The 144,179-nt window shown below is 43.7% G+C and overlaps 3 protein-coding genes across 7 annotated transcripts; all 3 read right to left on the reverse strand.

The window, feature by feature from the left end:
* Positions 1-4,895: 4,895 nt before the first annotated feature.
* On the reverse strand, positions 4,896-68,310 carry LOC147906121 (putative protein S-acyltransferase 14). 3 transcript variants are annotated; one of them, XM_087383259.1, is made up of 9 exons: positions 68,139-68,310; positions 67,815-67,927; positions 67,342-67,717; positions 66,967-67,213; positions 33,439-33,530; positions 8,969-9,095; positions 5,653-5,738; positions 5,509-5,574; positions 4,896-5,306 (listed from the first exon to the last, which is right to left on the reverse strand). In XM_087383259.1, the coding sequence occupies exons 3-9, from the start codon at positions 67,549-67,551 to the stop codon at positions 5,187-5,189; spliced, it is 948 nt and encodes a 315-aa protein (XP_087239385.1). In that variant the 5' UTR covers positions 67,552-67,717; positions 67,815-67,927; positions 68,139-68,310; the 3' UTR covers positions 4,896-5,186. The 3 variants fall into 3 exon arrangements, with proteins under 3 accessions (XP_087239385.1, XP_087239390.1, XP_087239382.1); XM_087383264.1 differs by lacking the exon at positions 67,815-67,927; XM_087383256.1 differs by having other exon boundaries at positions 67,815-68,310.
* Positions 68,311-82,608: 14,298 nt separating this feature from the next.
* LOC147906122 (uncharacterized) lies at positions 82,609-83,357 on the reverse strand (the record flags this gene model as incomplete). The annotated part of the gene is made up of 2 exons (XM_087386514.1): positions 82,609-82,686; positions 82,770-83,357. Coding segments are annotated over 2 exons (666 nt in total), but the record flags the coding sequence as incomplete, so codon positions are not given.
* A 28,491-nt stretch (positions 83,358-111,848) lies between these two features.
* Positions 111,849-136,085, reverse strand: LOC147906123 (uncharacterized). 3 transcript variants are annotated; one of them, XM_087376613.1, is made up of 13 exons: positions 136,018-136,085; positions 135,829-135,916; positions 135,567-135,733; positions 135,182-135,365; positions 134,238-134,398; positions 132,252-133,137; positions 125,238-126,187; positions 124,993-125,070; positions 124,590-124,770; positions 124,297-124,392; positions 124,134-124,200; positions 123,857-124,019; positions 111,849-113,516 (listed from the first exon to the last, which is right to left on the reverse strand). In XM_087376613.1, exons 4-13 carry the CDS (start codon positions 135,227-135,229, stop codon positions 112,664-112,666), a joined length of 3,483 nt encoding a protein of 1,160 aa, XP_087232739.1. In that variant the 5' UTR covers positions 135,230-135,365; positions 135,567-135,733; positions 135,829-135,916; positions 136,018-136,085; the 3' UTR covers positions 111,849-112,663. The 3 variants fall into 3 exon arrangements, with proteins under 3 accessions (XP_087232739.1, XP_087232729.1, XP_087232734.1); XM_087376603.1 differs by having other exon boundaries at positions 135,182-135,373; XM_087376608.1 differs by lacking the exons at positions 135,829-135,916; positions 136,018-136,085 and having other exon boundaries at positions 135,182-135,373; positions 135,567-135,794.
* Positions 136,086-144,179: the final 8,094 nt, after the last annotated feature.

Genomic DNA, 144,179 nt, shown 5'->3' on the forward strand with positions numbered 1-144,179 from the left:
CAATTTCATCGTCATTCGTTTAGCTCACTCTGGTATGTCAATGGAGGAGCGCAAGTATCTTGCATTAAGTGTACATGAGAGCTGTGCCAAGTTCGACTTGCTGACAGAGGCTGTTGCCATAGAGATGGGGAAGAAAGCAAAGGTTACCCCACTGCGCAAGAGTAAGAAGGCACAACCAGCGACGCCGACAGAATCAGATGTCCAGGAGTTGACAACAGATTCTGCCACGAAATCAGACCAGACGCAACAGTGGACTCGAAAAAAGCAAGTGGTCGATAGCTCTACTCTGTTTCATGACGCGGAGGTATCACTTGATCTCAATTTGCATAAAACTTGGCTGCGAAGTGTTGGTCTGTATGAGTTTGCATGTCTGCCTTGGCCACGACGGAACAACAATTCTGAGGTGATGAGCTAGTTCCAAATTCTACATAAGATAGGAGGTGAAGTTATACAAGGGACGGAGATCATGCCACAACTAATTGCTGAGGTTTTCAATCTACCTTATTATGCAAAGCCTCAATGGTTAAGTGCTCGGATGCAGTGATGATGACAGAATTTGGGAGTTCATATTCGTCAAAAAATTGCTACATTTTCGGATCCAATGCCCAAGCAACAATTGGGGTGGTTTGTTGAAAGAGTTTGTCTACTAATAAGAAATGATCACATGGCAAAGAAGAACTAAGAAATTATTATTTGTTTGTTGCGGAGAGTGGAACGCTAGTATTGTGGGCAACACTGTTGTATACGAAGATTATGCAAGAGATTTCGAGGAAGCAAAGTCACACTCCTAAGTAGTTATCCAGGGCTTGTCCTTATGTGACAGCAATTTTTGAGCAGGTGATGCAGACATAAGGTAGGACAAAGAAACGTCATGATAGGGTAAGAGGAGGTTTGTTTATCTTAGTGATGCCATGAAAGGTAAAATTCATGATTTGGTTGGTGCAAAATACACATATGAGCAAATCTGTTGAGATGGTTACTGGAAAGCCATTGGGGATATCCTTGTGGGGTAGTCCTATTGTCAGCAAGGACAAGATAGGATCTTGAAAAACTCCAGTGTCTATCGGAAAACTCTAGTGTCTATCGGAAATCTTCTGTGTCTATTGGAAAATCCAAACTAAAAATTTAGGTTCGAAAGGGAGTTGTATCTGAACTCAAACAGAAAATTGCAGCTAGTAATGTACAGAGAAGTGCAGCTAATAGAGAAGACCTGGAAAAAATATCACATCAACAGTTTACAGATGCAGTGGAAGTAATCAATGCCTATGCTGGTCAAGTACAAACAATGCAACAATTTTATGCAAATGAAATTTTGCGTGTGGAGGCAGAGAATAGAAGGCAGTTGCAACAGATACAGGAGGGTGCAGAAATTCAGAAAGTACAACAATTGGCAGAAGAACAATAGAAGTTATGAGAATACAAAGATGATCAAGAGAAAGTAGAAAAAGAGACAAAGAGAGAGTTTGCCTACTGCGAGCAAGTGGCTGGAAGAGCTGAAAGGTTAGTTTTTTAGTTCGCTAGAGCAAGTATCCCAGAGGAACACAGAATTACAGACTCATAATTTATTTTTACAACAGAGGCTCGAAGCACTCAGGAATTTGGAAGAGCAGGTAAAAATGATGGCAGAAGATGTAGAGATTGATGGTATCTTTATGGGTCCGAATGTTGTGGCAAATTTGAAGAATGATTTGGTTGCAATTAACTAGAATTGCCTGGAATAATCTTAACAAAAGATTGTTGATTATTGCACAAAGACCATATGAAGCGTTTGCCTCCGAAGACTACACAAGCAAAATGTTGGCTGAAAAGGTGAATCAGCAAAGCAGCAAGAGATCATTCAGAATTTGAAAAAGCAACTTGAAGGGGCCAGAAATGAACTGAAGTTGGCCAGAGAAAAAGATCTCGCATCAGTAGTCACTTCTATGCTTTATGCTAATCCCAAAGATTTTCCTTTCAATTTATTGTTTTTGCAAGATAAGAAGCATAATGAAGATGTAGCATAAAAGAAACGGATAGCAACAATATCTTGGAGTCTATTGATTCCTGATGAAGATGTGCAGCCTAAAGAGATGGTGGATGCTTTGAAGACAGTGGAACAAATCACAACCAAAGAACCAGAGCATAGTCACAAGAAATGTTTCGTCTGTTTTGCCGTTTCCCTGTTTCGACAGGTTTTGTTTCGTTTCGTTTCGTGTTGTCAGATGAAACGGAAAGGTTTCGAACTGATACTTAATATATACCCTTATAAGTACAAAAAGATATGTTATATTTAAGTTAGAGTGAACAAAGAGAAATATAAAGTCAAGATACTAAAAGGAAATTCAAAACATAAACACCTTGGATTCTAGAAAAAACGGGGCAAAAATGTTTATTTTGATTTGGGCGAAACAAAGGTTTCATTGAGAGCATTTCGTCCTATTTCGAAACATTTCATCTGTTTCGCGTTTCGAGGTTTTGAAGAGGACGAAACGGGTTTTCATGTGACTATGAACCAGAGGGAGGAATGAAAGCTACAAACAAACAAGAATAGATGATAGCAACGGTGAATGTTAATATGCAAGTGTCTACACACCTGAACAAATGTAGTCCAAACTTAAGGAAGCCAACTCTCGATGTGGAGACAAATAATTATTCCATCGAATGTGCCAGTGGAGACAATTACCACTCGTATAACTAGTATAGTATATTTCTTTTTACATATAATCTAGAAGAATAAAGGATACGTATGGGGAGTGATATGTTAAAGAGGGAGTTAATGTAACTACTTTTGAAGCGTGATACAATGTACCAACTACCAACCGCTTTTGAGCGATGAATGCGCAATTTCCAACAATCCGAGATTTTGAATGTTGCAAGACATATTACATGTTTGAACAGTTCCGAGTGAATCTATTATGTTCTGTAATGCTTTATCAACAGTATATGCGGTATTACTCTCCTTTCATGTTGTTCTAGAAGTTGATCGAAAATGTGGAAATCTATTTCAGTTTTGTATAGATGATTCTATTTGAAAGATTGAAGGTTTGAATAGACGGAATTCAAGAATAAATCTCTACCTATTACACATACTATAGATGATATTATGCCAACTATCACTGAGGGTGATAGCAAGTTGAGTCTACTCCCCCCCCTCCCACACCACACACACACACACACCACATATATCTAGATGAGTCTAGGAACATGCCCAAATTCATCCTCTAAAAACACAATATGGTTCAGTTTCAATCTCATGATAGCCATAAGGTTGAAAACCATCACACATAGCAAGGACTAGCTACTATGACATCCCCACTGACGTCATCCGTGGCCAACAGTGGGTGTAGACCATAGTATAAGCATATGCTCTCTCACATACGAACCCACACCCCCACACATACTTGAGCATCCATTTATAAAAATTCTTCATACTGAGTTTCTGTCGCAGCACTCCGAAGGTGAAGGGCAGACTCAGCCATGACGAAGGCTAGCACACACAACACAAGTGATTCATATATTCTAGGATGTGATGCTGGCAATAGTGTCCCATATGCTGTCCTTCCACAAAATTGCTCGACACAAGGGGAGACCTCATGAATATCTTGCCTCGTGATCTGCTCCCCATCAACCAAGTAGGTCGAGGATGTCATCGTGATGGAGAAAGTTTGAGATCTCCTCGAGCAGAGGCTAACCCCAAGGCGAGACCAAATTCTAGTAATGACCTCAATGGAAACTTGATGTTCCAACTAGTGGCACTCCTATGTGGAGGGCTCCAAGGTGAGGCATCTAGCTAAAAGAAAACATGGTCCTCCCAGAGCCATGAATGCAACTAATTGAACTTGCCCCTAAAGGTCATGGATTGATGGCCCACCTGTCTCCCTACTCTAATTCTCTACCACTAGAGTATATCCAAGGCTCCATTGGCCCCCAGATTTGTCTTTCAAACCTAACTCTAACAATAGTAGACCTCCATGGGCTATGTCGTTAAAAAATCAGGTAGGAAGCACAAATATCATAAGCCATGAAGAAGACTAAGTGGCATGCCTGTACTGAAGAACTGGCCAAACCACGAAGGGGAATGCGATGTGCTTGGAGCCGATCTAAGCCCCTACACTACGCCTCTGAGATGACTGTTTTCTTGTCAGCCATCAGCTCAATTTTTCCATCTAAAAATTAAGAGTATGTGGAAAATTGCACAAATCAATCGCTGAAGTGTGTGAGGAAAATGGGCAAGAGTGGTAAAGTCACGACAATATTGGTTACGGCCAAAGGAGGACCATAGGCTCCCTTGGATCTTGGTGAACTAAGGCTCAAGCCAAGCATCTTGATGTTGGATAGACACGTCCTCTCGATGGAGGGCAGCACACAGGTGCATAAATCCCAAGCTAGATATCCCCAAGCCAAAGGCCCATCCCACACAACTGGGCCACGAATCAGCTCCCCTTGATCAAAGACCTTTGAAAAGAGGGTGTGCCCAATCGAATGCAGACTGCCCTGCTCCATGCTACCATCAGGGACAAAATCTTGAATCTTTGGCCTAGAAGCAAGCTGATCTGCTGATATCCGCAACTGAAAACATGTGCTACTGAAGCCCACTAAACGCCCAACAAGCGTTCGCCTGCATCCTTCCTGCACAGTCGTGCAAGCAGAGGGTCAATTTATCTGCCACGAAAGCATCGAGGTGCTATCTGTCAGGATTGGGATTGAAAATGGGAATGGACCGGTTTACTACTGATCCACATGACTATCTGTTTTTGTGCTCAGTTAACATATAGCATTCAACTTTACACGTCTCCTTTATGGAAGATGATCCTAAAGAGAAGTTAAAAATGTGTATCTGCTATATCTCTCTTTCAATGACATAATTTTGATCAACAAAAATTAAAGGAAATATATTCAATAATTTTACACGAACCTGGAAATAATTGGTTGCAACTTTCCAATTTTAACACCAATATACACAGTGTGCAATAAATATGGAGATTCCATCACATCAGTAGATTCTGATACTGGATTCCCAAGACAGTCAAAAGGATGACAACAAAAGCGCATGTGCAATACAAAGAGAGGTGAAGAGGCGCAAGCTATGAAAATGCTTGACCAACAGCAGAAAGGGATTGAGTGGAAAAGCTAAGAGTAAAGGGTAGCCAATAGATAAAATGATAAGTTGGTCTCTCATGGAACCCAACGCCATTTCAAAACTAAAGTCATTGTCCTTCAAAATCAGGTCTCACTGGGTAGTCTAATCCTTGAAGCGCAGGCATACTTCTTACGTCTCTGTCAGCATATGCTGGGATAAGCCAGCAACTCTTGCTTGCTCCAAAAACCTGCCACAGGGCCATATGAAGCAATTCCAGGTAAAGCAAGCCATCAAGCCTTGATCGTCCCCGCTGCGCCCCCCCCCCCCGTCCCCTCTTCTCTTTCCTCTTCCCCCTTCTTTCAAAAAAACTAAAAAAAAACAATAAAAAGTTATATGAACAGCCTTGCAAAAGATGTTGCCAATCAGTAAGGCATTCATTAGTGGATAACCTGCTCAAAATTTTGCCTGAAACCTAGATCATATCTCCACCTTGGAGTGCGTTTCTTCTCATGAGCCTGGAACACACAAAATATATTAGGCTATCAGTAACTTCAAGATGGATCATATTACACAATACAAAGAAGCAGCTATACCTCTATTGTTGTAGTGTTGCTGGCTACCAAAGATGTGTGCATGATAAGAAATCCAAGCAAACTTAATGCGAAAGCCACATTTAGCACTGCAAAGTAAACATTATTATTTAGAGCTTTGACAGGGCTAATTTTTAAAAATAGCAGACACTATCAAATCAGAATTTCAACAAAAAAAATAAAACAACACAGGTGCAAACTTCATTGACAAAAATACTGGGATCAAAGGGAGGTGGCACAAAGAAGATGCCTCCATTGGTTATACCCATAGAAGGACTCCAGAATCAAGATGGGGGGCCAAAGGAGATTTTGGTATTAAAAAACACGTGCACACGAAGTGGTGCTCCAAGAAAACATGAATGCTGAGAAAGAAAGGGCCCACACAAAGCCTAAGTGAGACCACAAAAGGCTGTTCACACCTCAAACTATGAGGTCCTTACCTCCTCTCCAAACGATAATCCGAAAGTTGAACTGAATGCGAAGCAGGTTGCTCTTTTGTAGTTGCAGAAGGAAAAAGAGAAGCATGATAAGAGGTTTGAGCATTGCTTGTTGTTCCAAGAAGCTGCATTGCTAGAAAGGAAAAGAACATTATTGCAACCTATGCTTTTAGGAGAAGCGAACACAAGCCAGACTCAGATGCAGCTGGCATCCAAAGATTCAACCAGCTGTTGGGTGGACACTGATGGTAGAAGGCCACACCACACACAACAAAGCTAGAAGCTGGGCATCTGCTCATATGGAGATGAAGGCCACTGAAACCGGCCTCTAATCACTCAGAGGGCAGTGGAACTAAACCTTTAATCACTTCAGCACTTATTTACAGCTCACAAAGCATATATCACAACCATTAACCATTGCATGATCACCATTTGGCATTTACCCATTTGTTCACAAACAAAACCATTGAAAAAGGGATGGAGGCTAAAATGCCCCTGCTCAACAGACATAGACAAGTGCACCCGATTGGCCCCAAACACCGTGGCGCCCCTTTCGGTATTTCTTTATATTTCACAGTGAAATGATTACAAGTTGCATCTGGGAGACCTTCCCTGCAACTGAGCACGCAGCCCCAATTCACTAAGCCTTCACAAGGCTTTCAAGCATAGAACACCGTCACATAAGTGCACTTAACCCATAGGCTCAACCCAAAGGCATTCTCTTTTCTGAGTGCAATTCCATTGGCTGTCCAGATGCAATCACACTGCACCCCAGTTGCACTCTCTTTGAGTGGTTTCCAGATGGTATTCACAAAGCTTTTCAAAGCTCCAAAATAAAATCAGCAAAGTACCCAACCAAAGAATGACTCATGTAGCACTCCCTGGGCACCTGTGAGCCAAGAAAGAGGCGGCACACGAGGCCAACCAATAGCTTATGGCAAAAAGAAATTGCAGTAGCAAAATCACAACTCACCAAGCCCTGAAAACTCGAACCAAGTCCTCAATCGCAAAGAGGACATAGTAGCCAATGCCCAATTGCATTCTCAGCCAAAGAGGAGTGCAAAGGCATGAAGAAAGAGCATTTACAAGAGCCGACCAGCAAGAATTTCACTGAAAAATGTGAAAAGAAGCACTTCTGTCGCGAAGAAGTGGGAGTTCTTGGGCTCAAAAGAAGCGTGCTTCAGAGAGGAATGCACTGAGAAGATTTTGGAGAAGTTTCATCGCCGGAAAGTCCTCCAAAACTAAGAAAAACCAGTCAACCAGTGCGTGGGACCACTCGAAATTCAATAGAAAGCTGTAGCTTTGCAAGAGGAGAGGCCCAGGAGACGGTAGAAGCAAAAAGGTCCAGAAAAAGCCACTTTTGCAAATTCGACCAGCAAAAGAAGTGCTCAGCTCTGCCCGTTCTACCAAATGCACGGAGGGAAAAGCATATCACTACGAAGGGGAGGTAGAGGGGAAGCCATCGGGCCAAACAGAAGTTGAGGAATCCAAACGGGTGAGGAGTTATGAAGAAAAACGAAATTCAGCTGAAGGAGGCTGAAAAACCAGTCCAAAATCTCAACGAAGGGAGAAGATGAGAGAGAAAACCACACATGTGAAGTTTAGAAGGCCCAAGAAGGTCCAAGAATGGCAAAGGAGCATGTAGAAGGCACTAGAGCCACCTGGAACTCTAGGGGGGCCACTAAAGGTACATGGCCCTCTAGGGGGCCCATTAAAAATGTCACATCATCATTTCCCAACAACCACTCTTTTAATTCCTTGGAATGCCTTTGGGCCTAGGGATTAATTACGCTTATGTGCTAGGCACCATGCCGCGTTTAATTACACATTATTAAGCCCACGCTTGGACTTTTAAAACCAAAGTTGTCACGGTCTTGTAGTACATTAAAGTACTTAGAATTTCACGCCCCCGTGATAGCCACCACCACAGTTCATGACAAAATTTCAACTTGCACGAATGTCCAATGCGCATGCAGTATACAAAACTGTGCATGATGCAGCTACAAAGGAACTTCTTGGTTAATTGCACACTCCCCGTTGCCCTGCTGCCCGACCTTCTGCCTCCGTCCTCTCCACTCCCATTGACTGCTACTACTCCCCCTGCCCTCCTTGACCACTTCCCCTGCCCGACATGCCTCCCCCGCTCCCCTCTCGTAGACTGTTACCGATTCCCCTCTCTCCCCTCTACGCTAACAGACAAGCCCACCCCTCCAACCCTCCACATCATCCTTAGCTCCTCTGTTGGCTGTAATTACCCTTGTCACCCGCTGTCCTCCTAGGCCTTGCCACCCCCCGCCACCCTAACTCCCGAGCCTACACCACAGGCTCAGTTGAACACAATCTCTAAAACAAGGGTAATTCTTGGATTTAAGGAGCTCACACTCAAATGTGCATTCCTCTTTCCCCAATAGCTCTTCATCGGCAAATAACACTTTATCTTGTAGCAGCTCCATTGTGTCGCCTCTCCATTGTTAACTCAAGCTGATTTTCACGTTTACGGGCCTATAGAGCTACCCATTTATAAATTAAAGCTTAGGGGTCACAATGTGATGTTCCTCCTATTCCTTCATCCTTCCACATTATGTTCTAGAACATATGGAGATCTTTTCCATCCTAGTGATTGTATGTGTGTTCCAAGTCAATCAAGCTCTCCTTTGGTCTTAAAGGTGTTCTGGCCTTCCAAGCAGCTCATCATGAATAATCTTATTTAATTGGATCCATTGATAAATATATCAAAATCAAAAGGTGTCTACTGTGTTTTTGTTTGCTTAAATTTACAAAGACTTATTGATTTTGTGTGCATTCTTTTGAGAAAGAAAAGATGCATTGGGACAAGGCTAGACTATTGAATTTCAAAGAACAAAAGTTAGGTAGGAAATCACCAAATGCAAGAAATGTGGTTGCAAGGTATGCAGCAGAGTCAGAGTGTTGCCCAACATCTCTGAAGAAGGCAATAAAGTGTGGCAGAAGTGCAAGAGTGCACAACGTACTCTCCAAGAATGTGTAACACTGCATGCACATTTAAAAATATACTTGGATTAGTACTTTATAAGTCTCACAAGCAATTAATAATAGCATTGATTATGAAAAAAAGGGGTTGCATTTATGTTTTGAGGGAAGTCCTTGAAAGTGTGATAGAAAGTAAAAGCAAAGTGACAGATGACACGATTCTTAATTCAATTTCACATTAAGGAACCAAAAATATAATGCAATGGGTGGGTTGAAAACGGGATTCCAAGTTGTTGGCCAGGCAAGCTTCTGAGCTGATCATGCGACTCTGGATCACATCCTCAAACTGTGAGGTTTCATTGAGGAGGCTAGAGCACGGAGTCAATGGGTTTATTGCTGTTTTGTGGATTTGCGCAAGGCTTTTGACACACCGTGAAGGGCCCATCTAATCAGATGCCTATAGGATTTGGGATACGGTTAGGAGATTATCTAGGCAATCATGGCACATGGCACTTTATGTGTGGGTCTGAAGCAAGATTCGAATGGCTACAGAATGGTCAGAGGAGATCGGGAGGACTATTTGGGTCAAACAAAGTTGTCCACTGCCACCAACTCTCTTGGGCCTCTACATCAACAACCTTGAGAGTTTCATCAAGATACTGGCTCCTTGTCCTCTATGCCTCTTCAGTTGAGGGCCTCTAGCGACACTTGGATGCACTTCACACTTTTGTGAGACACATGATCTGAAGGCCAAGCTTGGTAAAACCAAAGTTATGATCTTTAATACATCCAAGGCAATCACGCATAGAGAGCAATTCACCTTTAATAGGTTGCTGGAAGAGAGAATTGAATCTTGAACATACTTGGGAGTGCTTTTCTCTGGCTTGATTTTCATGATTAGACCAGCAATGCAAGCCCAACTAAGTAAGGAGTATGTCGTACTTGCCAAGCTTGAGCACAAGCGATTCACTCTCCTTTCCAGGATTCCTAGACCAAGTCTCTTCTCTTTGATTCTTTGGTCCATCCAGCCCATATGTCGTTGGAATTTTAGCCATAATTCATGGCAGTGACCAATGTATGACTAATAAGTGGATTAGGGGCACTTTTCCCTCATTAGAGGTTTCCCCCCCTAACTATAGTTAGTGAGTTGGTTAGGTTTTGTCACATAGACAAAACCCCCAATCTTGTATTGTTTTCTTATCTCATTCCACTACAACTGTGTGTGGCTCTCTTGCTCTCCTTTCTTGCACACTCTTGCTCACATTGCTCACCTTGCTCTCATTGCATTCCTTCAATTGGTATCAGAGCAAGTTCAAATTCTTGCTCAGCACCTTGTGCATCTGCTGGACCAGCTCCCCTGTCGAGCTTTAGCTTGACATTTGCTTCTGCAGGTTCATCGACGCCAAGCTCTGCAGCCCGCCTTTGATTCCTGCTGTACATCTCGTCGTACAGTCCATACAATATGTACGGGACTGACTCCCGTATAGCACGTGCTCATGTGCTTCCTGTCCGTACACCACGCTGTTGTACAGCCCGTGAACCTTTGTACAGCGTCATCAACAATCTGTACCTCAGCACAGTGCCGTACTGTCGTACTCTGCCATACAGTTCATTGTACCGCCGTCGTACAATCCGTACCATACGGACTAATTATCTTCCTGCTCCATTGATTTGACCTACCTGCGAGCCGTCCGTACCTACACATCTTCGTACATTGCTCCTGCTTCGAATCCCTACGCCTCCTGTCCGTATTTGGCTATGCTGACTGTACTTGCCCATACATGTCCGTACAGCACCTCTTACTACCCAACAACGTACATTTTTGTATACATGTGGATGTTTTTTTAGCAAGATTCAAGCAGATGTTGGGGCATATCAATTTTTGCTTGATTGCATTTTGAATCCCAGAAGGGATTGTAATTTGCGCAGATTTTCTTAGTGCAAAATTTGAGGCTTTTCTTGCATTTGCCCCAATTTCGGGTCAATTTCCCCCGGCAAATTCGGGCTTTTGGTTTTGGACACCCATTTTGCAAGATTTGGGGATTTTTGCCACTTTACAGGTGTTTTGTAGGCAGATTTGGCAAATTTAGTGGTGGGTTCATGCTTTTGGGATGTTGCATTTTGAGCCTCTGATTGACTGAGACAATGAGGTGTTAGTGGTGGGCAGATTTTATTTTATTTTTGCAGCTTGCATCAATATCCCGGAAGGGATTTGTGTTGTGCATCTCTACTCCCAAGAAGGGAAGTTTATCATCAGTATTTGCTGCATTTTCTTTGACATTCATGGCCCAAAACAATCCCAATGATGCTTTTGGCGTCCTCACACAAGAGGATACCAACTACTCTTTATGGAGTTTCATGGTTTGCAATCTTTTAGTTGCCAAAAATATGTGGGATTATGTGACTGGGGATTAGACAAGACCAGAAAATGTTGCACTTGCCACTCCTCCCCAGCAAGGTGGAAGAAGAGGTAGAGGACAAGTACATGACAAGTACCATGTTCAATTGATGCAGTTGCTGCTCCCACAAAAGAGCAGAAGAGATGGGATTCTCGTGATGTACAGGCACTACCTGTTATTTCTCTTTCTGTGAAGAGGTTTATTATTCCGCATATTCGGTCACGCAAGACCTCTAAGGCAGCTTAGAATATACTTGAGAGTATGTTTGCAGCCCACAATGATGCAAGAGTTTCATTCCTGAAGAGAGAGTTGACTCATACTCACATGGATGAGGGTGACTCTATGTCTTATCACCTCACCAAACTTCAGGATTTGCGAGAGCAATTATTAAATATTGATGAGATCATTCCAGATTCAAGGATGGTCACTACCACTCTGAATTCTCTTGTCTTATCATGGCTTTCACACCTCATTGAATTTGTCATCGAGGGAGGGTGGCAACCCTTTCACCTTTCATGAGTTGATAGGGCTTTTGTTACAGAGACACGGAAAAATATGGCCACACAAGCAAGTGAACATGCCATGCTTTCCAAGTTCAAGCCAAAAGGGAAAGGGAAGCAGTATACCAATCAGCCGGCAAATAATCAGCCCAAAGCTGATTTTGGACAGCCTTCACAAAAGGCTAAGAATGATGCAAAGAAGTCCAAGAAGAAGGGGAGATGTCATTACTGCAAAAAGCCTGGTCATCACATTCAAGAACGTAGGAAAAGGATTGCTAAGGAGAAAAAGAAAGACTCCATTATGGCTGTCTCGGATACATCAGCCTCTCATGCACATGAAGGTGATGCTACAGCCAACTTGGTGGGAGAGGAATATGGCTTTTTGACTTGCAATCTTGATAGTACTGTGGCTGGTCCCTGCTATTATAGTCACCTTTGTGGAGGATGAGTATGCTTTTTTGACTTGCAGTTATGATTCTTCAAAGGATGCATGCACTTTCAATGTCAATGAGACATTGAATACTCGGTATTTTGATAGTGATGCCTCCAAACATATCACTTCCAAGAAGTGCTTGTTTGATACTCTGCATTCTCCACCCGTTGGAAAAAGTGTCTTGTGCAAATAATTCTTCTTATTCAGTTTGTGGTATTGGTGAGATTGTACTTACAGCCACAGATGGCACAAATTTCAGAATTTATGATGTGCTTTATGTACCAGGAATCAAGAAGAATTTGCTTTCAATGTCCTCTCTCAATAGAGGAGGATTTCAAGTTGTCTTTGAGGATGACAAGTGCGCGGTTCGAGACCGAGAAAATGATTATGCCTTGAGACTATCTGGTACATTGTTTCGTGGTCTTTTTCAACTTGATGTTTATGAGAAAAGACTAGATCATGCACTTGCAGTTTCTACTCCCACTCCTGCTATGCAAAATGCGGAGTTATGGCATGCTAGATATGGGCATGAATTTTGGCAGCTTGATGACACTTCAAAAGTTTGAAATGGTTGACGCTTTACCTCCTTTGAGTCGCCTCCTCCTCATACATGTGAAGGATGCATACTTGGCAAGATGCATAGGTTTCCCTTCAAGAAAGACGGTGAAGTAAGAGCTGCTCGTAAATCACAGCTCATTCACAGTGATGTCTGTGGTCCCATGAGGACTCCTGCCTTGGGTGGATATCTATATTTTGTCACATTTATCGATGACTATTCCAGATACACTTAGGTGTATGGTTTGAAGGAAAAATCAGAAGTCTTTCTTCATTTTTGACATTTTGTTGCCAAAGTTGAAAATGAGACCGAGCTCAAGGTACAGACTTTACGCACAGATAGAGGGGGGGAGTATATTTCACATGCTTTTCAGGCATATTTGAAGGAAAAGGGCATCAGTCATAAACTCACAATGAGGCTTACTCCTCAAAAAGCGTACTCTCATGGAGATAGATAGATGCATGCTTACAAGCAAGAAACTACCTCACAAAATTTGGCTTGAAGGTCTTTTGTGTGCCAATTATGTCTTGAATCGTGCTCCCACGAAGGCTTTAAAAACTATGACACCATATAAAGCTTGGTATGGGAAGAAGCCTTCAGTGAATCATTTCCATGTGTTTGGTTGTGTAGCATATGCACATAGACTTAAAGAGCTTCGTCATAAGCTAGAAGACAAGGCACTAAAATGCATTTTGGTTGGTATAGCGCGGAAAGCAAGGGATATCGTCTCTATGATCCTGCTACACGCAAGATCTTTATTCGCAGAGATGTGATCTTTTCTGAAAATTCAGCTCATATATATGCTGAATTTGATATGCTCGCTACTTCAGACTCTGCTCATGTGTTTGAAGGTTTATAACCCATTTCTTTGGGTCTTGGAGCTGATATGCCTTCTGAAAATCAAGATTTACAGCAAGTCCCTCTCGTTCCAGATGCCCTGATTCAGCCCCAAGCTAATTTAGTTCACCACAGGCAATGGAAGCTACAGTTAGGCAGGAAAGGACAGAAATACAAGCAGCAAAATCAGTTCCACATTGGCTGCTCCAAACTCTCAAGGAGAGTAAACTTGATGCTCCTTTGCCTTGCAGAACTCGCAATGCAACCAGACAAGAAGAGGGGACACATTTTGTTGATTCAGCCTTTTGCAGGTACACTTTTGGATGAAGAATAGCCTGATTCTTTTGAAGAGGCTAAGGAAAATGTGCATTGGATGAAAGCCATGAAGGATGAGTTGCAGTCCATTGATGAAAATCAGACCTGGAATCTTGTGGATTTGCCATGAGGGAAACATGCAATAGGTACCAAATGGGTTTTCAAAGTAAAGAGAAAGCTAGATGGATCAATTGACAGGTACAAGGCAAGGCTGGTTGCAAAAGACTACGCTCAGCAAAAGGGCATTGATTATGAGGAGACATTTGCTCCTACTTCCAGGATGACTACAATATTGCCATGGCTGCACATTTTGATTGGAATTCATCAATTGGATATAAAAACAGCTTTTCTTAATGGAGACTTGTTGGAAGAGGTTTATGTTAAGCAACCTCTAGGCTTTGAGGTATCAGGGAACGCACATAAAGTTTGCAAGCTGAATAAAGCTTTGTATGGGCTGAAACAGACTCCACATGCTTGGTACTCAAAGACTGATGCATTTCTGACCAACAAGGGTCTCAGTAATAGTCCAACTAAGAGTACCCTCTACATCAAGAAGGATGGGGGGGATATTTTGGTCATCATTCTTTATGTAGATGATTTGCTGCTCACACGGTCCAACGAAGGAAAAATTGCAGATTTCAAGGCTGAGTTGAGAGCTACTTTTGACATGTCAGATTTGGGCATGCTTCATTTTTATTGGGGGATCCAGTTCATACAAGAGAGACGTTGCATCATTATGTCTCAATCCAATTATGTGCAGAAGCTTTTGGATCGGTTCAAGATGCAAGATTGCAGGCCTATAGCCACTCCCATGGAGCCAGGGCTGAAGCTTACCATGTATGGTGGAGGTGAACCAGTTGATGCTACACTTTACAGCCATACTCCGCCTGATATTCATTTATTTGTGCAATACTCGGCCTGATATTCAATTTGCAGTTTCACACGTGAGCAGATACATGCACAACCCAAGGACTTCGCATTGGCAGGCTCGCATTTTTTGTTACTTACAAGGCACTAAGTCTTATGTCTTGATGTTTCCTAGGGGGGATCACTTGTAGATGCGTGCTTACAGTGACTTTGATTGAGCAATTGTTTCTTTTTGGGTCATGCTTGCATTTCTTGGTTGAGCAAGAAACAAACTACTGTGGCTACCTTCTCATGTGAAGCTGAGTACAAGGCACCTTTCACAGCTAACAGTTGAGTGTGTTTGGCTGCGCTGTTTATTTGCTGATCTTCATCTCTCATTGGAGGGTCCTTCTCCAATTCTCACTAATAGTCTCAGTGCTATAGCAGTGGCCAAGAATCTGTGTTTCATGCTCGCACGAAGCACATTGAGGTTCACTATCATTATGTCAGAGAGAAGTTGCACGCAAGGGAGAGTATGATCTATGTGTCCACAAATGACAATGTTGTAGACATATTCACCAAAGCACTTCCACATGAGAAGTTTGAGGCATCTCGCAGTGCCCTGAACTTATCTCCATTTGGTGATTGATCATTTCCTTGTATATCATCACATTGGCATTGCAGGGGGGTGTTAGAATTATAGCCATAATTCATGGCAGTGACCAATGTATGTAGACAAAACCCCCAATCTTGGATTGTTTTCTTTCTCATTCCAATACAACTGTGTGTGGCTATCTTGCTCTCCTTTTTTACACTCTTGCTCACATTGCTCACATTGTGCTCATTGCATTCCTTCATATGTATGGTAGCTCATGTTGGGGTCCTAATCTATCAAAGGTGATTGGGCTCGTGTGGAGAGGCTTTTTCTAGCACGGGTAATCGTCGCTTGGGTTGCTGCATCCAAGAAACCGCCATAGCCATTGCTATCCTTTGAAGCCTGGTTCTGCTTCCGCTGCTTGTTTCCACCATGGTGGAGTCCTAGGACTTCTTGCTATGGGCTGACTTGGATCCTTGATCCTTGTACAACACAGTAAGCTGTGAGCATCATATCATCTTAGCTGACTGCTGTTGTATACCCTCTGCGATACCCATCCCGATATTCACTTCATTGTATCCCTTTTAAGCAAGTATATGCACAGCCCAAAGACACAGCATTGATATACTGTAAAGCGGGTTTTCATATGTTTGAGGGATACTCAATCTCTTGGTCTATTCAATGTCTGGGGAGGTGACTCTGACTTGCATGATTTCAATGGTTCAGAGTGGGCCAAGATTCTGATACAAGGTATTCCACAAGTGGAATTGTTTCATTATTGGCAGTTCACGCATTTCTTAGTTGAGCAAGAAACAATCCACTATGGCAACATCATCTTGTGAAGATGAGTACACGGCAACCTTCACAACTACTGTTGAATATGTATGGCTCAAGAGGCTGATGGTAGATCTAATTTGCAGCCATCTACTCCCCCATACTCACTGACAATCAGAGTGTTGTTGTGCGGTAGCACGAAATCCTGTGTTTCATACATACACAAAACACATTGAGATCCAATATGTACCTTTGTCAAATGGAAAATAAAAAATCCCATTAATTTGTCCTCCCCCCCGCTGAAAAATCAATTGGTTAATGTAAGTTGGAAGGGGGCCCCATTAAAAATGAAAAATTAACCTAGATTCATGGCCCCCCAATCAAGTAAGTAATCTACTAATATCCCCAAGTCAATTCCCCCCCCCATGTTTGCAGCAGCTCCTCACCTCCTTCACCCCCCGGCCTCGCCTTTCCCTCCACTCTCAGCCTCCTCCCTGATGGAATAATTAATAAAGTTAATCCTCCCTCCCCACTCTCCATCATCTCCCTCCCCATACCCTCTCCCTACCCCTCGCCTCTACAACCCTCTGCTCTCTCCCACCCCCAACCTTCCCTATGCAGCCCTTGCCTCCCCTGCCACTCCCCCTAAGCTACATGTCACCTCCCCTCACCAGCCCTCCATCCCGCCCTCGCCTCACAACCCTGCACAGCCCTCGCCTCCCCTCCCACCTTGCTTGTACGTCGCCTCCCCTTATCCTCATTCCTTGCCTACATTCCCCCCTCACCTCCCCGTCCTTCTCCCCTCCCCTTCCACCCAGTCATCAACGTCCTTCCCCCCCTCTTGACCCCCCTCCACAGCCCTCCTCCCCTCCTCCCTCTTCCTCTGCCCTGCATTCTCCCCCTCCGAAATTCAAGGCTATTGCCAATACAGATGGTTTTTCTTTTGAAAAGTCAGATGGGTGGTTGGGACTTTAACCCCATTAGTAACCTTGCAGACTGGAGAGCAGGCAAGTTGAATTTATGATATGATATATAGAGCAACAGGACGATACGTCAAAGTTTTCTTATGATAGTGGGCAAGAATCTCCTTTATACCAGAAAGCTATAGCATGGTTCGACTCATGGGAATCTCCATGATGTTTGAACTTTTTGGGGAGTCTGCCCCAACAAAGTTTTGGAGAGAAGTTTGTTGTTTCAAGAACATAGAATATTTATATGGTTTGAAAGTTTATCTCGAGGCTAAGACTTCAGTAAAGAGGGTGGTGAAACCAGTTTTCACATAGCTATTTGTTCCGAGTTATATTAAGTTTCAGTTATAATATTGCAAATATTTTGTTCCTATTATGAAGTATATTTGTGTAACACTTCCTGAATGATTCCATGCTTTCCTTTTCCCTTCCATATCAGTGTTTTTCCTTTCTAGAGCTGCAATTCTAAGCTTGAGCTCACGAATTTCCTGCGGTAAATAATAAATATGCTCTTGCAGATCTATCATGCTCACTGTTTTCTTGTGTTGTAGATATGTCTTTGCATACGGGGAAGGCGTCTTTGCAAACAATGAACTGAAACCCAGCAAGCCTAGCTCTGGCTTTTCTTAGCATTCAACTCCAATTGAAGATATCATGCGCCAATGTTTTTGCTTTTCCATAAAGCCTCACTTTTCCTGGTTTAGCCTTGCTTTTCTTGGATTATCTCTACTAATGGGACATCCATGCTAGCTCAAGGATATTCCTCATCCCTAGTTAGTGTCCCCTAATGCATGATTATCTGATCATGTGAATTAGGAATGTAATCTTAATTTCCCCTTAAATTATCTTTATATCCCCATAAATCAAGAACGTGCATCACAACAATAAATGTCATCATTCAACATCCATTCAATGATTCTTTAAAAAAACAAAAAACCCAAGAAAAGAATCTTCTATCAGCAATTCATAAGACGCTTTCCAATCAAAATGGGTAGCTGGCTGCTATGCAACCTGCTTCTCAGGATCCCAATTCACTGCCTAGAGTATTGCGGAAACAAGTGCCAACAATTGGGATGGAGGGCTGAACAACCAGAAGATTCCTCCATCCATGAGTGTAAAAAATGCATGCAGTCTTGCCTTGCAAAAACATTCCAGCCTCACAGCGGTCTTCCTCGCCTTGCTCCCATTGGGCTCGCAAGGTAAAGATGATATCTTGCTAGATATGAGGGCTGAGTCTACTGCCCCTGCTCCCAATTACTAAATTACACGCACAACCCAGATAGTCCAAGCTGTGACGCTCGCAACCGTCTCTTAGACGCTTTCCTTCATAGAGAACTCGTGTCTTTGGTGAGGGAGGGGCTGAGTCCTAAATATCCAAGCCAGTGCACTTAGTCCATCCATCCTCTTGGAAGCTCGAGAGACCATCTCAATGGGTTGTCTCTTTGTCAATTAAGTTGCCATGCCCAAGGTGAAGTTACACAATGTACGTCACATCCTAGCCACCATCCTGAGGGAGCACTACTAGATACTTTGAGCCGCTTGATAGCTCCACAAATAGTGGGCTATCATCTCAAGGTCCTATGCATTATAGCAATGATAGACCCTATCTACCCTCATTTTCTCTAATCATTGTCCTATGGAAGGACCTCCATGTGATGGAGAAAGCTTTAAAACGTGGAGCTTAGCTGAATTGAGATTGCAAGAATAAGATCTAAGAGGGCTATCATTATGATAAATCTAAAACTCACTCAACTATTAACTCAACCACTAAGTGTTGTTAGGGGGAGAAACCTGAAACCTTTCTTGAAGCACCTTCAATATTCGATTTGCAACAGATCTAAGTACTCAGCACTTCAAAAAAAAATTTGAGGACTGGCTGGACACAGCAATCAAAACTCAACGATGGAACTGAAACATGAATCACAATAAAGGGAGAGAGAGGGAGAAAGAGAACAAGACGCCACGCCCAGAAATAAGGCCTGCAACATCCCCCCCCCGGGAGGTCTTTATTGCAATAGAAAACTCTTCACAATTAGCTCACGGTATAGCGTGAAGCTGATAGAACTTGGATTCTCCATACAATTAGGAGCATAGAGGCCCGTATTTTATAGACTAGGCCAGCCAGGTAGAAAGCATGTGGTTTCTAAAAGCTGGGCGTGCTTTTCTTGCCAAAAATAGGCATTTTTCTCTAGAAAGCAATAGCTTTCTTCTCAAAAAGGCGATTTCCTTGCTTTCAGCCCTATGGGTCCTCTTTGTTGAGGAACTGAAGGGAGAGCATGAAGTGAACACAAAATGAGAATTCTTGATTATGGAATGAAGAAAGGTGAGGTCCTTATGTAGGCACCTCTTACATGATCACTGACATCACTGATGACCTCTGAGCTCCACAATCATCTCCTCAATCTGCTCCTAGAATCTCTCAATCATCCTATGTGGCATCTACCACCTAACAGTGCTTATGAGCACCTAACTGTGCCTCTAGCACACACACATAGAACCCAAGGTGTGCCTGGGGCATACACCTTGAGATATCCCAACAAACCCCCCCTCAAGGGAATGCCTCAGGCTATGTCAAGGATACATCTAGTCTCATAGTGTCTCAAGCCATCTCATGGTGGTCAAGGATAAATCTATGGCTAGGATCTCATGCTAGCAAGGGCTCCCAAGGGTGTGAAGTCAAACAAAGGGATACATAAGACCTTCCAATGATTATGTCCCCTACATGTACATGCACACAATGTCTGCAGGAGGTACCATGGAGCTAAACACATATACATGGCCTACATCATATGGTGACCAGAGGTGTTTACAAAGAACACAATAGTTTATTTCATTCATTTTGGAGGACTATCCAAGCTGAGTACCTTGACTCAACATAAAAAGAGAGATCTGGAGCATATATGGAGATGGTTCAAAAAGCATAATCTTCATCATGTGAAGACTCATCAAATGAAAGTAGATTGGCAGTTTCTGACTTTGTAGTTGCTTCCTTTTTTGCTCTACAATACTTTTCATGGTGATTGTTTTTGCCACAGTGTTTGCATGGATTGATCTTGAAGCAATCTTTTGAGAGGTGATTAGTCTTCCCACAATGTTTGCAAGGTGAAAACTTGCCCTTTTGAAATTTTATGGCATAGGCTGTGTCATTGCCTCTCCGGAGTTCCATGTGCCTTTCTTCTTCTTGAAGAGCAGAAATAAGACCTTCAAGATTAGGATTAGGAAGATTTTTCAAAGTGATAACAACATGATCATAATCTTCAGGCATCCTTTTGAGCAATACTGCCATTGCATCATCTGTAGTGATTGGAGAGTTGATAGAAGCAAGTTGAGTCATGAGACTCCACATAAGATTGACAAGGGCAGCCAGAGGAGTGCCACTAACCATCTTCAATTCAAAGAAAGCAATCTTAAGTGACAATTTTGAGATGTGAGAGCTAGCACCAAAAATAATGTCAAGCTTCTGCCAAGCTTCTGAAGGAGAGTCTAAGTCAGAGATGTGATGAATATAGTCATCTCCTAAGGCAAGAGCAATGATGCCATAGGCTTTCTCCTCTCTAGCACGATCTCTTGCCGGGTGTGTTGGAGCCGAGGATTCTCCAACATTAGAGGCTGTTGAAGAAGAAGTTGAAGCCGGTTTGACAAGCCCCCAGAGGTTTTTCCTCATCAATGCAAACTTAACCTTCATCTGCCATGTGTGAAAGCCTTTACCATTGAACTTATCCATATTCAAGATGGTAGCCATGAGAGGGTCTAACCCAGAATGGGCAGTGTCTACTCTCTTACAAGGCTAGAAAGAGTTGAAGAGCTTCAAAATACAAGCATTTAGAATAGCAAAGACTTGTAACCAAATTCCATACTACAAATCAATGATGCTTTCACTTGCATGCTTCATAGAGGTAATCAATGATGCTTTCACTTGAAAGTATTCCAAGCAAATCCAGGTATAGCAACTTAAAACAAAGCTGTAGCCACAGTTGTATTGATGCTATTCATCACTTTAAAACATCAGAAATGCTAAAATAGCATATAATGTAGCATCAAACTCACAACCTTGTCAAAACTATCCAAAACAGAGGCCTGAACTTGTAGGGCTTGTATCTCACTCTTCAAAGCAAAGAAAAAAGGGCTTTCTAGGTAGAAACAAAGCTCATATACCAGAGAAGATTCACTGAGGAGGAGAGGCGCAATTCCACGTCACGTCGCCATAGCTAGCTGCTTGAAAGTCGACTGGTTTTTCCGTGTTTTCTCCTTGAATATGCAGCCATTGCAGCTCAAATTTCAACACAAGATAGCCCAAGGTATAGAGAAGCTTCCCCTAAAAGGAATTAGAGAAAGGTGGAGCAGAAACAGAGAATACGCAGAAGAGAGTTTCGACGATTTTCGGGAAATGGCGACCAGCAGAGACGACCTTTCTTCAATTCCTTGCAGGTGAAAGTTCGCCCATACTAGGAGCATCTCTAGCCAGAAGGACTTGGAGAATGGTGAAGCGACGAGGGAGAACAAGCTCTAGCAAGTTTTGGGAAGAAGGGGAAGAAATGGTGGAGATGAAGAAGAAGAAGAAGATGGAGAAGAAGAAGATGATGTGGCACAAATGGGCTCAAGGAGGATCATAGGGCTCTGATACCATGTTGAGGAATTGAAGGGAAAGCATGAAGTGAACACAAAATGAGAATTCTTGATTATGGAATGAAGAAAGGTGAGGTCCTTATGTAGGCACCTCTTACATGATCACTGACATCACTGATGACCTCTGAAGCTCCACAATCATCTCCTCAATCAGCTCCTAGAATCTCTCAATCATCCTATGTGGCATCTACCACCTAACAGTGCTTATGAGCACCTAACTGTGCCTCTAGCACACACACATAGAACCCAAGGTGTGCCTGGGGCATACACCTTGAGATATCCCAACACTCTTTTATGCTGGTTGCCCTCCTGCCACATGCAAAATTGGGCGCCCCATATCTGCCATCTCCTATACTCCAACCTTCTGGTAACCCTTCTATGCATGCAATCCAATCATTGGCAGCCCTGGTTTCTTGCTCTTTACCTCCTTGTAAACATCACATTTATCAATCTTGGAGTTCACAGTGGGTGTGAGTTCCTGCTTCATAAACTTGAGTTGGGTAGTAATATTTCCTGTACTTTAGTCACAAGTTGTGGTGCACGTGCTATTGTAGTGTAGGGCTGCAAAACCTCTTTGATCACCTCTTGCTTCCCTTGTTGTTCATGTCCAAGACTTGCTTCTCCAAAGAAGCAATTCGGAGCTTCACATCTGTAAGTTCTAGGTGCAAGAGATAAATCTGCTCATGCAGGTCAAGCTTGCTCTGATATCTCTGAAAAGTTAGGGCATAAGAAGGGGAAGGGGGGGGCTGAAGCAATGGCAGAGTAGGAGAGTTTCTTTGCTGCAGGGGTCAGTGGAGGTGACACATTGCTTCTCCACGGTGACCTTTGGCTGCCTTCCCCCTTGTTGTACCTTAACCCCTGGAGCTGGGCTGGGGGAGTCAGCTCGGAATGGCGAATCGCCTCCCTCAACCTACTACAGTTGCTGAAAACAGGCTGTCTGGGAAAGGGAAAAACAAGCCGTTGGAGGTGTGCTACTGCTACCCGAGGCGACCTGTTGCTGCTACCCTAACCAATGAGGGCGACCTTGTAATCTTGAAACTAGGTCAGCTGGTGGCGCACGAGGTGGCGCCTGACAGTGAGGTTAGGTAGGCTGAGTGGAGCGGGACTGATGAGCTGGACAGGGTTGGGTCTGTGAGAGAGATAGAGATGTCTAAACGAGATGGGGATGAGCAAGAGGTCTGAGCTAGATGGGCTGAGAAGATAGGGCTAAGAGAGAAGGGCGAGACGGACTGAGAGAGACAGGAGAGAGAGAGAGAGAGAGAGAGAGAGAGAGAGAGAGATTTTATTTTATTTTTTTCATTTATTTTTTGTTTTGGGGGGGGGGGGGGAGGGGAGAGTAGGCAGCAAGCAGGAGGAGGTAGGAGATAGGATTAGAGAGAGAGACCACACAAATGCCTATCCGTATGAGAGCCCCAAAAAAAACACATCAAGAAGGAAAGAAAGGAGAGGGAGATCCCCATCAATGGGCTGTCCGATCAGCTGACCATCTGAGTGACGGGACCTAATGTTCTAGGAGATAGCTTGTCGTCTAACGAGCATTGTCACTCCAGTGGTCTATCTCCCAAAGTCAAATATAAAAAGGAGATGTCTATGGTCCTCTCATATGAGGGTCGGTTCGAGGGTGAGTCAAACATATTTTGCTCTCGGTCTTGATTGCAACGTGTCCCCTATTGCCTCTGGCTTGAAGTCTACCACAAAAAGAATTCTATGGTCATCCTCTGGCTAGACTTCGACGGGTGAAAGTGCAGGAGTCGGTCTCTATGTCATTGGGCCCCTAATGACATATGTGCGCGGATGGGGCTGCATGGTATGGGATGCGCAGTCTTTACATGGGATGGACGATGGTCGGGGGTTGCCTGGCATCTAGCTTAGGGGTGATCCTAAGGGATCTACCCCTGGCTGGTGACGCAATAGCCTATACCAAAGGTGTCCCTCTGCTTGTATATTGACCATGGTTTAGCTTGCAAGTTAGCATCGAGATAGAGGAGATCCTAGAACCCCCCAAGTTAGTGGTGACTAACCTGTAGAGGGTATTTCAACATCTCTAGCAAATGTCTCCCCTACTTTGTGACTATAGACAAAGTACAACCCTGTGATCCACGACTGAACTCTACCTATGTAGATAGAAGTATGATGGCATCGTCCTGGAAATTTACAATCTCTGCCTAAATGTCCCTAATTCTAGCATTGAAGTTCCCCATGAGTAGGACCTCTGCAGCTGCATGTCCCTCTAGATGTCCTCATATAGTACCAAGAATGGTAAAACATTTCCCTCCCAGAGGTGGTCTTGGCATAATCAGAGGGTGGTGGTGGAAAGTAGCATGTTGCAAAGCATATATATGCCTCGTCAGTCAAATCCACATGCATCAGGCATGCTCATCCGTGCCTATGACCGTGACGTATGCCTCAAGGTGTGAGCACAAAAAAACTGCCACACCCCCTCGTCCAAGCACTCCTCTGCGAGTCTCAGTGCAATATGTGGACAACCATGTGTATCAATGTACTAAAGGTAGAACCCTCTCTGGGCTTTGTTGTTTCTCAGAATATACTATGAGATCTTTCCCCCAAACAGTCTCACCAAAGTTGCCTGGTGAGAAACATAAGATCCATTACCGTTTCAGAAGCCAAAAGACAAAGCACTAGTGGTCCCACAAGCTGTGTCCACCTATTTTGAATGTGGGTGGGGATTGATGTTCCTGAATGATGACTCTTCCGTCCTTGTACACTGCCCATTCGCCCTTTTTCCTTGCCTCCATCACCTTCCTAATGCCGTCTTTTTGTTGCTCAATCTGCAAGTGTGAGATCTTCAATGATCAAGATTGGAATCCATTTCAAACTTGCCCTCTTCATGAGGACATCTTGTCTTGCCTTGACATGCTTACATTTGATGCTCAATGGCTTTTCACGTGTGTCATCCTTTTCACTCTCCATGCCTTCTCAATGACTTCTCATGCATGTAGAGGACTGACTGCATCTTCTCTCACCTCCACCATCTTAATATTGAGGGCTTTATTTGCCTTCTGCTCTCCTCATCAAGACTGCTGGATGACTTTCTTAGATTTGTGCCCTTGCAATACTTGTGTCCATAATTAGGGATCTTCGGTATACTCTTCCAAGCTCATTTTCAAGGCTGCATTTTCAGATTTGAAGGCTCCCAAAGCATCAGAATCCGTCCCATCAGTAGCTCCATGGCAGAGCTCTTGAACTCTAGGTCAAAGACTTAATGCATGAGGCTTGCTCATCCATTGACTTCGTCAAAGCATCGCTCCCCTTTTTCAAGGCTTCCTTCATGTCCAATTGAGTGTCCAGCTTATCCATGCATGGACTGACTGTCTTTCCATGAATTCTCCTTTTGCAAGGCTTCCTGCAGGTCCAATTGAGTGTCCAGCATATTCATGCATAGGGAAATGCACTCCTCAATTTTAAAATGCACCTTGAAGAGTCCCCTAGTTGGTAGGTCTTTGAAAGCCTTTCCATTGCTGCCTTCAGGCCTTCCCACCTGGCACTCAGTAGCATCCTGCAAGCAGGAAATAAGCCCCCCTAAATGTCCAAATAAGTGTAGATATTCCTACCTTGCTATTTTTTCAACGGAAAAAGATCATCTTCACTAGAATGATTCTATAGCTACTTTTCTATATATTATCCCCCTTCTCCTATTCTATAGGTACACTTAACAAAGGTTACATCGATGCCCCTTGAAACATGACAATAGATTGACATTTAGAAGACCTTGAAAGACTGAACTTTATCATACATGTGCAGTCTTGCTTAGAACAATTTATCAAAAGACATAAAAAGAATCAACTCGAAGCTTTTTTTACTGAAGAAGCTCCTGCGAGCCCTCTCCCTCCCTCCCGCAGCCTCTACCTCCCCTTGCTCACCCCCGCCTCGGCCGCCCTCACCCCCTCGCCTCTCCACCCTCGACCCTTGCCGCCCCTCGCCTCACCCCCCCACCGCCCGTCTCACCCCCTCGCTGCGCCCTCCGCCCCCCCTGCCTCGCCTCTCCGCCTCACCTCTCTCCCTCGCTACGCCCTCCCCCGCCCCTCGCTTCGCTCCCCACCCGCCCTCGTCTCGCTACGCCTCCCCCTCGCCTCGTTCTCCACCCGCCCCCCCTCGCCCCTCGCCCCCCTCGCTGCGCTCTCCCCCGCCCCCCCTCGCCCCTCGCTCCCCGCCCGCCCGCCCCTCGCCCCTCCCGCCCTTCTGCCCCGCCCCCTCGCCCCTCCCGCCCTTCCGCCCCGCCCCCTGCCATTCCACCCCGCCCCCACCATCCCGCCCCCCCGCCCCGCCCCCCCGCCATTCTCGCCATTCCCCCCCGCCATTCCGCCCCCCCCGCCATTCCGCCCCCACCCCCGCTCTCCACCCCCCCGCCATTCCGCCCCGCCCCCCCCGCCTTTCCCCCCCGCCATTCCGCCCCCACCCCGGCTCTCCACCCCCCCCTCCGCCTCCCGGCCTCCCGCCCTCGCTTCCAACGCCATCCCTCCCCCTCACCTTCACCCCCCGCCTCCACTCCCGCCTCCGCCCTCCGCCTCCGCCCCCGCCTGCGCCTCCGCTTCCCCCACCCGACTCGCTTCGTCCCGTTTCGCCTCACCCTTCTTCATCACACCCAGGCTCCACCCCCCTCGTCTACCCCCCCCCTTTTTTGGGTGGCAGCCTCTTCTTCATCGGAGGTCTCGCAGTTTGTCTTGGTGGTATGGCGGCTCCCTGCCCGGAACCGGAGGCCCAGTCGGACCCTCCCTCTCCAGATGCCTACCGCGTTATCTTGACAGAGCAACAATCGTCTCGGGTACAGGAGGTTGCCAATGACTTTGCCCTTACCTCTGTCTATGGCAGAGTCATTGGACATTCCCCCTCCAGATCAGCCATCAGGGACTGGCTCCAGTCCACTCTCATGCTAGAGGACAGCCACATTGAGGAGGTGGCCCTTATGGGAAGAGGCATCTTCTGGCTTAAACTCTCTACTGCAAAAGCGGCGAGCAACCTGATTGCTAGTTCCCCCACATCTGTGGATGGAAAGATCATTATGATAGTCCCTTGGTACCGTGGATTCAGTGCAGCGGATTTTGACGCTAGTTTTTCCAGGCCTTGCTGCTGAGCTGCGGCCGATTGTCAGGGACCTGGGCTCCCACTTTGGCTGGGTTATGCATGACACTTTCGCTGACGCGGTTACTACGGCAGGAGCCCCTCAAGTCCGTGTGGCTGTGGCGGACCCTGCGTCTCTCCCTGCAGTGATTGAGATCGTGACAGATGCCGGCAGCATTACCCAGAGCATGGTAGTCACAGGACAGCCAGGCCAGTGCCTGAGGTGTCACGGCTTCGGGCACCTGGCTGCTATTTGTCCACGATTCTCCAGTTCCTCTCGGCCCCCCCCCGCCCCCTCCCCCCCCCTCCAGGCAGCCACGTCAGGAGGAGCAGAGGCAGCCGGAGTCCGGTCCAGAGATAGCTGGCGGTTGGACTGAGGTCAGAAGGAAAAGAGGAAAGAATAAGAAGATTTCCGAAAAAGGCAAGGAGGCAGAGGTTACCCAACTTGCAACAGCGCCTGAGAGACCTGACAGGCAGCCGCCCCAGGGTCCTGGGAGAGCTTCTTCTTCGACGGTTGCCCGCCCTCTACAGCCTCAGGTCCCCCTCTCTTCCGCTCCCCAGCCCCCTTCCACTCAGTCCCAGCCCCTTCCCCAGGCGCACCCCCCTCTTCCCGACCCGCAGCTTCAGCCCTCGCCTCCTCCTCTTCAGTCTCCTCCTCTTCCTTCTCCGCCCCAGTCCCAGGTGCAACCCCATCCCCCCCCCGCCTCTCTCAGCTCTCCTGCAGTGTCAGCTGTACCGATGGTTCCTCAGCCGTGGGCAGCCCCCACTCCCCCTCCTCCACCCCCCCCGCTAGTCGCCTCCGTGGAGTCTGAGTTGCCCACCCCCCAGCCACCTCCCCCTTCCCCTCCACAGGCAGGTCACCCTGAATCTACACCACCACTGGAGCAGTCTTCCCTGTCTGCTAGCCCCTCAGTTGCAGACTCTGGTGGGCCTCAGCTTCAGGAGAGAGAGCTTCCTCGCGACTTCTACAGATCTGGCCCCTGGGACTACTTGGATGTGGCCGACCTTGGGACCTTTCCTGCTTGTCTCGACATCAGTATCTTCCTGCTCCGTAAAGGGGCGGATGGGAAGATCGCAGCCTTGGCCCCGAGGGATGGCCCTAGCTTTGCTTTCACATTCCTCAGCGACGCGGCACCGAGACTTGGACAGACGACTCGGTCTGGGAGGCTCTCAGAGAGCAGACGCACGCTCAGGTTTGCTCCTGGATAGGCCCGTCCGGTGGACAGCTTCTCGAGACTCAGTGGTCCGAGGGTGACGTGCGCCTGCGGTGGCGTTGCGCCGCCAAACGCTTCAGATTGATTGTGATCCTCAGGCCTCCTCTGTCGTGGCCCCTACCCCAGGATGTCAGAGCCTGGACCCCCCAGAAACTCCGAGCCTTCTACGGGATGACTACTTCAGAGATCTCGAGTTGGCTCGAGAAAGCATTTGTTCATGGTACTAAAGGCCTTACGCCTTTGCTAAAGGTGTTGAAGAACGGGCAGGACGATCCCGCCTCCCCCTCCAAACCCTCTCATAAGCGTCAGCGCCTCCATTCCGACATGTCAGCTTCTTCATCGACATCTGCCGCGAGCAGACAGTTGTTCGCAGCCTACCAGTCCTCACCATGAGCCTACACCTTGTCTCCTGGAATGTGAACGGGTTTCATTCTTCTGGCACCCGTGGTCCTAGGAAGCTCATCTTGAGACAAGAACTTCAGCCAGCAGTGATTGGTCGCTTGGATATACTTCTGCTCCAGGAGCACAAGCTTTCTATGGCTCATTCCCGTAGCTGTGGGAAGATTCTCCCTGGACGCTCTCACACTTATTGGGAGCCCTCGATCGGCGCACAGGGGAGGAGTGGCGGTGTCTGTACTTCCGTGTGCGAGCAGTTAGCCCAGGGAGTTTTTGGTCATGGTACGTTGATTTCAGGCCGTGCCCTTTGGGTAGGCCTAGAGTTGGAGGGTTCCAAAATAGGGATCCTCAACATCTATGCTCCCACAGACCTCCGATGCAGAGCCACCTTCTGGAGGACACTTACAGGGATTCTCCCAGACATGGATTCCTGGATTGTTGGAGGTGACTTCAACAATCTGGAGACCTTGGAGGACCAGTAGGGCAGAGGACCAGAGTTTACAGGTATGGCTCAGGCAGAGCAGTCCGCTTGGGACTCCTTTATCTTCGCGACAAGAGGTAGGGACAGCTGGAGAGACCCGTCCTTCCGCCGTTGGCACGGGAGCTTGGACTTCTCGTGGGGCTTCCGCAGGGAAGGAGGCAGACTCCTAGAGAGACTGGATAGATTTTATGCCAGTGATTGGGCCATCAGCAGAGGCAGTCAGGCGGGTATAGCGCCAGGGACGACACTTTCCGACCACGCACCTGTGCTCTTATCATTAGATTCGGCAGCTCAGTCCCTCCCTCCCCGTTCGTGTCGGATCCCCGACTCCATCTTCTTGAGGGAGGACTTGCGCAGTAGTATCGGTAGCCTTTGGGACAGAGATTGGGGCGAGTGCGTGGATCTGGTTGATTCGGTGGCGCAGGCTTTGCCGGAGTCTAGCCAGATTTGCCAGCTCGCAGCCCTTCAGGTTCGACAGGAGTGGTGGGGTAGAGAGAGAGCTCTTCGTAGGGACCTCGCTTCCATTCCAGCAGGCAACCCCGGGCTCGGAGGAGCTTCGGATCCAGGCCCTTCGAGCCAGAGCCCTTCTTGAGGAGACTCTCCAGCGCCGTTCAGAGTTTTCCTATCACGCCTCCCTCTCATTCTGGGCTCGGAAGGGCGACCGGATGTGCAGGGAGTTCTTCAGGACGCATGGCCAGAGAGCAGCAGGTGATCAGCTACGGAGTCTGAGGACAGCGGAGGGGCACATCGTTACTGATCCGGGTGAGGTCTTGGGGTTGGCTACCGATTTCTACAGGACCCTTTTCTAGCAGGAGCAGCTTGCCCCTCGCACTCGACGTCCCCGCGAGGAGGTGTGGAGGCATATTCCAGCCCTGGTTTAGCCCAGCATGCAGGCGACGTTGGCACCGTTCACTACTGACGAGATGTTGGAGGCCTTGATGGCCATCGATGGGCAAAAATGCCCTGGCGAGGATGGGCTATCTCGCGCTTTCTTCACCTCCTTCTGGGATCAGATCCATCAGCCCCTCCTAGCAGCTCTCCAGAGGATTTTCAGCAACGGATATATGCCAGAGAGCCTCTCCTCGGGACTGATTTGCCTCCTCCCGAAGGGAGGAGATCGACAGGAGATCCGTCAGTGGCGCCCGATCACTCTCCTCTCCACTGCCTACAAAATCCTTGCCAAGATGATTAGCGCCAGAGTTTGGCCTCTACTTCCTGACCTCATTCATGACACTCAGACAGGCTTTGTCCAGGACCGCAGTATCCTGGATAATGTCTTCACTTTCTCAGAGGCGGCGGAGTGGGCTCAGCACAGCGGATCACATTTAGCCATCCTACTTCTCGACTTTGAGAAGGCCTACGATCGAGTGGACTGGTCCTTCCTGGAGGGTACTCTGGAGCGACTAGGGTTCCCAGCAGGATGGATACAGGGTATTTCAGCTTTATACAAGACGGCTTCCAGCAGGGTCATCATCGGCGGCAGGATGGGAGAGCGATTTCGTTTGGAGAGATCAGTGCGTCAGGGTTGCCCCCTTGCTCCTTACCTGTTCCTCTTCTTCGCCGAGGCCATGACATACTACCTTCGGGCGAGGTCGACCGGGATTCAGGGTGTTCGCCTTCCCATCAGGGAGGACACGGAGCTCCTGGATTCGGAGTATGCAGATGACACAGCACTGTATGTTCAGGATGATGAGATGATGCTGGAGAGGGTGAGGCTGGCCCTAGAGGTCTTCTGCTCGGCAGCCGGTGCAAAAATCAACTGGAACAAATCAGTTGGTTTTCTCACAAATCCCGGGGCGTGCTCACAGTGGGGGAGGTTTTTGGGTTTCAGGTGGATCCCGCGGGACACACAGCTAGATACCTCGGCTTTCACGTCGGCCTGGATATCACGCCAGCTCAGCAGTTTCTCCCGGTGCTAGATTCCATTCGACGGAACCTGGCTTTCTGGAGCATTGCTAAGCTCTCTCTCGCAGGTCGTGCTCTTGTAGTCAACCAGGTTCTCCTAGCCACGGCATGGTATGTGGCTTCTTGTTGGTGTTTCTCGAGATCCAGCGTGGCACAACTTAGGAGGTTGGTCCGGAACTTCTTGTGGTCTGGGGGGGACGGTCTCAGAGATACCAGAGCCAGGGTTGCCTGGCAGATAGTCATTCTTCCGCAGGCTGAGGGTGGCCTGGGGGTCATCGATCCTGAGCTTCAGAGTCCGCCCTACTGGGCAAGTTAGTTATCCGCGGTTTGACCCCCGGGGGGCAAACGTGGAAGATGTTACTTCAGCAGGGGGTCGGTTCTTGTGTCCTGCGCCGAGGTGGAGAGTGGCTACCGTCCCTCAGGTGGATCTTCACTTCTGCCCCGCTCACTCTGCCCCGCTCCCCACTCGTTCGTAGCCTTCTCATGGTTTGGAGGCGGCTCCGCCTCAGTCTCATTCGGTCCCCTCCTAGCTGTTAGGAAGAGATCGATCGCCAGCCGCTCATCTGGAATGACCAGGTCAGAGATGCCGAAGGCCTTCAGCTGGGGGAGAGATCACACATCAGGTGGGACGGCTGGATGCGGGGGCCAGCCCGGTCCCTTCGAGTTTGGAGGGACATGTACAGACACTTGGATACCGCTGCTCTAGCAGTCGCAGCTGGAGGTGCCCGTGGAGCTCAGGTGAGACGCACGGAGATAGACGGAGCAATTACAGCTGGTTGGTTGGTCCCACCCGAGATTCAGACCCTCATGCCTGGTGATGACCGTTGGCTGGGACAGTTCACCCCCCGTGGCATCCCACTGGTGGTTGCAGGTCGGATGGACGACACTTCGGTTTCCTTTTTCGCGGTTACGGGGGACGGCCGACTCAGGAGAGAGGATGTGCTCATCGACCCATTACTCCCATGGCAGAGGGTTCGGGTCGTAGGCCTCGTGGGGAAGGTTTGGCGGACCGACCCCAGTATAGTGCCCCAGTATAGTGCAGGATCAGCTGCAGTTATGGCGACTATGGCTCTGGGAGGGGCGGGCCTTGTCAGAGCTTGATTGGGACCCAGGAGAGTGGAGATGGCCAGAGATTATGACAGGTCAGGGGCCGACCTCTTTCTTCGCCTACAGCACGACATTGGGCAGGAGAGTTCTCGGGAGGATGCAGAGCTGCCCGCCCACCCAACGGCCCAGTTGGTATGCTCAGGGTATCTCCAGGTTATTTTTGCAGGCCTTCTGGAAGGCCTTGTGGGAGAGCTGGCGACCGCGGAAGATCTCCTACTTCCTTTGGCTTCTCGCCCACAAAGGTCTTCCAGTGGGGAGCTGGTTGCGACACGTGGGTCACGATGGACGCTGCCAGATCTGTCATGAGGACGAGGAGTCACCAAAACACTGCCTGTGGAGCTGCACTCGTGCCCAGGAAGTGTGGAGGTGGACCTTCGGGATCCTTACTCGCGCAGCACCGGAGTTAGGTATGATTACTTGGGGCGCGTTCTGCTGGTGCAGCACCGCACCTGGTTTCCATCGCTTGTTTGAGGCATATCCGCAGGACCCCACGTTTCTTATCACACAGGGGACGTGGGGGCCACTCGAGAGCATTCCGCCGCACCTGGCAGAGGCTGACACAGGTTCTCAGGAGAGGCAACCAGTCTGGGAGATTATTAGCAGTATCACAGGATGGCACATCTGGACCTCGCGCTGCGCGCAGATCCTCGGTGGCACCTCCCTATCGACTGCCCAGGTCATGACTGACATCTGGAGTGAGATTATACACACCCTCAGAGGCCAATGGGACCAGATACAGGGTGACTCCCGGGCTGGCCGGGAGAAGCGGAGACGCTTCCTCCGTGATTGGGACACACAGGGCCTCTTCTTCGAGCATACTTCGCAGGGCCTTCAGTGGCGCTATTCACCACCTCTCTGGCTGTTCATTCACACTCGCCTGATCCCTCCGTGAGAGAGAGCTTTACTTTTTTGTTTCCTTTTTGGGCTGCGTCCGATTTGTGAACGCAGTCCCGTCAGTTGCAAAGCTGACCTCATGTATCTTGTTTTCGAAGTAATATAATCAGCACTGTTTTTTCAGCAAAAAGACATAAAAGGTAAGAAATTGAAAACAGAGTAGACATAACCATATAGGAGAGCATCCTCGACTAGAGTCATGGTATAGTCAATGTTCACAAAACACTACCTATTCTTGGAGTTTTTTTCAAAAATTTGCAGGCTTGTGCTAGGATGGAGGTTGTTATCAACTCCAAGTTAAAACCACCAAAAACAAAAGCCAAAATGGAAAGATAACAATTCAAGATACATTAAACCGAGATTTTTCAAGACCAATGGGCATACTTGTCAAATAAGGGATCGAGAGCAAAAAAAAAGCTGTTGTGTAACTCAGCCTCAAATCTGTTATTGCAAAGAAAAACATAAAATATATTCTTACCATGAACAATAGGAAGAACTTATAGTTGCAAGCTCCAACACAGTTGACAACCCAAACACAATGATGATCCATTTTCAGCACACATCGCCCACCTACAACAAACCAACAAGGGCAATTTGATACAAACTTCGGATACAGCACTTGTATAGCAATGTATAGAAAAGCTCTTCGACAAGTCCAACGCTTAATGCAATAAATAATTCAACAGAGTACAATCTTGAGCTTCTTACTCCCTCTTAGTTGTTTAAATCATGTTCACAACTCTCTCTCTCTCTCTCTCTCTCTCTCTCTCTCTCTCTCTCTCAGCCCCTCCCTCAACCCCTAAGGTCAGTCCTGCGAGATTAGCCAGTGATCTCCATGGATGAGGACCTCACCCCCCTACAAGTTGAGGAGAGGCGCTCCCTATTGCAGCAGCAGGATCAAGCACGTAAGGATGGAAAGTGGGTAGTAGTACGAGATGGGCGACTTCTTACAGGCCCCCGTCAGGTATCAGCCCCCCCCCCCCTCCCCCATAGGGAGACGGGGTCTATGAGACTCAGATCTCCGAGACCCTATCCTGCACCATTCGGAACTGTAATGGTACCTTTGAAAGTCTTGGAGAGAGAGAGAGAGAGCAAGAGAGTGAGCTTGAGAGTTGAAAGCTTGATAGCTTGGTTGCAATAGAAGAGTGTAAGAGTACAACTGAAAGAGTGAGAGACAAGGTTTTGTCCTAGTGACAAAACCTTAGTAGTCACTAACCATAGTTAGTGAACTAACTGCGGTTAGGGGGAAAAACCTCTTAAAGAGGGAAAAGTGCCCCTAACAAGCTTATTAAATTACATTGGTCACTGCTGAATTATATCTATAATTCTAACACCCCCCTGCAGTGCCAATGTCATGTACAAGGCTGATCAATCACCAAACGGATATAAGTTCAGGGCACTGCGAAATGACTCAAACTTTTCACGTGGTAGTGCTTTGGTGAAAATATATGCAACGTTGTCATGTGTTGACACAAAGATCATATTGATCTCTCCTGCATGCAACTTCTCTCTAACGTAGTGATAGTGAATCTCAATGTGCTTCGTGCGAGCATGAAACACTGGATTCTTTGCCACTGCAATGGCACTCTGACTATTAGTGAGAATTGGAGAAGGACCCTCCAATGACAGATGAAGATCAGCAAATAGACGTCGCAGCTAGACACATTCAACTGTTGCTGTGAAAGCTGCCCTGTACTCAGCTTCACATGATGAGGTAGCCACTGTAGATTGTTTCTTGCTCACCCAGGAAATGCAAGATTTACCCAAAAAGAAACAATTGCCACTAGTGGACTGCCTAGTGTCATAATCACCAGCCCAATCTGAATCACTGTAGGCATGCATCTGCAAGTCACCCCCCCTGGGAAATAACAAGCCAAAAGACTTCGTGCCCTGCAAATAACAGAAGATGCACTTAACTGCCTGCCAATGCATAGTTTTTGGGCTGTGCATGTACCTGCTCACCTGAGATACTGCAAACTGAATATCAGGTCTAGTGTTGCAGAGATATATAAGGCATCCAACAGCCTGACTATAAAATGTGGCATCAACTAATTCTCTTGCATCATGCATTGTGAGTTTCAGCCCCGGCTCCATGGGAGTGGCTATGGGCTTACAATCATGCATGTTAAATATGTCCACGAGTTTCTGCACATACTTGGACTAAGACATAATAGTGCCACGTCTCTCTTGAGAGAACTGGATCCCCAAATAAAAGTGAAGCAGCCCCAAATCTGACATGTCAAAGTTGGTCTGCAAATCAGCTTTGAAATCTGCAATTTTATCTTCATTGGACCCCGTGAGCAGTAAGTCATCGACATAAAGAAGGATGACTAATATTTCCCCCCCATCCATCTTGATGTAGAGGGTGCTCTCAGTAGGACTGTTGTGCATCCCCTTGCTGGTCAAAAAGGCATGAATCTTGGCATACCATGCATGAGGGGCCTGTTTCAGCCCATACAAAGCTTTGTTTAGCTTGCATACCTGAAGTGCATTTGCTGTGAAGGTTGTTTGACATAAACCTCTTCCAGCAAGTCTCCATTTAAGAAGGCTGTTTTTATGTCCAACTGATGAACATTCCACTCAAAATGTGCAGCCATTGCAATAACAGATCAGATGGTGGTCATTCGGGATGTAGGAGCAAAAGTCTCCTCATAATCTATGCCCTTTTTCTGAGCATAGCCTTTAGCAACCAGCCTTGCCTTGTATCTGTCAATGGAGTCATCTGTTTTCCGTTTCACCTTGAAAACCCATCGTGTGCCAATGGCATGTTTACCTGGTGGCAAGTCTACAGCATCCCAAGTCTGATTTTTCTTAATGGACTGCAACTCATCATGCATGGCATTCATCCAATGCACATTGTCCTTTGCTTCTTCAAATGTTGCAGGCTCCTCCTCATCGAGAAGAGTACCTACATATGCTGATTCCACTGAATTAGCACCTTCCATGTGCCTTGCTGCACTGCGAGTCCTGCCAGGTAATGGAGCATCAATCTTACTCTCTCTGAGAGTCTGTAACAGCCAGTTTGGGACTGTTTTTGCTGCATGTATGTCTGCAATTTCTTGCTGAACCACCTGTTCCACTGCCTGTGGAGGTGGCAAGACATCTTGTGGCTGAACTGGAGCATCGGGAGGTGGCTGTAAATTCTGATTTGCATCAGAAATATCAGCAGGGGAACCCAAAGCAATGGGTAGTAACCCCTCAAAAACATCCTCTGAAGAAGAAGGCATATGAAATTCAGCCTGAGTGTGAGCTGAATCTTCTACAAATATCACATCTCTACTGACAATGATCTTGCGTGTAGCAGGATTGTAGAGACGGTACCCCTTGCTTTCTGCACTATACCCAACAAATATGCACTTAATTGCCTTATCTGACAACTTGTGCCTAAATTCAACTCGCACATGAGCATATGCAAGGCATTCAAAGACTCGGAAATGATCCACAGAAGGCTTTCTCCCATTCCAAACCTCATAGGGAGTTTTTGTTTTCAAAGCCTTAGTGGGAGCCCGATTTAAAATGTAGTTGACACACATCAGACCTTCAAGCCAGAATTTGTGAGGCATGTGTTTGCTTTTCAGCATACTATTGGAGATAAGTGCACACTAAGTATACTATTTCCCTTGTCTACATTTGTATAGTCTAGTCTAGTCTTTGTGTCTTGAGTGTGTGCCATGTGGCACCTCTACAATTATCCCATAAGCACTCTTACTCTATGTCTTGTACTTTGGCCCATATATTCATGGGTCACATCATTGCAATCTATCTAACTTGTGTCTTGTCTACACTCTTCTCAAGGTACTTCTTTGTCTTTCAATCTTGTTATTATTTCTAGTTTTCTAGTTTCTAGATCTTGCTTTTATATTCCTACATGGTATCAGAGCCATGTAGATCCCTCTTCTCTCTCCTCAGTCTGCTGTAGCCATAGCCCCACCTCTCCCAGCTATCCTCTGCTTCTACCCCGATCTCGTGAGCTGAAGGAGCCGCCTCTTCTCAGATTTCTGCCCCGCTCAGCTGGTCGCCATCATCTCCGAAACGGGCTGCTCCTGTCTGCCCTTCCACTCTCTGCGCCACCGCTTCTCTCTGCCAGATCTGCGCGCCAGATCTGCACGCCATTGCGCTGCCAGATCTGCTGCGCTCAAACGCGCCATCTCTGCCAAATCTGTGCGCCATCTCTGCCAAATCTGTGCGCCATTGCTGTGCAGTTCTGCTCTCTGCCAGATCTGTACGCTCACCTCTTTCAACAGGCTGCACCTCTCCAACAGCTGCTGTTCGTGATCTGCGCCATCTTCACGGAGATCTGCGCCATCTTCACGGAGATCTGCGTCATCTGTTCGTGACTGCACGGAAATCGCCTGAGAGCTGCCCACGTCTTCCCTACGGCATTGCTTTGAAGCTTGCGCTGCCTGCACCTCCTGGACCGCGCCCCTTTCTGCGCCTCTGCCTCTGCCTGGGATTAAGGTACTGTGCATTGCCTCTTTCAGTTTGCTGAGCAATCCTTTTTGCTAGTTCCTCATGCTTCGATGGGCTGTCACATGCTATGGCCTTGACAAGTGGTGAGCGAGCCGGCTTCTTGGATCTCTTCTTTCATTTATGTCTGCAATCTTGTAAGGGGATAGACACTGCCCTTGCATCTTAGCAAGAGGTAAGACCTTCCCACATGGCCTCTTCCACTCATTCTCTCATGTCTATCGACAAATTCAATGGGTCCAACTTTCATACTTGGCAAATCAAAATCAAGTCCCATCTTATGAAAGAAGGTCTTTGGGACGTTGTTCACCGTGCTGCTCCCGAAGATTCCGACATTGAGCAAGTTGTCACTTATGTTCCCACTGCCAAGAACGACAAAGCCTATGCTATCATCTTGCTCGGTCTTGGAGATGATTACATTCATCACATCTCCGACATACAGTGTGCTTCTCAAGCATGGATCACTTTGGATACCCTCTTTGGATCCCGATCTAAAAAATCTAAGATTGCACTTATGAACTCATTCTTTGATCTACATATGCAGGAGGGAGCTACTATAGCCTCTCATGTCAATTATCTTCGCAGTCTAATGGTTCAGCTTGCATCAGTGAAGTCCCCCATCTCCGAAGATATTGCTATTGTTGTGCTTCTCAAAAGCTTACCTGACACCTATGCTACTCTTGTCACTACCTTCAAGTATCACAATAATCCTTCTCTTGAAGGTATCATCAATGCTCTCCAAGAAGAAGAAAGAACTTAACAACGAAAGGTAACTGACACTGCATTTTTAGCAAAGAAAGGAAGTTCTAAGGTAAGAAAGCCTTGCACCCATTGTGGCAAAACTAATCATATGGAGAAGGACTGTTTCAAGGCTCATCCATGCACCATTTGTGGCCGTGATAATCACCGAGAGAAGGACTGCTACTCCAAATCCTCTCCATCAGCCCCTGCATCTACCTCAGCCCATGTTGCTGCAACATCTCCATCACAGATCTTGCTGTTCCTTCCTCATATGATGAGAAGTGGGCTTTCTGATTACTTCATATTTCTTGTCTACCACTTTGACCACCGATGATGTAGGTCAAGGGGTTCTAGTGTCTTACTCATTCTGCTTTTGGACCTGAGAAGGGAATGTCTCCGAGGTCTATCTGTTTGTCTACAGTCAGTCTTCTGTCTATCTAGTCTTGTCTGTCTGTCTACTTGTCTATCAATCTGACTGTGTTTTGTTTTAGATCCATCTTGTCCCTACCCTTGTGGACCCATATGAGGATATCACTTGAGGAGGGGTGTCTCAGGATCTTTGTCTGTCATGTCTTCTGTCTTGTCTCTCGGTCTATCAGTCTTTATGTCTGTCTTCTAGTCTTGTCTTTCTGTCTTACTCCTAGTGTCCACTTAAGGAGGGTGTTGGAGATAAGTGCACACTAAGTGTACTATTTCCCTTGTCTACATTTGTCTAGTCTAGTCTAGTCTTTGTGTCTTGAGTGTGTGCCATGTGGCACCTCTACAATTATCCCATAAGCACTCTTGCTCTCTGTCTTGTACTTTGGCCCATATATTCATGGGTCACATCATTGCAATCTATCTAGCTTGTGTCTTGTCTACACTCTTCTCAAGGTACTTCTTAGTCTTTCAATCTTGTTATTATTTCTAGTTTTCTAGTTTCTAGATCTTGCTTTTATATTCCTACACATACATCTAGATGTCCATCTCCATAAGAGTTCTATTTTTCCTCTCAGCTTTGCCATTTTGTTGAGGGGTCAGCCTCACTGTGAGCTGATGCACAATACCCTTGCCTTTCAGAAAAGCATCAAAATCTGCAGACAAGTATTCCCCACCTCGATCTGTGTGCAATGTCTGTATCTTGAGTCCGGTTTCATTTTCAACCATGGCTAAAAAGTGTTTAAACACCATGAACACTTCTGATTTGCGCTTCAGCCCAAAGACCCAAGTGAAATTGGAGTAATCATCAATAAAAGTAACAAAGTAGAGATGACCACCCAATGATGGAGTCCTCATGGGACCACAGACATCATTGTGTATAAGCTGTAATTTGCGTACAGCTTTAACTGAACCATCCTTTTTGAAGGGACATCTATGCATCTTGCATAAAATGCACCCTTCACAGGCATGTGGAGGAGGTATCTCAAGAGGTGGCAATGCATCAACCATAGAGTGCTTCTGAAGTGTCATCAAGCTGTTGTAATGCATGTGGCCATATCGGGCATGCCATAATTCTGCATTCTGCATGGCAGCAGCAGGAGTAGAAACTGCAAGAGCATGGGCTGCTCTTTTCTCAAAAAGATCAAGCTGAAAAAGCCCACGCAGTAGAGTACCAAATAATCTCAAGGCATAATCACTTTCCCTGTCTCGGACAGCACATTTGTCATCCTCAAAGATGACCTGAAATCCAGCCCTATTAAGAGTGGACACTGAAAGAAGATTCTTGGTGATACCAGGCACATATAAGACATCTGAAAGTCTGAAAACTGAGCCATCAATGGCAGTAAGCTCAACTTCTCCTGTGCCACGTACTGAATATGACGAGTTATTGGCACAAGTGACCGTCTTACCAACGGGAGGTGGATGCAAGGGGATAAAGAGACACTTCCTAGAAGTGATATGCTTGGATGCACCGCTGTCAAAATACCAAGTATTCAGTGTTTCATTGACACTGAAAGCAGATGCATCCGTAGAAGAGTCATAACTGCAAGTCAAAAAAGCATATGTATCATCATTACAAGTGGCTGTACTATCCCGAGCATCTAGAGCAGCCAGCCTAGAATCTGAAATGCAAGATAAAAAGGCATAATCCTGTCCAACAAAGTTGGCTGCAGCATCCCCACTGTCGGATGCATGAGGAGCTGAATCTGAAACAGCCATGCCGGAGCTGTTTTTCTTCTCTTTTGCAAGCCTTTTCCTGCATTCTGCAATGTGATGACCTGGCTTTTTGTAGTAATGACAAAAACCCTTCTTCTTGGGCTTCCTTGCATCCTTTTTAGCCTTTTGTGAAGGCTGTCCTGACCCACTGGAAGACATTTACTGATGTCTTAGCCTGTCCCTTTGTTTTTGACTTGAACTTTGAGAGCATAGCTTGTTCACCTGAACGTGAAGCCAAGTTTTTCCTGGTCTGCTCTTCCTGAAGCAAAAGTCCTATCAACTCATGAAAAGTGAGAGGATTTGCACCCCCCCTCAATGATAAGTTCAGCGAGGTATGAAAGCTGAGATAAGACTCAGCAAGAGAATTCAGAGTGGTGGTAATCATCTCTGAATCAGGAATAATCTCATCTATGCTCAATAATTGCTCTCTGAGATCCCGTAGCTTTGTGAGGTGGACTGACATGGACCCTCTTCCATATGTGTATTACTTAACTCTCTTTTCAAGAAAGATACACTTGCATCATTCCGGGCTGCATACATGCTTTCTAAGATATCCCACGTTGCCTTCGAGGTCTTACACGACCAGATATGCGGAATGATAAATCTTTCCACTGAAAGAGAGATGCATGACAAAGCTAAGGCATCCCGTGAATCCCATCTCTTCTGCTCTGGAGTAGTGGCTATAGCTGCACCAACAACTTGTTCTGCAGCTGCACCCTGTGCACGACCTCTTTCACCTCCTTGCTGAGGAGGGGTATTAGGTGCCATACCTGTTGGTCGGATCTCACCCCCATTCACATAATCCCATAAATTGCGAGAAATCAGAATATTGCATACCATAAAACTCCAGAGGGAGTAGTTGGTACCATCCAACTTGTCTTCCTGTGAAAGACCACCGAATTGGAAATCATTCTGATTTTGCTGGGCCATATCTGAGAAAGAGATTTTAGCAGATACAAGACTGAATTCCCTTACTAGGAATGAAATGCACAACTCCCAAAAAATACAGCCAAGCACTGGCTGTAAATGCAACTCAGATTTCTGTACTTGCACTGTCAGAAATCTGTCCAAGCATCAAAAACTCTCCAGAATCTGCCAAAAGTGCTGCAAAACACTTCAAGAAAGGCAGTATGAACTGAAATCTCCAAAATTGCTCTCCCAACACAAAAGCCCCAAAATAGGCCCGAAATTGCAACCAAAAAGGGGGAAATTGATCAAAAGCCCCAAATGTTGCAAGAATTGCGCTCTGTCTGCAAAAGCCCCAAATTTCAGACCAAATCTGCAATGTTTGCTCCAAGTGCAGCCCCAAATTTCTTCAACAACTGCAAATTGATTGCAATGTCTGCAACAAACAGAATGCCCCAAATGTGCTCCCAAAAACTAAGCCAAACAATGGTTATCTGCAAAATGTGCCTGCCAAAGATCACCTGCAAGTTTCACCTGCAAGGAAGAGCTTGTGCGCAAGTACAACCTGTATGGCCAGGTTCACACACTTGGAGTAAGAACCGTACAGATGCACGGCCAATGGTGGTACGGGCAGCGTAGGTAAGGCTGGTACGACGCTGCTGCAGGTACAGTACGGGTAGGTACGGCAGGTACAAGCAGTACGGCGAACTGATTGCATGTGTGTTGGTACGTATGGCGATGACGCAACAGGTACAACAGGGAAATCATACAGTCGTCGGCGCAGGTACGTGCCCGCTGGACTTCCTGTACGGCAGGTATGAATAAACTGCCAGCGGAAGGTACGTGCAGGTACAAATTTCGTACAATCATACTGACTGTACGGACACTCTTTGGATTGCTTCGAGCTGTACGGACAGATGTAGCAGCAGGAGCATGGGCTGGAGGCAAGAGCTCAACCTGGCTCTGATACCAAATGAAAGTCTTGGAGAGAGAGAGAGAGCAAGAGAGTGAGCTTGAGAGCTGAAAGCTTGATAGCTTGGTTGCAATAGAAGAGTGTAAGAGTACAACTGAAAGAGTGAGAGATAAGGTTTTGTCCTAGTGACAAAACCTTAGTAGTCACTAACCATAGTTAGTGAACTAACTGCGGTTAGGGGCAAAAACCTCTTAAAGAGGGAAAAGTGCCCCTAACAAGCTTATTAAATTACACTGGTCATTGCTGAATTATTCTATAATTCTAACAACCTTATGGTCAAAACTAAGGACTTCCCGGAATACTATATAGGTCGCGACATAGTCTTCTACACAGAGACACATCAGAGTCCAGAGCACCCACTACCAGTAGTCAGCGGATACACATGGGAGTCAGCCTACAGAGATGAGACGAGGGACACAAGGGGAGTACGAGGGTCAGGAGGACTAGCAGTTCTTTACAGATTCACCCTTTTGGGAACCATTTCAATAGAGCAGAGAGATGCACATTCCAAGTTTCTTTGGATCCGGATCTGACACATGGACAGCCGCGATCTGTTTGTTGCAGTATGCTACTTCCCTCCTGAGACCTCCCACTTTGCTAGAGATATTCGAGATAAGGCTGAGACATCTCCATTTGCGCTCTTTATCAGTCCTTGTTGACTTCTCTAGCCGCGGAGAAGTCCTCCTAGTTGGGGACTTCAATGCGAGGACAGGCGTGCCTGCCAAGAACCACTCCTCGACCTCAGGGATGATTCCATTCTACTGCCACACATTGATCTTGAGGGAGCAGGTATGCCACAGGTTTCAGCTGACAAACGAGGTCCAGTCACATCTTATGGGCAGGCCCTATTGGATCTCAGCAGGATGCATAAACCGTGCAACTGGTCAGTGTCCAAGAGGTGATCCAGATATTGAAGCAGTGGATGAGTGGCTATGGCAAAAAGTAAAGCACTCAGGGGACATCCTTTCCTGACAGAGCAAGCAAGAGTCCAGGATGGAGAAATATCTCCTGAAAGTATGCAGGCAGCTTCACTATCTTGATATAGCCAAGTGATGCTTATTATTTATAATGGTCTTGATAGATGGCCAGCCTCAAGTGGTCTCACATGCTTTCCACATGAGAGAGGCTCTAGCGTCGTTGATTACATCATGGGATCCCCTGCCTTCACATCTTGCATCACTTATTTTACTGTGGCACCTCTTCCCCCAAAAGCTGATAATACCTACTTATTCTTTAGTATTTTCACTTCCCGTTGCATAGCACCTTCCACCCCACTAACTTCTTACTCCACCTATCATGACATATGCTTCGACCGCGATCACTCACCTATTTACTCGAGCCGTCTGTACATACTTCTCGCTTATATTGACTTCATAGTCCTATTAGAGGATTGTGCTGCCTTGATCACCAGCTCACTACACGAGGCTCTGTCCTTCACGCTTTCCCTCACACACCACTTGCTCCACCCATCCACCACTACCCGGGATCGTACCTTGTAATAGCTGGTACGATGATGAGTGCAAGGCTTTATGTCGTCAGCTCATATTTGAAACCAAAAACAATCTTCCGAGCGAACCAAAGACGCTACGCGGGTATCGTCAACTGGTACGTAGAAAGAAACTAGATTTTGTTCGCCGGAACAAGGAGGAACTATTGAACATTTTGTTTAGTAACAACTCTAAGGACTTTTGGCGGAGATTTCTAGAAGGATGGTCCCGGACCTCTCACATATGCCACGTCCCACATCCTGCATCCTCTTCACTAAGGGGGGGTGAAGGATGTCGTAATGAAACTTCATAATGGCCGAGCGAAGGATCATAAGGGGCTATGCACTAAGTTCATTGCATATGGGATTAACCTCCTAGTCCCGATCTTAGCAAAGCTCTTTAATGAAGTTGTTTGTTTGGGATTTCCACCCACTTGGACCATTAACACTATTTCACCCATCCACAAGGCAATGGATTCCATGAGCCCATAGAATTACAAGAGCATTATAATTGGACATGTCATGTCCAAGATTTATGCATCAGTGCTTAGAGTGTTGAGGACTTAGAGCAACAGGACAGGCTGGATTCCGACGGGATCATGGAACCATGGATCACATTCTCACGCTCAGCCTTCAGGTGTATCATCGAGGAGGCGAGGGCATGGAAGCAGAGGGTTTACTGTTGCTTTGTGGATTTCTGCAAAGCATTTGATACGGTCTTGAGAGCCCGCCTCCTCCGATGCCTACAGGATTTGGATTATGACCAGGAGATCATTTGGACTGTCATGGCACTTTACAAGAGTCTCAGATAGATTCCGAGCAAGGTCTAGGTGGACAGACGAGATCATGAGCACTATTGGAATCAAACAAGGGTGTCCTTTAACTTCTACCTTGTTTGGCCTCTACATTGACGAGCTCAAGATAGTGATGCAAACACGGGGGGGATGGATGCTCTCTTGCTGGCACTCTAATCCAGATATTGCTATATGCCGATGACGTGGCACTTTAGTCTTCCTCAGCAAAGGGGCCAGAGATACCTTGACGCACTATAGTTTTTTTGTGTGTCTCATGATTTGAAGGTTAACCTTGGTAAAACCAAGGCTATGATCTTCAAAACATCTCAAGCCGTCATGCACCAGGAGCAGTTCACGTTTGATGGGTCACCTGTTGAGATAGTTTCATCATACACATATGTTGGGGTTGTCTTCTCCGAACCCATCTTCACTATGAGACCCGCGATGCAGGCCCCCCTGGGCAGGGGATACACTTCATTGGCTAGACTAGAGAGGCAGTGTTTTCGCTCGCACTTTTAGGATCCACGGACCAAGGGGCTGCTTTTTGACTCCTTGGTCCGCCCAGCGGAAATGTATGGCAGCCCTTGCTGGAGGTCAGACTTGTCAGAGATAGAGTGGGCTCATGTGGAGCGGCTACAGGTTCTCATGCTATCACGGATGATTCGCGATAAGCCGTCCGTCCCTCACCAAATCATTCAGGCTGAGTTTGGATCATCCCCATTACAGCTGGATGCTGCATTTCAGGTCATCATGTATCTGTACCAAGTCAGGGAGTACGGGGATTACACTTCTGGGCGCAGCAGACTACATTGGCTAGCATTGTCCTCCTCTATGGCACTTTCGGCAAGGGGGGACCAGAGATCCTAGTATGCACGCACAGAGAGATGGTTTGAGCGACTAGGGCTCCACATGGATAGACTCCCTCTGTTCCCATACGGATAGACTCCCTCCACATGGATAGACTCCCTCTGTTCCAGTACAATATGGACACTCCGTTTTCTCCCCTCCTGTCACACGAGGTCAACCAAGTAATCCGTGAGGATCTCTTACAACTACACACATTCCGGACCTGGTTGGGCACATTCCGGACCTGGTTGGGACTGAGCGAACTCCCAGTGAAGCTCAACTTTTGCAGAGATCACTGCTTGCACATCATAGAGGAGGGTTTCATTGACCCACCAGCATACACGCAGATCCACTTACCCCACTCACTGAGGATCTCTATTGGGCAGTTCCGGGTCTCTTAACACAAACTTTGTGTATCGAGAGCGGCAGAGCAGAGGGCCTACCCAGGGAGAGGTGCACATGCACATTATGTGACATGCAGGAGGTTGACACAGAGCTATGGCTAGAAGACACCACAGGGGCCGCACCCGTGAGCAGCCGACAGCACTCTATCAGCGATTCCATGCCTCCATTGCCTCATCCACCCTGATGTCCTAATGATGATGATGATGAGATTGATATGTAGTCGACCACTGACATGACTATGTTGTACTTAGTACTATCATTTTGCATTCTACATTGGCGTGGATGCTCGTTTAGTAGCTCCACCCTCACAACTCGTTTTGTACCAAGTTTTTCACAATCTCATAGACCCATCAGTCTTCCGAAGACTTTAATAAACTTTCTTTCTCAGCTCCCGCCCTGTTCTTTTCTTTCTTTCTCAGCTCCTGCCCTCAGCCCCTCAGCCCTATCTTCAACTGCGTCATCAGCTCCATACATCCCACCCTGCTCACGCCTTGTCCGCGACCTTCACAGGGCAGGCGCCCTGTACTGCGACTCCTATCTGGCCCGTACGTCCCTGCCATGCTGCTGTTGCTGCCACAGGATGTGCACCAGGCTGCACAACAGCCTTGGGCAGCCCATAGCCTCGGCTTAGGCCAAGCTTGGCTGCTGGTGCAGTCCAGGCCCTGTCTAGGGCCCCAAATCTGAATGCCAGGGCCACATTTGGGCCCCGAACACACCCCCTTTGCTGTCGACACCAAAACAGCACCTGTCCGGGCTTGAGGACCTGCAAACACCAAGAAGACAGCTACAGCAAGCCTCTGGACTCGCAAATCAGAAACAGAGATCAAGAACTTCAAGATTTTCAAGATTGCAATCAAGAAAGGAATGTAAGTCACAAAATTGTTGCACAACTAGCAGTGATTTTCAAGACTAATTTGCACAATGCCTACATGAGGATGTGTACAAGATATTTGGGGAAAGCACTGGAAACAGCTATGGCAGCCCTCTCCACAGGGACAGCTCATAAGGGTACCTCAAACGTACTCACCTGCTTTAACAAGATATGCCTCGTGTTGATGGAAAAAATTGACAGTTTGGAGAACATGTGGACAAGACACTGGCTGAGATCAACAAGCAAGGAGGAAAAGTACAAGAAGAATGAAGGAAAAAAAGGCCAAGAAAGAGGAGTGGGAGGAGGGGAAAGCAGGTGGGCTTGAATCTGACTCCCTCACAGTACCGGAACTAGATCCAACAGAGCTCGGTATAGTTAGACACTCATCAGATGCACCACACACGAAATGGTACGGGCGACATCTACTTGAACTAGGAGCAGTCCATGACTTAATTATATATAACGGGCTTTAGAAATGGCCGTCATCCGGCGGGATCAATTGTTTCCCACATGGTGGAGGAGGGACAAGTACAATGCATTATCTGATGGGTCCCTTGGCCTTTGCACCACGGATACACGACTTTATTGTGCCTCCCCCCCACGCTCGGCGTTGATCGTCTTTTAGCATCTCGCCTACTATGCCAGCCACAGGGAGAGCCACCCCCATACCCATCCATTTTAATCATGCTCTCGACCAAGTCTACGTGAGCCACTTCACTCGTGAGCTCTCGGATGTACTTCGAGATGATGCTTAAGTCATCCGTGCCTTGGAAACCCGTCTCAGTTGTACAGGACACAGCCACTAGATCCTTCAGTTGGGACGATGCCTCATAATCCTTCGTATGATGACGAGTGCAGAGAGATGAGATCCCACCTCACGTGTGAGCAAGCCTTGGGCCATCTGACGAGCGCAACGGATTTCACGATAACTGACACATCGTAAGAGATGGGCTTTCCTCACACACAAGATAGAGGAGGTGATCCAACCGAGGGAGGGACCCTACCATTGGATGAGGGCTTCTATTTGAGCCTATTCCCATCACAGATCCAAGGGTCTCGCACACTTATGCGAGCTCACTCTATGACATCCTGATGCAAATACCACCTGATAGGTCCTCTATGGCCAAGCTCACCATTGTCACTTTGTTCATTGCACAGAATGTATGGGGCGCGTTCTGCCTCCTCCATACCGGAGAGCTGAGGATCATGAGGGCCTACGGACTAAGCATTTCGCACATGGGCACGAGGTCCTAGCTCCGATTTTAGCGTAGATATTTAATCACACTCTCTGTCATGGCTTCCTATCCACTTGGAGCACTACCAACATTGTGCCCTAGAGGTGTTTTGCAGAGAGAGACTTGGGAAGACCAAGGTTATGATCTTCAACACCTCACGCCCTGTGCTGCACTGACATAGTTTCACTTCCGTGGAGATAGTGCAGTCTTACATATACTTGGGGACAATTTTCACAGGGCCAATTTTCAAGATGATCCATGCAGCCAAAGCATGGCTCACACGTGGACAACGAGATTTGGCTCGACTAGAGAGGTAGTGCTTTCGGGAACATTTACAAGACCCACCGACGAAGGGCCGGCTTTCTACACATTAGTGAAACCAACTGCCATGTATGCAACACCTTTCTAGGGGAGCAACCTCTCAGCGAGACAAAGTGGAGGATATTTGAGCGGCTACAGGTGATTATGGGTTCTAGGATGATTCGGTCCCCCATCAAATAGTGCAGGCAAAGTTCGCCATGAAACCTCTCCAGGTGATGCCCTTTTCTAGACAGTGACTTTCCTCCACAGAGTATGGGCCTTACCTCGCTGAATATTACTGAGACTAGCACTAGAGTCATCCATACAGTTAGCAAAGAGTGACGCTGATGCAGTATGGTATGCACGTATATCCACATGGTTTGCCGGTCACGGTATCCAGATGAACCGGCTTCCCCCATTCCAATACAGCATGGATGCTGAAACCGGCCTTCAGAAATTTAAAGGGCAATAAACCTTAACTAACTTAGCATTCACTTCATTCACAGCCAATTGCAACATTTCCAGCCACTTCCATTAGTTGAATTCCACTTAAAGACAAACTTTAAACACACTTGTGGTGAGGCTAGAGTGCCCCTGCTCAGAAAACCCAAACACAAAGACACATGTTGGCCCCAAATGCTCTGGCGTCCCTTTTCGTATTTTTTTACTTCTTCGGGCAATGGCAATTGTGCAATTACATCAAGGGCTCACCCTTGCACTTTGCTACGCTAGCAGTCCACTGTCTAAGCCAACACTTGGCATCAAAATGTATCCAATTTCCAAGTGTCGCTAGAACCCAATTGCCAGGGCAAAGCTAAGGCATTCCACACTGACTGTACCCCACTAAAAGTGATAATGCAACAACACAATCCTCAGAAAATGCTCAAACAGCCTCGAGCCATAAGAACTGTAATACACTGTCCCTCTAGCACCTTTCCAGGCACACCCTCTGGGGCTGGGTGTCTAGTTACAGCCTGTATGGCCTAGAGAAAGCCTCGAAGCAAATAGAAGCAATAACGACTTCAAAAATGGCAAATGAATTCCAAATAGGAAGTCAGAAGACTGTACCCATTGTCCGTGGAAGAGGGGCAAGCTCTATCCTTGCACCTATCCTCTGTCCAAGCCCCCATAGGTGCAGAAATGGAATCCAGTCAACGGAAAAATCAGAGAGAATATCAGAGAGAAAGATTCTGGAAGCTGAGAAGAGAAAGAAGAGCAAGGCTCACGGGTGCAGAGGCTAGAAACAGGAGAAAAAGGGCTAATCCACCTCCAAAAGATCTCAAAGTGCGTGCCAATCAGCCCGTGCAGCACATGAGAGATCCGTACAGCAACAGGAGCATTCAATGAGTTTGTAAAGCAGGGAAAACAGGTCCGTACTGCATTTAATGGAGTCCGTACAGCTTGCACAGCATTTATTGCAATCTATACAGCCCATAGCATTTAATGGAGGTGCCTTGGGACGCGTGCCAAGGAAGAGAGAGAACAATAGACCTCGAAATGCATGAAGGGATGAAGAAGAAAGAGGCGTCAAAATCTGTACAATTGAAAGAATTGCTCAAATGTTCAATGTAGGGGAGAGGAGACAAGGGTGCAAGGGTTTGTGCCACGTGGCACATTTGCCCCCCCCTCCATTAAAGTCCTAACCCACCATAACCAATGACACAATTAAAAACTCTAACCCACCTTCCCAATGACACATTGGTTTCCCTTGGGCCCAACATTTAGACCCCTCTTGACCTTGCCTTGGCCTAGCACTTCTAGTTCTTGGACTATTTCTAGTCCCTTGTGGGCATCCCCACAATTCTCTTTTACTAATGCAATGCAAAAGTAAAACAATAATACTTATTCTTGGTTAACCACTTTGACTTTCTTTGGCCAAAATCAATTCCTATTTAAGAATTATTCCTTTATTTTCTTAGGAGAAGTCCCAAATGGTGACATCCCTTCGGCTTCTAAACAGTTGTCCTCAACTGAAAAGCTTCTTGATACAACTATAGAACTTGAGGATATTCTGTAAAGAATTCCTCCTCAACCCACTTGGCATCAATTCTTAAACTTGACAAGGTATCTACGGATAACCCTACCTCTTGGTCCGTTCTTCTTTGTATGGTACACAATCTGTTCTGGTTGGAGGATCTCCTCCATCTCTTCCACCTCTAGTGGCTCTTCTTGAGCTAGTTCTGTAGGTTCTCGTCCTTGCTACTTCTTGAGAAGACTCACATGAAAAGCATTGTGAATCTTCCAAGTCTTGGGCAACTCAAGTCGAAAGGCAACTTCATATATGGGCTCACTAACCCAGAAAGGCCCATAATATCTGGGAGATAGCTTTGGGTATACCTTCTCTGTCCTTTCATCTTTCTGAGTCGTGCTTTCTCAAACTTGAACAATACCCAGTCTCCTTCTTGGAGATCCATCTCTCTTTTATGTATATCTACAGCCTTCTTTTGCTTCTGTTGAGATCTTTAAATGGCTGTCCGGACTTCGGAAAAGCTGTGTCCAAATCTCAAACATACTGGTCGGCTGCGAATATCTTGTCCTTTGTTCTGAGGATGGGTGGCAAGACCACCTTTCCATAAATGACTTTGAATGGAGCTTTTCCTGTGGAACTATGAACATTATTATTATATGCAAATTCCACAAATTCCACAAGACGAAGATACCTTTCCCATTCAATCTTTTGCTCAAATGCATAACACTTGAGAAGGTCCAATACTGTGGAATTGGCAATCTCACTCTGTCCGTCTGACTGAGGGTGAAATGAAGATGAGAAATCCAACTTTGTCCCCATATTATCAAATAATGCTTGCCAAAATAAACTAGTCATCATGGGGTTCAATCACTAACAATTGACTTGGGCATACCATGATGTATGAAAATCTATGCCAAAAAACAACCTGACCATATGATTTGCTTTTATGGTCTTTCTTACCGGAATAAATGGGCCTGTTTATTGAATCTATCAATGATTGTCCATATACCATCATTCCCATATCTGGATCTAGGAAGATCAAAGATGAAGCCCATCGCAATACTTTCCCATGGTCCCGAAGGTATGGGCAATGTGTTGGAGATAAGTGCACACTAAGTGTACTATTTCCTAGTCTACATTTGTCTAAGTCTAGTCTAGTCTTTGTGTCTTGAGTGTGTGCCATGTGGCACCTCTACAATTATCCCATAAGCACTCTTGCTTTATGTCTTGTACTTTGGCCCATATATTCATGGGTCACATCATTGCAATCTATCTGTCTAGCTTGTGTCTTGTCTACACTCTTCTCAAGGTATTTCTTGTCTTTCAATTTTATAATTTCATTTCTAGTTTCTAGTTCTTGCTTCCATATTCCAACATGGTATCAGAGCCATGTAGATTCCTCTTCTCTCTCCTCAGTCTGCTGTAGCCATAGCCGCCTCTTCTCAGATGTCACCTGATTTCTCTAAACTAACCTCTGCTGCAGATCACGGGAGTAGCACCATGATTCTCCTCCCAGCCAAATCATGCTAAGGCACAAAGCGAGGCAGAGATCTACGTCGAAATTTTTGTGAATCAAATCCTTCTCTTCTCTCTCTAGCCTTAGCAAACCCCAAATCCCTAGATAGATCTAGATGCCACATGTCATCCATATAGGGCCTTCCTAATGCAACATTTCACCCCTCTCTTGGGATGCATTTAATTCCTTGCCCCTAGGCACAATCTTAGCACTAGGCCCTTGGTCTCAGATCTATCTAGTCTGGTGCTATCAACCCTCACCTAGGACCTTGACATTAAATCCCTCCCGATCATTTACATGAAGCGCAAACACATATATTACAGAGATAGATCCTATAAGGGAAATGTCGACTGATTCTTCCGAGGTCATGCTACCTCGGCTAGAGCGTAACATTCCTTCCCTCTTCAGACATCAGCGTCCTCGATGATAAAGTCTGGGAACACTCTCCGCAACTGATATACGGATTCCCAGGTAGCTTCGGATAGAGGCTGACCATGCCATGCAACCAACACCGTGGGTATCTTCCGATTTCGTATTTGCATTGTTCCTCGGTCCAGGATTCTTGTTGGTTTGCGCCTTGCAATATCCTCTATCTCCTGAAACAAAACCACACCTTCGATTAGTGAGTCACCTGTATGTAAAAATTTCTTTAAACGTGAAACATGAAAAACCGGGTGCACCTTACACCCCTGTGGCAATTCTAATTTATAGGCTACACTGCCTATTCTCTTTAGAATTAACCACGGCCCACAGTATCGAGGTGATAACTTAGCACACTCTCCTGAAGTCAACGACTTCGAGTGCGAAGGAATTCTGAGAAAAACTTTTTCTCCTTCTTCAAATACTCTTATAGACCGATTTTCATCCGCATACACCTTGGCTCTATCCATAGCCTGGCGGATATTAGCTCTCGCAAGTGCTAGCATCTCCCGCATCTGAACTACAAAGTTCGCGGCACTAGGCACTTTCTGAGGTACTCCAACTATAGTCGGATTGGCTGGTCTATAACCATAGTTCAGTTCAAACGGACTGAACCCAGTAGATGAATGCTTCCTATCATTGTAGGCAAACTCCAACAATGGCAACCACTTGTCCCATGTATGTTGCCTCAATGACACATATGCCCTCAGCATATCCTCTAAAGTCTGGTTGACTCTCTCCGTCTGACCATCCGTCTCAGGATGATCCCCACTACTCATTCCCAACTCAGTCCTTAGTGTCTCAAATACCGCTGTCCAAAAGTGACCGGTAAACCTGACATCTCTGTCTGACACTATGGATCTAGGCAATCCATGCAGACGAAATATATGTCTAATAAACAAATCCGCTACTTGTGGGGCACTAATAGACTCTCTAGTCGGAATGAAGTGAGCCATCTTGGTTAGACGATCAACCACCACAAGGATAGAATTATACCCTCCTTGTGTTGCAGGTAGCCCTACAATAAAGTCCATGGAAATGCTCTCCCACTTACTTAGTGGTATTTCCAAGGGCTGTAAAAGTCCGGGTGGCTTCACCCGCTCGGCCTTACTTACCTGACACGAGAAACACCGTGTCACATATTCATGAATATGCTTTTTCATCTTTGGCCAAAAGAAATCTCGCTTCACGAGATCATATGTCTTCTCGACTCCTGGATGTCCCGCACACGGGCTATCATGGCATTGTCGAATGACTCTCTGCCTGAGATCATTCTGACCAGGTACTACAACCTTGCCATTTCTAACTAGCATACCATCCCTTATGGTATATCTTGCATAAGTTTGGCCTTTTCTGGATGCCAGGTCATCCTTTTCATTTTCCCCGGGTTTTAACACATGAGCCTTAGGCCATAAGCTTTGGACAAACTCGTCCACCTTTTGAGTTTCTCTGATCTCGGTCATTAGAGCACTCTCTAATACCGTGAAACTCAGGTTAAGCATAATGCGAGACAACGCATCAGCCACCTTATTGTCTTTTCCTCTTCAGTACCGAATCGTTAGATTAAACTCCTGCATGAGCTCTGCCCACCTAGCTTGGCGGCCCCTCAAGTCAGGCTGTTTACAAAAATGTTTCAGAGTATCATGATCCACATCCACATAAAACTCTGAACCATACAGATAATGCCTCCATGTTTTCAAAGCATGGATAACAGCATACAACTCCAATTCATGAGTTGGCCAATTCCTTTGAGAGGGAGAAAGCTTCTTGCTTTCAAAGGCTACTGGCCTTCCCTCTTGAAGGAGGACTGCTCCTACCGCAATGCCACTTGCATCGGTTTCTAGGAACAACGGTTTCTGGGGATCAACTATTTTTAACACCGGTCCTGAGACCACAGCTTGTTTTATGGTGTTAAAACTTTCCTGTTGATTCTGTCCCCAAACAAAAGGTACTTTATCTGAGGTCAGCAGATCAGTCAACGGCGATACTATTCCGGAATATCCTTTGATAGGCCTTCTATAAAACTGGACAAATCCCAAGAATGATCGCAACGCGGTCAGACTCTGAGGGATTGGCCAAGTTAGTATCATAGCCACTTTCTTCGGATCCATTTCTACCCCCTGTGGAGTAATTATGAACCCTAAATACTCAAGCCTAACCATACACAGTATAGTTTTCTTTTTATTCACATAAAGACTGGCTTTCCTCAAAGTACTGAACACTATCCTTAAGTGTTCACGATGTTCAGTAACACTCTTACTGAATATTAGGATATCGTCTATGAAATGTATTACGAACTTTCCGATATACGGACGTAGTAAATCGTTCATAAGCATGACGAAGGTCGCTGGAGCATTGGTAAGTCCGAAGGGCATTACCAAAAACTCATAATGACCAAACCTGCTCCTGAAAGCGGTTTTATGCACATCCTCGGCTCTAATCCGGATTTGATGATAGCCACACTTAAGATCTATCTTGCTGAAAATCACGGCTCCATGTAGTGCATCTAGCAAATCATCAATCCGAGACATCGGATACCTGTCCTTAACAGTGATATTATTCAATGCTCTGTAATCTATACAGAGGCGAAACGTATCATCCTTTTTCCTCTTTAATATCACAGGCGAAGCAAAAGGTGAGAAACTTGGTTGAATCTGCCCCAACTTGAGGTATTCTTCCAGTTGCCTACGCACCTCCGCCTCTTCAGCAAAACTCATCCTATAGGGAGGTCTATTTACAGGTTCTGCCCCCGGGATCAGTTCAATCTTATGCTGAACTTTCCGCTCTGGAGGTAACCCATAAGGTAGTTCATCCCTAAAACATTCAGAGAACTCCTCTGTTATAAGATTAGCCAGCTTGGCCATCTCACCACTTTGCGTAACATCAGTGCTAGTCGAAGAATCATCCACCGACTCTACCGATGCTGTGCAAAGGTACAAAAACTCTACTTGAGCCTTTCTGATTTCCATCACGGAAACCAACGGTCCCTGAGGTATATCTCTTTCACCTCGCAAGACATAAAGCACTTCATTCATCTTGAATTGATATACGTGCTTTTTCCAATCAATGGCTGGATTCTTCCTAGAATGCCACGCCATTCCTAGGGCTATATCCGCATGAGCAAGCTTGGTCATTTCAAAATCAAGCTTCTCAGCATAGTCCTGAATCCGAAGCTCCAACTGGGTAACCCTTTGGTCCCATACTTAAGTTGAACTTCCATCTGCCATCCTGACTGTATACGCATAGTCAGATGGACTTGTCTTTAATTTCAGCCTCTTCACGAGCTTGGAGTTAATCACATTGTGAGTTGACGCCAAGTCAAACAACACAATGACATCATGACTGGCCACTTGCCCTTTCATTTTGATTAACTCCGTATCATTGAAGGCTGTATACCCCGTTGCTGCGGGCTTAGATAGGATGTTATCAGGTGCACTCGTCACTAACTTAGCAACAGACACACATAACAAACAAGGTACTAACCTCTGAGAAGATCCCGCTAGCTGAATCTGCATCTCTTCCGCTCTGGGACTTCCCTGCATCTCCACGTCACACTCTGAGATCACCATCTCAGCCATCCGACGATCTTTATTACGTGGACAATCTCTCCACTGATGAGGTTGAAGGCAACCAAAGCATAAGCCTTCTCTCCTCGCTTTTTCCCGCTGTTCTGGGTTCAAGGGAGATTTAGACCAAGCCCGGGCTGCCATTGGAGTTACTTTCCTTTTCACTCCAATGGTGGTACTTGGCTTAGGAGTTTCAGCCGGTCTCGCCTGCTTGGCTTGAGCACTCGGCTGTGAACCACTCCCTCTACTAGCCCACTTCTTCTTAAACCCAGACTTCTTCGGATACCCATACTGGGTTCCAACCTGTGCAAACCCACTTGGCTTGCTGCCCTTGGCATCCTCGTAGTTCAGGGCTATAGCTATTGCATCATCTAGCGTGTTCGCGTACTTAGCCCGAACTTCCATTTTTATTCGATCATTCAATCCAAATATGAAATCTTTCACTTGGATTGATTGAGGCAGGGGTTCGTCAACCTTCATTACACTCTCGCGAAACTTATCAGTGTATTCTGCCACTGATAAATTTCTCTGACGAAGGTTCCTATATTGATCCCAAGCTCGGGATGCTTCGTCAGGAGGTAAGAAGTGTTTCCTGAACTCTCTTTTAAACCCCTCCCAGGTAGTGGATGCTATGCCATCTTTTTGTTGTTTAATCCACCACCGATCCGCTGCCTCACTAAACATGTGGGTGGCTTCGCGGATCTTTTTGATGTCATTTCTGATCTCACAAATGGCGAACGCCTCGTCCCATTTGTGTAACCAGGTCTCAATGACATCAGAGCTACGGTCGTTCATCCGACCAGAATACTTTTCCGGTCTGTAATTGGCAATATTTGGCACTTTAGCCTTCCTAGGCTCGACCATATGGACACTAGACTCCAGTTCCATTGGAGCCTTTCCCTTCTCTTCTCGAGAAGGTCTGGCAGACATACTCTGTAACGCTCTCCTAAGTTCAGATTGCCCTGCGTTGGCTTGTAATTGCTGCACTAACAACTGTTGCAAGGCATCCTCCAGCAATGCAATTCTGCCAGATAAAGTGTGAGCTACTGGGCGCGATCCCTGCTGGGTCGGCCGGACTCCTGATTCACCAGGGTCCCTCCTGGAAGCCCCTTCTTCTGCTTCCATTTAGTTCAGTAGGTGTTTTGTTTTGGGGCTTGTGTGTGTTTTTTTTTTTTTTTTTTTTAACACCCCTAGAACACTGTAATCACAAACTGACACAATTCAGTGTACTAATACTCTGAACATAATTCCCTATACTAGGGAATACCTGCAATCTGACATGCACACTAACTACGCATTTGACACAGGCATATATCCAAATCCCGCTTTTCCCTATACTAGGGAGATTCCTGCAGATTAACTCAGACTGAACCACACAGGCATAACCCGTCCTTACTGCCACGCTGAAACCTCATGCGTGCTGTCCTTTCTATGGAAGTAGCGCGTCACCCAGCTAATTAAGGAAGAAAAAAAAAAACAACACAAAGCTAAGGGAGATCAAAGAAAGCTCCCTGGTTAAGTCCTGCGCCTCTGCGTCCAATCGGTGTCTCCGGATCCTGCAGCCTCTGCGTACTGCCTGCTCATGAGTAATAAGACTTCTCTGGTGTCGCGTATCCTTCAGATTGTGCTGTCCACGCCAACCTACGGACTGTTTATTACAGACGCAGAAATTTGAAAACGAGCGTCGATCAAATTCTCCGTTAGACCCACAAAACACCTTGCATCTCACGTCTGTGCTTTGGTCCTTCGACAACCGCTCGTATCACTCTGCACTCCTCGTCTGTACTGCGTCACCAAACGCTGTCGTAGCTCCCCAGGTGTCCGTCGTCACGGCACCCCCGTTGTGGTTTTGCTGCAGTCGCCCTATACTATCCGTTAAAGGCACGTATAAACCTTCCGTTGAGGTAATCCAGCGCCCCGCCGATTCGTAGGCCCATCAAAACGTTACGGGAACCCCACGTCATCTCGCAGGCCCTTCGACTGGCGCTCCACCAACGTTTCGTCGCAGCCTTACAATTCCAACCAAAGTTTCGTCGTCACATCTCAATCGGCGTCGATACCGTCAGGGACTCAACCGCACATCATCAATCACCAGGGCGGTCCAGTCCCGCAATTCGAGCTTACATTACCCTGCTCATCCCGTTCATCTAGCTTCCTCGTGGCACTGCGGGATGACCACCGCTCGAAATCCTCTCGTCGCAGATCGTCCGTCCCTTCTCTAATTCCAAGCCTTGCGCTCTGATACCAATTGTCACCTGATTTCTCTAAACTAACCTCTGCTGCAGATCACGGGAGTAGCACCATGATTCTCCTCCCAGCCAAATCATGCTAAGGCACAAAGCGAGGCAGAGATCTACGTTGAAATTTTTGTGAATCAAATCCTTCTCTTCTCTCTCTAGCCTTAGCAAACCCCAAATCCCTAGATAGATCTAGATGCCACATGTCATCCATATAGGGCCTTCCTAATGCAACATTTCACCCCTCTTGGGATGCATTTAATTCCTTGCCCCTAGGCACAATCTTAGCACTAGGCCCTTGGTCTCATATCTATCTAGTCTGGTGCTATCAGCCCTCACCTAGGACCTTGACATTAAATCCCTCCCGATCATTTACATGAAGCGCAAACACATATATTACAGAGATAGATCCTATAAGGGAAATGTCGACTGATTCTTCCGAGGTCATGCTACCTCGGCTAGAGCGTAACATCAGACTTTTGCTCCGCTCAACTGGTCGCCATCTCCATTTTGTGCTCGTCTTCTTCACGCTGCTATCGAGATCTGCCCGCCTCTTTCTGCCCCGCCATCACAGCACGCCATTGCGCGCCAGATCTGCGCAGTTCTGCTCCAGATCTGCACACCATCTCTGCTAGATCTGAGCGCCAGATCTGCGCAATTCAGCTCCAGATCTGCGCCCATCAGCTCCCGCTCCTGCACCTGCATCAACGTACGAGAGTGTCCGTACAGTCCGTACGACTGTACGAAATCCGTACCTGCTGTCCGTACAGTCCGTACGACTATACGGAGTCTGTACACAGGCCGCACTTCTCCAGCTGCTGTTCGAGATCTGCGCCTTCTTCACGAAGATCTGCGCCATCTGTTCGACCTCCTGGACTGCGCCCCTTTTTGCACCTCTACCTCTGCCTGGGATTAAGGTACTGTGCTTTGCCTCTTTCAGTTTGCTGAGCAGTCTCTCTTTTTTGCTGGTTCCTCCTGCTTCGATGGGCTGTCATTTGCTATGGCCTTGACAAAGTGGTGAGAGAACCGGCTTCTTGGATCTCTCCTTTCATTTATTTCTGCAATATTGTAAGGGAATAGACATTGCCCTTGCATCCTAGCAAGAGGTAAGACCTTCCCACATGGCATCTTCCTCTCATTCTCTCATATCTATCGACAAATTCAATGGGTCCAACTTTCATACTCGGCAAATAAAAATCAAGTGCCATCTTATGAAAGAAGGTCTTTGGAACATTGTTCACCGTGCTGCTCCCGAAGGTCCCGACACTGAGCAAGTTGTCACTGCCAAGAACGGCAAAGCCTATGCTATCGTATTGCTCGGCCTTGGAGATGATTACATTCATCACATCTCCAACATACAGTCTGCTCCTCAAGCATGGATCACTTTGGATACCCTTTTTGGACCCCGATCTAAAAACTCTAAAATTGCACTTATGATCTCATTCTTTGATCTACATATGCAGGAAGGAGCTACTATAGCCTCTCATGTCAATTATCTTCGCAGTCTTATGGTTCAGCTTGCGTCAGTCAAGTCTCCCATCTCCGAAGATATTGCTATTGCTGTGCTTCTCAAAAGCTTACCTGACACCTATGCTACTCTTGTCACTACCTTCAAGTATCACAATAATCCTTCTCTTGAGGGTATCATCAATGCTCTCCAAGAGGAAGAAAGAACTCAACAACGAAAGGTAACTGACACTGCTTTTTTAGCAAAGAAAGGAAGTTCTAAGGTAAGAAAGCCTTGCACCCATTGTGGCAAAACTAATCATATGGAGAAGGACTGTTTCAAGGCTCATCCATGCACCATTTGTGGCCGTGATAATCATTGGGAGAGGGACTGCTACTCCAAACCCTCTACATCAGCCCCTGCATCTACCTCAGCCCATGTTGCTGCAACATCTCCATCAACAGATCCTGTTGTTCCTTCCTCATATGATGAGAAGTGGGCTTTCTAATTACTTCTATTTCTTGTCTACCACCTTGACCACCGATGATGTAGGTCAAGGGGTTCTAGTGTCTTGGTCTTTCTGTTTGACTACAGTCAGTCTTCTATCTATCTAGTCTTATCAATCTATCTGTCTTTCAATCTGACTATGTTTTGTTTTAGATCCATCTCGTCCCTACCCTTGTGGACCCATATGAGGATATCACTTGAGGAGGGGTGCCTCAGGATCTTTGTCTGTCATGTCTTCTATCTTGTCTCTCAGTCTATCAGTCTTTATGTCCGTCTTCTAGTCGTGTCTTTCTGTCTTACTCCTAGTGTCCACTTAAGGAGGGTGTTGGAGATAAGTGCACACTAAGTGTACTATTTCCTAGTCTACATTTGTCTAAGTCTAGTCTAGTCTGTGTGTCTTGAGTGTGTGCCATGTGGCACCTCTACAATTATCCCATAAGCACTCTTGCTTTATGTCTTGTACTTTGGCCCATATATTCATGGGTCACATCATTGCAATCTTTCTGTCTAGCTTGTGTCTTGTCTACACTCTTCTCAAGGTATTTCTTGTCTTTCAATCTTATTATTTCATTTCTAGTTTCTAGTTCTTGCTTCCATATTCCAACACAATGGCATAAGGAGTCCTGGAGTCTTGTACTTGTCATACTTCGCTTTTTGGCACATGAGGTATTCACTTATGAACTTATGTATGTCCCTCCGCATCCTTGGCCAAAAGAAATATCTCTCAATAGCCTGAGTGGTAGACAAAATACCTCAATGTCCTGCATAACGAGGGGCATGACATTCTTCCAAAACTTTACTCTCATATCTTGGGTCACACCCAAATGATCATCTTTCATGAGAAAACCATCCTTCAAAGAATATTGGCTGGATGATTCCCCCTGCAAGATGTTCCTCGTAACTTCTCCAAAATCTGGATCCTGTAAATATAGTTCTTTCATAGCCTCTAGATCCTGGTGATATGCTATGGTAACATTATTCACTTTGGGCCTTCTGGATAAGGCATCTGCTACTCTGTTCCGAGCTCTTGGAGTGTAGACACTCTGAAAGTGAAACATGGACAAGAAATTTGCCCATTTCATCTACTTTTTGGAGATCTTGGTCTGCGTCAAGAAATACATGAGGCTCTGATGGTCTGTCTTGACTATAAAATCAGCTCCAATAAGATAGTGCTTCCAAATAGCTAAGGCATGGATAACCACTAGCATCTCTTTTTCATAAACTCCCAAATATCTCTCTGCATCACGCAGCCTCTTGCTTTCATAGGCTATGACTTGTCCTTCTCGGTGGAGGACAGCTCCCACACACTCTCCACATGCATTGCAGTCCACATCGAACTGTTTGTGCAGATTTGGAACAATAAGAATTGGCTCGGTTGTTAACTTTTCGTTGAGAGTGTTGAAGGCTGTCCTTTACCGTTCTCCCCACCTGAAGACTACCGATTTCTTGGTCAAATCATGCAAGGGGGCTGCTATATCAGCAAAGTGTCTGATAAAGCGTCTATAGTAGGAGCAAAGCCCAAGAAAACTGCGTACTTCGTGTACCGAGGTGAGTTCTGGCCATTCTTGAATAGCTTTTATCTTGGCTGGATCCATCCGAATCCCTTCCTTTGGAAATTATGTGTCCCAGATACTGAACCTCATCCAGGAAGAATTCACTCTTTTTAGCGTTGATGTAGAGCTTATGATTTCTGAGTTCTTGGAACACGGTGGCCAGATGCTTTTTATGTTCTTCCTCTGCTTTGAAAAGACTAGGATGTCATCAAAGAAAGTTCATGTGAAGTGCCTGTAAGGTCTGAAAACCCGGTCCATCATACAATTAAAAAAGGCTGGGGCATTGGTTAACCCAAAGGGCATCACCAAATAAAGCCCAAAAGTGGTCCGGAAAGCTGTCTTATGCACATCTTGAGAATGAATCCTTATCTGGTGGTACCCACTCTTCAAGTCAATGTGGCTGAAAATCGAGGCCCCTTTTAATCTGTCCAAAATATCATCTATGCGTGAGATTGGAAATCTGTTCTTGACTGTCATCTTGTTAAGAGCTCTGTAATCCACACATACAATCCACACATACGGTAGGAGCCATCCTTCTTTTGGACCAAGAGCACAGGAGAACAGAAAGGGGTGAGGAATTGGGCCTAACAAGTCCTTTAGAGAGCAAATCTTGTACCTGAGCCATGATTTCCTCTGTCTAAGCTGCGCTCGCTCGATAAGGTGGGCGGCGGTTCGCAGGCGCACTACCTGAAAGGAGTTCTATGACATGATCTTATGGCCGCTCTGGAGGAAGCTCTCCCAGAAGAGAACCTGAAAAGCAATCTTTGAAAGTTTCTAGAAACTGAAATTTTTCTTTATCCACAGGACTTACCTCCGCGTGAGGTTCATCCTCTCTCTCTTTGACAAAAACCATATATGCAGAAATTGCAGATTTTATTACTTTAGAAATGGAAATATTGGATACAATTGGAATTGTCTCTTTCTCTATCCCGGTGCTTGAAACTGAGGGTTCTTGCTTTGATATCAATGTGCACCTCTTTTTTGTAGAGCCACGGCATACCCAAGATAGCATCATAATGCTTGAGGGGTGAAACATAAAACTCCTCGTAGTCCACATAATCATGTACATGAATTCTGATCTTTCCAATCAAAGGAGTGACTTTGACTGGATCCCCTTTCAAAACATGCTCCGCATCTAGATCCCAATTCTTCGGTCTTAATTCCTAGCCTCAGAGCTAGATCTTCCGAAATAAAATTGTCTGTAGCTCCTGGATCAAAAAGGATCAACGCATTCTGGTCTCTTACTTTACCCCAAGCGAGGCAAAGCTCTCAATCTTCTCGTTCTATGTTCTTCCCAGCATATCTGGGATTCCTCCCGCCGTGGGCTTTGGTGGTTCTCTTGGCGTTTTCTGCTCCCTAAAAACCCGGAGGCTTTTCGGGGCACTAGGCAGCCATATACCCTTGTTTTCCACAATGGAAACACTTACCCTCCTTTCGGAAGGTCTGTTCTGGAGTAAACTTTGACTTCCCTTTATAGGGCTTGAAGAAACCCCTCGGCTTCTGAAATTGGGGCTGTTTCTATCCTGGAACCGTCGGGGTAAATTTACCAGTTTTGATGGTAAATTTGGGGTAAGCGACAAGGCTCTGAATTTTATCCGACAGTTCGAATATCGCTTTTCAGACAGGAGAGACTAAGAGATGTAGATCCCAGTAGACACGATCTTGGGGGGTGATGAGCTTATATGAGTCAGTCAGAGAGAGAGTACGCGCCCGTGGAGGCCTGTTACATTGGATTGAGAACACGATCGGACTGAAGTAAGGATGCCCACTCTCACTGACACTCTTCGTGTTAGAAATGTCACTGCCCCACCTGTGAGCCCCCGATTGGCGGGGACAAGGGGGCAGGAGACTGTAGGGGAAAAGGGCTGAGGGTACAGCAACCTGCGTGGAGGATTGCGCCAGGCCTATGCGGAGGCATCTACAGCACATCAGCAGCAACCAGCAGCAGCCCAAAAGGCCCTGCATATGGGGCCTTATATAGGCCAAAGGTTGGCCCAGAAAACAGACCAGAAGGGACCTAGAGGCAAATGAAGCCCTTGGGGGGCAACCCAAGGTATGGGCTGCCACGTGGCAAGCCCATGCAGCCCCCTTTGGAAAGGAAGGCCAAGGAAGGCCTTGGGGAGAAATTCAACGCAGAAGGATGGCACGGGGGCTGATTACATAAAAGGGAGTCCTCATGGAGGTAGGCACAGACGGAAATAAGAGAAGGGAGCTGGTAGTTCCGCACGGAGCATTAATGGTAGCTGCTGCATATGTACGGGCTGTACGGACAGTCCGTATGGGATCACTACAGGCGCCTATACAGACGGGACAACTTACTAGTGTTGTACGGGGGCAAACTAGTGGTGTATGGACAGCTTACAAGTTGGCTGTACATGCAGCTGTACATGGATGTATGGTAAGTGTACGTGAATGTACGGGAGGTTGTATGGTGGACATACCTGCACGTGTACGGATGATTGTACCGCCAGTCCTTCTCTTGGGCAGCTTGCGGGCACAAGGGTGAAAGGTTGGCTTTGCTTCACGTTGTGTACTCATGGTTGGGCAGTGTTAAATGCCAACTACCTAGGAGTTCCGAGTGAGCAAAGCAATGATCAGCATAGTGTATGCTGGGTAAGAAAAATGCACACAGAGGTTATGCTTGGGGGGTCTGGCTGGCAAAGTGGGCTGTGTTTTTCAAGAAACTTGCTTGGCAGGGTGAACACAATGTAAGCTTGCTTGCAGATACCGAGGTAGCTCAATGATGCTTTCACCCATTGTTTGGGTATCCCAGCGGATCAGTGAACACTTGTAACTGTTGGGGGAGTGCGTGGCCTTGCTTGGGCTGTAAATAACGGCTCCCATGTTAAAATGCAGGTGTTTGCACTGAGTATGGATGCCTTTGGTCACATGGGTTTGATAGCAGAGCCCCGCAAGGCTAATGTGCTATGATATTAATGCCTATGAGTCAGATAAAGAGCGTTGAATGGTGTGAGTTGGTACTCACTGTGTAATCTCTTTGTGGCACTCTTCAATTAATAAAGAATACCGAAATGGGCGCCAAGGCTTTGGGGCCAGTCTGTGTCTTTGTGTTTGAGCAAAAGCACTCTAGCTCCCCCTTTCTATCTGTGGAGTGTTTGCTGAGTATTTTATTGTGAAGGCTTTTGTTTGGTTAGTGTTCTACCACCCTCTTGTTAGCCTTGAGGCTGGTTTCAACCTGGCACAATAAACTATGAGATTTGAGGACGGTACAACTGATGCTTTCAAGCGGGGCAGGGTTTTCGTCCACCGTCTTGGCTGATCCACTTTCATGATCAGTCTTGTGTTGGCCTCCATCTGATGGAGATGCGGCAGATCGGACCATAGGAGGTGACAACGCCATAAGAGACAGAGATAGATCGGACACTGCAACATGTCAGATTTCTATGCATTCGAGTCAGCATAGTGGAGTAGAGGAGGAGGAGATAGTGTACATGAGAGCAGAGTGGATCAAAGGAAGAGAGAACGCAGAGCTATTAAACCAGAGACGCAGAGACACTAGACGATGCAAAGAGTGACAAGAGCACACATGATGGAGGTGCAGCCCATTTCAGCACTCTTTAGAGGGGACCGCCGGAGCTGCAGTGTCAATCTTGATATGGCCCACCGCATACAAAGATTACGGAGACCATGCCCCATGCAAGAGCAAGAGACCACTCAACAGACATAGATAGGAGACATCTTCACATCCCACCCAAAAGTCACCATGGCACCCGGATATTGTATTTTTTGAGCGCTAGTTTTGACTATTTGAGTTTTTTAGATTATTAGCATAGCACTCAGCAAAGGGCCTTAGCGAGCCCTTTGCCTCAGCCCACTGGGCTTGTATGAGTCACTCTTTGATTGTGCTTTGTCTCATAAGCCCATGAAGCCTCTCTCGCTCTCTCTCTCTCTCTCTCTCTCACACACACACACAATTGAGTCCCATGTTGCGCTTCTTACTCCTTAATTGTTCAATACTTAAACCATCTTAACAAGCCCTCCCCCCCCTCTCTGTCGCTTAGATGCATTACAATCCTTTTGCAAGTCACATGATTTGAAGGTCAACCATGGTGTGACCAAGGTCACGATCTTCAATACATCTCGGGCAGCTATGCATAGATAGCAGTTCACCTTTGGTGGATCATCCGTTGAGATTGTCTCATCTTACACATACTTAGGTGTTTTCTTTTCTGGCCCTATTTACGATGAGACCGGCAATGCAGGGCCGTCTGAGCAGAGGATATGCCTCCCTGGCCAGGCTAGAGAGGCAATGCTTCCACTCACACTTCCACGACCCTCGGATCAAGGCCCTCCTGTTAGAGGAGAAGCGAAGGCAGGAAATAGAGCATCTACATTATCATTACCATGTGTGTGGCCACGACAAGAGACACTGCCCCCATTTGCATCCTAAACGTAGTTCTTCCCTTCCATGAGGATCTGCCACCTCCTCAGCAGCAAACAATCTCACTGGTGGCAACAATACAGCAGAATGGGGACAATCACTTCGAGAAGTTCTCATGTGGTTAGAAATGTAGCAGGAAAGAAGGTCACTATCTTGTTTGGACACCATAATCATCTACAAGAGCCGCACAGCCTCTTCAGCATAGCCTCAGCCATGGATAGCTTCACAGCCTTAGCATAGTCTTAGACAAGCCCTCTTCGATGAGGAAGACATACATATATCTAGATGAGTCCAGGAACATGCCCAAACTCATCCTCTAAAAACACAACATAGTGGAGTTTCAATCTCATGACTCGTAAGTTGAAAGCCATAAACTCCATCACGCATAGCAGGGTCTAGCTACTATGACATCCCCACTGACGTCATCAGCGCCCGACAGTGGGTGTAGACCATAGTATAAACATATGCTCTCACAAATACAAATCCACACATCCACACATACTTGAGCATCCATTTGTACAGTACTGAGTTTCTGTCGACACTCCGGATATGTCTGTTATTCTTCCCTGTGGCTGTACGGTAGTGAGATCTAGTCTGTTTGCTGCTGCATGGCTCCATGCTGACATGACAAGCTGTACAGCTGCTCCCATGGCCACTCTAGCCTGTTGGGTGGCTGACAGGTGTCCAGTGCTGTGGATGCCCATCACAACACTGCACAATATTTGGTCTTTATAGGTCCACTCTCACGTGAAAGAGACGTTGCAAGCAAGAATTAGTTGTCACTATTTCAGATATATTTGCAAAGTGATATGGGATGCACTACCCATCATGCCAATGGTGTCGATGCTCATGTTGGTCAATATGTTGGAAAGACCAGGACAGTGATGAAAGAAGCTTGTCTTCTTTTTCAAAACTAAACGTAGGTAGGGTTCCATAAATAAGGCTAGTGTGTGAGCTTGGACACTAATTTTAGAGGCTATAATGTAGACCATCATGTAATCATTTCATGTTCCGGTGAGGGTGAGCTTTAACACCTAGGCGATACAATCACGCACTTGTGTTCACCGTCTCTTCCTTGTTTCTTCTCTTGTTCATGTGCTTGACCCTACTTCGACACACACTTGTTTCTCTTTTAGCTTTTCTCCTATATGCAAATACGTGCACACATACAAGATGACCCTACATAATAAAGCAAAGAAAAAGAGTAGGAGACGAGTGAAAATACTCACACACAGAGCAATGATGGCATCGGGGTGGTTTGAAATGTGTACATTTTCTGCAATAACGGACACTGGAAATTTGTGATGTTCCATTCGCACTTGCTCCCTCCAAGTTGACAGCCGTCCCACTTGGAGATGACAAGGGCACATTTTGTGCCTCTGTGTCTTCTTCATCAGTCACAGGCCTCCAACTTTGTGGAACACGACCAGGGTCCGTAAATACCACCATAAAATAACACCATAGAAGCATGACCAACTGCATGGTTCCCAGCAAAGATCTGAGAGGAGAAGCAAACCGCTTGCAAAGAAACATGATAACCAACTAAACCACAAATTTGATAAACACAGGGTTCTGGAAAAGAGAGAGAAAAAAAAATCCCTTACCAGGGCATGGAAAATGACCAAAACCGGAAGTGCAACAGCCACACTAGTGCCTCCTTTCAAAAGTTGTGGACCGTAAATTGAAATTACAACTGCATAATAAGAGATTGCCACAATAGCAAGGACCGCGAGTATCATCAAAGAGCCCACCGCTCTCAGTCCTCTGCACCATTTGAATACATTCCATGCCATAAAAATCCGAGATACGATCATGAGCCGCACAATCAAACGAAAAAGAGCGTTTTGATTGGATCGCTGACGATGGAGCTACGGATACTATTCTCTGTGGGTCGGATTTCCCAGCTTGCGGGCCATTGTAATCCCGGACTTACGTTGTTCGCCCTTTTTCAAAAGATCTGTCCGTCGAACCATACCAAGCCTGATCACAACACATCCAAATCGAAAGCTATAGAACTCTACTGTATACTTTCGAAACGAGACAGCAAGACGATAAATACAATGCTCAAATAACGCACCAATATAGCCAGAATTCACGTCATGTGAGAGATCGAAAAAACCGAGTGAGCTGTTTGTGTAAAAGGGACTCAAAGAGGATTGCGCATAAGCTGAGCCCGATGAAAGCCAACGCCTTTTGCAAAAGAATTGAGTAAAGTCTAATGTTATTGTCGCATAACGTAGACGGCGTTAGGCGATTGGCGAGCAGGATTTCAATGTTGTAGGGTGGCAATGTAGGAAGCGATCAAATTCTCACGAAAACAACAACAATCTGCAATCGCGATTTCCTGAATATGAAAGCAAAATGAGCTAAAAGGCCAGAAATGAGAGGAGAAGCTTCAAACCAGGAAATCGAAGCAGAAAGAGCTCCGGATTGATTGTGCAGAAACCAAAAATTAGGTCAAGAAGTGCTATTTTGGAAGCACGGCCATCATCTACATCTCTTCACAAATGCGCACTCTCTCTTTGCATCGCCGGAAAAAGTGTGATGATCGCTCCCACGTGGCATTCCACGTGGCAGCTGCCTAAAAAAACTATTTTTCCCAACATATTCAAAACAAACTATTTGAGTACATATTTCTCCCCATACATTTGCTGGTTTTTCCCCCCCTCAAAATATATAACTTGGATGGCACCAAACCTTATTCAAAAAAAATTTTCCCCTTTTTGGCGTCAAAATCACTTCACACTTTATTAAACCCCAGTTTTTTGTAAACAAGAGCGGACAATGACTCTCAAGTACACCCTTTCCCTTATATTGCAAATGCTCTCCCACCAACAGAGATCGGACATTTATTTGAATCTCCCTCTCTCTAGCGAATTGCCCCCTAGGCCTCCACCACTAGAAACACTTGCATAAAATGTCCATCTAAGGGGCAATATATAAAACCTTATTTAAGTACTGTCTATTTTCCTTTTATATTGAAGAAGTTAGAATTTTTACTTTTTATTAATTAAAAAACCCCTTGTGTATGTTTCTAAGAATTTATTAAATTTAAAAATCTTATGCTGATGAGCCCCATCCTAGGACATCCCGAGGGACCACGGGCTCCATACCATACCTTGCTTTCTCTTTGTGGTAGCTTTCTTTTTCCAATACTTTGTAGGCTTATCTAGTGGGTTCACATGCTAACGTTGGCAAGCCTTGATGTTTTAAAGTCATGCTCATTCCCCTTTGTCTTTTGTGTGTCATCTATGTGCGCACAATCATGCGTGAGTGTATTGCGTGCGTGCGTGTGTGCATGTGTGCCGAGGGGGTGCATCATCCTCTTTATTGCTTAACAATAGAGCATAAGAGTCATTGTGAACCTCACTATACTCATATAATAAGAAGTTAAGCACCTATGGGAAGGGTCATGCATTCATGCACATATGAATTATGGCATCATCCTCTTTATTGCTTAACACTAGAGCATTGTCAGTAAGGGTCTTTGTGAGCGTCAAAATAGTCATATAATAAGAAGTTAAATTGCCATTGGGAATACCAAAGTTGTGACTAAAATGATTGTAGTCATACAAGAATCGCTTAGAGAACCACGATACTTTTGGGTAATTACTTAAATAAATTTTTATTGTGTTTGTGTGGACTATGTGTACACACTTTGTTGACAAGGTGAATTACATTCAAGAGGCCTGCCTTGAGGGAGTGGTTTTGTTTCTCTTTTGAAGTCATTCATCGAGCGTGAGTACGCTGTAAACGATCGAGTGGTTCGACCAGTAGGCGTAATTACAGCCGTGTGTACGTTTGTTAGGTTTTCTACTCACCCATATGTGATCCAAGGTGGAGCCGTACATTGTCATTGGTTGTGTGATTAGTTGTTCCATGTTGTTCATTGTGATGAATTGTTTTAGAGTTTGCACTGCATGGCTTGCCTTTGTGTAGCAAATGTTGAAGTCACCTGCTATGTACGTGTCAGTGTTTGATGTAGCACGGTCGATTAAGTATTTCAGTGCGTCAATGAGTTTTGTTGTTCGCACGACGGCGGGTGAATTGTACACATTGATGACCGCGATGGTGCTAGAATTTACGATGCTAAATGTTGTCAACACTCAGACACTCAACCCCTCCGCTGCTGAAGCTAATTCTTTGCAGTAGTGTGCAGTTGTCCTTGTAGAAAGTACCAATTCCAAGTGTTCCTTCGCCATGTACTTGGTTGAACCACTTGATTGTGGCTTTGCTCCCTTCTTTTATGTGAAGTTCTTGCAGGCACAAGATCGATGCGGCCATGATGCTTGGCGACAACAAAATGTCTACATTGTGCGATGCAAATGACCTTGTGTTCAGCGATTGGAGGCTTGTTTTGCGTTTCCATTGCAATTGAAGTTGACTTGGCGAGAATGCCACATGCGTGTTTCATGTCATCACTATAGCTCATCGAGGACGAGCTGTCAACCTTGACGTTTTTCTCTTGCAAAGGTTGTAAAATGTATAGATTTCCAGGGTCCCGGACACGGGATAGTGTTGTGTACAACAACCCATGCGTTTTTATGCCTGATGGGTCGAACGCAAGACATTCCATTGTGAGCCCTTGCGCACGATGGATTATTCGAGCAACAGCTGCCTGGATTGGGAACTGGTACCTGCACACAGTATTGAGGTGATTTTTTCCAATTTGGAATTCGTGTGAAATTTGAAGGATGGGCGTCCACGACCTAGGAGTTTCATCTTTAAAGAGGAAGTGGTACTTCAATCGTGTGCGCTTGCCTACAACAGGGTTTGTGAATTCAATCCAAGCAACATGAGGATCTATTTCTTGTGTTGCAGATCTGAAGACTGCATTGGCACCGTTCACTAGACTATCTGGTATGTCAAGGTTCCCAGCACACCTTTTGATGATCATGCCAGGTTTGAGGAGTAGTTCTTTGTGTAGTCCTCCAGTCATTTTCGGATCAGGTGGCATTTGCACTGTTTTGTTGCATGTCTTGTGCCTGATGTCTCTCACTTCGATGCACGGCTTCATTGGCAAGGCCATGAAAACGTCTCGGTTGTGAGCGTCCTTCACTGCGTTTGTGTAGAAAAGATGTGGTGTGTCGAGTTTGTTGGGAGGTTGTTGGCAACACATCTTGTTGATTAGAGCAATGTCAGTAGGTGTGTGCGAGCCTACGCACAACCGGTTCAACTGGTCGAGGAAATTGCCATGTTGTTGCCACATTGGCATGTCAAGCTCGTAGTACATGGCTTTCTCTTTCCATGTCGAAGGAGTTGCGGCTAGCATTGAAGGCTTAGAAGAGAATATCCAGTTATCTTTCGTTGGGCTTACCTGGCAAACGTCTCCACATAGTAGTACGTCAATGCCTCCGAATGGCTCCAAGTAGTTGTGTTTTATTTCACGCATGCGCATGTCAACTACAACAAATGTGTTTTGGCCTATCAAGGAGACCTCATCGAACACTATTAGCTGAACGTTTTCGTACAATTGGGACAGCATCTCGAGTTTCTTTGTCGAAAGGCTCAGTACATGGAAGCAAGCAAAGGCAAATGCAGGGCTACATGTATTGTTGTGCCCCCTATGTTGTACGCTGCTTTCCCAGTGTATGCATATAGCAAAACTCTTAGCAAATTAACATCAGTGAAAAATTTGCAAGTGTAGTGACGTTGCAATGCTTGCACTAAGAGCAGCAGGGTGAAAGTTTTCCCCGTTCCAGCATTTTCTGATAAGAACAGAGAGAGTGGTTCATTGGGGTTTGACCTTTTCTTCAGCATTATGTCGTCTAAGAGTAAGCGCTGCTTGGTGTTCAATTTGCGAAGCTCTTGGTAGTAGTCTTCGTTTGGCATTGAAATGAAAGTGAACTTTGTTGTAATTTGTTGCAGTGCTGGTTTCACCCCGGGATGAAGTTCTATGTTTAAGTCAAACTCACGTGTAGTGGCTGGAAGATTGTCACCTGTTGCCGTGGACAACGAGTTTGTTGTTACGTTGTGATTGGCAGGTGGCATTATACTTACGTTGAACCTTTTGAAACTCTTGTCTATTGTTTCCTTCTCACTTGCGAAAATATCACGCCATGTTGGAAATGATTCACTTACGACGTGCTCGTCGTGCATGAACGGGAGGTATAACAAACAAAGTTCTCTGTAGTGGTTCTCAATGTCCCTATTTTTGCTGTAGTTGTTGAATTGAATGACCTTCAATCATTTGCATTTTTTAATAGCATGGCCCTATGTCGTGTATGATGCAGCGAACTCTGCTAAGCAAATGTCATGCAAGGCATTGGGTCTTTTTTAATATTTTCCTATGATGTCTGCAAAAAAAATGTTGGTGCTAAGGGGGTCCATTTTCTCTAGTTGGAAGCAACATTTCAGTAGTAGTGTTCGTTCTTCAAGAGGGCTCATGTTAACATAGCAAAATTCCCGTATCGAGCTAGTCAAAGGCAAGGAAAGGCACAAGTACGATGCTTGTTGTGACATTAGGGAAAAAGGGAACTCATTTTGGGGCCCTGTAAGAAATTCACTATTTATTTATTTATTTCTCTCCTAAAAGACCTCAAAAATAGTAAAATACGGAAATGTGGCTCAGAACTGTCAGTAAGGACTACAAAACTGTCAATTCAAAAAGGAATAAGATAATCTTTTGTCTGACTAACACGATTTTGCATTAAATATCTCCTTAGATTTTTTTTTGTTTACCAAAGATTCCGCGTCTCTTTTGCCGACGTGTGCAGGCCTTTCATAAAGAATCCATCACTGAACTTGGTGATTGCAAGTTTTCAAAATATTCACATGGATACTGCCACACTTCCACGATTCATGTTACAAAATGACTATGAGATTGAAAAACAAACTTCGCAACCTCAGAAGCACAAAAAATGGCCGATACTAGTGAGTCACTATCTCAGAAGAAGCGATTACACCATCTTCACATCGACTTAGAAGAACAATATGCTCCAGCACAAAAAAGACGAAAGGATACGGTGCTGAATGCTCAACAGCGGGAAAATATGAGAAGAGAGGGGCTTCAACATATTGACTTATGGTGCGATGGAAGCATATATCCAAAATGTGAAATAAAAAACTCTACACCTCCATTTGTCAATCCCACCACATTACTGAGGTTTGCCGGCGATGGACAAAATGGACTTCTTGGTTATATTTCAGCGCAGTCTGCATTTGCGGGAACGTATAAAATGATGTACCTACAAGAAAAGGGGGCCAAGATGCAGGAGATAGCCATTCGTGCAAAATTGGAGCAGCACTTGCAGAATGAAATTGAGGAGCATTCAAAGAGTAAAAAAGAGTTGACAAGAGCAAGAAAGAAGAGAACCGTGCTTGGAGACAGACTACGTAGTAGGAAGGTTAAAAACATTGCAAATTTGAAGGCTGGGACTAGTGGATGCAAGCGACGAATTCAGGAAGCAAGGTTAGATTGAAATTTATCATTTTGTATACTCAAAAAGGCTCTCTTCCAAACTATATCTATTTCGTCGATTGTCGCAAAACAAGAATGGAGGTGCTGAATGATATAGGCATATTGTGTTGTTACTACAGGAAATTATTGGAGCCTGCAAAAGAAAATATGGACCCGAACCTTCTTCCTGTTAAACAAATGAAAGGATTGCTTTCTTGCGGTGTAGCAAAAGGTTTGATTGAGGAAAAAAAATACAAAACAGTCAAACGCAATGTTGTAGAGGACTTTGTATCCAATAATCAAGTTGATGGCACTATAATCCAAGAGGCTCTTGATGTTATTGGAGTTAGCAGGAAGGGATATAGTTCGATTTTCCATGCGACATCCTCAACTTTGAAAGATCAAAGGATTAAACGAGTTTTACTGCCAAATCCAGCAACCGTATGGAGGATAAGAGGTCATTTGAATGAAAGTAGAGATGAATTTATTGGGCAATATATCCATATTGAAGAAATATTTCATGGTGTTAAAGGAACCACTGTGTATGATCCTTGGAACAATATATTTGTAGATCTACAACAACTTCAAAAAATAATGGTCGAGTTTTATGGAATAACATTTGAGGAGTGCAAAGGCATTTTGAAATTTGTTATCAAACTGGATGAGTGTGAGGTTGTAAAGGAAAAGAAAATGGAAAGAGTTACTATTACATTGATGAATGGAGCAATTGATACATCATTGACTGAAGCGAGTTCGAAGTATTTTAGTGTGCAGTCAGAGAAACACATATGGTGGTTAGACTCATTCCAGGTATGATCATTTTTTGTTTTATACTTGATTTTGGTCATTGTTTTCAAATCTATTATAGTAATACTTTTGTTTTCTATAATCTGGCAGGTGAAGACCGAAGACCATGAAACACTAGATTGGGTGTTTCACCACATGGAAATACCAAGAATAATCAAAAGACAAGTGTAAGGCGAGAATCTCCATGTTGCAGGAAAAGGTGATTTTCAAGTAGAGTGGCACATGGCCGAGGATCTTAAAACACTTCAGTGCATGTATAACATTAGTAAAGGAGGCAACTCAAAGTCTCCTTGTCTTTACTGCAAAGAATCAACTCAAGTAACGGATTCAAAATGGTGGAAGAGAGCACCTAATAGAGATAAAGTTGACCCTGACTTCAAGGCCATTCTGGACATTCCACTATGTAATGTTCACATCTGCACATTGCATGGTCTATGTCAAATTATTGAGAAATTGGTATTTTTATATATTGGATTTGCTTGGAAACTTTGTCCCGAAAAAAATAGAAAGGATGCTCTTCAAGCATTGGAAAAAGTGTTATCCGATATAGGTCTGCATGGAGGAGATGTTCAAATCACAAAGGATTTTAAAAAGTCTACCAATGACAAGGAGATACCAATCAAGCCCTCTATTGGTGGTGTTAAGGCAAGAAGATTCTTGTCTCGACCCAAACACAGTAAGCAAGTAAGGCAAGGTAGAACAGTTTCAAAGATTAATTATGGATTGTGGAAGCAAGTCCATAATGCTGTGAAAGATCATGAGGCAGATGGGGAAGCACGAAATAGGAAGGCAGAGGTGTGGAGGTCTCTTGATCAACTCTTCATGTTCTGTGACAAAGTAACATGGACAAAGAGTGATTACAAGAACTTTGAGGAGGCAATTAAACATTTTGGGAAGTTAATGAAAGACGCGTGGACAGCCTGCAATATAACTCACTACATGGTAAGGTTCTGTCTTTTTCTTTTACTTAAGTGTGATCCTCTTTTTTTTATTACTTACTATGCATTCTTATGTCTTACAGCATATCATATACAACCACCTTCCCTATTTTGTCAAAAAGTATGGATGCCCAGCAATTTGGTCTACCCAAGGCATGCAGAAGTCTCACTACATGGCACGTAATGCATTTTTCAGACACACACAACACTATGGAGGGAGTCAAAAGGCAAATAGTCTGAAGGAAGTCTTCCAATGGTTTTACCGAGGCATACTACAGAGGCTGCATGCTAAAAGAAAAGTTGCTAGCTCCAAAATCAAGCTTGCTTTTCTTCTAGCCCAAAAGCAAAGACGAAGACAAGCTCTAGACAATTCAATTGCAGCAGAGAGACACAGACAATGGAGGGAATCGAAGATATTTAGAAACCATAAATGAACAAGTAAACATGAATAGGACTCATTTGTAACTTATTGGTGTTATGTCCACATGTTTTCAAACTCATTCAATAGAAATTTTTTTTGTGGAAAAAGTGACTCTTGGTGTTATGCATGAAAAGTATTTCTTTTGTGAAACATATGATCTAAACTTAATACAATTTGTTCACAATTTCAATATATTGTTTGTTTAATATTTAACGACACCACTCTATGTAAATGTACAAATCATTATATCTTCAACTTATTGTTCATTTATACAAGATCTTACCATATCAAAGACTTTGTACAAATCAGTTCAAATTTAATATAATGTTTGTGCTATATTTGATGACTAAATCCTATTTCTCTCAGGGCCTGCCGATCGAAACTCTCTTTTTGATCTTGATTGGAGTCTTTTTCTTCTTTATTGGCTTGATGTCGACTGTCTGTTTATCAATGCTTGCCTCTATTGCTTGTCTGGGAGGGGTATCCTTTTCTTCAGCTGTCTCCACCTGTTCCTCTTCTTGGACTGTGTGGCCTGATGCAATCATGGGTGGCTCTTGAAACCATATGAGCTGGTGTTTTCCATAGCCCTCCAGACATTTGGGCTCCTTAACACCACATGCTAATGCATAAGAAGTGTAAGACAAAAAGTAAGCGACCCTAGAGGCCTGCTTATTCACATAATCCCCAAATATATCTATGGCAGACAATCTCTCTATCAAAATGATCTTTTCCTTTTGCCATGAAAGAACATGTCTACCTAAAGCCTTGGACAAACATTTTAAGAAGTAAACAATGGCTTCTCCATTGTTGCTCAACTGCCTATGGTAAATCAAGATCTTGGCACTGCCTAGATCATGAATATAATGAGCTAGGCCTGACATTTTGCGAAACCCAACCGACCTGCTTCCACTTGATCTCTGGAGGAATGTGTCATCCTCAATTCGTAGCTGCCACATATCAAAAGATTGGAGTGAGACAATACTCAACCTACAAAAACAAAGTTAAGCAGAAGTCAAAGTATTTGATTTGAAGTACCTTCTCATTTTCATCAGCAACAAGCAGTTCATCTTTCCAAAGATTTATCCCTCTCTCCTCTTGTCCAGCCTCTTCTTTAGGCTTTTCTGTGTATAGTGCTGAGAGATTCATAGCTTCCTGTGTGAGTTAGAAGGCAGCTTCATCTGGCTCTTGGAACTTTTCAGCCTCTTTGAAACAAAATGTAAGGGCCTCTACAGGATCAAAAATTGTTTCCAAAGCCAGTAGTGAATGGTCATCCTCTATGCCAACCTCCTTGTCAAGCCTTGAAGCCTGGGCAATAAGGGAAATGGCATAGTCCTCCCTCAAATTGAACATACACTCTATATCATGGAGGAAAACATAATCTTTTCCACCAATCAAGACACCTGGAAGCATGGGCACTGCATAGTTGCCGCTCTGAACATCAAAATCTTCAACTGGCTCTGCTCCCCTCAGAGTTTTTGTCCTCAGTTGAACAAGGTCAAGAGAAGCCACTTGCAGCCCCTCATCTTAAAGGTTGATATCTTCTTCTTGCTCTGCCATTTCTGTGACCAAAGAAACGTCCTCCTTTTCCTCTGCTTCAGATGTGTCTTCTTCTTCAATCTCCTGCCCTTATTCATCCAAAGACTCTTGACTGAAGACAATGTACATAAGAAATGCCATGGTTTCCTCAAGCACTCTGCACTTTCTGGTGTGCAAAGTACAGTTGAATTTATATTGATCAGGTAGGCTGTCAAATCTTTTGTTCACATGGTACCTTAGCCTGTCATTGGAGACAATATGATTTATATGCACAAAAACCTTTTCTCCTTCCACAATTCTTCCTGCCTCTGTCAATTCTTTGAAGGTATCCCAATAGTCTGAAAGAAAATCTTTATGATGCTCCAGTACAGAGCTCATTGTGAACTCCATGTTGAAAATACTGTGGTATATATGGAAGTTACTCTGAGCCTTGAAACTCAAATAGGAGCAAATCTAGAGACTTGTCCTCTTCTGGTTCCATTTGTTTTTTGATGGAAGAATCATCACTCTGCTCTAGTCTCTTCTTTTTGCCTGTTCAAAAACTTATATACTATGAATTCTATATGCTGACATATGCAATCAGTGAATGCATTGGATATCACCAGATAATTCCTTCATGACATCTCATGACTCACCTGGTGATTGCTGTGGTCTAATAATAGCAGCAGAAAAGTCCAGCTTCCTCTTGAAAGGTGGGGCCTGGGAGCCAGCTGTTCCAAAGCAAAAACATTTCTCATCATCAAGGAAGATTTCCACAGGGCTAAAGATAGCAAATTAATGAGGTAGAAGTGAGAACTAAATCAGACATAGGAATTTGCAGCAAAACGCGATGGGAGACCATTTGGAAAATATAAAGCACTCTCCTCGCATTTTGTTGCAAATTCTCCAGTTCTGCTCATGTGCATGTCAAATCAAACACTAGGTTCATCTCAGTGATTCTTGGACACTATGATCTCATATGCAAGAGAAATGTTGGAGCTGAGTGACTCAGATTAGGAAAAAAGGGAGCTCATTTTAGGGCCCTATAAGAAATTCACTATTTTCTCTTTTCTCTCTCTACAAAAGCAAGAAAATATGGATACTTGCGTGAGAAATGTCAGTGTGAAAAGGAATAAATATATTCTTTCACATGCTTTACATTCAATGTTCATATAAGAGTAGCACTTTTCTGTGTAGAATTTGGTGATTCTGACACCGCAGGCGCGTCCGGAATTGCCCAAAATCCCAAAAACGGCACTGGAAATGCTAGAATCGAACATCCGGAGGCCCGGAAACGGCCAAAAAAGGCCGAAAAGTGAGATTTTTCAAAACGCGATTTGGCACCTTTTGAGACGCTGGAATCGGACATTTGGAATCTCAAAAGGTGCCAAATCGCGTTTTGCTGCAAATCTCACTTTTTGGCCTTTTTGGTCGTTTCTGGACCTCCGGATGTTCGATTCCAGCGTTTCCAGTGCCGTTTAATCTCAAAAGGTGCCAAATCGCGTTTTGCTGCAAATCTCACTTTTCGGCCTTTTTTGGCCGTTTCCGGGCCTCCGGATGTCCGATTTCAACATTTCCAGTGCCGTTTTTGGGGTTTTCGGCCGTTCCGGACGCAATCTGCGATGTCAGAATCACCAAATTCTGCACGGAAAATAAATTTTTAAAAGATTCAAATTAGATCACCTCATTAATGTGACATGCTTCTACGAACATATAGTACTATTTCTTTTTCTTATTTTTATCTTCTTTTGTTAAATTTTCAACGTTACGTTGGCCCACTCTTGATTGGTTGAGAGCCTATTTTCTCTCTCTTCTAAAAGGCCCTAAAATGGGCTCCCTTTTTTTCTAATTTAACTTTTCATGAGGAATGTGTCAACAACAGGAATTTGCAGCAAAATGCGATATGGGCTATTTAGAGATTTATAGACCACTCTCCTCGCATTTTGTTGCAAATTCTCTAGTTCTGTTCATGTGCATGTCAAATCAAACACTAGGTTCATCTCAGTGATTCCTGGACACTACGATCTCATATGCAAGAGAAATGCTGGAACTGAGTGAAACTTTTCATGAGGAATGTGTCAACAACAGGAATTTGCAGCAAAATGCGATATGGGCTATTTAGAGATTTATAAACCACTCTCCTCACATTTTGTCGCAAATTTCTAGTTTCTATTCATATCCATCTCCAATCAAATTCCTGGGTGATTTACCACATTCTTGGACAGTATAAATTAAAAATGTAACAAGAAGGGTGGAGCTGAGTGAAGACATTTGGACATCAAAAATCCAATGGATGGAAGAAATATATGTTTAAAAACATTGAAACCAATCTAGAATTCTGACCTTTTTTTTCCTTTTCCATGCTGTTGGAGTTGCACTGGTAAATCTCCTGCTCTTTCACTAGCTTGAACTCTGCACTCTAGGTAACCTGGAGATCTAGCAGTGGTAGTAGTCTTCAGGCAGGTTGCAGTCTGGATGGAGTGTGCTGGGTAGGAAAGGATCAGAGAGAAGGAAATGGAAGATGCGAGGGTCGTGGCAGGGATGAAAGATTGGGAGGCAGGGGAGGGAAGAGTGGTTGTGGAATTGATTATGAAATCATGAATGGCACAAGTTCCAAGGCATAAAGTGTACCTTTCATACATGCCAAATTTCAAACTCCAAGAGATCTGGGTCCCATCCACACGTGAAAAACGACTACATTCCACACGTGTGGGATTTAGAAGATGCCTTATTTGTATTTGCACTTATTAATGGTATCCTGTTTCAGACCTCTTGCCCTCCAATCTTTGCTCTCTTGCCTCCCTACCTCCATACTCTACAACATCAGCATCCTGTCCAGCAGCACAGGTTACTCATCAGCAGCACAGCACATCCACAGATAGATTTCAGGTCAGTAACAATGGGTTCTCCCCTTAGTCCCTGCAATCTTCTTGCCTACAATAGAAACAATCCATCCTGCATGGAAATGCATAGACTCAAGTCAAGATAGAGAAATCACTGTAGGAATGCAGATCTTCAAGTGTGATATTTGCATGTGAGGGTAAAACTGTACTTATGGGTTCTTCCTTCAGTTTGTGCACACTTCTTGCCTTCCATAGACTCAATCCATCTTGCATGGTTATGCAAACACCTTCAAATGACTGAAGGCATATTCCAGCATGCTGCCTCATGAATTTGCTGGAAAACGCGAGGAGAAGGCCTTAGGAATTTAAAACAGCTGAAATCGCGTTTTGTTGCAAATATTGAAATATTGCTTCATCAACCCCTGTCATTCTAGTTTTGTGACTTCCATAGCTATCCATGGCTGTAATCTTCTTGCATAAACTCCATTCATACTGTATTTAGTTGTAGAGATAGAGAAATCACTGTAGGAATGCACCAGCATGTCATTTCAGGAATTTGCAGGAAAACATGATTTGGACCTGTTTGGAATTTCAAACTCCTCGTATCGCATTTTATTGCAAATTTCTCTATATTGCTTCATCTACCCCTGTGATTGCCTTTTTTTTGTCAAAACAGGTTCTCCATGTCTGTAATCTCTTTCCAATCCTTTGTATGTAGTTTTTCAGAGTGATGGCAAGAACCAAGTCAACTGCAAGGAAAGTTGGCAAAGGGCCAAGGCTTGCAGCAACAGCAACTGGGGCAGGTACCAAGAAATTTAGTGTGCCTCCAAAGGGAAGAGCTGCACATGGCAGGAAGGGTAAGCCAATGAGCCTGCTCAAGCAAAAGGCCAAAAGATTGAATCATGGTGCAGGTGTGCTAAGGGAGATCAGGAGGCAACAGAAAGCTATAGGCTTTGCAATACCCAAGGCACCTTTTCAAAGATTGGTGAGAGAAATTTGTGATAGTTGGAAATTTGGGTTCAGGTGGAATAGAACTGCCATTCTTTCCTTACAGGAAATGGCAGAGGATTACTTGGAAAAATATTTTGAAGATGCAATGCTGGTAGCAGCCCATGCTCACAGGGTGACTTTGATGGCCAAAGACTTCAACACTTTATCCAGAGTGAGATGGAGGTATGACAAGCTTGTTCATCCTGTGGAATCGCAGGACATAAAGATGAGAGACATATTGCTAATTCCACCTACAAGGAAGTTGAAGGTAGATGAGATAAAGGTTGTTGAGGTAACGCACTCAAAGAACACCAGAGGAAAGGTTGCTTATGAGGAGTCACTGAAGCAGCAAATAAAAGAAACAAAATCTGTTAATAGATGTGGAGACTGGAAAGAAGGAGCTGCAGATACATAGAAGGTTGCAGGAGCTGGGCCCTAATGTAGTTGTCCATATTGAGGATGAAGTTTCAGTGAATGATTTTGACTTGACAAAACAATGCTTAGCAGCATTGGCTCATAAGAATGAGTATTGCTCAGATACTATCATTCTTGCAATGCTCTAGTAAGTGTCTATTATTTTACATTTTTTGCAAATCATTCCTCCTTGTACCTCCTTTATAACCTACCCTAATTATTTTTTGGTCCTATGCAGCATGATGAGAAGCTGGCTTCACCCCTCTGTATAGCATACAGTCCATATTATTGATCCTGCCATTTCTTCTAAATTAAGAGATGTAAAGGAGACTCCCATTAGTATTTCTAGCTGGTTCAAACACTGCAATTTTGAAGTAATTGATGTTTTGCTACTTTCATACCATAGCAGGTATGTGGGTGACTACTTCTTCCATACCATAGCAGGATTGGGAACTCTTGTAGCCTTTGATTTCCTTATGCTTTTTTCCTTATGCAGTGACCACTAGAGTTTTGTTTCTATTGACATCCAGTAGAAGCAATGCTTTCTATTCAACTCTCTCAAAAACACACACAGAGAGCTGAAATTGTAAGTGCTGTGTGTGCTTTTTGAACTTAAAACTTCATTATTTTGATATCATACTAACTAAATTATACATATTGCAGTTGTATTAGAAGGCTTTTAGATGCATTGGATCACTGTCCTCCCAATGTCTCTCTTTTGGATTCAATAGAGCCAATAAGTCTAGAGGTAAAAAGTTGTTCCCTCTACTGATGTCTATTAAATGCTATGTCTTTGAACTTATTGAATAATTTTGTTTTGTGCAGATGCTAACAGTTTCTAACATATCTTTCCAACTGTACAGATACCACAACAAGATGATTCAAGTAGCTGCGGATGGAGAGTGCTGATCAATGCAAAATATCTACTTTCAAGCTACTTTGAGAAGGAATAGCCAGACCTTGTAAGAAAAAATAATTTTCATTTAGCTTGAAGATAATTCATAATGATACAAAGTGTTCTAAATTATCGTCTGCCATTGCAGATGAAAGAGGATAGCTTCAGCTCAAACTATGTACATAATTTTAGAGCTCATACAATTTGGAGGTTTTTGAGCTATGCCTCCCCCAAACCTATTGTACCAGCTACTGTGGAGCTGGGTGAGAGCTCTAAAGTACAAGAAGGTGTCATACACCTTGATGCCACAGATGAAGCACCTAATGCTGAGGACTAGAAGCCGTAGGAGCAATCACCTAGTGCTGAGGAGGAGAAGACACAGGAGCAAAGACCTGCTGCTGATGTTATTGAGGAGAAGGTGGAGCAGCAGCAAAGAGATGCTCCTAGGGCAGTGGAGGAGACAATGGAGCAACACCAACATACTGCACAGGACAAGATGGAGCAGCAGAAAAAAGATCCTCCAAAAAATGTAGAGCAGCCTCTGGATCAAGCTGTACATAAATAGAAAATGGATGTCAGAAATATGTTCTACATATTTAACTAAACAGTTCTGTACAAAATCTTACTTGATTGAATACAAAACCTTTGTTTATGGAGTCTGTGTTATCTCAATTTTTAAATTTTTAATGTCTTTGCATTTCATTGAGCTCTCTCTTCTTTTGAGCAACTGCAAAAAAGCAATATGAATTAGAGTGGTAAATTAAACTAATAGCAATGCTTAATGAGACTAGGATAAATCAGATGGTGTACCTTTTTGTTGTTGTAGATAAATAAAAAGTCGTTTGAGATAGAACCTTCTATCTCAAACAAAATGTCACTACGCAATTGAGCTAAGGAGCAACATTTTCTTAATGAGATATTGACTAGCACATCACCATTCTCAACAACATCAATATCAATAAGTTTATTTTCTGCACCAAAAGAATCTTCATCTTGATCCATTGGGACTAGTTTTGTGCCTAGCATTCGACTGCGCTTGTAATAAAAAGAGAAAATAGAATTTTGTGATGCAACCATGTACTGCAGTTGCATAGAAGGTTGGACAACTTCACAAAACACTGAACTACATGTCTTCTTATCCCAACCTTTATCCAAAAATTGTGGCATGCATGCCGAATTTGTTGCTTTAACTGTGAACATTGTTTTTGAAATTTTCACTGGAAAGGTATTAAACAAGTCCACAAAAACTATGAGAGGCATGCATAAAGAAATTTTTACTATCCTAGTGGCAATATTGGGCCTCAGAGCTTTCTGTACTTCTGTAAAAAGCTTCGCCCTATATGCCTCTGTAACACTAGAATGTGGGTGAGGCCAATCCATTGAATTCCATGCCGTGAGTTATTCAACCTAATACCATTATCATCAACTAATTTTCCTTCTCTTTTGTTGATTTCATTCCCAAAAAAATTGAATACCCCACTTCCATGGGTCTTAATAGGATATTATTAGGTGCATTATCTAGTCTTTTTGAAATAGATAGACATCATAAAATTTATAAGTCATGAGTGCTGGTAGTTTTGAGAGGATCCCAATAGTTGTATCTAAACCCATTCACTTTAGCACTCTCTTTCATTTCTTCATCACATTTTGAGATACAATACTTCCATATACATGGCCAAAGAGATGCAAAGAGTAATCTTTCTCTTCTTGCTTTCTCTTTCTTCTCAAAAGTTAAAGAAAATTTGGATCAAGACCACACTACTGTGGGAAACTTTTCTTTTTAACCCTATGGTGGTCCTTGGTTGGAAACCAATGCCAACTATCCTAATTTGTTTGGATTGATTAATTTGTTTGTTGTATGTTCCCTTTTCTTAGAAGTTTCTTCTAAGAGGTTGGTTTCTTTGAGTACTTCTAAAAGATTGGTACTCATACTGAGATCCTAGGTGCACAAAACCACTTTTTTTGCTGCTTACGTCCTTGTACAAGACCATACTACCATGGGGAATTTTTGTTTTTAACCCTATGGTGGTCCTTGGTTGGAAACCGATGCCAACTATCCTAATTTGTTTGGATTGATTAATTTGTTTGTTGTATGTTCCCTTTTCTTAGAAGTTTCTTCTAAGAGGTTGGTTTCTTTGAGTACTTCTAAAAGATTGGTTCTTGAAAAAAGATTGGTTTCTTTTAGTACTAATACTAAGATCCTAGGTGCACAAAACCACTTTTTTTGCCGCTTACGTCCTTGTAATTTAAAGCCATAGCAGTTGCATCATCCAGCATGTTAGCATACTTCCCTCTAGCTTCCATTTTGACCAATTGGATAAACTAAAAATATAGTCCTTAACATGTTCAGATTGTGGAAATGGATTAGGCATCTTTATTATAGCTAGACATAATTTATTGGTTTATTTTATTATTGACAAGTTCTTTTGTTTAAGATATATGCATTTATCCCAAGACATAGAAACTTCCTCAAGGGGTAAAAAGTGTTTTCTAAACTCTAGGTCCTTAACATGTTCAGATTGTGGAAATGGATCAGGCATCTTTATTACAACTACACATAATTTATTGGTTTATTTTGCTATTGACAAGTTCTTTTGTTTAAGATATATGCATTCATCCCAAGACATAGAATCTTCCTCAAGGGGTAAAAAGTCTTTTCTAAACTCTAGGTTAAAATTTCCCAAGTAATTGAAAGCTATACCATCCTTTTGCAACTTTATCCATTAGATATCCCCACTACCTTGGTAAACATGTGAGTAGCTATACAAGTTTTCATGATATCGCTATCCACTTCACAAATGGAAAAAGTCTCATCCCATCTCTAATGTATTCCCTCAATAATGTCATAATTTCTATCTTTGATTTGATCCACATACTTCTTTGGCCTACCATTTGTTAAGTTAAACCATTTGATCCACATACTTCTTTGGCACATTTTCTATCTCCAAGTTTCCCATAATACTAACACATCTCTAACCCCCATAATGCACACAACTCAACTTGTGGGCCAAAGGAGAATGTGTGGTGCTTGCATTGTATGGCCAACCGCACAACCAATGAGTGCCCAATCCTGAGGAATAGACTCAACCCATTAGAAGTGGTTCAGCCCCCAAGGTTATGGTGTGTCATTTTCAACATTGCAAGCCATGATGTAAACACCTCCTTCTACAATATGAGGGTTGCACAACCCCAACCCCAATAGTACTAAATTTTAGTATATAGGAAGGTAGCACTAGCACCCAATGCAGTGCCCCAGGGTGCCATGGCTCAATCCCATCCCGGTGAGAACACAAGTGCCTCAACTATTAAGAAATTCCAACCCTATAGTATTCTCGAGCCCCTAATCTTGCTCCATTAGTTCTAGTGCAACAAATCCAACTTAAAGAGATGGAACCTCATAGTGATCTCTGATTGTAGCTGCATTAACATTTTTGAGATTCACACATATTCTCAGCTTCTTGTTTTTCTTTGGGACAATCACAATTGGTGACATCCAGTCAGTGTGCTTGATCTCATAAATGAAATCGACATCCAATAAGTTTTCTAGTTCTTCATAGACATGGGTGCCATACTTTGGATTTGTCCTATAGCGTCCACACACCTTAGATGCTTGGATCCTTCCCTAGTTGGTATGGTGTGTACTACAACTTTAGGGGAGATCGCTTTCATGTCCTTATAGGACCAAGCCGGCCCTATATTCCATCAACAACACTTTTAGTTCTTATTTAGTGAGTTGCTCGCCTATGTACACATGCTTTCCCTCTTCTCCTTCCAAGGCAAGATCCAACTTTCTAGTTTTGGCTGGTCCCTCATAAACTAGGGTTTCCCCTAGTACTTTTGTTTACTTGATCTTTGATTCTCTAATTGGTCTAGGCATGGCTATTGTTGCATTTCCTCTTGTATAATTTTTGAAATGGTCTAGGCTTTCATAGCATTGGGAGTCGCTAGTTTGACTATTCCTGCGACCGCTTGTTATGGAGGCGTCTTGATCTGTTGAATCGATACCCACTTGCTTTTCTTTTGTATGTGTACTATCTAGCTCAGTCTTCATATGCACTTTAGGTTTGAACTTATGGAACTTTTTGTTCTACAAGATTGGTGCTAGATTCTCAATGGGCATTTTGTTTTCAAAGAGTGGTTCTTCTGTCGTGCATACACCCTCAAGGACCTTTGGGTCCCATTTTAATTTTGGTGGCTCCTACACTTGCATGGACTTGGTTAAGTATAGTTCCACCACTCTAACTTGCATCCTTTCAAACTCATTGAAGTGCTCCACCTTAGCCTTGACGTTGCACATCGTCTTTTTTCTTCCTTGACCATCTATTGTTTGTTTTTATCAAAGGGTCTAAATTGGGATATTCTACTGCCATTAATGCGTGTAGGATTGGCCAAGTCATTATCAAGGATTTGACCTTCTAATGTGCATTCTTCGCTTCTGTTTCTAGGTCCCAATCAAATTCTTCACCATATTCTTCAATGATGGCCTCTTCGAGATCACTAACCCATTCTATGCCTACCATGAAGATAGGTACATCCACTGCATCAGTTTCTTCATCCTAAATTGGTGGTTCTAGCTGTATCATTTGTGCGTCCACATCTGGCAACATTGGATGTCTTGTTTTGTAGTTGTCGATTGTGGCTAAGGCCTCTGTATCCAATTGTTGATGTCACTTTGGCTATCACCTTTTATGGGTTTGACTGGTGGCTGTGGTGGAAGAAGTGTCATCAATGTTCCTAGGTATAGTGGGCTTGATTTCCCCAATCCCCAGGTTGATTTTCCCAGCAGTATCCTGATTCTAGTTTGCGATCCTATCTATACCCCAATCATGGATGCCTCCCGAAGCCATGGTCTTCCCAATAATATATTGTATGCAATCGATCCTTGGGGAAGATCTAGTATGGTGAATTGTACGGTGCTTGACTCCCACAACTTTTGTTGGCACATTCAACAATTCCTAGTGGCTTCATTTTAGTGTGGTCAGCGAGTCGTATGTTGAATGTGGCATTACTCATTGGTGGGAGGCCCCATTCTTCGTGGAGATCCTTTACAAGAATTGTTGATACTTGCGCCACCGTCCACTATTGCAACACATTGGACAAAGGTTTTATGCTCTAGGGGGATGATTACAATTTTGATGTCATCTCGAGCACCAAATTTCACTAATATAGCTTTTCTTTCTCTTCAAGTGGTGGGAAACATTATGTTGATTTTATCCAACCCTTGAAATTTTCCCACATCGCTAGACAATTTCTCAATAAGGTTCCAATTGGCATCATTATGGGCAGCTGATTAAATTGGATAGGGTAGCTCCATCCGGTTGGGGATGAGTTGCATTTAGGTATGTTACTCTTCGGTTGGTGGCAGCTTCAATCACCATGTTGATGTTGTGCAGTGTTGGTTCCCTATGCTCACTTGTTGCTCTTTGGTCTACCTCAAATTTTTCATGTTCATGTCTTACCCATTCCTTCAGGGCTTGATACCAAGCTTTCTCTACTTTGGTGTTGGGGTACACTTCCTTTGCTTCTTGAAGAGAACTGGGAGCAAATGTACTTGGCATTGGGGTAGACTTCCTTTGCTTCTTGAAGAGCACTTGGGGCAGATGTACATGGTGTTGCGGCACTTTGTTCCAAGATTGGGAAGGCTTGTGTGGCCTTGGGCTTTTTGCTTTCTGAGAAAAAATTAGTTTTAGTCATGCTGCTTCCTTTTGCTTTCTTGTCATCACTAGTACCGGTTGGGATGCAACAATTGGTGTTCCCACACTATGAGGGTTCAAGGAGATTCCATATTCCCTACGTTTCTTCAGTACATCTTTAAGACACTTCAAATGATCCTTCTTGCTCGAGTGTATGCATAGATGTAAGGGGGTTTTTCTCCTTCTCCCTCTGGTGCAAGAATTCTTTGCACTCCTATGCTAGTTCCCACCTACAGGAACTCTTTTGTAGTACTGGCCAATTTGGCAGAGTTTGAGACAGAGGAGAAGTTTATACCCTCTACCCTGGGGGAGCCATTTATTGGGATTCCATTGGACAGGGTTTCCACCTCTGTTGGAGTGGGTTTTCTTTCACCAGTTGATTCCCCTCCACTTGACAGGAGGACTCTTTCACAGGAGAGGATTTTCTTCACCACCAGGTCGGGTAGGACCTTTCACCCGGCCTCCTCCTCCCCTCCTCCTCCCATCAATGAGGATTGTTAGATAGAACGGTGGTATACCTCATCGCCAAGCTTCTTTCTGGCCATACTTTTTGGTCACCTGCCTTGGGCACCAGGGGAGGTATTAGAACAACTAGTGGACATACTATCCAATGCCCAGCAATACACGATAATACTCAAACCACTGATTAGGTAGACTCTTTGTGAGCATATCTACAGGGTTATCGTCTGTATGAACCTTGACAAGCTCTATGCACTTGTTTTCAAGTACCTCCCTGATCAAATGGTACCTGACCTCAATGTGTTTGGTCTTTGCATAAAAGACCGAATTTCGTGCTAGTTGAATATAGCACTCATGGAATCATAGGCAATGTCGGTACACCTTTATGGATCCCCATTGTCTCCCACTAGCTTATCAAGCCATATAGCCCCCTTGCAACCCTCTATGGGGCTGCAACATACTCGGCCTCTATATGGTAGACAAAGCAACACACTTCTATGTGCGAGACATCCACGACACTGCACCACCTGTAAAGGTGAACACATAACCAAAAGTGAATCTCCTGCTATCCACATGTCCTACATAGTCTGAATCTATGTACCCAAGTACATGCATCTCTCCTCTACCAAAGCAGATGCACATCTCCTTGGTACCCTTCATATACCTCATGATGCATTTAACTGCCTCCCAATGCCTCTTTCTTGGATTAGCCCTATATCGGCTAACAACTCCCATTGCAAATGCAATGTCCGATCTAGTAACTATCATAGCATACATAAGACTCCCAACCACTGATGCATAAGGAACCTTGGCCATCATGGCCCTCTCCTCATCTGATTTGGGACTATCTGCCTGACTCAGTTTCACATATGGAGGCAATGGAGTACTTACTTCCTTCCCCCCTCCATATTGAAATGCTGCAATACTTTTGTGACATACTCCTTCTATGAAAGCCAAAGGAGTTTCCTACTCCGGTCACGCGTGATGCGCTTACCAAGAATATGACTGGAAGGTCCCAAATCCTTCATGTCAAAGGCCTCATGTAGCTTGGCCTTCAATGCATCCAGCTCATAAGTTTTCTTGCTAGCCAATAGCATATTATCCACATAAAGTACCAGGAGAATTTGGCTATTATTCCCTAGCCCTTTTAGTGTAGAGGTAGTGATCAATCTCATTTTTTTGAAACCCTGGGACCAAATGAAAGCATCAAATTTCGATACCATTCTCTAGGCGCTTGCTTAAGGCCATAGAGACTCTTTTTCAGCTTGCAAACCAGATGTTCTTTGCCCTTTTCTTCAAAGCCTTCTGACTGTACCATGTAAATTTCCTCATGCAGATCCCCATGCAAGAAAGCCGTCTTGACATCCATCTACATAAGCTTCATATCCTTTGCTGCCACAAGTCCAAGTACACATCTAAGTGTGGTCATCTTCACAACTGGAGAGAGATCTCATCAAATTCTACACCCTTCGCTTGCTTGCACCCTTTAACAACCAAACAGGCCTTGCACTTAATAGGCACATCATCACCTATACTTTCCATGTGGCAAAGAAACCAAGTCACAAATCTTATTATTCATGAGTGAATTCATCTTTAAGTGCATAGCATACTCCCACTTGCGCTAATCCTTGCGCATCATAGCCTCCCTATAGCAAGAAGGCTCCCAGCAATCAGCAAGCATCACATAGTCTACCCCTGGAACAAATATCTCAAGTGGTCTAAACACTCTAGCTAATCTTCTCAAGGGCATTTCAGCTTGATGTTCCACTTGCATATCAGCCACATTTGGCTCATCATTTCCACCAATAGATGATCCATTATATGCCCTTGATTGCATTGTACCAGTGGGAGTACCTAGTGGCACCATCTCCTACACATTCAGTGATGGACAACTTGCTATCTATCAAAATATGCAAGTGGATTCACATCCTGGAAAGTGATTCTCCTCATTTCCACATCCCTCATGGGTGTCTTATGCATCTTCTTCTCATTAAAGACCACATCGTGGTGAGATCATGACTTTGTATGACCTTCTTTGCTTCTGGATCCTAGAAACGACAGCCCATCTCTCCACTTTTACCGTGACCCATAAAGATGCATTCCTAGACTTAGGATCTAGCTTCTTTCGAAGGTCTTTTGGCACATGTGCATATGCCTCACACCCAAATATACAGAAATGAGAGTAAGAGGGCTTCTTGCCACTCTATGCCTCTTCAGGAATACCACCATCCAAACTCTTACTAGGTGATCTATTGATCACATGCACTGCGGTCTTCATTGCCTTAGCCCAAAAACCATCAAAAAGACTTGCATTGGAAAGCATACATTGCAACCTTGAGTGAAGTAGCCACCTAGTTTTGTTGTTGATCTAGATAAGACAACAAAGTATGCAAGATCAAGAAGCCTTGTATGGGTCTTAAGCAAGACCCATGGGCTTGGTATCAAAAGATACATGTCATTTTCCTATCTAGCTAATATTGCAAATTTGTGTATTCTACAAGAGAAAGGCATTTTGATCATCCTCATTGTGTATATGAATGATATTGAGATGATATTATACTCACAAAAAATGATGAGCACGAAATTTCAGTAGTAAAAGACATGCTTTTCTCTCGTTTGAGAAAACCAATCTTGGTCTACTACATTACTATTTAGGATTGGAATTTTGGCAAAATCAAGAAGGAATATCCATTTCTCATCCAAGTATTCAAAATGGAGGATAACAAACTAGTGTCCACTCTGATGATGCAAAAGAGTTTGATCACACTCTTTACAGTTAGTTGGTGGAAAGTCTAATTGATCTATGCTGAAGGGGGGTGACATTGCATTTGTGAGACTGGGTTTCTTTCTAATTCATGTGTCCCATTGTTACACATTGGAATGCAGCCAAGAGAGTTCTTATATATGTATGGGGCATTTTATCTTTTGGTTTGCATAATGCCAAAGGGAATTGTATGGATTTATACATTTTGATTCGGTAGGGAACATTAGCAACTATGGATCTACATCTAATATAGTGTCTTGGGCAGTTCTTGCATAACATGGCTCACTAAGATGTAGCCAATAGTTTATCTTCCATTTATTGATTCAGCAAAATGCAAGGCAATAAATGCATCCATAGTATATGTACATAGTTTATCTTTCATTTATTGATTCAGCAAAATGCAAGGCAATAAATGCATCCATAGTTGAATGTATGTGATTAAGCAAACTTTGTATAATTTGCAGCATTCTCGAGATTGTGTAGCTACTTCCATACACTGTGATAGGCATTGCCATAGGCACACAATCAAGTGTTCCATGCTCACATGAAGTACGTTAAAAATTACTATCACTTTATTTGGGTTTCTATTGATCATGGACCATTGTTTCATTCAACTTGTTTATTGTCCCATGGAGGATGATGTGGCATACATCTTCACAAAATATCTCTCAAGAAGAGTCATTATATGCTTTAGAAATGGCTTACGGATGAGGATTTTAAACAAAATTAAGGGCGGTAGTCACATGACATTGTTTTCTCTTCTACACACTCCCCATTGGTTGCTATATCTTGCTCGGATGAATTTGTGCAACCATGGTACTTTAGATACATTAAGTACTTTTGAGATGTCTCTAGAGCAATTCAGGAGCACTTCACCCATGTCCTCGACAGGGGATTTGTAGAGCATTTTACAATTACATGGAAATGCAGGATATATAATACTTTTATTATTTTTCTATGAAATAGTGCCTTGGTATAATACAAGTGCGTATACATTCATTCCCAACTAAGTAAAATTAAGTTGATTGTTCTCCCACATTTGTGTTGTACTCATTTCTCGCTCTTTACACCATATGTACATTGTTAAATTAATTCTCCTATGTTTTGGATAAATTACATTTGTATATGCTTAGAAAGGGACATAACAAAAATTTCCTTTGTATACTGGTGTATATTGTATATTAGGTCATGTGATACTCCCCACTATTAACAACAACTGAGAGCTTCTAATTCTAAGCACATGAAGTTATCATGTGTGTGTGTGTGTGTGTGTGTGTGTGTGTGAGAGAGAGAGAGAGAGAGAGGGGGGGGGGGGGATTGAAAACCATGTGTTTAAGGGGTCTTATTAAAACCCTTTATCTATAAATCATAAGGTTTTAAAAGGCCCCCTTATATTGAAGACCTATTACCCCAAAAAAAAAAGAACAACCCTCTTATCTGTACAAAGCTCGAACTTTTTTTCAATACCTCAATTAAAACTCCTTCTATAAGCATATTTGTGTATTTTATTATAATCTTTTTAAAACAAAAAAGTTGATTTTTGGTACTTAAAAACCCTTCTATTAAGCCCATGTGCTATATTCACATACGATGCGTGACCCCCCAAGGGGTGTGTGTGTGTGTGTGTGTGTGTGTGTGTGTGTGTATGTGTGTGTGTACGCACGTGTACACATGCATGTACAAAGGCACACACATACATGTATCCACATGGTTATACTCACTAAATGTGATATAAGTTGAATGGTATTAGCACATGACAATTATGCACCTTATTCCACTAGTAATTTCTAAAATAGAAGTTAAAGAATCATGTGTAATGATCTTGTCTAAGCATGTATACATTGACTTGGAAGGGCAATATTCTATGATAACCTTCAAGTTGATTTGATTCTAAGCTGAGTGTTATCTTTGATCACAAATTCTATTGTATAGGAAGAAACAAAAAGTAAGATGTTCTAGAGTTACCCTCTTTGAAATGTGTAGCTTCACCATCACTTTCCTTTTAGAGCCTACTATAGGTCTTTTTGATGTCTATATTGTCAAAGTTATAAAGATTCTTTCTCTCTCTCTCTCTCTCTCTCTCTCTCTCTCACACACACACACACACTCGCGCACGCACGAGGGCACACTCAAGGGTAGAGATACGCCTAGACAATAAATTAAGGAGAGTTTGATACTTTTTAGAGCATTTGAGTGATAGGGACAAGGTCCCAAAACCTCTCTTTCAACCAATGGAAAAGTGTAAGATGATATAGAGCGTGATGGAATATAAAACAACGATGGAGACAACACCTTAAACTCGTTCTTTTTATCTAATAAGAAAGTCAAAGCGCCTGTCAAAACTAGAAGTAGCTTAGTGTCTAGGCGTATCTCCACCATATCAATAAGTGCCTACATGTGTTCACGAGAGAGAGAGCGCGCGCACAGAGGGACTCTTATTATCAAATAATACATTAAAGCAACGCTTCCGCTCAAATATAAAATGATGATCCCAGCTGCTCATATAATTCAAGCTCCATTGTAATCTCACATTCCATTCCAGCCTCTCATGTTCAATCTCCGTTGTAATCTCACATTCCGTTGCAGAGGTTGCGCTTGTTCCATCGATTAAACAGTTGCGGTTTTTCTTCCACAGTTTGCTGTGGTTTGCGCTAACACTTACATGTCAACAACCGTGGCTGCATGAATTTCATCTATCTAGGGACGCTTTTTTGCGAATGGTTTTCGTGTAGGCTTGTTGTAGTGTCCTTGTGCTCGATTATCTGAGTTTGTTCCAGTTTTGTACTAAGATTTATAGTGGGGATAACTATACTTCGGAATGATCGACCGTAAGAGCTTATTCACTAGATCTACCTATCATTCGTTGCATGTTCAATCTGACATATAGGCAAAACTAAAAAATAAGGTCCCCAACGTGTATCCTACTTACCAGGATTGGATAACTTTCTTTCGCAGCTTGCTACCTCGTTGTTGAAGCAGTTACTACCACTGGGAATCATTGACATATCAAACTGGCTGAGCACTGCAGCATGGTGAAAGCACTGGAGCAGGAAAGCCAGCAAATCGTTATCTCTTTTTACGGAGCTCTAGCCGCAGGCGATGGAGACGCCGTGCAGGAGCTTGTTAGTGGGCATCTAGAGTGGCACTTCCATGGGCCACCTTCCGACCAGCATTTGATGCGATCGCTCACGGGAGCCACAACCCATGACTGCTTTCACTTCAAGCCAATGAACGTGTTCGCCGTCGGCAACAAGGTCTTCGTGGAGGGGAAAGGCAAGGAGGAAAACGAGGGCAAGTGCTGGGTGCACGTCTGGACGGTGAGAGAAGGCAAAATACTGGAACTGAGGGAGTACTTCAACACAGCTCTCACAGTCCTAGAGACCTCTTCTTCTGCATGCAACACCTGGTACGCTAGCATGTGTGCGATTCTGTGGCGAAGCCAGTTGGGGAGATCCAATAGAAAATCGATGCCGGGGCTCATTCTCACGATCTAACGGACGATATTTTCGCGCACTGCGACGACAGTTTAGTCTGCCTGCCTCGATTATCTCGATCAACTTCGACAAATTATTAGTTGTCTTGGACAAACTTCGGTATTCTAATAAAATTGTGTGGAGTGATTTGAAACGACCCAAAAATCTCTTGGGAGGTTTACTCTCATGCATTTTAAGTTCAAAAATACGTGACAGGTTCACTCACGCATTTCACTCAAATTAGTTGCATATAAGTCAACTTCGTAGTTGCTTTAAATCAAGTTCATAGTTGCTTGTGATAAAATTTTGGGTATACCTAATAAAGTGTGTGGAGTGATTTTAAATGACCCAAAAATATGTAGAGGTTCACTCTCATGCATATAAGTCAAATTAGTTGTGTGGAGGTTCACTCTCAAGTCAATTTCATAGTTGTTATGATTAAAATTTATAAAATTGCTTGGAGTGATTTGAAATGTCCCAAATTTCAAAATTCTATCAACAACACTTAAAATTTCAAAATCCTATTGACATTACTTCAGGCAAACCGAGTGTAAAACAAGGGGAAAGGGAGATTGATGCTCCAAGCTTTGCTTTTTGGCCTTGCTGTACCCTCCTTCTCACTCCCTCCAACACGGCCTCTCCCCCCGCCACCCACCTTGGCCAACTTGCCTTTCCTTTCTTAACATTACTATGTTGTGTTCAACAGATGTGTGCATGTTTTTGTGTGTGTGCGTGTGTGTGTGTGTTTTATTCACGTGCTACCTCTCCCTTAATCTACCATGCATTATCATGCTTGGCATCCTATTATTACCTTCATGTACTCACTTGTCACTCCTTTCTATGCACTTGTGTGTGCATGCATATGTTATGCAAGAGGTTATAAACTTAGTTGCAAATTGTTATCAACTTCCTCATCTGTAATACAAATCTCATCACATTTTAGAGGGCTTGCTCATAATTGATAATCTAGGTAATCATGCAGGATTGAGAACAAATTATTCCAAAGTAAAGAGACACAACAATATATATGCAACACTAGGATAAGAACAAAGACTCTTGGCATCAATTGGATGAGTCTTGAAATTTAGAATTATGCACATCAAACTAATAGAGCCATGCTAATAGGCACATAGATGGTAATGCTAGCCATTTGAGAAACCTACAAGGCCTGATGTAGGTACTTGTAGATATCCTAGATTGTTTTCAAGAGTTTTGTTAACAAATATGCAGTTTAAAGGACATTTCCCGTCCCCCAATTAGAGCTAACACAAGGCTTCAAGAGCAACAATGAAGGTGACCTCATTTGAAGGTAACGCAAGGGGAATTAGAAGAGAGAGAGAGAGAGCCCATAACGTCTCCAATATCATTTTGTAGAGTCATGTAATGCATGTGAGAGTTGTACATCATCTTAAATGTTTGGCTTGCATATTGCATGTGAATAGTTGCATTAGGTTGGGATTCCTCATTTAATTTCTTGTAAAAATAGACCTACTTTTAGAGGCTGATCTTTTCATAACTCTTGTGAAGAAGATGCTCATGGTAAGTAAGTTGGAGAATCAACAATGTAAAACATTATTAATGTGTAATGCATTACTAGGGAAGGTACCATCTTGAAGTAGTATAAAAGATACTTTGTTATCACTTTAAGAAGAATTTAAGAAGATGTTCATGGTAAGTAAGTTGGAGAATCCATGATGTAAAAGATAATTAATGTGTAATGCATTACTAGGGAAGGTACCATCTTCAAGTAGTATGAAAGAGACTTTGCTGTCACTTTGGAAGGAAATTCTTCTTATTGTCAACGATGAGAAAGGTGGAATATCGTGGTGCTCTCATGCAATAATATGGTAATATTGTCATTGATGTACATTTATAAAATCAATTCTCCCCTAAAGGCACCTTGATAGAAACCTAGTGATAAGATCATTATAAAGCATTTGATTTGGACCTTCAAATTCACATCACATAGTGACAGCTTTTATGTAAATCGATTCTATTCATCTTGAAATATGTATACTAGTTGATTACAATAACAACACATACATAAAAACTATTCATTATGAAATCATTTGTGCTTAGTAGGATATTTATAAATCAAAAGAAAGAGAAGGGTGACATTAGAAAACTAATGTGTAGATTGGTCCAGATATTGTTAAGGACAAACACATCATATATAATCAACTATTTTAAAAGGGGAACCATTCAATGAACTATAAATGTTACTTATTGTAACAAATCTCAAATCTTTGTCTTTTAATCCTATAATAAAAGATGAGATACCATGAGCAAAAACTTGGCACCAAGTACCACAAATTTTTTGCATAAAAGTAATCCCCCAAAATAATCACTTTACAATCAAATTATTGATAAAATTTTATCATCACAAAAATATTTAATGTTTAAAAGTATAGAATTTGTCCCATCTGGTAGTAAAAACTAGTAACAAAAAAATACAAAAGAACATTAGATGACAAAAACATTCTCACCCTTGCCAACCCAAGTGAGGAACATTTGAGCATAGCAGACCTAATCTCAATAAAGGCATGTTATTGTTTCGCCTTGAGAATAATTAAGCACTAGAGACCTTATGAAGTCTTATCCTTTCAAACTCATGTATTTCTTTCAGATTGTGGCAAAGAAACATGGTCTTGTTTAAGCCTCTATAAAGTATATGGCATTAATTAAGTAACCGTCAATCCTATTAGTGTTTATATTTATATCATATTATGTCTTTAGAATAAATATATACTATATCTTTTTTTCTTGATTTTATTGCATTATAACATTTTTTAAATGTTCTTTTTAGTGATACTCAAGCATATATCTTTCATGATACATGTAATGCTTGTTTGACTATCACTGCATGTTATTGACTTAAGATTTTCTTCAATTATAGGATTTTTTAAATGTTCTTTTTAGTGATACTCAAGCACATATCTTTCACGATACATTCAATGCCTGTTTGACTATCACTGCCACTAAGCATGCTACTAGGTCTATTTCGACTCATTCAATCTCCAACACCATTTGCAAGCTCAATCCTGCAAACTTGTACAATGAGATCCTTGTGGCTTCTTCACTTTAAATTTCAATAATTTGCTTTCTTATAATATCCCTAAAACTACTCCCATATCTCTTTGGAACCAAAGTCTAGCTAAACTCTACTCTAGTTTTGGACCTTAAGACCAAATGGGTATAGTATCTCTTGTTCTTTGCTCTCCAATCCCTAACACAAAGTCTTCAACTAGGTCTACCATATCATGGAAAGTTCACCAGCTTAGAATTCTCATTTGCAATAACACATCATGGGAAGTCCTCTAGCTTGGCTTCTACCACATCATGGAAATTCTGACTAACCAAGTTGTTCATTTACAGCCCACATTTTCATAAAGCTTGTGATGGTATCTTCAATATCAAGAAAGCTATAGGCTCCAAATGCCTCAGCCATTAAATCTCCCCCTCTATCTATCAAAACGCCTTTGCCCTAATCTTAAATAAGCACCATTGCCAAAGCATTAAATTACAATCAATATTAATGCATAGAGAGAACCATACTATCATTTATATTCATCATACCATTGCCTACTATTGCAACAAGCCAGGTACCACCATAAAGTACCCATTAATTGGTGTTGCTAGCTACCATGCTTACTACCACATGGTCACCAATCTCATCCTCATCCATCTTGATATGTATGAGATTATGCTTAGCAAAATTGAGAAAACTTGGTCTTTCTTCACATGCACAAAGGTTTGATTTGGGAGGTCATCATCTTTTCCTATTGTCCTTGTCTCCCCTCATAGCCTCCTCATATCCTTGAGGGCCTTTTGTACTAGTGGTATGCAAGCATCTGAAAGGACATGTGAGCACACAAAAGAAAATAAGGATTATTTCAAAGCACAATAAAAAGAATAGAGAAGCACATGAGAAATTTTCAAATAGTATGAGAAATGTTTCAAATCCAATAGAAGGCACATAAAACAACACGGTGATTGCTTCAAAGAACAACAAAAAGCACATGATAAATTGTGAAATTGCACAAGAAATGTTTGAAAGTACAATACAAATCATCATAAAAGCATGATAGGGTTGTTTGAAAGCGCTGTAGAATGCACAATAAAGCACTCAAAAGCACATGAGAAATGTTGAAAGCACATAAAAGCGCATGAGGATGCATAAAAGTACTAAAGAGAGCATAATAGAAACCACATGGAACCATATAAAAGCACTAAAGAGAGCACATACAAGCACAAAATGACTAAAGAGAGCACAAGAAAAAGCACATAAAAGCACAATAAAAATCATATGATGACTACTTAAAAGCACAACAGAAAGAACATAGAAGCACATAAAGCACACAAATATATGATGAGGCAGCAACCGCAGGCAATGGCAACTTTGTGTGGGCATCTATGATGGAGGGAGACATAGTGGAGATAGGAGAGAAGGATGTCAAAAGGGGGAGGAAAGAGATGGAGATGTGAAGGGGTCTATGAGGTTCTTAATTGAGGAGGCAACACCAAGGGGTGTAAGGCATAGCAAATGGTGGTAGAAGGCTATTACGGTACTACCTAGGCAATCATTGGTAGAGTGTAAGACGGTAGCAGGGGGAATGATTGATGGGCAATGGTGGTGACATCGAACAGAGGCACTACACTAAAGCAATGACATGGCAAAGGAGGTGCTATCAATAAAATGTGGCAGCACGTCAGAGATGGGCACTAGAGTGGTACTACTAGAGCAGATAGCTAGAGATGACTAGGAAGACAGGCGACACAAAGGCATGGGTCCATAGAGGTCATAGGACATCATAGGGAGGGGGGATAATAGAAATCATAAATCATAGATGGAAATTTTGTGTATACACACACACACACACACACACACACACACACATGTGATTTTCTTTTTTTTCAACTCTTTTTTTTAATGGCTATAGAAAACACACACGTGATGAACTATGAAAGGTGATAGAACAGTAGCACAAGAAATAGGAACTTCATGATGAAAAGGCTGGGAGGGTGCAATGAAAACTTAGAGGGAGTTTGAAGATGAAAAAAAAGGAGGGGTGGATTCAAACTAAACAGGGGGGTGTTCCATGACAAAGGTGGCATAAGTTTTAGGGGGGAAGAAAAAAGCTCGAGACAAAAAAATGAGATGAAAACATTAAGGGGGGGTGGAGAAAAGAACCTGAGACAGAAAAATGAGACTAAGAATTTAGGTAGTGGACCAGAAAACTCAAGGGGAAGAGAGAGAGAAAGAGAGAGAGAGAGAGACAGAGAGAGAGATGAGGGGAGGAAGAGAAAAGGGAATGGGGAGAGTAGGGGAGGGAGATTTTGTGAGAGGTGGTAGAAAGGGAAGAGGGATGAGTTCAAGGTTCAATAATGGAGAGATAGACTCCTTCACAGGTTCATGGGTTTAAGGGTTGAGGAGGAGTGAGCAAGGGTGAGGAGGAGGGAGGACGAAGGAGAAGGGAGGAGGAGGAGAGTGGAGGAGAAAGGAGGAGGAGGGACGAGGAGGAGGAGACGATGGATTTCAAGGGTGAGAGCATGCTAGAACACATTAATAGTGTAAGGGAGGATGGATGCCAAGAGATCAAGCAAATGAACACCAAAATGAACTAAATATTGAACCTTAAAGAGTGGGATCTTTTTTGCATTAAGAGATATTTCAATATGTTCTCGAGTTTCCATCCTTACACAAAGTGTTGGTTCTTTTCCTTTCTAGCACAAAAGTGTAAGGACATTCTCTCTCTTACACAATCATGTAAGGACTTCTCTCTCTTACACAATGTGCAATTTCAATATTTTTCTCTCTACATCATGATTTTTGCAAGTATGATCAAATCTTTCTAGAGAGTATTATGTCAATCCCTACCCTAATAAATCCATCAAACCCTCTTTTAATCTCAAGCTATTACAAGCGAAACTTTGCCACTAGTACTCCACACACATCACATATGGGATGCTCCCTATCTCTACTCATGGAATCACAATATGCTCCTAGATTTTCTTGGCTAGTGATCCGTGTTCCTTGCATCTTGCTCAAAATCTATCCATTTGGTGGCAATGTGATAAAATGCCTTGATAACGCGGTAAGTTATACTAGTTATAGTAGTTTCTTGTGAACCTACGGTTTTCTTACAAGAGGATCTAGGTGCATAGGAATGGTTTGGGAAGGTAAAAATACAAAATTAGGGAGCCACCAAGAGGAGGGGGAGGAAGAAGGCTAGAAGGATGGGGGAGATTCAAAGAAAGAGCACAAAGGGGGTGCAGGGTGGGTGGGGGGGGTGGGTGTTTGTCCACTAAGTTTCTAATGTGAAGCATTGTAGCAATGTAGCTATAGGTGTGCAAGTTCACTCTTGTGGTGATGCTGGTTTGGAAAGTTTCTAATGTGAAGCATTGTGGCAATGTAGCTATAGATGTGCAAGTTCACTTTTGTGGTTTCATGCTATTTTGGAAATAAATTATGTCAAGATTATATTAATATGGGCAATGGTGGGATGCTTCTAAGCCTAGAAAACATTGAATGTAACATTGCCTTTCGCAATGCTTGAGATGCATGAAAAATCATGCATAGTAGAATACAATATGAGAAAATTGGTGTGAAAAGAATGAAAAGATCCTATATGACACCGCTAACATGGGGTTGTAAAAGCAAAATATGCATGAACATCACTTTAAGTTAACATAGTCTTTCATCACGTGTGATCTATCTCTTGATGGAGTAAAAATTCTTTTAAATAGATATGTTTCACTTAATACTGAGATCTCATTTACTATGCATGATTCCCATAAGATGAGCAGATTTTAAATCAAATCAATGGCACATTGGAAAGTTATACCAAAAGTACACTTTTTAAAGGTGTTTTTTCACATTGATGTATGATCGCTTTTCATAGTTGGATGATGTCTTAGAGTATTCCCTTAATAAATGTCATGTGCTTGTATCTCTTAGGGATGGTTTTCTTGAAGGTAACTGGCAATTCTTTTAAAATGGAGTCCTGCATAGTGCATTCAAAAGGTTTATGAAATAACAATTGCCTAAGTGGATGGACTAAGGAGCTCCTAGAGATAATGAGCAGGATTTATTAGCTATCAAGGAAGCTTTCTCTTTGTTTGGTCTGGATGTGAGTATGCATATTAATTTTTAAAAATCTAATCTTTTACCACTTTGATCAAAACAATGGCATAGTATTTTATGGCCATATTTCAATTACATAGACATTTGGGTTATTCAATGGGCTAGAACATTTTGTTAACATATCAAGATGCATGATAAAGGACTATTTCTATCAAAAACTTGATTTTTAGAAAGTTCTATCTACATGGCCATTGCATGTGAGACTTAGGATTTTGGAGTCTATTATCATGGCTTATACTCAGTTCCATTTTCCTATTCTAAAAAGGATTTAAAAGCTTACATGTCAAAAGCAATGGGGTTGCCTTGAAAATCCAAACATGATAAGAAGTTAGTCATGCTTCTTCGACATGAATATCTTTGTACACCAAAATTGCAAGGTTTGAATATCTTAAACATACATATTCATATGCTTGCTAGAAAAGGTATGAATTTGGCTCAGCTTTTGTGGGGTTCACAACCATGGTGCATCATGATTTTAGAGCGTTATGGCTATACTCCTATAGTTGGTCAGTGGGTTGTTGATCAATGGGACTACATTACTAGGTCCTTTCATGGACACATTAAGGGTTGTCCTTTTTCTTCTAAATTAAATTGCTAATTGGAAAGAGGTTCCTTCTTGACTTAATGGAATAGAGAACAATATTGAACTAGCAATTCCAAGCAATTATAAAGTCTCCACTGGTCAAAATGTTGTAAACAACCACTAGTAGTGGTAAACAAACCAAAGGGAACATTTGACAACGTGGTTGGGGGAATGAAGGTTTTTGCCTCCATTGGGAGTTTAAGGTTTGGCATCATGTGATTGTAACATGTGGTTGATGATGCTAGTAATGTCTTGTTGTTTCCTTATGTATAACACAATACAATTTGGGCATTTAGGGGATGAAATTTGTAACTTCATCATTTTCTAGTAGTCCCACTTGTACAAGAATAGGAAAATGCAGGATTGGGTTATTGGTAGTACCAGAGAAGAGGGACATGATTTGCCTCTTCATAAGCTCTCTGCTATTGCAAGTTTGTGTAGTGTCCTTCTTCCTTTAAATTGGGTGCATTATCAAACCAAGTGTGGAATATGGATAAGACTATATCTTGGTGGCTACATCATCTCTCCATTATTTGGAAGAAGAAGTTGCCTCTTAAGCAAAAGGTGTTCTTATGGCGATGTGTACTTGGTACATTTTCTATTGGCAAATTTCATACAAGACAACAAATAAATTTTGTAATCCACATGCGTTGTGGTTTCTACCTGGGATTGTACCTCATTAACTATGATAATGTCCCACTGTTCATCAGCTTTTTGATGACAAGTTGTTGACTAATCTCCTAGCTCATTTCCTAGGAAAAGATGGGTAGGCTATTTGGCAAGTTGCTAGCCAATGTGGACCAACATCAAACACTTTTCATTGAAGCAGATTCTAGGCTATCTAGAACATTTGGTTGCATTGGGCTCATGTTCTTTTTGGTGATGGAAAAACCCACACTTTCTTTTACTTTAGGTGTCCTTGTAGCAATCTCTAAGTGACTACTTGCATTTGGCTGATATTGTTATATGTTTGCACGTGCAACCAAAGAGGCATGACACGAGTGGCAATAATGCATAGTTTTGGTTTTTGCATGCAATCTAACTACCCATTGCTAATTAGGCATCACTATCATGTTTGAGTAGTTGTGGATTTTCCTGAAGGCCTGGAAAAGCTTTTCCCCAAAATTGCAACATCCTTCGACAAGATGGTGTGTCCACCATGGCAACATAGCAATTCCAATAGATTCTGCATCTTACGAAACACAGATGTTTGCATGCTAGAATTCAATTCCATCATTGGCAATAATGTGCCAATGTGTAGTACGTTTATATGTTTAAATGGGTAGAAGCCTTCTTCAATGCAAGAAATTTGTCCACATGGCTTCTCACTGTCTCTTAGCCTTGCACAAAATGCCTCGAGAAGCCATGCCTACATCTTGCAAAATAAAGATGATTTTGGGACCTTTGGGCTCCAAAACAAAAAATAGTAAGCATGCTCCTACTATTCAAGTTAAAGGAAAAGCTAAAGTACCTCCTCACCTCCTACAAACCAAACAAAACCAAAGGAAAAAGTTTCAAATGAGAGTTGGCAAACTCTAAGGTAAATGGTTTCTACTAGGAGACCTAAGGAATGCTGCTACATCTAGCGGTCATGACCCTGCTAAGAATTCTGGTATCAACATTACTTGGGCTACAGTGATTGCGAGTCATACTCTCTTTCCTGAAGATGAATCTGCCATTGCAATACTTACCCCTCATTATTTGGTGACTCCTCAGGATCTAGCTCTAAATCTTGAGATTGATATGCAATCTTGATCTTTTTTCTTCAATTAAATGGTCTGTACATATCTATAAATCTTTAAATATGAAGGCACAATAAAATGTTTGACCTACAATGTACATGGAATTTGTGACTTGCAAAAATGGAAGATAGTAAGGGCATATGTCAAAAAATTACAGCCTGATATAGTGTCCCTTCGGGAGCATAATCAACATTGCTATGCCAATTGGACAAGACATTTGCAAGATATGATATCTTTTTGCAAATGAAAATTCTTAATCTAGAGTGGCTTTTCTAGTTAAACATGAGTTTCATCCTATCGTGGCTTACAATGACTTCTGAAAGGAGCGTTCTATGAATTTGCCTTTCTCTATACCCCGCAATCATCACACCGTAGGGCATCAATTTTTCAATCTATGATACAATATCCTTGTAGACAAAATTCCTTTCTTAGTGGGAACTTTAAAATGCACCTCAGCCACCATAGGAGACAATACCTCAAGTTGTATGCATATGCTTACTTTGGAGAGAGAGAGAGAGAGAGAGAGAGAAGTGGATGCAACTACTTTCTTGCCTTGATCTTACTGAGCTATGGAAATAGACATGAGCATTGTTTCATGAGTATAAATTTCAGCATAATGCGCAGTCCGCATATCATGCTCATCTAAATCATTGGTATATGCTTCATATGCATCAATATGATGCTTTTAATTGCCATACATGGGTTGATTATGCTTTTCCACATTCTGATCATGCTCCACTTTGGTTACAGCTATCCTTTTGTGGCATGCAGGATGACAAATTGCCTGACAAAAGGCTTCATGTAGATAATAGTTATTTACAACATGAGGCTTTCCAAGATATGGTGTGTTCTACTCTTTATCCATTATGGACACATCATCACATGGATGTTGATTATGCATAGATTGCTTTTGTTACCCCATGCAACATGTGATCCATGACTATGGCAAAGGCTACTTCTCTATGTCAAGCTAGACATTTTTTGCAATGCAATGATCAAAGAAAAGTTGAGAAGTGGGAAACTAGGGCCAAGCAAAGGTCCTTCTCTGGAAAAGGCTGCCCTAACAAGATATTTCACCCACCCCAAAAAAACTTTACATACATACATATATATATATATATAGTGTGTGTGTGTGTGTGTGTGTCTGTGTCTGTGTGTGTGTGTACATTGTGTGCGTGTGTGGGTAAGAGTATGTGAAGAGCTTAGAGAGCTAGCTGCCTTAGGTTGGCCTTCCAACCACCTCTTCCTAACCCTCATCAGGTCAGCTCGGAAGCTTCTCTTCTGGTTTGCCTATTTGTTGCATCCTGTTTGGTTGCTCTCGAGAGTTTTACACCCCGCTACTAGCAAGTCGTCCTTCTCTCTCTCTCAGCCTCCGTTTTCTTTTGGGAGCCTCTACACCACTTTTTTTTGCCCTCATCTACTACGTTCAGGATTTCCTCATCTGTTTATGTGTTTTTGCCCCTTTCTATCCATCGTTTCTGTTGTTTTTCCAATTCAACTCCAGTCAACTTTTGGTTCATTTTTTTTCTACACATCGTCGCATCCCTTGGTATGCATGTTTTCTTAGGTCGATCACCTCTATTTTAACGACCTCGCATCAGTATTTGGGTCTTCTTTTTCTTACTTACTTTTGATCTCTTTTCTAGGCACTATTTTCTGCCCATACTCTCCTTATATCGACTAGCAGCCCGCAGCAGGAAGGAAGTAGGTTGTATGCCAGTTGCAGCAGATGTGGGTAGCTGGTTAACGAGAACATTGGGCGACTGTTTTGTTTGTAAGGTGCATTATGCAATCAGAGGTTTTTTTGAAATCATAATGGTGGATGAGCAACACAAACAAATTTTGTTGGAGCACTCTCCACTCTTCTATGGATAGCAAATGGTGCATGTACTCCTGTGGTCACCTACCAAGGATGATCAAACTTTGATTTGACATCGATGTCCGGTGTGGGTGGAGGTTGTTGATTTCCCTTAGTGTCTAGCTTCACTTTTGCCAAAAATTATAGCCTCTTTAGGCAAGGTAGTGTGTCCACCCAAGCCAAATGAAAATTCAAATAGCTTTTGCATTTTGTTGAATACAGATAACCCCACCCCTAAATCTTACTCCGTTATAGTAAATAATGTTGCTATGGGGAGTGCTTTTTATAAGCTCAAATGGGGCTTATTGGTGAAACATGATCTTCAGCCAATTGTTGCTTCAAAGACAACCAAGGCAGATGGATCATTGTGCAATGTCTTATCTAGGGAGAGATATTTGAATTTACCTCTGTCTATGCACCTTGATCCTCTTGCAATAGAGGTTTAATGTGGGACGCTATGCAAAGCTATCCCTAGAGACATCATGCCTTCATTTGTGGAGATTTGAATACTATTCCATAGTAGGGAGATAATACTTTTGGTAATACTCATATGTTGGCCTCTGAGATACATCACCGTCTCAATTATTGCTTCAGCTCAACCTTGTTGATCTTTGGAAGGAATCTCAGCCCTTGTTGCTAGGCTACACTTTTCAACATAATGCACAATCCTCCTACTAGGCTCACCTAGATCGTTGGTATATGGTCAATCTACAAAACTATGATAATCTCACTTACAGAATGTTGATTGACTATGCCTTTACGCATTCGGATCATGCCCCCTTATGGCTGAGAATATGTCTTCATCAAATGCCATTTGATAGGTTGTCAATTGTTAATAATAGTTACTTGGAGCATGATGCAAAAAAGGCAACCGTTTATGATGTTGCTCATCCTCTTTCACATCAAAGCCATATAGATATTGATTATGCATGGGATGCATTTGTTGCTAGAATGCAAACTGTCATTCGTGACTATGGAAAAAATAACATGAAAAGCTTGAGGGAGACTGTTGCTCATGCCAAATACACTTGCCACACATTGACTAAGCTTAGTCATTTTCGACCTGTCTCTCGAAGAAAACACGTCCTTGTGCTAGGTTAAATATTGATCATAGAAAAATTACTAAATGGGGGACAAGAGCAAGACAGAGGGCTTTTTTAGATAAAGTTTGTTCATCAAAAGAGTTTTTTAAAAGCCTACACTACAAGAGGCAATCTACAAGTATTTGTCGAGCTCTTATGCTTGGTGTGTTTGGACTTCCTCTCGAGCACAACTTGATGCAACATGTGTCACTCACTTTGCTCGATATTTTGGACATGTAGATCTCTCTTTGCAGGAAGTTCTCTTTCCATGAAAATAGCTTTTGCAACATGTCTTTCCTATTATTTCTCATGCACATGCTTTGGAGCTAGAAGAATCTTTCACTGAAAGGGAGTTACCAATGTAGTAAAATCCTATGGCGATGGAAGTCTCCTAGATGGGATCGTCTCACTGTGCTGAATTTTTTCTTGCATATTGGGATATGCTCAAGTCTCCTTTGCTACGTATGACTAATTGACCCTCAATTGCGCTTGGCAAAATCAACAAATGCCGGTTCCCTTGAAGAAAGGGCTTCTAAAGCTTCTTCCTAAGAAGCAAATATGTGAATCTTTGGTTGATTGGAGGCCTATCACTCTAATGCCAGTGATTTTATAAGATCACGAAAATGGTGGTTCATCATATCAAAGGATATTCACATAATGGCCTTCATCCAGCACAATATACATTTCTTCTCATCGCAGGCATATCGCAGATAATATTGCAAATGCCTATGTTGGGATAAAATATGCCAAATACACAGAGCAAGATGTGTTGTTGTTGCAAGTTGACATTGCCAAGGCTTTTGACACGGTACAATGGGATTTAATCTCATAGACCATGCATTTTTTGGGATTTGGCCAAAAGATGCAACATGTTATACGAGTTGTTCAATGATAGTAAAGCTACCTGTATATTGTCTAGAGATATTTTTAACACTTGGACTCTCTGTTGCTCGGTTCGCCCAGGATGTCCACTTAGTATGCTTTTGAATGCGATAGCCACACATTCCAATACTTCAATACATGGATCATCTTGTGGTGACATACAAATTGCATGGACTAGAGATTCATGGAAGTCGCGCTATGGTTACTCAAGCGTCTCTTGATAATTCTTTTTTTACTCCACAAAATACTGAGAGGGGTCTTTCTTCACTTATGCATGTTGTATCCATATATGGCTTGGTTGCTAGTCTTCATGTGAATTATCAGAAGTCTAGGTTGTTGCCATTGCATTCTAAAGATTGGCATAGTCTTTTTGGTCGAGGAAAATTATCCCGCCTACTCAGTTAATTCACCATCTTGTTTATCCTTTGGGTTGGATGATTACTCGTCGCCTAGGTACTTGCAAAATTGAACAAAAAGATTGAATACTAAAAATTAGCAACTTGGCCGTTGCATGTCCGGTTAGGGATAGTCCAATCTATTTTGGTGGCATACCTTCAGTTTTATTTGCCTTTGATCATGTTTAGCAAGGGAGGTCTTACATACTTTATGTTAATTATTATGGAAACTTTTTGGCGTTTAAAACATGGCCGATTAAGTTTGAGATTGCTTTCAATATATCTATGTTCACCAAAGATGCATGGGGATTTAAATATTCTCAACATTCCTGTGCATATCCTTGCCCATAAGAGGAAAATGTACATGTTTCTGCTATTTGCTGCTACGACCAAAACAATTAATTAATTTGTCGCATCTTGCATTTTGCATATTAACCTAAGCTAATTAGTGTAGTAATCGCATTAATCGAATTAACCTTCTCTACCCCTGCCCTTTCCTCTCTGCTTCTCTGCCTGCCCCGCTCTGGCTCTCCGCTTTGCCTCTCCACCCTGCTCTCCTCAGCCCTCCCCTCTTCCTCCACTTAGCTTCCACCCTCTCTCTCCCCTTTCATTGATGAGAGCCTTTCACCGGCCCCCTACCTGCACTATATTGGCCCTTGCTCCTCCTTTTATGCTATCTAGTGCTGGTAGAAGCTTTTGAAAGAAGCCTCACCTCTCCCGCGCAATCCTTCTGGAAGCCTTGCCTCCTTCTGATGCCAGAAGCTTCTAGAAGAAGCCTCGCCTCCCCGGGCGCAATCCTTGATCCAACATAAATTTGCTCCTTAATTGAGCATTAACCTAAGCTCTACGAGGCCCCCCCCGTCGCTCAACCCGCAAAATTAATTAATGGGAACCCAAAACATTCGACGAGAGGCCCTATTGACAAGGAGATCAACCTTGGGCTGCCATGATGCGCTCCTTACTTTTACAAATCACCATCCCTGCTTTTGGTCACTAGCAGCCCACTCAGTGGGATTTTCTTTTTGGTAGTATTGATCAGGACCATAACAAGTGGGAAACTGTCTCACGATGATGAGAGCAATGGGGATAGGAAGAGGAAGCAATACGGTTTCACTTTAATAGAAAAAGCTCCCACTATACATCTCCAAAAGAAAAGCCTTTGTTTCAATGGCAGCTTAGCTTTCCAAATTTTCTTGAGTTTTGATTGCCACCAAGATAACACCATCAAGGATGTCAAATTATGCATTAAAAGTGAACCGGTAGCAGGAGACAAGGGAGCCAGATTCGAATCCAATAATCTGTCTTGTACAAACAACGGAGGAACATGAACAAAAGGCTGCAACATAGATGTAAGTAGCCTCCAAATGGGCCTATGATGCAGACCCAAGGGGAATGTCCTGCAAGCTTGTGGAAATGAGAGCACATAAGGCAGAATCAAAGGTAATGGATTGGAAGCATATCCTCTCATATTTGAAATGGCATGGCCGTGACTCGAAAATTCCTTAAGAGTTGAAAGCATACATTGGTCGAGAGTTTAGCGGATTCGACCAAAGCCATGGGACTCCCTCGCATTCACACTCACCACCTCGTACATGCTCAGGTCTCCGTGTGTGAGTCTTGTTGCATAGACACATGGTGCTGAGTGCGTCATCCTCTCCAACAGCGGTTTCGACAACCTCACGCAATCTATTCGGACGTGCAGCAACACCAGAATTTACTAACCAGTGGTTCAACCTGTAGGAGAGAGACAAATGGCATCCCAAGTTTTGTACATCAAGTTTTCGAGGAAGAAAATCCGCTCAGTGGGGCTAATGTCATTCATGATAAGGTACCCCCATATCTTTTCCTTTAGCTGCTAGACACTATGGTTTAGGAATACATTATCGCCCTCTATGGCAAAATATTACTCGATGCTTCATCTTTTCCACCGATGCCACCATTGGAGCTTAAGGATAGGCTTCATGATTGGACTCTCCATTTACCAAGATCAACAACCCGTCCCTTTAGGCTATCCCACATTATAGTACCTTTCTTGTATAAAGCTTTATTGCCCCCAAGTTGGGCTTCAAACAAGCCAAATCAACTCTGGCAAATGAATCGCCCAGCAAAGTGGTGGCGAAAGAGACGACGGCAACTTTAGCATTCCAAAGTTCCTTTTCGATAACAAGTTTTTTTGTGGCAAGTGTTGCTAGGCGTTCTTCTCTCTAGGTAGCTCTTGGCGCAAACACATTGCTTCAATTGTTTGTCGCATATGTTTGGCTTCACAAAATTCCAAGCCTCATCTTCTTTGGCATTGTCCACAAACCTATCATTTCTTGGGTCTCCTTAGGCAACGTTTTGAGAACTAGATTTCGTAATGCTACCTTTGGAAAGCATTTGGAATTCACCCACAGAGACATCAATCTCAATTGTTTTTCACTTGGGTTCCTTATTGGGCGCTTTTGACTCTATGGAAGGATAGAATTCATAGTCTTCGGAGACCCTACTTTCTCCACTTTTTTTTCCCCCAACATTCTTTGCAACAATCTTTCTTTGATTGTCCAGAAACTCATTACATAGATTATGATGTATACTTGTCGTATACTAAAATCTTCAACTAACTCTCTCTCTCTCTCTCTCTCTCTCTCTCTCTCTCTCTCTCTCTCTATATATATATATATATATATATATACATATACAACTACAATCACATTACCACAATCAAGAAGATAATCACAATGTGACAAGAATGAGATGCTAACTTACAACTAGCTGCCTCTCATTAGTTCAAGCAAAAACACATAGAATCATATTATGTACAATAAAAAGTATACTTGCAAATATCATTAATACTAATTGTCCATTGTATAATTGGCCGCACAAGGGCTGTGAATATTCTTCTTTTTTCTTCCAGACAAGATAATATTAGACAAAAAGTCCTTGCATAAATTCCAAAAAAACTCAAAAAAGCCAAAACATTTGCATAAAAATTCACAATATTGAGACCAAAGAGTCTTATACTAGAGTGCCATTAGACATGCCTATGTCCAACCAAAGCCACTTTGGTTTCTTTGAGCCAATGCATCAAATTTCATTGTGAGGTTTATTTTATTCATGGAAGGAGTTCTTCAAATGAGCTAAGGTTAGACTTAATAGTATGCGACACTATGGGAGAGCATGATATAGTGTATGTGCTGATCCATATGCTCCTTAGCCAAAACACAAATGCATCCGGATGCACTCGCAAGATAGAAGCAAAATTTTGAAAGGTTAGAATTCTTTTTCCTTTGAAGTGATATAAACATCACTTTTCATATTCTAAGGGGGGAATATAAACATCACTTTTTAAATATATTAAAAAGGCAAACGTTAAGATGGAAGAAAGAGATCGATTGCCAATAGTTTTGAGTAAAAAGCACATAAAGAGGGAACGCAATAACAAGCTCTCCACATTCTCCTCCCATTATACACCTCAAAGTAGAACCGCTTCCTTTACAGAAGTCTCAAGCAAACAAGGAGACAATTAACGTGGGTAGCAATTCTGACTGTAATGATCTTGATAATTCCATCCCATTTTACTCCCTTAAAGTAAAATCATTGTGATCTTATGAGAACCTTAAAGAAAAGGGAACGAGTAATTAGGGGTACGAAATACGCAGAACACCTTCGCGCCATCCCAAATGTATAACGACTAATGCTTTAGATCACACTTAGAAGAGTACCCTTCCATGTAGACAAGCCCACACTAGAAACACAACACCCTCCATATATATTTCTGTGCAAAATACACTTGGCCGTGCAAAACGCACATCAGCAAAAGAATGACTTCATAGAGCACAGCACATTGACTATACCTGGAATACTACATCCTGCATACATACTTCTGTACACATGACATGGGCATGAACATAGCATCATGCAGCACAGAAGGCAAGCAGAGCTCCTTATACGAGGAGCCTGTAAATTAATTTAAGAAATTCAGCTCTCCCTGCTTGGCTCTGGAGTTAAAAAGACCCAAAAGAGTTACCAGTGCAACTCTTCCATTCCACAGCTCGTCGAGCTTTTGATAAGCCCACTTTTTCCTTATAAAACTAGTACAAACAAAGCTCAGGTCAAACTATCTGGCTATCCCCCACATACAATAACGAAGCAGAGGGCCATAAGCAATCATACAACAAGAGTATCCCGAAATCAGTTCTCTACAGTTTTAAGGATTCATATACAAGGGCAAGTATCACCAGCCTGATAGAGGAGAAAGCCTAGCCTGGCTTCATTGGATCTCATAAAGACAGTGAAGAACACCTGAAAAACTAAATGCACCTTTTTTTTCAGATCAATCTGCTGCTGAGCCCTTCGATTGCTGATGCATTTGAAACACACCAATGCAAGCATAAGCTTCTTTTTATTCGTTTGGCTTTCAATTTTGCAAGGGTGGCATTGACAACCCAAAAGTGGCTAATGTGAACACTTATTGTATTGGACATGGAGCGCTGTCAATCCTGTACTTTGTTCCCTACTAGACAAAGCACAACTGTGTAGGAGAAGATTTTCAAAAGGAACCTTTCAACATCCTGCCCAAATATGTCCTTGTTATCCAATCCATTGAATTGAATGTCGATGCAAATGTGTCAACCTTGACTTCTGTTCCCCTCAATCCATTGATTGACGTATAGTTGAAAATGGAGTAGGTGGTACAGATGGAATTGACTGCAGAATAAATTTCCGACTACTTCTTAACCCAGGAGATTGTAATCCTCGGTTTGATGCTTCTCTTGAACCTTGATGGTGAGGAGGAGAAACTCTCTTCTGCTTTGGTGAGCTTGATTTCAATACCCGAACTGGGGAGCAAGTAGAGTCGGCATCTTTTAAAAATTCTGGTGTGTTGTCATCTTCCATAGACCCTGCAAACTGACGGCCAAGTACTTTGGAATCCTCATAGAAAGATTTACCACCTGAAACACGTAGTGGTGAAGAAAAAATAGGGGTCATCGGTGTCCTTTGCATGTTTACTGGCGTCTGTGAGAGAGTGCCTGAAGACTGAAAAACTGGACGCTGAGAAATAGGTGACGAGCCATGGGAAATTTTTGAGCTAGTCCTTACAAAACCATTGCCAGAACTTGACAGTTCATTGGAACCCTTTCCATTGAAGGAGGGAGAAGACTCAGGTCTATCAAGCGTAGATGTTGATGCTGGGGTTGGCCGAAGAGGTGCTTGAGGCAGAGGAGTGAGAGTACAGATATCCCCCAATCCATCCCAACGAGGTGAAAACTGTCCAATTCTTAACATTTTTGGTGTAGAGATTGGAGATGCCACACTCTTCGAAAGTTGCACCTTCATTGAAGCTACTGTGGTGCTCTCGTCTGCTTCCTTGCATGACCTGAGAAGCCGAGAAGGAGACTTGGGAGGCTTTGCTGATGAAAGAGAGAACGTTGGGGAGTGAACCCCCTTGGAAGGAAATCGCCTCTTGGGAACAGACCTTGCCTTTATTGTGGACCTACTCTGTCTGCAGAGCATGCATTCCACAATAAGAACACCTTGATACAAATAAATTTCAATATGCCGCTTCGAAAAAGTATACTATACAGCTGCAACTAAATGTAAGCTGAAGTGAATAAGTGTAGTAATGAAAATCAGATCAATCCCCAAATTGAAACAAATCATAGAATACCCAAAATACAGAGAATTACACCTTTAAGCTCGAAAGGGCTGTGAGCCAACTGATATTACAAAACAATATAATAGGCATATCAATACTAATAACCTTAATTCCCAAGCAAGCGCTGCTGTCCAAGCTAATGAAAATAGGGGAATAATAAGAGACGGAGAACCACTGGCACCACGACACAATGATCGTTGCATCAATGTAGCTATCGTATAACTTCCACATAAAATCATAGAGGGCCCTAAGCCACTTATATGATTACCATATGCCTTTTTCTGGAGCTGTCAAGCTACAGAATAACCCATCTTGCAACAGAGAACATAGCTGGTGAAATTTAAATTGCTAGGATACTTTCATGAAAAAACTTCCAGCACAAACGGGTTCTCCAAAAAAGACAATGCCAGGGCCAATCACTAATAAAAGGAAAGGATATGATGAAATGCTAGTTCTGCTTCCTTAATGCAAAATTCAAAATATTTTGCTGGCTTAATTGGCAATACACACACAATGCACTCTGCCATATTCTAAACCTTGAGAGCTGACATTCATCGCTGCCTCAGCAGAGGAATTACTATGCATGCTACTTTAGCCCCCATCTGGTGGCCTAGCCATGTTAACTTGCATAACTGTAAGCTGTATAGCAGCTCTGGGAATAGTTACCAAGCGACGAGACGTACCTGGAAAGTCAGTTGCTGGAGCCTGGAACAGGAATGTTCTGTGTAAGGAGAATGTTGACCCAGAACGGGACATCATACGACAAAAATATCCTAGAATATAAGATATAAAGTCAAATTTACAGCTCCAACTTTCCATTTCAGCTATACAATTGCACCAATGAGTCATGACTCATGACGAATGTCAATCAATACCTGAACTTGCAAAACTTGAGTTCATACAAAATTCATATCCCAAGGAGTCGAATTCCAATTTCCCCCACATTCATGGAATAGCTGGAACGGCATTTTTTGGCATCCACCTTCTCAGCATTCGCCCTGGCATCCTGGTGTTCCCCTGCTGTCTAGGCCTTTGGAATGGTATTCCCCTGAACCTAAGGGGAGACAACGTCCCCTGGTACATAGCGCTTTGGCATCACATAGAAGTTCCTTCCCTCACCATAACGAGGGAAAAGAAATTATGTAGACATTTTCCTTGACTTGAAATGTAATTAGCTCCACACTCTTCCACTTTGCAAACAAGGCAACCATACATGAAGATTGCACATGAGTGGGGGATGTGTTGACAGAACCAGGTCTTTTTGACGGAAATAGATAGTTCACGGAACTCAACATGACCAAAACAAAGGTCAAGTCTTTCATACAAGCTGTGAGTGCTTCTGTAGGGACCTCTCCAATTGCAGGCCAAACAAGACAAGGTGAACTCAAGCACGGTTTGAGTCCACAAGAACAAATCGAGACCTCCAAAGGGAGAACCTTGAGCTAAAACGCAGATGGATAGTGTTCTTGAACACTTAGCCGCACTAGAGACTCAGCTAGAGAAGCAATCTAACCAAGAATGCACCCAAGAAGCTGTACATGAATGTGTGAGTGATCCTCCTGTGCATGTTATTTCCAAACTTAATAGTTTGATTTTGCATGAGGTCAAATCGAAACTCAATAAGCGGATTGGGTGTTTATATAGGGAGAAACTTGCACTTAATGTGCGGATTGGGTGTTTATATACCTAGATAAATCCAAGAACATTCCCAACCTCATCCTCTAAAAACACAACATAGTGCAATTTCAATCTCACGATAGTCACTCATAAGATTGAAAACCATAAACTCCATCACGCATAGCAAGGACTAGCTACTATGACATCCCCACTGGTGTTTGTTGGAGCATTGGCGACGTTCTTTTACCATTATAGCAAAGGCCATGCCCATGATCACTTGGGACACTGAAGAAGTTCAGGCATCCTAACACACCACAAAATCATGCCATCATCACATTCAAGACACAAGAGGATACGCTGGGAATCCTTCGCCAAACCAAAGCCTTGAAAGGGACAAAGATATGAATAGAAAAAGATTTTAGCCCTCAACAACTTAAGATGAAGACTACTGGACTTCAAAAAGTACAAGAAGCTCGAAAGAATGGCAAGTGGGCACTATACCGTGAAGGGATTGCTCTCATTAATGACTACAAATTGACTAAGACATTAATGTAAATGTGGGAGACACTCGATCCATAAATGATGTAATGCATAAGTGTTCTAAGACACTAGGATGGACTCTCATTCCTTAACTGACATTTTGGTTTTTGATGGACTCTCAATCCTTGACTGATTCTGTCTTCTTTAGTCTCTTAGACCCTTCGGTCTTCTGTAGTGTATAATAAAAACTCTCTCTCTCTCTCTCTCTCTCTCTCTCTCTCTCTCTCTCTCTCTCTCTCTCACACACACACACACAAAATACAACATGAAACTTGTCATGACAAGAGAAATCACTAATCCATGATTAGTAGACATTAAAACATTATTATATATTATACACCAATGGTGTAACATGTATTTGTATTTATGATGGACACCAACCGATTTGTTATGGCGATGGATCATCTGAGTAGATGGGACTAGTCGAACTAGAGCCAGTGCTTCAGATAGCATCGAAATTTGGACACGTGATACTTATTCTATTAATAAAAATGTGCACACGCGTGTCTAGGTCCTAGGGGCAATAGGAAGGGAAGGGTGCATTAAGGTGCATTGAATGGTAGATGCATGGGTCATAGGCTAAGGGTAGGTGTAAATGGAAAGATGGAACTTCAACGATCTCAAGGGACATTAATGAAAGGGTATCACCCTTTCATTGTGACTCTCACGTAGCATTCTCTCTACCACATTGCATTCATCCGCCATCTCAACAAGTACTCTCACGAGGTCGCTCTTCCCCATTGGAGGGCCCATTGGCATTCAAATTCTACATGCATTGCACACATTTGCATTCTCGAAAAGTCTAGTTCTTCACAAAACCCTCATAATCAAGATATGCAATATAGACTCAAGACCCTTATGATGAAGATATGGAATATAGAAGGATTATCTATGAATATGAGTTTGGCACTAGTTGGTATGTTTGTAGAGATTGAGATATTCATACCACTAGAAACTTGGGAGCATGGAGGCAACAAGACAACCACCTTAGAAGGGTTCACAAAAGCATCAATCTAGATTAAGAAAGATCACATAGGAGGGAGAGGCTTTGGCAGAATAACATGCTACATCAAGATAGGCTAGGACCATGTAGTAGAAATTGTGAAGGCAGACACCAACAAGCAATATATGTCGCTGGAAATCAAGAAAGGGAAGGAGAAAATCATCCTTGCAGCCTACTACTTTGCACCCCACAATCCCCCATCTACAAGAAAATTTGACATATCTAGAGCAGACCCCTTCAGGCATTTGAGAAAGGACATAGATGAATACTCCAAGCAAGGTGCAACCAAGCTACCAGGAAATTTTTCAATGCACAAACTAGTAGTTCAGAGTACCTTCTCATCGGCTAGGTAGTGAGAGTGAACAAGCAAGGGGCCTTCCACCTGAGAGAGATTCGGTGCTTCATGTGATATGCAAGAGATCGAAATAAAGAAGCACTTTCCATTCAAATGCCTTGTGAACTATGAGATCCGTGGATGGCACCATTGTCTATTCAAGAGCAATTTTGGGCCACTCCACGACACATGGCAAATTTCCTCCTCGAGACCCAATGACACAAAGATCGACTCATGCGAACACAAAGGAGAGCACAAGAGGTTTTTTCAATCTCATAGACCTTCGAAGTTTTGAATACATTAAAAATCTCTCTCTCTCTCTCTCTCTCTCTCTCTCTCTCTCTCTCTCTCTCTCACACACACACACACACACAGAGACACACATGTATTTGACCAAACTTGACATTGGATCTGATTTTGATACAATGATGATGATGATGTTATGACTATGAAGTACTTAGCATTTAGCATTTAGAGTGGGTGATGATGCTCGTTTAGTAGCTCCACGCTTTCAGCTTACTGTATCAAGTTTCTCACAGAATCATAGACCCATCGGTCTTCCGAAGTGTGTGTGTGTGTGTGTCTGTGTGTGCACATCTCTTTCCACAGAGGGCTTCCAGACATCAATGTTAAAGGAAGTTCCTACTTGAGTCATTCATTGAGAGTCGAGACAATAGGCGCATTGGATCACCATTAGCTATATCCATTGTCTTGATTCTCCCATATGTAGATGATATGGTCTTACTCTCCCCTTCCATATAGAGTGCCCAATGACGTCTAGATGCACTCCAGACTTTCTGTGAGACACATGATTTGAAGGTCAACCTTGGAAAAACCAAGATTATGATCCTGAGCAATAGCACCCCTAGGAGTCATCTTCTCAAGCCCAATCTTCACAATGAGACCAAGAATGCTGATAAGACTGAGTAGAGCGTATGCAGCAGCCCGCAAGACTTGAGTGATAGTGTTTCCAATCACACTTTTGGGATCCCAAGACTAGATCTCTTCTCTTAGATTCTCGTCCAACTAGTAGGTATGGTAGTCCCTTTTAGAGCCCAAACTTATCAGACACAGATTGGTCCTCAACAAAGAGGCTACATGTTTTACTACTCAAATGCATGAATTAAACTATCGGTCCTATGTCAAATCCTCCTGGCCAAGTTTAGAGCTACTCCCTTCACCTTGATGCAACCTTTGAGGTGGTCAAGTACCTTCATAGAGCCAACGACTTCGATTCACCAAGAAGGCTACTTTGGCAGACCCTATCCTCATATATGACACTACTAGAGGAGGAAGACCAGAGGAGCTGGTAAGCTCGAACATGCAAATGGTTTATAGGCCTTGGACTCCACATGGAGAAAGTGCCACCTCTTCAATACAATCTCGAGGCCCTATCATCCACACTCACCTATTATTACATTGAAATTTAATATATGCAGAAGGGTGTTCTAATGTGTGAAGATGTAAGCCCACTTTCCAATGGAGTCCAAAGAAGATGGGGATTTCTATAAGATTTAAGATGCCACAAGAATCCTGAAAATCAAAGATGTCTAATAGGAATTGTTTCATATTGGAAATGAAATAGAGGAAATGTCTAGAGGATAAAGAAATTGGAGAATTCATCATATGGAGAGATACGATAGATACAGCTTTTGGAAGGGAATGGAAGGGCTGGTTTTGTTTTTGCAAAAATTTGCTCTCCCCTTCTTTACCCTGCTTGTATACTACGAATGAAGAACAAAGCTCCAAGCTTAATAAAATTGGGGAGAGGAAGGCTAGGTTTAGAAGGTCAGCATGGAAATCTCTTAAAAGGATGAAGTTGTTAAGAAGAAAGGAAAAAAATAATAATGTGTCAGGGGACATTGGAATCACAAACCTGAAGGAAAAGTGTTGACAAAGGACATAGCGTGGGTAGAAAAAGGTAAGAGGATGGGCTAAGGAGGACAAGACGTTACGTTTTGCAAGGCATCGATAATGGGGGATTGCTTCACCACCTCTACAATTGTAAGAGTGATGAAGTAGAGAGGCGTGTGATGTGGGAGAGATATGTGAAGAGAGATCGACAACAAGTTGTTTGTGGGGCGATGTTACTAGTTAGATAGAGGAAGACCAGACCGGTAGTTTGTAGGCAGCCCTCAAGTCGATAAGTGAAGTTGAGGAAAAGAAGATGCGGGCAAAACTAGACAATGAGCCTGATAAGTGAAATATGATGGCAGCACGGAAATGGCAAGCCGAGTCTCAAGACATGGTGATAAGGAATAACAGGCAATGTATTGGTGCAATTTCGGAATAAATTGTTGCAAACCATGAGAAAAATGAAGGAAATGATGACTTAATCGGAAGAAAAGTGCAGGCACACAGAGGTGAGCCATGGAAAATTGATGGAATAAAGGGCAACATGTCTTTGTTTTCTCTATAAAAAGTTCAATACAAAAGTCGGCTGCAGAATTTCCAAGGGAGAGTGGAAAAGGACCATGGGAGAATTGTGGGAGAATAGTGGAAATATTCCTTGTGGATGTTTGATGAGAAATGGTATTAGATGGGAGAAACAGGAGTAAATGGAATATGCCATGACAACATTTTATGGATAAACTGTGGGACAATTATGATTTCTGCATGGGAGATTGATGTGAGAATTGTTGGAAAGGTCACCTCCCCATCTGTAAGCCCCCATATGAGGAGAGCGTGGGGTAGGGAGACTTAGGGCAAGATGTGCCCAAAAGAAAAGGAAGAGAGGGGGCTGCCACATGGGCAGCACCTCACATCAAAGAACATGGAAGGTACCTGGGGCTAGGATGGATCTGCAGCAGCAAAGGCAGAGCAGTAGCCAGCACAAGGGACCCAGAATAGGATGCGATCACATGGCGCGGACATCAGCAGGGTGTACGGCTCTGTATGGTGCTAGAGAAGGGCCTGGCAGAGGCACAATGATAGCGGGATATGTAGGATGGATAAGCGCAGATGTGGTGCATGTTTTGGGCCTGTTTGGAGGCCCTGATTTAAGGCTGGAGAGTGGGCACCCAGGTGGCCAAGAGCAGCAGCAAGGAGGGCTGCAAGGGACTGACCCTGGGGGGCATATTTATAGCCCACACAGGTCGTCCATGCAGACCTGCATAGGGCCAAAGGCCCTAGATATGGAGCCCCAGGAGGGGCCCTACCAGTCAGCCAAGGGGGGGGAATTGAACCGACCAGCAGTCGGCCATTTAAGGCTGCTGGGTCGGTGGGTTCTGCCAGCCCTTGGGCCTATATAAGAGGTCCATTGTGGCCTCATTCATCATCACTTGCAGCAGCACTTCAGGGAGGAGTTTGAGCAGCAGACCAGCAACCTATGAGCCTACATCCAGGAGGACACAGAGGCTGGAGAGCTGCAGACCTAGAGCTGCAGACCTAGCTCAGCAAAGGTGCTGCCCACCTAGGCTGATACACAAGCGGTAAGGTGGAGAGGATCATTCAGGACAGAGAGTCCACATAAGCTCGAGGTGGAGCGGATCATTCAGGACAGAGAGTACACATAAGCTCGAGGTGGAGCATGCAGGCTCGAGTCGAGAGATATCCGGCAGATAGTAGGAGTACCTTGTGGTAAGACAAAGGACCACGCTCTGGTGGGACTTTGGATCTCTCTCTCTTTTGTTGTGTCCATACTTTTGGACAGATATATTGTTTGGTAGCTTCTATATCTGGCTGGATTATTGTCTATTGATGAGTATGCACATCTATTTGATGCAAAGAAGTTTGTGATTCCACTCCACTGTGTGAGCTCCTAGGCTATTCTATCAGTCTTCCGCTGTGTGTACCCTCTGTTGGTCGATTTCTAACAAGAATTGTAAGTGGTATTTCGGAGGAAATTGCAGGTTTGAAATCCATGGGACATTGGAAAATCCTCTAGAAGTGGTGCTTTTTTGGCTTTCTAAAAGCCCAGTTTTGAGAGTGCTATCAGGGATTCTCTGTGCACTCCTAGGCCCAGTCACATGTTCTGATGTGGATACTTCTTGATGAGACAGTAAGAGACATTTGGTGACAGGCATTACTAGTCTAAAATCATTACAAAGTTGACTGTTTGAATGTGTGCCACAGGCTCATAAGCAAGTTTGACCGTAAATTTGGATGACCCATAAGGGGATTTTTTATATGAACCAATGCCCAAATATGTGAATTGTACTAGACACTCATCACATGCACGCATTTGATTTGAAATGAGTATTCCATGGCAGGTAGACCATTATAAAGTTGCTGTATTTGACTGTTTACAGAAAGTTCTGCCTATATGAGGCTTGTGGGGAGACCACATTGTGGATATATTTTGTGAGTTGTTTGCAGGTGTGAAATAGAAGTGTGCAAAGATGGTGGAAGTACCCATCTTCCAGGGGCACGAGGGTGAAGATGTGGAGGCGTACCTGAGGTCATTTGTGCATGCCAGCCGCATGTCTGGATGGCCAAAGGCTTCATGGGTAAGACGTTGCTGGAGGCAGTAAGAAATGATGGGGGAGCTGTAATAGATGCTTTGGGGCAGAAGAGTCCCCTAATACGCTACTGGTGAGGTGGATCACCTAGTTCAGATAAAAGGGGAATCTGTTGAGAGTTTTGGGGTTCATTTTGAGTCAGCGTTGGACAGGTATGAAACAGTGGTTACGTGGGAGGCAACTGCTGAGGCTATTGAAGCCTGTTGAATGCTGAGGGTGAGCCACCAAGGTCGCCCGCACTTGTACCCACTAGTGGGCATAGAGCCTCAATTGAAGCGAAGGTTGCAAGCAAAGATTCCCAAACTGATTGAGGAGAGTAGAAATGAATGGGAGAAATGGCTGCCTACAGCTTTGTGGCCCTATCGTGCTACACATAAGGTGGCCATAGGTTTCACGGTTCACCCCATTCCATTTAGTACACAGAACAGAAGCAATCTTGCCAATTGAATTGGAATTACCTACTTTGAGGATGGCAATGGAGCATGACTCATAGGTGGCAAAAGCATGTGAAGCAAGATTATTTATTTTGGAAAAGCTAGGTGAGCAAAGGCAAGAAGCCTTAGTTTCAAATGACACAACAAAGGATCATGAAAGCCAAATTAGATGATAAGAAATTTTATAAGGGAGAGACAGCGGCTTGATTATCAGCTCAGAAAGAAGTATTTGGTAAGGTGGGAAGGACCATATGTAATCCTGAAGGCCTGTACAAATGGGACATGATTTGAAGGAGCTTAATGGGAAGCGGGTGAAAAAATTCCACCATAAGAGGCTTAAGACGAGACAAGACGTATAAAATGAGAATGCAGAAATAGATGGAGGTGTGGATAGCTCATGTGGTGTGATATGCTACATTTCTACTTCTGTCTGCCGAGCATATTCCCATACTTGGCAGACAAGAGGAAATATGTCACGTTGAATTTGAATTTATGCAAAAGGGTGTTCTAAAGTGTAAAGCTGTAACTCCACCTTGCCAGGGAGTCTAGAGGAAGATGGGGAATTCTGTTAGGATAAGGAAATTGGAGAATGCTGGAGAGAGAGTGAGCATGAACGGGGACCACATGGGGTAGACGTGTGAGGATACGGTGGTTGATGAGAGACGAGGTGGATTTCGTAAGGAGAGATACTATAAATACAGCTTTTGAAATGGAATGGAAGGGCTGGTTTTTTTGGACAAAAATTGCTCTCCCCGTGAATTAAGAACAAAACTCTCCGCTGAATTAAAATTCAGAAGTCACTATCATGAGGCAAACCAGGTCATGAAGAAGATATGTTGCAGACCTCAGAGGAAGGTGTCACCAATCCCCCTAGCTATACCTGGATCCATCTCCCACATGCCCTTAAGATCTCAATTCGGCAGTTTCGAGAGTCCTCGCACCAACTACGTATTGAGTTAAGACATGCGGAGAGCATTCCCCATGAGAGACCGCTTTGCGCCTTATGCGACATGCAAGAGGTTGAGTCAAAGGGACACTTTTCCTTTAGATGCCCCGGGTTCTATGAGATCCAAGGACGACACACATATGAGGACAAGAGATATCCCCTCTCTACTCTCTGACTCGGGAAGACAGATGATGGGAGTGACAATTGCCAAGCGACGAGCTATTTCTCAGTGCCCACAACGAAGGAGACCAGGCAAGCTACCCAAGCTGACCACTAGCAGCATCATATCACTGATTTCGTCCCTCGACAACACCAGCCTTCACTAGAGCCATTGTCCATTGATATTATTCTGATATCCTTGGTCCCAATGACCTTGGTCCCCCAGGCAATGCACAAAAGACCCAGCACATAGGTGGATAGATGACCGACTGACTCCTTAGTAGTGATCTTCCATGCCTCTTGCAAGGACAAACACTATGTATTTGAATTTAGCAGTCATGGATGACCGGCATGTTGTGAAAACATGTAGGTACCTGCACGGAAGCAGGTACCTATAGCGGGAGGAATAAGAAAACACTACCAGAAGTACTCTCTCTCTCTCTCTCTATCTCTCTCTCCACCTTTAAGCAAACTTATCCAGTCCCATCTGCTAGATATGCTCAAATAACCCGCAATGACTTAACCGAGCATAAATAAATTGCAGCTTTTTAAATTTTTGCTTCATTTCAAATTTGCAAGCGCTACTTGACCAATTTATACAAACAAAACTCAGAAAGTCATTTGACAAGTGTGACGGAGGAAATATCAACAAAGTCAGGTAGGTTTGTATTTAGCATTGAGCAGAATTCCATACCCTGCATGTTCAAAAGAGGGAGTAATAGGAGACAGATCATTATTTTGCTGCTGAGATGGATTAGTGCCTTCATTTTGAGGATCTGAGATATCCATAAATTCCTCTGCTGTGTCTTTATCCACCATCTCGACTTGAGGATCTTTATCTTCAAAATCTTCAGAACCTGTTATAGAAGAAGCTCCAACAAAGTTGACAACCACTTAGATGAAACTACATCCCTGCACCTGAGCCCAGTTATGATGTATGATTTCAAGCAGCTCGGGATGCCAGTTTATACCTTCTTTCCTTCCAAACACATTTTTGCAGCTTTCACACCTACAACCATCCGCACAGCCGACACCCGCCTAGAATGTGCCAGCTTAAGGTATTAGACAAAGGGTGATCCAGGTATTAAGCAGAGCTCCTACCTCTACAAGAGACCATCTGTTGTAAGAAATTACCTGATAACATTCACAGTATTTCTTCAGGCACCGAGACTTTTTACAATTGCAGCCTCTCTTATGCCTTGCAGAGGCAGGAGTGTCACCACGCTCTTCCTGCTAGCATTTACTGGCACAGCAGGTCAGTCTTCTGACACATAATGCGTCTTTGTAATGATGCTCTGCGAAAGTTAGACATCTAGTTCCCTCCTAATATTTAGTAATTCCCTATGTCCAACATTGGTCCACGATACAGACGTATCAACCATTATAACCATCCAATAAATGTTCCAGGGTCCAGAACGAGCTATTACCCCAATGGAAGGAGAGGAGTCGGTCCCTAGTACGATTTTAGGTGCAAAAGCAAGTGGATTACGAGACTCAATCTGCTGCCTAGTACCCAAAACTGTATCTTCAAATTCTGGCTTGTTGAAACAATCATGGCAAGTACAGGAGTCCACACAATATACTCCAGCAGCAAAGCATTCACAATATCTGCAAAATTCGAAAGGGACAAAAATTGTGTGAAAGATTGCTCTCATGAAAGTTACAGCTGTATGCTAGAAGAGACCAGACGAAACATCTTATTTCAAGTTTAAAGTAGCATCTAGGTATTTATCCAGCAAAATGGATCATTGGATCCATTAGGCGACACTACCGATGGCATCTGCAATAGTTATTTTCTGAAAGCAGCTGCAACAAATGCTCAAAACTTACAGTTTCAAACACTTTGACTTTTTACAGTTGCAGCGCTTGCAGCCATCTCCACCCTTTTCTGCTGCACCAGCTGACTTTCTGGTATGCACACCAGCAGCAGCTCAAAACTTCAGTGAAAATTCCGTACTACAATTTTTGCAAATTCTAGTAGTAGCTGAACAGGAAGTGTTGAGAATTCCACTCAAGAATACAAAACACCCACTCAAGAACCTTGGGAACAACAAAACAAGGGGGAATTTGAGCACCTTTTCTTCTTTGGGCTTCTGGGACTTTGGCTGGAATCTTCTTTCCCTTCCAGGTCAAGCTGCCGAGGGAAGTCCTGCAAAAGCACCCTCTTTCGTCCAAGAGGACTTGGTTTCTTTTCTGCTCTGCTAGGGGGCAGGTTCTGAGTCAACTGATGTATCCCTAAAGTGACTGAACGAAAACAAGTCAATGATTTTGTATGACCAATAACTTGATCAGACCCATCTGATTGCACTTCACCCTCACTCAGTCTTGTTTTCTCAATCAGTGAAACAACTAATCCCTGTTTGAAACTGCTTGTTGATTCAGCCTGCAGGTTATTACCAGAGCTCACAGCCACCAAACAATTCCCATGTTTCTCTGCTGGACTTTCCTGTGAGCTCGACAGAGGTGTTACCCCTAGGAGAGTACCGCCAGACTTTGAAGATGCCGTCAAGCAACCAGCCCCATCAGTTTCCCTTGAAGGTTGTGAAAATGACATGCCACCTTTGAGACTGTTCAGGTGTAAACCGATTCCAGATGGCATGCCAACAGAGGCAGGAGATGTTACAGATGGAAGATTAGTACATACAAGCTGACCATCAACTTTAGCTGATGTACACTCTGTATCTTTCAAAGATGAACAGCGAAAGAGCCTTGGCACTGTGCCATTTGTCTGAGCAACCTTTGTGCCTGCTGTTTCCTCTGTTCTTGAACAAATTTGTGTACATGTCTCCAAACCATGGGTAGATTCACTGTTTGTGGCACCAGATGTTGCAGCAACCCGTTCCCTCAGTACTGAAAGTGAAAGGTTTGAATCTGAACCACAGGAAGGAGCACTTTGAGAACTAGAGTTTGAGTTTACACCCAGCGATTTCAAGGCAGACATGCTACTCTTGCTTGTCCATTGAACCTCTGAAACCTCAAAATCCAAACAACGCCTTCGGATTCCCCTTTGAGATGGAATGTTAACCTGTGTACATATCAATTTAATACTCTATTATGTCCTTGGTAAAATCAATGCTTATGGAAATTATTTCAAGAAGCTGATAGCAAATGCACATCTTTACACATTAGTCTGCATGCAGCATAATTGATAAGATGCAGCACAATGCAATTGTACTAGTCACATTGCACAATAGCAGCCCAGGAAATGGGAGACCGAGGAGAATAACTTAACAGTCTTCTGAAAAACAAGGTACTTTATCACCTTTTTCTCAAGTAATAAAGAGCCTATACAGCAAAAAACATGCTTACTTTTGTATTTGAACTATGAAGTCCCACAAAAGTTGTTCAGAATTGACAAGCAATCATAAATACCGCACAGAGTGCAAAGGGCAGTATGTTAAGACATCAAGAATCTCAAAATGGCAGACAGAGGCAAAACAAATTTGAGGTAGTTAATCTGTGTTTTGAGAGAATTGACTAAAAGAAATCTGGCTAGTTAAAGCTGCAAAGCACTGCCTCCTTCCTCAGAACCTCGAGAGCATGGTTTCCAAACAGTGCATCTGTCGTGGAGCTTCAGTGTTCAGAGCCTGATTGGGCTTTTTTCACAACGATCTACATTGCCTCCTCTCTCTCTCTCTTGGGTGAACTATTCTTGGTTAAAGATTGTAGGGTAAGGAGGGAGGATGAATGGGCAGGGGAGAGACAGAGGAGGTCTAGAAAGATGGGCGAGGAGGACAGCAAGAGAAGGGTGATGGGGGACCAAGGAGCAGCTGCACATGAGCTGATATAATCAATTGTCAATTCTGTATGCTGTGAGACTTTTGTGAACGCACGCACAAAGACCTTTGGCTCACGGAGGGGAATGGGGCAAGTCAAAGGGAAGAAGCACGAGTGGGCTGTTACCTAGCAGAATCCTCAGCCTTGTTGATGAGAATCGGCTCCTTCAAATGCATAGAGGCACAAACTGTGGGCGGAGTCATCTGTCATCTTGTCCAAATGGTCTTCTCAACACAATTCACGTGGCTTTGATAACATGTCACCATGCATATAATGCACATCAGCAGAAGCAACCTTACACGAGCTGAGAGAGAGAGAGAGAGAGAGAAGAGACAATGTAGATCTATATACACACAACCCAATCAATGGACATGGTTGGCCTTCTGCAACAAGACTTGTGGCACTTGACCCAATCTTGCCCTCATTATTCCGTTCGTCCCATGGAAAATTTCACTTATGTGATCTATACAATGAGCATGCAACTAGCATCTTAGGGAGGGCAAGTGGTAAGAAGCACTTCCATAACACTCAACATATCAAAAACTGCAGCTGAAAACTTAAAAAGGCTCTTTGAAAAGAGGATGATGAACTTTGAATTCATCTATTTGGTTCAAAAATGATGGGAGTTACAGGTCTAGGAGTGCAATAATGAAGATGAGTCAAATCTAGAGAAGGAAAGAGTATAGCTATGAGAAAGGTATGGAGTAACACAACTACCCCATCATGTTTTAAGTAAACAAGCTAATACTAACTGAGACCAAGTATTCCATGTATGATAGAGAGCTCCTCCCAATTATTCATTGTTACAATTTAGAGCATTTCTCATGTGTGGAGAGTGAGGGCTTCTATGTGTGTGTCCCTGCCTCTCTCTCTCTCTCTCTCTCTCTCTCTCTCTCTCTCTCTCTCTCTCTCTCTCTTTCTCTCTCTCTCTCTCTCAGCTCGTTTGTACCAAGATTTCACAGTCTCATAGATCCATCGGTCTTCCGCAAACTTTAATAAACTCTCTCTCTCTCTCTCTCTCTCTCTCTCTCTCTCTCTCTCTCTCTCTCTCTCTCTCTCTCTCTCTCTCTGCCTATACAATATGGGCCGGAGACCAGGCTAGATTAAGGCCAAATTAAGGCCAACCCAAGACCTCCCAAGGTCGGGTCAACCAACATAGCCAAGTCAAGTCAACCGGACCAAATTCGATCGGGTTAAGTCGACCAAATCACAGACTTGGTCGGTGGGTTTTGTAACATGCAACCGTAGTCTGATCATGTAATTCACAACAAGAGCTTCTTTAAACCTTTAGCAAGGAATTAGCGTTATACACTATAGAGAGAGAAAGGAGATGAGGGTAGAGAGAGAATGGAGTCGACAACCGATTGGTTCCATGTACCCACTGAGGACCCCCTCTCCCAATCAGGGGAGAATTTGCTTTATACTTGGAGAACTTAAGCTGAAGGTGTCTCATGGTGGTGATCACACACTTTCAACAATGCAAAAAAAAGGTCAGAGCCAATGCTATGCCTGTGGGAAGAGAGGTCAATTGGCCAAAGACTATCGGTCCAAGGATTAAGGGCAAATCTAAAGAAAAGGGTGTAACTTCATTAAAACAGGCAAACGCATCTTATAATAAGTTTGGTGATCCAAGGGCGGCTCTTGCTCATGAAAATCAGACCGTACATGCTTTCTTGCAATATCGATATGAGTCCCCCATTGATAAGATGTGTTCTGGGTCCATTGTTCTAGTTACTTAGACGTGATGTGTTCACCAGAGGATATTGGGCCTGGTTTGCTCTACAGCTCATCATTCTTTACTTGGAATTCACTGCACATTAGTATTGGAAATCAAAGCCAAGCACATCAGTTCGTGGTGGCATTGTGTTTTGAGGAACTAGTTTGGTCAAGTGCTCTCTCCGAGGTAATTCCAGTATTCTCAGTGCTGGAGGGTCCATGGTTGCATGCATCTCATCAACTTTCTTCTTCAAACGTTTGCATACTGTGAGCTGCAAAGAGGGTGTTTTAGAGCATCTCATGTGTGGTGAAAGGGCTTCTATGTGGATGAGCCCGCCCAAAGAGAGGTATAGTCAATAGTTCTTTCTCAGTGAGTTAACAAGCTTGGTAGAGGCTATTTAGGGCTTGGTGTAGGCCACTATATGGTCCAGAGATCAGGCCAGATTAAGGTCAAACCCAGGACCCAAACCAAGGTCGGGTTGACCCAACCAGATCTAGGCAGATTAAGTCGGACAAGTCACGGAACTGATCGGTGGGTTTGCTGGCTGGGTTCCCCCTCTAAATAGGATTCCCTTGCTACTCTTTTAGTGTCCCATTTCCTCTGGTTGGCACTGTTTTCCATGCTATAAACGAAGCTCTCTCTCTCTCTCTCTCTCTCTCTCTCTCTAATTTATGCTCCCGCAATATGCAATGCTGACATCATGCCCTCAAGACCTGATAGCATTTCTTCTTTGGGTAAGAATTTACCATGCAGACTCATCATCAAGCTTTGAGATGGCTAGAGACGATGCTTGAGGCCCAATGGCCGAATCGTTAGGTCCTATGGAGTCAAACTTTCTAACTATTCACTGGTACAATAAGAGGTGCAGAGAATGTGGTTGCCAATGCTCTCAACAAGGGCATGGTTTTCTCCATTTCCATTATACAAAGTCCAAACTCCCCGATATGAAAAACCAATCCACTACGCTCCAAAGTTTCAAACTCATTGGTACAAAATCATGCTGGAGAATCAGTCAAGTGATTACACCGTTCATAATGGTTGGTTATTCTACAAAGGACACCTTGGTATCCTGTCTCAGTCCCGTTCAATTACATCCAGTCCATGATACAATAGTTGGTTTAGGGCACCCTAAAAAAACTTCAAATAAAGTTTTTTGAGCCATGTATTTGAGCAAGTCAAAGAACATGTTAATCATTGTCGATTGTGCTAGAGAGGAAAGGCTCCTCATCGAAAGTTGCTACGAACCAACCCTTCCAAAAGATCAACATGAACTTTGTCACAAACCTACCACCTGCCATTGATTCCAAAAACACCATGTGCTTGGCCATTGTGGACAAGTTGTTGAGGATTAGATGTCTCCACCCCTTCTGTAAGCCCCCATAAGGAGGACGAGGATTCTCAACCTATAGAATCAATTGTTCACCATGAGGATGGAGGAGGACAATACCGTGCATTTCTACCTCACGAAATTAAAGGTGATCAAGGATCAACTGGCAATAATTAGTCATTGAAGGTGGACCCGGTCCAGCTACCTATGCTCCTACTGAATATATTATATGAGAAGCTTTAGAACCAGTGAATAGTTTTGAAAAGGTCAAAACCACTCACTTGAAAGAATCGGGAGCTATGTTGGGGCAGGAGGCAGCCAAGGCTAAGATCTACAATAGGCAAAGCGGCAAGGACGAGGCCTTCATTACTAATACCGAGGGCAAAGGCAAGTCAAACAAAAAGAAGGGCAACAAGTCTGACGACGACGAGGACTCTTCAAGTGGTGGAGGCAAGGAAAAGAAGAATGCGTATACTACAACGAGCCTGGACACTACGCAAGAGATTGCATGAGGAAGAAGACAAATCAAAAGAAAAATGAGTCCAAAGAACAGTGAGAACAATCAAAACCACCTACAAACATGGTCACGTTTATGGAAACAAAAGAACGTTTCTTCCTAATGACTCAAGTCTTACCAAGAGTAAGTACGCAGACCTAGGTGAAAATATCTTGATGTCTAACATTGAGAAATGGTCCGATGAGCCAAAGGAACTAGAAGTCTTTGTGAAGGTGAAGGAAAGCATGTGCAAGAACACTAAGGGATCCAATATAGAGTTACACATAGATGTTGAGGGTGCCTCTAGGAGGTATCTAGCTTGCTTTCAAGGCAAGCAACATGATGGGGGAATCTAATGGTGTATGCTCTCTTTATGCATTAATTCATACTTTAGTTGCTGGCTTTAGACAAAGTGTTTATCATGGTTTTCTAAGATGAGAGAATGGGGAATAAAAGCCTTCCTCGCATATAGAAGGAGAGGCTATCAATGCCTGCTACAAGATTTTTGTTAACGTTGGCTTTAAAGAAGTTGAAGTGTTGACATGGACAAGTGTTTTAGAAGCCTCTTTTTGGTCCAATTGCAGAATGCTGGAAGCAAGAATGGGTAAGCCTTTTAAGCCTTTATCGTGGAGTTGCAAACATTCTCAAATCAGGAGGGTGTACTAGTATTGATGGATTACTCACATAGGCAGCTCACTTGGAGCCTATTTGTTGAAGGATGATCCATAATTTCTAAAAGGACACGCGGTGATGGGGATCTATGTGGAGCAGCCACAGGAATTCCGTTACTCATGTGCGTTACTTGGTTATGGAGGGTACCAAAACAATGAAGGGTTGAAAGAGGCCCTAGAGGCATGGTCCTTGGTAGGATCTAGGCACTCCTTGTCTTATGAGGGTGATAACTGGATGAACCTCATGGAACTACCAAGCTTGCTTGAGTCGCATATTTGTGATCAAGAATTGTGGTGCCATGAATATATATACCTAGATGAATCCAAGAACATTCCCAAACTCATCCTCTAAAAACACTACATAGTGCAGTTTCAATCTCACAATAGTCACTCATAAGATTGAAAACCATAAACTCCAACATGCATAGCAAGGACTAGCTACTATGACATTCCCACTGACGTCGTCAACGCCCAGCAGTGGGTGTAGACCATAGTATAAAAATATGCTTACACATACAAATCCACACACCCACACATACTTGAGCATCCATTTATACAAATTCTTTGTACTGAGTTTCTTTTGGCACTCCGGAGGTGACGGGTAGACTCGGCCATGACGAAGGCTAGCACTAAAGGAGAAGACTAGCACTCAAGGAGAAGGCTTATCAAAAAGTAGTCCAAAATCTCTTCATTCAAGCTACAACTGCTTGTGAAGTCTAAACGATTTCATTTGTCTCTCCCAAATAATGTTTGGTGCCATGAATGTTTGGTGCTACAAGGATGGTAGGTGAGTTCTAAGATGGTTTGCCAAATAGGAGCTGGGCCGGGAGGAGCAGGAGTTGCGGGTTAGAGGACAAAAGATCAAGGACACCTTTGGATATTCCAGAGAACCCTTCTGATGGAGCCTATGAAGCATATTTGATATGCAAAACACAACACCTAGAATGGATACAGCTAGCATAAACAAGCTCTTTCATCATCCTCTGCCCACTTAACCGAACATAATTGTTTTTAAAAATTTTGAGAATCACTAGATATTAACCTTTTACATTTATTTTGTTACGCGTAAAACCATAGAATTGACTCCATGTACTGACTTACCCTGACACCAGCTCCTCCTTGTAAATCACCTCCTGCCTCTAATTCAACTTCCTGCTCACAAGTCTGAGGAACACTTGGTCTCGTACCTATGGAATGCGTTGTGCAGGTGGATGTGCAATCCATTCCTATTTCTTGTGTCTCCTCGTTTACAGTGCCTTTTAGTGTAGCTATATAACCAGCCATGTGCTGCATAGACAGTTCAGACAAAGTAGATGAGGCCTGACTCTGCCAGTCTGCCATGCATGTATGTGGAGGAAGTTTCTCAGCAGCTTCTGACAACAGGAGCACGAATTCTGAGGTTTCTTGATCAACTTCCAGAGGTTCATTATTTCCAGTTCCCTGAGAATCCGGATTGACTACAATGGAAGCAGCTCCTTTGGAAGAATCCATTCCTTGACTGTCTTGCAGACCTGCAGGATCAATGTCTGTCATACTCTGCACCGATCCAGCAAAGCCTCCCACTTCTGCCCCATCAATCTCTGAGAGCGTCAGTAACATGGCAGATGAAACAATGGCCTCCTCATTCGTGATTGACTGACACCCTCCCACATCCTGCACACTATCCACATCCTTGAAACTAGGCTGAAGAGTGCTATCTTTTGTGTCAGAATTGTTTGAAACTTTAGACAACCCAGAGTTGCCCACTGCAAGCAGTTCATCTTCCACGGGCTCCGCTAGATACTGTTCAATAAGATTAGAAGGACTGCTGCAGGGAGAAGTAAGTGAATGGCCCTTCTCTTGTAACTCTTTCGTATTTTTGGCACATCTGAAGTTCTGAACCCTTTGGACAGAATCTAGACACATCTGCCTGTTTTCATTCTGTAAATCCTTGTGAGGACTTGCTTGCCCAGCTGCTTCAAACTCAACCCTGCCTTTAGCCTTATCCCTGTAGTAAACAGAAATTACCAAAGTAAGCAAGTGACTTACCAGCGGACCTACCAAATCCCAAAGCATCCAATGAGCCAACCAACACAGCAAATATCCACAATATACATCAGGTTACTGTTGAAGAACTGAAAGGAAAGCATGAAGCTGAACACGAAATGAGAATGCTTGCTTGTAGGTAGAGAACTCAGCCCTCCAAGTGGTTGGGCAGAAAGGGGCAAAATGGAGAGGAAGGTGAAGAAGAAGAAGAAGAAGATGAAGAAGATGACATGGCACAAATGGGCTCAAGGAGGATCATAGTGCTCTGATACCATGTTGAAGAACTGAAAGCAAGCAAGCAAGCATTCTCATTTCGTGTTCAGCTTCATGCTTTCCTTTCAGTTCTTCAACAGTTACCACCCACGAACCAGTCCAAAGCTTGCAATCATTACTACCTCCACCTATGGAATAAGGCAACTTACGAATAAAGAACTACGAGCTCAAGCACTAGAAAATAAACTCAGCATGCAATGCAAGACTCTAATAAACGTAACATTTCCACTACTGTGATGCATCACATTTCATTGAGGCATTCCACACCCAGACCAATCAGAAACATGGGCTGTTGCGGAGCGGCAAAAAACTCCAGGTCATTGTTTTACAATTGTAAAAAATGTATAGAACACAAAATAATTAGAATTCAGATCTTAAAAGACATATACACAAAATAGTACAGAGCCTTGGACTTGGAAAATGATGCATCCAATTCTTGTCATAGTCACTGGAATATTGGTGGCTCTACAAGAGCAGCTCAAATGTCCAAAAGTCCCAACACTGAAATGCACAATTTGGTTGCATGGCCTTGTGCCAGAGGCAGAAGAATGTCATTGGGAACATTTTCAATACTCTGGCACACCCAGTAACACCACAGAGAGCTGTTCCCATGACAGCGTTCCTGGACTGATGCAGGCAGGACATGCATATAATCCCCAGTCACTATGGTCTTTCGGCCCATGTAACTTTAATGGCCAAAAAATTCTGACTTCTGAAAAAGCGAATAGCTGCATCATGCCAATGGCTACATAAACAATCAAGCTATTTCTAATCAGAAAATCCATTTACCTTGAACGGAAACTGGAATCCTTCTGTGCATCCACTCTTGGGGAGACAAAGACAGCAGGTGGAGGAGGAAAACTGAGCTCAGAAAACGTTTGTGCCACATGCACTGATTTTACTGGCTTGATAGGCGAAAGACTGCAAAGAAAATTGAAAAGAGGGGATCCCTGCAGAAAGAAAAGCGCACATCAGATTGTAAAAAAATTTCAAAAATGAGGTTCAATTCATGATCCTGGCGTACAATGCTTTGGTACTATGATCCTAGCTTCAATTTTCCGACATACATTCACATTAAGTATCTTATGAATGAAAGAAAAGAAATTTCACATAAACTCTACTCCTGGACACAGATGCAACAATGTTAGACATGAAAAAGAAAAAGGTTTGCAGAGGTTGATTTTCCTTTTTATGACAGAGTTCAGTCAAACTGAGACCACTTGTAAGAGGAAAACGTCCGCAGAAGCTTTCCTCTTTCAAAGCAATATGCCTTATCAAGTCAAAGCTAACGCGGAACCTGCCTATGATAACTCCCTTTCAAACATGAAAAGGGCAGTTTTTTCAACTTTAAAGCCTCACAATCAGCAGTTCTGCTCCCACCGGTGCAGTAGCCAGATGCAGCCAAAACCCAGCGATGAAAACACAAGAAGAAAACCAACGGCGTTTCTAATCCTGCAGATTAAGATATTGCCAAAAATGCGCATTACCCATGACTTGGGATGTTCTACCTCCAGCGACACCTCGAGCAATTCCATAACTGGAAGATCTTGGCTTCCTTAGCCTACATCCTACACTACAAACGCCTATCAAGCATCAAAAGAAACTGAATATCACAGTCTAAACCAATAAAATAGAGAATCTAAAATGCAGCCCTTATTTATATGAAATATCGACGGTAGACCATCCAACAGAGAAGGGAGATCTTTAGATAGGGCATATTTTGAATACAGCACCTGAACCTCAGCCGCTGTTATTGTCAGGTTTCTTTCCGGAGAATCCATAGTTTTAGATCATCGCCAGTATGCCTGATACCAAATGATAGAAGCCACCAGGGCATATTTCATGTTTTGCAAAAAGTCCAGTATGTGCTTTACTTTCTCCGTGGTTCAAAGAGTACTTGGTCTTATGGCAGATTAACTGCTTTGCTGCAGTGCACGCCACATGAGCTCCTTAAAACAATGACAGTCAAAACACACCAAAAATGCAAAAACATTCGCATACGCACAACCGCATGGAGCCGGCTTAGTATGTTATATGTGATCGAACGAAGAGGAGCCACAACGGCAAGATGGGTCATTCTACTGCATTTCAGGACGATCACTACGGGAGCACACTTACCAAAATGCTGACAAATGAGCACGTCTGACAAGCCATCGTTCAAACGACTTATGCGAGAAACATTGGAGGGCCTGAAGGCTTCGGTTTGCTATCCTACTCACGACGACATTGACAGTTTTATGCGAGGAACGCCTTGTCCAACTGCCAAGCGCGATGCACGAGCCGATCTGTGGTCAATCACTCCCGAATTAGAGACCTGAGGAGCCCAATGAAGAGCAGCTCCGGGAAATTAAGCAAATTCCGCAGTGCACGAACCACGAACCAGTCAGGACGGCCCCAATGGACCGGGGCAAAGCTATCAGACACCCCTTCCTCCGTGGCCAGGTAAGCTCCGAGGCGAGGATCTGCACCTGCACGCGCATTGTCATTACAAAGTGAGAAACCAAAGCAGGAGCTGGGTCTGCGAAGGCGGCAAAGTTAATGCTCCGAGAGGGAGAGTGAGGAAGCGCACCAAATAAGGCCATGTGCAAGCAGAGGGAGAAAGGAAAGTGAAGAAAATGCAGGGATGGGAGGGGGGGGGGGGGGAGGGAGGGGAAGGAGGGGACTGTGGGAAGGAGAGGGGGGAAGGAAGGGGAAGGAGGGGAAGATAGGCAAAGGGGAGGCAATGGAGGAAGGGAAAGGGAAGCTATGGAGATGAGGAGGGGAGGATTGGCTATGGCGATGGCTCTGTGGATCTGGCTCTGGTTGTGGCTCTGTGGCTATGGCTATGGCGGAGATGAAGCTTTTGCTGGCTATGGCGGAGATGAAGCTTTTGCAGGACAACAGAAGAGGACATGAATACAAAGGTAAAAGACGCGGGAAGACGAACCCTGCTTCATTAGCACATTGCGCCTCTCGCGTGTGACCCTCCCTCCCCCCCCTTACTTCCTTCGACTCTCACATTCATTTGCACTTTATGGGTGTGTCCATGGCCTTCGTCTCTATGTTCTCCAAAGCCTATTGCACCTATCCGTCCTCTTGGTCTTGTGTCGGCACCTTGCTTACCTTCCATGCAATCCGACTTGCCTTGCTTACCTTCCATGCAATCCAACTTTGCACTGCTCATGAGCCACTTATGCGTGCCTGTTGCATCATGGCCTTGATGAGTGCGTCGAAATTTTGGATTCAATTTCGCTTGTCTATGATGACTAAGGGCAGTCAAGGTGTAACACTACACTTTCCACAAGGACCACAACCCCCACCCCCCCACCCGACAAGCCTATTGAATATAATTCATCTTGTTTCTTCGTTGTTTTGTTTTCAGAGAAGGCTTTCTATCTCATGGGATCACTTGTTATCTTGTATCCCATATTTGACACCAAGATTGAATCCCTTTACGTTGAAACCCTCTAGACCTCTGAATATACAGCAACGCTAACGAACGGTCTTCGTCCTTTACAGCCAACCCCCACCAAATGTGCTCTGCAAGACTACCATCCCCCTTTTCTTCCCTTCCAAGGCACTGAGAGACAGCATTGTTTCCAAGCAAATACCAAACCAACAACTAAATCAAACCCATAAATTCTCAAAGAAAATAGAGAAAAAACCTTTGAGTACCCACCGCTTTGCCACTACCATGTCCAATGAACCATCTAGTAAGCTCAACCCAAGGAACCTCAACTGTTGCAAACAGCCTTGGGAACCACTGACAAATCAATGTAGTGATCCTGAGTGCCATATCGGCCAACCCTAGACCCCCATGCAGCTTGGATGCCTTCAAAACATCCCACGAGATATAATGAATTTTTTTTCGGCCTCCTTTCTCAACCCATAGAAAGGCTTCAAACATAATAACCAATGAGATCTTCTAAAATTCCATACTGATGCATTATAAGTTGTTGTAGCTGACAAAATGTGCTACACCACTAGAAATATCCCATTCCATCCAAAGGGGAGGCCTACCCATTGACCATATCATCTATAAATAACTGAAGATAGAGATCCTTCCCCAAGGGTAAAACCACCCCCTTTAAACTCCTAATCTCACATGCTCTCTTAATCTTCGCCATTAAGGGGACTATGCACTTAGCAAATAATAGAGGCGCCAAAGGACATCCTGTTACGCTCTAGCCGAGGTAGCATGACCTCGGAAGAATCAGTCGACATTTCCCTTAAAGGATCTATGTTTGTAATGTATCTATTTGCGCTTCATGTAAATGATCAAGAGGGAATTAATGTCAAGGTCCTAGGTGAGGGCTGATAGCACCAGACTAGGTGGATCTAAGGCTAAGGGCCTAATGCAAGAAATGTGCCTAGGGGCAATTGGAATTAAAGTATCCCAAGAGAGGGGTGAAAAGATGCATTAGGAAGGCCCTATGATGATGACATGTGGCATCTAGATCCATCTAGGGAGTTGGGGCTTGTTGGAGTTAGTGAGAGAAGGAGAAGAAACTTTTACGTGATTTTGATTTTGATTTCTTTGTGAGCTCTCATGCTTCAACAGGAATTGGCTGGGTGGAATTAAGTTGGTGCTACTCCCATGATCTGCAGTACTAGTATAGGAAATGTACGTAATAGTTGGTATCAGAGCCTACAGGTTGAACGAGGGGATTGCATTGGAAGAGAGCGAGTAGGCAGAAAGCAGGATTTCAGACACTGATCTGAAGCTACTGCGCAGGCTGGACTTGACCAAATTGAGTTATGACGTGTCTGCTAGGTGGCTCTGTTCATGAGGCTGAGCCCTCAATGGATTGATGTGTGTCCCTGGTGAAGGAAGTACGTAATATTTGATATCGAACAGCAGACTTGAAGCACAGGGTGGCACGGACGGCCATCGAAAGACCAGAGCGCAAGTACGGGATGCGTGACTATTCGTGGGCTTGATGGAGAGGTTTGATCGGCGCTGGCCTATGCAAATAGCTTAGAATATCAAGATCTACGTAACAGTGGCTCGTGTTATGGGGAGGCCTTCAATGCGATACGTGGATGGGCGACGCGCAGGCAGAGATTACAAGGGGTCTGTGAGCCTGTGAAAATAGGCGATAGGCTGACGATACAGCCAAGCTCTAGGCTTACAAGTTGTTGCAGGAGCGCAGGGGGTTGAACGATGTGGAGCTGAGGCGTGTCTCCAGTCTGGATGGTGTGCGATCCTTTTGGAAGGAATAGAGCCTATCATTCGTTGTGAATTAGCTAGTGGAACTATGTCTAACGAAATAGAGAGTAGGCAATAGATTGATGATCGGGACAGCGTGATGCAGTCAAGTAGCAAGAAGATCGTATATACACAGGGGATCGTGACGAATTAGCAGATAGTGCGAGCTGTGTGCGGAGGCGAATCAACTAGGGAGCTTCTTTGGCATTCGTCAATTCTATGTTTTTTTTTTTTCTTTCCCCGACCTTAGTCTTTGTTGATGCTCCGCTTGCATGAAGAGGTTCTCATGAATGTTTAGTCTGCATGAAGGTTCGATGCCATAGCAGGGTACATAGCAGACTTGGGATTTTTTTGACTTCTTCAAATTCCTGTGGGCAATCTGGGAGATCATGCTTGTGCATATGCCTTTGTGATAAAGTCAGTTTGATGCAGGAATTTCCCTAGTATAGGGAAAGTGGTTTGGAGTATATTGTGATATATGCTTGTGTCAAATGCCTAGTTAGTGTGAATCTGGGATTGCAGGTATTCCCTAGTATAGGGAATTGTGTCAGAGTGCCAGTACACTGAATTTTGTCAGTGTGTAAGTACAGTGTTTTAGCGGTGTTTTTTTAAATTTTTTTTTTAAAAAAAGTAAAACACCCATTGACCTGAATGGAAGCAGAAGAAGGAGCTTCTAGGAGGGACCCTGGTGAGTCAGGAGTCCGGTCAACCCAGCAGGTGTCGCGTCCAATAGCTCACACCTTATCTGGCAGGATTGCATTACTTGAGGATGCCTTGCAGCAGTTATTAGCGCAACAGTTATAGGCAAATGCAGGGCACTCTGAACTTAGAAGAGTGATACACAATATGTCTGCCAGACCTTCTTGAGATGAGAAAGGAAAGGCTCCAATGGAACCGGAGTCTAGTATCCATACGGTCAGGCCTAGAAAGGCTAAAGTACCTAATATTACCAATTATAGGCCGGAAGAGTATTCTGGTCGGATGAATGATCGTAGTTCTGATGTCATTGAGACCTGGTTACACAAATGGGATGAGGCGTTCGCCATTTGTGAAATCAGAAATATCAAGAAGATCTGCGAGGCCACCCACATGTTTTGTGAGGCAGCGGATCGGTGGTGGATTAAACAACAGAAAGATGGTATTGCATCCACTACCTGGGAGGGGTTTAAAAGGGAATTTAGGAAACACTTCTTACCTCTTAACGAAGCATCCCGAGCTTGGGATCAGTATAGAAACCTTCGTCATAGAAATTTGTCAGTGGCAGAATACATTGATAAGTTTCGAGAGAGCATAATGAAGGTTGATGAACCCCTACCTCAATCATTCCAAGTGAAAGATTTCATATTTGGATTGAATGATTGGATTAAAATGGAAGTTCGGGCTAAGTATGCGAACACGTTGGATGATGCAATAGCCATAGCCCTAAACTATGAAGATGCCAAGGGCAGCAGGCCAAGTGGGTTTGCACAGGTCGGAACCCAGTGTGGGTACCAGAAGAAATCTGGGTTTAAGAAGAAGTGGATTAGTAAAGGGAGTGGTTCTCAACCGAGTGGTCAAGCCAAGCAGGCGAGACCAGCTGAAACTCCTAAATCCAGTACCACCATTGGAGTGAAGAGGAAAGTAACACCAATGGCAGCCCGGCTAAGTCTCCCTTAAACCCAGAGCAAAGAGAAAAAGCGAGGAGAGAAGGCTTGCATTTTGGTTGCCTTCAGCCTCATCAGTGGAAGGATTGTCCACGAAATAAGGATCGTCGAATGGATGAGATGGTAGTCTTAGAATGCGACGTGGAGATGGAGGGAAGTCCCAGAGCAGAACAAATGCAGAATCAGCTAGCGGGATCTTCTCAGAGGTTAGTACCTTGTTTATTATGTGTGTCTGTTGCTAAGCTAGTAACGAGTGCACCTGATAGCATCCTATCTAAGCCCGTAGCAACAGGGTATACAGCCTTTAATGATACGGAGTTAGTTAAGATGAAAGGGCAAGTGGCCAATCATGATGTCATTGTGTTGTTTGACTCAGCGTCAACTCACAATGTAATTAACTCCAAGCTCGTGAAGAGGCTGAAGTTAAAGACTAGCCCATCTGACTATGCGTATACAGTCAGGATGGCAGATGGAAGTTCAACTGAAGTATGGGACCAAAGGGTTACCTTGTTGGAGCTTCGTGTTCAGGACTATGCTGAGAAGCTTGATTTTGAAATGACTAGGCTTGCTCATGCAAATATAGCCCTGGGTATGGCGTGGCATTCTAGGAAGAATCCAGCCATTGATTGGAAAAAGCACGTATATCAATTCAAGATGAATGATGTACTGTATGTCTTACGAGGTGAGAAAGATGTACCTCAGGGACTATTGGTTTCCATGATGGAAATCTGAAAACCTCAAGAAGAGTTTTTATTCCTTTGTACAGCATCGGTAGAGCCGGTTGATGATTCTTCGGCTAGCACTGATGTTGCGCAAAGTGGTGAGATGGCCAAGCTGGCTAATCTTATAGCAGAGGAATTCTTTGAATGTTTTAGGGATGAGTTACCTTATGGGTTACCTCCAAAGCGGAATGTTCAGCATAAAATTGAACTAATCTCGGGGGTAGAACCTGTAAATAGACCTCCCTATAGAATGAGTTTTAATGAAGAGGCGGAGGTGCGTAGACAACTGGAAGAATACCTCAAGTTGGGGCGGATTCAACCAAGTTTCTCACCTTTTGCTTCGCCAGTGATATTAAAGAAGAAAAAGGATGATACGTTTCGCCTCTATATAGATTACAGAGCATTGAATAATATCACTGTTAAGCACAGGTATCCGATGGCTCGGATTAATGATTTGCTAGATGCATTACATGGAGCCGTGATTTTCAGCAAGATAGATCTTAAGTGTGGCTACCATCAGATCCGGATTAGAGCCGAGGATGTGCATAAAACTGCTTTCAGAAGCAGGTTTGGTCATTATGAGTTTTTGGTAATGCCCTTCGGACTTACCAATGCTCCAGCTACATTCGTCATGCTTATGAACAATTTACTACGTCCGTATATCGGAAAGTTTGTAGTACTTTTTATTGACGATATTCTGGTGTTCAGTAAAAGTATTACTATAGTGTTCAGTACTTTGAGGAAAGCCAGTCTTTATGTAAATAAAAAGAAAAGTATACTGTGTATGGTTAGGCTTGAATATTTAGGATTCATAATTACTCCAGAGGGGGTAGAAATGGATCCAAAGAAAGTGGTTGCGATACTGACTTGGCCAATCCCTCAGAGTCTGACTACTTTGCGATCATTCTTGGGATTTGTCCAATTTTATCAAAGGCATATCAAAGGATATTCCGAAATAGTATCGCCATTGATTGATCAGATAAAGTACCTTTTATATGGGGACAGAATCAACAAGAAAGTTTTAACACCATAAAACAAGCTGTGGTCACAGGCCGTTGTTAAAAATAGTTGATCCCCAGAAACCGTTGTTCCTAGAAACCGATGCAAGTGGCATTGCGGTAGGAGCAGTTCTCCTTCAAGAGGGAAGGCCAGTAGCCTTTGAAAGGAAGAAGCTTTCTCCCTCTCAAAGAAATTGGCCAACTCATGAATTAGAGTTGTATGTTGTTATCCATGCTTTGAAAACATGGAGGCATTATTTGTATGGTTCACAGTTTTATGTGGATGTGGATCATGATACTCTGAAACATTTTTGTAAACAGACTGACTTGAGGGGCTGCCAAGCTAGGTGGGCAGAGCTCATGCAGGAGTTTAATTTGACAATTCGATACCGAAGAGGGAAGGATAATAAAGTTGCTGATGCGTTGTCTTGTATTATGCACAATATGAGTTTTACGGTATTAGAGAGTGCTCTAATGACCGAGATTAGAGAAACTCAAAAGGTGGACGAGTTTGTCCAGAGCTTATGGCCTAAAGCTCATGTGTTTAGACCTAGGGAAGAAAAGGATGACCTGGCATCCAGAAAAGGCCAAACATATGCAAGATATACCATAAGGGATGGTATGCTGAAAAGAAATGGCAAGGTTGTAGTACCTAGTCAAAGTGATCTTAGGCAGAGAGTCATTCGACAGTGCCATGATAGCCCATGTGCGGGACACCTAGGAGTTGAGAAGACATATGATCTCGTGAAGCGAGATTTCTTTTGGCCAAAGATGAAAAAGCATATTCATGAATATGTGACACGGTGTTTTTCGTGTCAGGTAAGCAAGCCGAGTGGGTGAAGCCACCTGGACTTTTACAGCTCTTGGAGATACCACTAAGTAAGTGGGAGAGCATTTCCATGGACTTTATTGTAGGGCTGCCTATGACACAAGGTGGTTATAATTTTATCCTTGTGGTGGTTGACCGTTTAACCAAGATGGCTCACTTCATTCTGACTAGAGAGTCTGTTAGTGCCCCGCAAGTGGCAGATTTGTTTATTAGAAATATATTTCGTCTGCATGGATTGCCTAGATCCATAGTGTCAGACAGAGATGTCAAATTTACCGGTCATTTTTGGACAGCGGTATTTGAGACACTAAGGACTGAGTTGGGAATGAGTAGTGGGGATCATCCTGAAACGGATGGTCAGATGGAGAGAGTCAACCAGATTTTAGAGGATATGCTGAGGGCATATGTGTCATTGAGGCAACATATGTGGGACAAGTGGTTGCCATTGTTAGAGTTTGCCTACAATGATAGAAAACATTCCTCTATGATAAAAGTTTAGTCTGTTTGAATTGAATTATGGTTATAGACCAGCAAATCCAACTATAGTTGGAGTACCTCAGAGAGTGCCTGGTGCCGCGAACTTTGTGGTTTAGATGCGGGAGATGCTAGCACTTGCGAGAGCTAATATCTGCCAGGCTATGGATAGAGCCAAGGCGTATGCAGATGAAAACCGGTCTATAAGAGAATTTAAGGAAGGAGAAAAAGTTTTTCTCAGAGTTCCTTCACACTCGAAGTCATTAACTTCAGAAGAGTGTGCTAAGTTATCACCTCGATACTATGGGCCGTGGTTAATTCTAAAGAGAATAGGCAAGGTAGCCTATAAATTAGAATTGCCACAGGGTTGCAAGGTGCACCCAGTGTTTCATGTTTCTCGTTTAAAGAAATTTTTGCATACTGGTGACTCACTAATCGAAGGTGTGGTTTTGTTTTAGGAGATAGAGGATAATGCAAGGCGCAAACCAACAAGAATCCTGGACTGAGGAACAATGCAAGTGCGCAATCGGAAGATACCCATGGTGTTGGTTGCATGGCATGGTCAGCCTCTATCAGAAGCTACCCGGGAATCCGTACACCAGTTGCGGAGAGTGTTCCCAGACTTTATGATCGAGGACGCTGATGTCTAAAGAGGGAAGGAATGTTATGCTCTAGCCGAGGTAGCATGACCTCAGAAGAATCAATCGACATTTCCCTTAAAGGATCTATGTTTGTAATATATTTGTTTGCGCTTCATGTAAATGATCGAGAGGGAATTAATGTCAAGGTCCTAGGAGAAGGCTGATAGCACCAGACTAGGTGGATCTAAGGCTAAGGGGCTAATGCAAGAAATGTGCCTTGGGGCAATTGGAATTAA

The sequence above is a fragment of the Dipteris shenzhenensis genome, chromosome 1 (assembly GCF_047967505.1).
Source record: "Dipteris shenzhenensis isolate YYH24624 ecotype China chromosome 1, Dip_SZ_1.0, whole genome shotgun sequence".
Lineage (NCBI taxonomy): Eukaryota > Viridiplantae > Streptophyta > Polypodiopsida > Gleicheniales > Dipteridaceae > Dipteris > Dipteris shenzhenensis.

Coding starts and splice junctions, on each gene's coding strand:
- LOC147906121 (XM_087383264.1), bottom strand. CDS start 67,551: ATGATCGTATCTCGGATTTTTATGGCATGGAATGTATTCAAATGGTGC. Junction 67,214..67,341: donor TGGTCATTTTCCATGCCCTG/GTAAGGGATTTT, acceptor GGAACCATGCAG/TTGGTCATGCTTCTATGGTG. Junction 33,531..66,966: donor ATGCCATCATTGCTCTGTGT/GTGAGTATTTTC, acceptor GGTTTGTTGTAG/GTGGGCGATGTGTGCTGAAA.
- LOC147906123 (XM_087376613.1), bottom strand. CDS start 135,229: ATGGATTCTCCGGAAAGAAACCTGACAATAACAGCGGCTGAGGTTCAG. Junction 125,071..125,237: donor AGAAGCCCAAAGAAGAAAAG/GTGCTCAAATTC, acceptor TGTGCATACCAG/AAAGTCAGCTGGTGCAGCAG. Junction 124,201..124,296: donor AATACTGTGAATGTTATCAG/GTAATTTCTTAC, acceptor GGCACATTCTAG/GCGGGTGTCGGCTGTGCGGA.